Source organism: Phoenix dactylifera, chromosome 4 (genome assembly GCF_051530095.1).
Source record: "Phoenix dactylifera cultivar Ajwa chromosome 4, Ajwa_hap1_PhDact_Kaust_v1.1, whole genome shotgun sequence".
Lineage (NCBI taxonomy): Eukaryota > Viridiplantae > Streptophyta > Magnoliopsida > Arecales > Arecaceae > Phoenix > Phoenix dactylifera.
Window position 1 is genome coordinate 43,790,223 of NC_143193.1, and position 121,896 is coordinate 43,912,118.

The 121,896-nt window shown below is 37.5% G+C and overlaps 8 protein-coding genes, 1 long non-coding RNA gene and 1 pseudogene across 23 annotated transcripts; 7 read left to right on the forward strand and 3 right to left on the reverse strand.

The window, feature by feature from the left end:
* Positions 1-19,127: 19,127 nt before the first annotated feature.
* On the forward strand, positions 19,128-34,425 carry LOC103711596 (uncharacterized). Of its 5 annotated transcripts, none has more exons than XR_005514914.2 (9): positions 19,128-19,844; positions 22,167-22,331; positions 22,415-22,507; positions 22,575-22,690; positions 25,009-25,082; positions 30,741-30,828; positions 30,909-31,217; positions 31,331-31,487; positions 33,714-33,853. XR_005514914.2 is itself a non-coding variant. In XM_039133786.2 (9 exons), the coding sequence occupies exons 1-9, from the start codon at positions 19,143-19,145 to the stop codon at positions 33,988-33,990; spliced, it is 1,989 nt and encodes a 662-aa protein (XP_038989714.2). In that variant the 5' UTR covers positions 19,128-19,142; the 3' UTR covers positions 33,991-34,425. The 5 variants fall into 5 exon arrangements, 3 of the variants coding, with proteins under 3 accessions (XP_038989714.2, XP_088576122.1, XP_038989715.2); XR_015977189.2 differs by lacking the exon at positions 33,714-33,853 and adding an exon at positions 33,357-33,702; XM_039133786.2 differs by having other exon boundaries at positions 31,323-31,487; positions 33,714-34,425.
* A 3,685-nt stretch (positions 34,426-38,110) lies between these two features.
* On the forward strand, positions 38,111-43,367 carry LOC113461796 (ribosomal protein L10A family protein). 7 transcript variants are annotated; one of them, XR_015977196.2, is made up of 9 exons: positions 38,111-38,565; positions 38,903-40,676; positions 40,773-41,084; positions 41,161-41,693; positions 41,818-41,872; positions 41,963-42,024; positions 42,153-42,195; positions 42,282-42,637; positions 42,839-43,367. XR_015977196.2 is itself a non-coding variant. In XM_088719997.2 (9 exons), exons 6-9 carry the CDS (start codon positions 42,188-42,190, stop codon positions 42,856-42,858), a joined length of 267 nt encoding a protein of 88 aa, XP_088576123.1. In that variant the 5' UTR covers positions 38,111-38,565; positions 38,903-40,676; positions 40,773-41,084; positions 41,161-41,872; positions 41,963-42,024; positions 42,153-42,187; the 3' UTR covers positions 42,859-43,367. The 7 variants fall into 7 exon arrangements, 2 of the variants coding, with proteins under 2 accessions (XP_088576123.1, XP_089786260.1); XM_088719997.2 differs by having other exon boundaries at positions 41,161-41,872; positions 42,282-42,382; positions 42,500-42,637; XM_089930134.1 differs by having other exon boundaries at positions 41,161-42,024; positions 42,282-42,382; positions 42,500-42,637.
* A 724-nt stretch (positions 43,368-44,091) lies between these two features.
* On the forward strand, positions 44,092-47,446 carry LOC120113157 (BAG family molecular chaperone regulator 3-like; annotated as a pseudogene). Its single transcript, XR_015977190.2, has 2 exons — positions 44,092-45,260; positions 46,110-47,446. The product of XR_015977190.2 is annotated as a BAG family molecular chaperone regulator 3-like (transcript).
* A 7,831-nt stretch (positions 47,447-55,277) lies between these two features.
* LOC103711597 (putative membrane protein At3g27390) lies at positions 55,278-68,558 on the forward strand. 2 transcript variants are annotated; one of them, XM_008797810.5, is made up of 10 exons: positions 55,278-55,691; positions 57,034-57,142; positions 57,244-57,436; positions 57,535-57,671; positions 65,504-65,792; positions 66,002-66,108; positions 66,190-66,334; positions 67,483-67,681; positions 67,785-68,025; positions 68,106-68,558. In XM_008797810.5, the coding sequence occupies exons 1-10, from the start codon at positions 55,598-55,600 to the stop codon at positions 68,329-68,331; spliced, it is 1,740 nt and encodes a 579-aa protein (XP_008796032.3). In that variant the 5' UTR covers positions 55,278-55,597; the 3' UTR covers positions 68,332-68,558. The 2 variants fall into 2 exon arrangements, with proteins under 2 accessions (XP_008796032.3, XP_088576128.1); XM_088720002.1 differs by having other exon boundaries at positions 55,359-55,691; positions 57,240-57,436.
* A 1,521-nt stretch (positions 68,559-70,079) lies between these two features.
* Positions 70,080-85,389, reverse strand: LOC103711598 (uncharacterized). 2 transcript variants are annotated; one of them, XM_088720001.1, is made up of 6 exons: positions 85,172-85,389; positions 84,558-84,625; positions 81,017-84,419; positions 77,366-77,432; positions 71,515-71,606; positions 70,293-70,471 (listed from the first exon to the last, which is right to left on the reverse strand). In XM_088720001.1, the coding sequence occupies exons 1-6, from the start codon at positions 85,296-85,298 to the stop codon at positions 70,440-70,442; spliced, it is 3,789 nt and encodes a 1,262-aa protein (XP_088576127.1). In that variant the 5' UTR covers positions 85,299-85,389; the 3' UTR covers positions 70,293-70,439. The 2 variants fall into 2 exon arrangements, with proteins under 2 accessions (XP_088576126.1, XP_088576127.1); XM_088720000.1 differs by lacking the exon at positions 71,515-71,606 and having other exon boundaries at positions 70,080-70,471.
* Positions 85,390-88,605: 3,216 nt separating this feature from the next.
* LOC103711599 (very-long-chain 3-oxoacyl-CoA reductase 1-like) lies at positions 88,606-93,762 on the reverse strand. Its single transcript, XM_008797814.5, has 3 exons — positions 93,058-93,762; positions 92,195-92,264; positions 88,606-89,143 (listed from the first exon to the last, which is right to left on the reverse strand). Exons 1-3 carry the CDS (start codon positions 93,699-93,701, stop codon positions 88,886-88,888), a joined length of 972 nt encoding a protein of 323 aa, XP_008796036.3. The 5' UTR covers positions 93,702-93,762; the 3' UTR covers positions 88,606-88,885.
* Positions 93,763-97,017: 3,255 nt separating this feature from the next.
* On the forward strand, positions 97,018-100,587 carry LOC103711600 (peroxisomal membrane protein 13-like). The gene is made up of 5 exons (XM_026806413.3): positions 97,018-97,350; positions 98,768-98,986; positions 99,078-99,337; positions 99,905-99,997; positions 100,102-100,587. The coding sequence occupies exons 1-5, from the start codon at positions 97,332-97,334 to the stop codon at positions 100,315-100,317; spliced, it is 807 nt and encodes a 268-aa protein (XP_026662214.3). The 5' UTR covers positions 97,018-97,331; the 3' UTR covers positions 100,318-100,587.
* A 443-nt stretch (positions 100,588-101,030) lies between these two features.
* Positions 101,031-101,347, forward strand: LOC148714082 (uncharacterized). Its single transcript, XR_015977198.1, has 2 exons — positions 101,031-101,168; positions 101,268-101,347. It is a non-coding gene; the product is annotated as an uncharacterized LOC148714082 (long non-coding RNA).
* Positions 101,348-103,208: 1,861 nt separating this feature from the next.
* LOC103711601 (Haloacid dehalogenase-like hydrolase (HAD) superfamily protein) lies at positions 103,209-117,607 on the reverse strand. 2 transcript variants are annotated; one of them, XM_008797816.6, is made up of 8 exons: positions 117,159-117,607; positions 116,635-116,705; positions 116,043-116,201; positions 113,088-113,154; positions 107,388-107,483; positions 106,437-106,483; positions 104,668-104,748; positions 103,209-103,571 (listed from the first exon to the last, which is right to left on the reverse strand). In XM_008797816.6, the coding sequence occupies exons 1-8, from the start codon at positions 117,501-117,503 to the stop codon at positions 103,445-103,447; spliced, it is 993 nt and encodes a 330-aa protein (XP_008796038.3). In that variant the 5' UTR covers positions 117,504-117,607; the 3' UTR covers positions 103,209-103,444. The 2 variants fall into 2 exon arrangements, with proteins under 2 accessions (XP_008796038.3, XP_088576129.1); XM_088720003.1 differs by lacking the exons at positions 103,209-103,571; positions 104,668-104,748 and adding an exon at positions 105,107-105,764.
* A 2,691-nt stretch (positions 117,608-120,298) lies between these two features.
* On the forward strand, positions 120,299-120,916 carry LOC120109096 (uncharacterized). Its single transcript, XM_039122839.2, has one exon. The coding sequence runs from the start codon at positions 120,299-120,301 to the stop codon at positions 120,914-120,916; it is 618 nt and encodes a 205-aa protein (XP_038978767.2).
* The last annotated feature ends 980 nt before the right edge of the window (positions 120,917-121,896 follow it).

The following is a 121,896-nucleotide window of genomic DNA, read 5'->3' on the forward strand; positions in this document are numbered from 1 at the left end:
CTTTTGGAGGCCAGAAAGTACTTTTTCAAGAGCGATCAATAAAGTCTAGGAGCTATCAATATTTGTATAAGGGTAACCCTTGTTGTGTAGCTGTTACCCATGAGCCTTTTCAACCAAAAAGGAAATTGATATATATGATTTTAACTTTTGAATCAAATAAGGACATTGTTAGATTTTTTTAAGAAAATTTTTAGAAAAGTTACCGTTGTTTTTGAATTATATTAATATTTGCTTATTATGAGCATTCATTTATGGAGATTTCTCTCTAAAGTTGTCTCCAAGAGATTTCACTACCATTTTGCTTCTTTTTATGATGTGGATCACTTTTTGGCCACCATGAGTAGGGTTGAACAAGGTCTATGAGCGAGATCTACCAAATTCAGAAGCTGCATTGTGAGCCAAACTTTCAAAAGCTATAACTTAATCATACAACACCCGATTAAAATGATCTTTTTACTCAAAGCGGATAATTTTTTAAGATTTACGATGTAGTTCGCCCCTAGAGGGTTAAAATGGGCCGAAATTTCATCATCTTTAAAATGGGCAGGTCGAACCATAAGTTTTTTTTTTCAAAAAAGACTTTGACCGATGAATCTTCCATTCCGAAAAGTGTCAGGCGAGCAACAAAAGATAAAGTTGATGTAGAAATTAAGATCTACCTCTTATAAAATTATAGCTTTTTCTGAATTTAGTAATATCTATTTTAGGAAAGTAAGTTTTATTAGAATTACGAAAGAAATATGATCCAAATTATGTACGAGCAGACCTCATCATTATGAATAGAAACTATGTACCCCAATTTTATGATCATCGGTGAAAGAAAAAGTGATTTAAGTCCTACTTTTATTTTTTTTAAAATTTTTTTTGAGAGGTTCGAATTGAGTGAGTTGAGAAAATTCTTTCTTCTCTCCGATTAGATCAAGTCGAGTCAATGTGCACCCATGAAATCAAATAATCAGATTGTGGAGGGCAAGAATGGATGATGTTAGGTTCTATCAATGGTCATGGTGTTAGAAATTTGCCCTCTTTTCTTTCCTAAGAATGAAGAGCGAATGCAAATGTGATCAATCTAAGATAATAATAGCATATCATAGGAGAAAACTTTATCTCCTCATAAAGGAGACAATCTTTAGCCAGTGACTTTCACCGTGCTAAGTTTAGTATATTTTGTGGTTCTATAATCTTCTTAAAAGAAAAAAAATAGATCTTTTGTGGTTCCATAGAAGATCAAAATAAGGATCGGTGGTGCATGGAAGTCAAAAGTTGAAGGTGGCTAGTGATGTTGAAGGCAACTTTCTAGCAAGCAGGGGATATGAATAAAATAAGGCTTGACCATGCACCAATATCTTCGCATGATATGCAAAACTAATGATGATCAAAGTCATCACCATCCTCTTATCGATCAAAAGCTGAGCGGTGAGCTCCAAAATGCGTTGCTTGCACAAGTCTGTCAGGAAACTATGGTCCTAGATCTAAACACCATATCAAAGTGTGCTGGGTTTTGGTCTAAGGAGGACCAAAGGAGAATGGGTGTCAAGCATGTAGACAAAGGTAAAAGCTGAGAGTAAATATGAGAGAGAATTCAAAAGCCCAATCTCCTACAAAAGTCTCACGCAACCGTGGGCTGTTATTCTTGGCATGTCTAGAAAGATTTCCATAAGTTGTAACTTACAGTCCTAATCAATCATATTTAGTATTTCCTAAGGTACTTGGATGGAGCTAGCCCTAATAATGAAAGTAAAATTTTTAGCAGTACTATGAGTTAAAAGACTAGTAGTACTAGTCTCAAGATCTCATCTGAAAGCAGCTTGGTGGAAAAATATATATCTATAGAAAGCCATAGCACATATACATTGGAAATCTTTAGCAGGTTGAACATTTATACCTTGGATTATATGTAAGAGATGCATTTAAAACTGGCATTACAACATCATCCTCCTGATCACTATAATGTTATGCAGAACTAAAAGACACGAATGAATGATAGAAGCTGATCTAGAGAAACAGACAACCATAAAATTTCTTCAAACCAATAGACTCTTCAAAAAAAAGAAAGAGCAAATAAATAAGAAAGATAGATCAACTTACATTGCATCACTCGCTCGAGCTTCCCCGAGTGAGTGCGGACATGCCTGATGCCAACTATGTGATGCTGATTTGAAACCAAAGAAGTCGTCGATCTCAGTGACAACGAAAACACTCCAGCATTCTGTGCCACCGTATCTAGTACCTCCCTCTTCTCATCCTTAGCAAATCTCTCGTTTTGAGATGCCATAGCCACGGCCTGGCAACCAAACAAAATCGATTCCACATAATAAACTTACATACCACACTTCAGAGAGAGAGAAAAAAATAAAATCATCAATCAAAGGAGCAGCAGCTTGTAAATCATTGGAAAAGATTCAAGAATCAGGAAAAGGAAAGAAAATTATGCAAGACTAAACTTGAGAACCCAAAGAGACGCCAAAAAAAAAAGTTCACTAGAATGAGAGGAAGACTCTCTTGCCTTGGCTCGAAGGAATTCTCCAAGCCAAAACAGGGAAACAAGCCCCACTCGAGTAGAAGGCAATTTCTTCTGCTTGTTTTCTCTCTTGCTCTTAATGGCTTCTTTCTCTCTTCGTCAAGGTGGAAAGAGAGAGCCAAAGCAAAAAAAAGAAAAAAGGTAGAAAGAGAGAGAGGGAGGAAGAGATAGTGTCTATGAGGAAGAGGGTTTACGGTTACGAGTGGGTTTTGGCATGCGTCACCGCTGGTGCACACGTGGTGGCCTTGGTCAGTGGCCCCTCGAGTCATGAGATGCATGAAGACATATTCACTGTGGATGATTCATGTGGGTCTTCCTCCGTCTCCCAGCTAGCTATTGGTTTGTGCTACAGCCTACAGTATCGGTCAGTACCTGTGCATACGAGGCATATAGTAACGTACTAATATCAACTTGATACACAATATCAAGAACATACCATTATTGAATTGGTACATAGTACGATAGATGTACAGAATATCATTACATCGAAAAAAATTTATACGGGATGTACCAACAATAAGTTATACTGAGAAGGGAACCTTTATATAGGATTTGTAGTTTTGTGTTCAGTTCATGGCTTTATTGTTCATAAAGCATAAAAGACAACAAAATATTAGAACAGGCTGTTTTAGTGACAGGTGGAGTGAAGGTATTTATGAAGCATGGCTTTTACTAGGGATGATTAATTTGCGTGACCCTTCCTGTGTGCTTGTGATAGAGTATGTGATGAGGTAGGAGTTAGAGAACGCATGTGGTTTTGTATTCAGTCTGAGGTAATAGCTTTACTCTGCATGCCAATTGTTCATTTGGAAAGAAGGCAACAAAAAATAGGCTAGTTGTTTTGATGGGAAGTGGGGACATGACCTTTATGGAGTATGGTTATGATGGTTGGTATATACTATAAGGGTCATAAAGTTCATGTGGTTTTATGTTCCATCTGAGATACAGCTTTCTGTAGAGAGAGAGAGAGCATTCATTGTGGATGCCAATTGTGCATAAAGTGTAGAGGGCAATAGAAAAAAAATAGACTGGATGACTTGATAAAGCATGGTTTTATTGTGGATAGACCATATGATGATTGGTGTATGTGGCAAGAGTCATGCAGAGAATATGGTTTGGTGTGCAAATATAGTTTTAATTGCAGATGCCAATTGTGCATGCAGCATTAAAGGACAGTACAATAGAATTGGATAAAGGAAAACTGCACTCTAGGTGCATTAGTTATTTGAATTGGAGAGTGGTGGAGACTCGAGTCTCAAAAGTGCTTTTCCTTTTTCGACTATAGTGCTTTTTTTTTAAGAACGAGGCAAAATGAAACTCGAGAAGTTGCTCCTTTTTTTCCCTGTTTAAAATTAATTAATCTTTTTAGTTGTCTTGAATAGTTCTAGGGCTAAAAGATATTTTTCCTCATGTAGAGAAGGGTAAATAATAATGCTCCTCCTATCTAAGCAATTTATTAGAAATGCTTTTGCAAACCTTTCATGTATGGCATTCCAAAGTCTTACATGCATGAGAATAATTTTGTCATTTGATTAATACCATCAGTGAACCTTTTTCCAAATAATTTGCTTCAATTATTACTTTATCTTTACTGCATTGATGGCATTATTAAGCCAAATAACTAAAATACCTCCATATAATCTTATTAGAGAAATAATAACATTCTATATGGCAACAACAACAACAACAATAATCTATCTCAAAAAGAATAGAAGAAAAGAGAAAATTATTTCAAAAATAATAATATTCTAGTTGATATGGCTTGCATTCGCCATCTCTAAAATTTTGCATGATAGCTTAGCCCGTCAACTAGACGAGGATACATATCCAGCAAAATCAACGGCCAAACAAATCTCAAAACGATCAGCATGATGAGTTACATCTTGGCGCGATCTCTATGTGTCAAAAAAGGAATCATAACTAACCAGATTAGGAAATAAGAAAAGTGCTCGATCATGGCGCGCCTTAAAAAGAATATCATAACTGCCCTAATCAACGGATATGAAAATAGCTCAACTGCTCGTCTGCGAATCGCGTGATCTTAACCACGCAGATTCACATTATTTTCTATATAAATACCAGGCATGGAGCCCTCTCAGGTATTGATAAAAATCCGAATACCATATTCTCATGCTTTTATCTTTTTTTCATCTTTCCCGTTTCCTCTTGAAACTCTGCCTGACTTAAGCATCGAAAGATCCCCAACTAGATACGTTCTGGCGATCTCCTGATTGTTTTTTGTAGTTGTAGATTAGCTCCAGGATTGTGCAATGCTCCTCCAACTCAATCGAGCTAAGCGACTCATCCATTAGTTTGTCCGTCTATCAAGTTGGATTTTAAGTAGCAACAGATTGGCACTCGAAGAAAGATCCTTTTTTTAAGGTTTCTCTTGAGATTTAAGAGAGATGAAGTCTAGATGAAATAATTACAATTCCACCAATAAACCCTTTTGATTTTCAGACAATAGAAACTGGTTTGGTTTTATGAAAACTAAAAATTGGAAATGGGAAGTAATGACAAATAGAACCTTCATGTGTATTACCCCTTTTGTCCATTTTGATATCTCATCTTCCTATTTCTACCTTAATTGGTGTTATTTTTTAGCTTATAAGTTTTGAGGTTTCCATCTGTATTGTATTGGATTTAATTAAAAGTATACTAGCAACTAGGTACATGCAATATATATATATATAATACATTGAAAAAATTTAAGAGATGTAGATGTCATAGAGCTATGTGGAATAAAGAAAGAGTATTGGTTTTGTTTGCTTCTAAATTTAAAGAGTCGAACCAATTATACAGATAAAAATTGGAGAAAGATTTTTAAAAATGGAATCCAATTGGTTTGTGATGTCTAGGAGAAACTATATATAGATGAAGAATAGAGGCATATAAATAAAAAGGGCAAATATTTGTTAAGAGAGAAAATAAATTTTAGTCATAAAATTTCACATATGCAATCTAAACTAACATATTTCTATCTCATCTAACAATATAGTGTGAGGCCCAGCCTCATTAGGCCGGCCTGTTAGCTTGGCCCAGCATCCAAATTGAGACTCGAAGGTTTGTCTGCACCAAAAATAGGGCAGAGCCCTAGTTGAATACGGTAGATGAGGATGATGAGTCCTTCTCCACCTTGAACTCCGTCGGAGGCTAGGATAAGCCTAGCCTCTACTTTTATTTAAAGCCCTCAAGCTCCCTAGTTCTTCCTCACTCGAAGATCGTCGTAGCTGTTGCTGTTCTTCTTGTCTTTCTTCTTAGATTGCCAATGGCTTAAGCTCTCTATGCTCTTCAAAAAAAGTAGCCCATCCCTTATTGAAATCCTAGGTAAGCACCTTAATCTTCTTCTCCTTTGTTTCCTCATTCACCAGCCTTGTCGCCGGCCAAGATTTTACTGAAAAAATCTGTGAAAGAAGAGGCTCTATTTATCCCTTGTTTTTCGATCCAAAAGCCTCTTAACTGTGTCCTTTTTCGACCTCATTTTTTGTCGGCACTTATCGTTGCCGGCTCTCATTGGCCGCCGTTCATGGTGTCCCGGTAATCAATCTTCTGGTCGGCAATCACCACCATAGCCACCGGCCTCATGGTCCTCCATTATAAGAGGAGTGGAAGGAGGAGTTTTCCCTGTTTCACCAAAGAAGAGAAGAAGAAAAAAAAATAGAGAGGGAGAAAGAGAGAGTTTAGATTCTCTCTCTTCTCTTCTTCTCTCTTTTTTTTCTTTCTTCTATATTCTCTCTTATTTTCTCTCTCATATTTCTCTTTCTTATTTCTCTCGCTACCTGAACTTTCTCTCTCTGCTCTCTCTAAAGATGTTAGATCCAGTAAGGTACTCATCTCAGAGATTTTAGATCAACCCTAGTGAAGGGCCTTGATTCATAGTTGTTAGGTGGCGTGCCAGCCCCCACCTTAGCCCTTTTCGGATATTATTAGAATTTGTCATCCCTGATCTCTATCGAAACCCTTATATCCTGTGTCAGCATAATCAGATGAATTTTACTTTGATCAGAGCAACCAAGGTGTCGGGCACTTTCATTAGATCAACCCTATGAGGGTATTAGAACTAGAATTTTTATTTTGAAATAATCATGATAAATTCTGATAAGATTATAATTTTTAAAAAATAAGATCTTAGAAATTTTTTTGAAATTGATTGGACTGAGACTTTAGATTCATTCGCAAAATAAGTAATATTTTAATTTTTTCTAAATTTATCAGCAATTTATAAAATTATTATATTCATGTCTCTTGAGTGGTATTATTCACGATGCATTGTATATTATTACAGAATATATTATTTTGTAATATTATGATGATATATGATCTTATTATAAATATGATTGATGGACTTTGACACCGAATAATTTTAGAACTGAAATATAAAATCTAGAACTATTTGAATTTCAACATGGCTATGTTGAGGACTTCGCCAATGGGGGCTAATACGTTGGCACATGACTTGTCCTGAAGGTTGTGTCGCAAAATGATGCATAACATACTGCAAGAGGATACGTGGTCCCGAAGAATTTTGCTACAAGATGATGCGTAGCCCACCGTAAGAAGATGCGCAATGTTATGATCCTGCTATAGAAAAGATGTTGCCCAGAGATGGTCACCCAAGAGGGGGGTGAATTGGGTGTTTTAAAACTTTTTGGCTAATTTAAAAATAAAACACACAAATATATGAACTAAAGCAAAGATAAAGTGATAAGAAGAGACAACCACAAACACACAGTTTTATAGTGGTTCGGAGCCTTCACCGCTCCTACATCCACTCCCCAAAGCGCCTTGGGAATTTCTACTATAATCCAAGATTACAGTACGGTAGTTTTGCGAGTTCACTACCCAACTCGTTGTTTTACACCGGGCTCACAACAAACCCAAAACCCCCAATTTCTCTTAGGCTTGGGACGCCCTTTCCCTTGTTCCAAGTCCCTTGACTGGAACAAGCACCACAATAAAAGAGTGTACAAAAGGATATAAAAGCTCTAGAAAGCAAATATAGCACTTATGAACAATGAAACCCGGAAGAATCTTTTTGCCGTTGGAAGCGTGGGAGATGTTGATTCTTCCGATGTGGGACGCGTAGGGTTGGGTGTGAGCTTTGAATCCCGAGCACACGAGAGTGGTTGAGCTTGAAATCGCTTGGGAGACTTGTAAGCACTTGATTTCCTTTCTTGAATGCACTCACTCCCTTGAGCTTTTCTTTCTAACTTCTCTCTTGAATGATTTTGCTTTTGGTTGGTTAAGAGTTGTTGAGAAGCACTTAAGAGCTCCCTTTTATAGCCCAAAAAGCAAATATAGCCGTTAGAGATAAAGTAGAGAAGATTTGAAATTCAAATCAAACCTGAAAAGCTGTCAGTCGCGTCCCAGGCGCTCCGGGGACGTCTCCGCTACAACGAGAGACGTCTCGCCTATAGGATTTTACTTTTTACTTTATCTGGGGTCGACTCGGCACTTTACGGGGACGTCTCAGCGTGTTAGCGCTTTTTGAGTGGGGACGACTCCGCTTCTTTATCTCCGAAAATCATGTCCTCTGGAATTCCCTGAGAGAGTCGACTCCGCTCTTTCAGGGGACGTCTCCGCTTGTCTGCACTTTATGCGTGGGGACGACTCCGCTTTCTCAGGGTCGACTCCGCTTCCTTATCACCGAAAAAACCATTCTCTGGAAAACCCTGAGAGAGCCGTCTCCGCCATCTTAGGGACGACTCGGGAAGTCTCCTTTTTGCTTGCGGGGACGACTCCGCGTACAGCGGGGACGTCTCGCGCATATCCCTTGAAAAGCATCTTTCTGCCGCCACTGAGAGAGTCGACTCCGCTACTGAGAGAGTCGACTCCGCTAACGCGGGGACGACTCGACAGGAGCCGGGGACGTCTCCAAGTGTGCCAGTTCTTCCTGCTTGTGCCAGAGACGTCTCTGAAACTATCAGGAGACGTCTCGGCTGTCCCTGAACTTTTTCTTTAGCTCAAAATATTCTTCAATAAATTCATAAAAATTATGGAAACTTGCCTAGACATTTCTTAACAATATTCTAAATAAAACACATGAATTTCTCAATTGAATTGTTAAGATATAATGGAATTTTACTCTAGTGTTTTGTATTCATCAAAATCCATTAGGGGGTTAACAATCTCCCCCTTTTTGATGATGACAAAACACTGAGTATATGCAAAATTTGAAATTTAAACATATACACAGTATTGATCAGATATACAAGTATAATGTTTTGATTTGAACTAGATACAATGTGCATCACTCAAAATATTCAATTTTCAGTTCTTTCCTTGTGCATAAGATTGATCTTTATAGTTCTTAAATGATTTTATCATATGAACTGAATTTGAATCAAGTTAGAATGAAATATTGATGCTGAAGATAATTGAAAGCTAGATTCTTTTTGACTCCCCCTTTCTTTTCCAGAAGGGCAATTATCTTAAAATCAATATTCTTCAATTTTATCTTTTCTAAATCAACTTTGGAGTATGATTAAAAAATTTGCATTCCATATTCAATATCCATGTCTACTCCCCCTTTCAATATACAATATCTAATTTCTACTCCCCCTTTCAATATACAAATATCTACTCCCCCTTTTTGTCATCAACATGAAGGGGACAAACTATCCTTTTTAGTAAAATTCAGCATATTCAAGGTGTGCTTCCCCTGTTTTATGTGCATTGTTTCTTTGTATCAAATTTGAATACTCAAGGTATGTGGTAGGATTTTTATGGCATATCACACAATCACATACACAATCACAGAAACACATACACAGAATTGGCAATGTACACAAGGTTTTCAAAAGAAATTGTATTCATTCATATGTCATTGTAGATCTTTGAAGTCAGTACATAGTCAAAAGAAGAAATCATTACAAGTATTGATTTCTAATACAAAAGTGTTTCAAAATGGCCTAGGATTTACAAAAAGAAGATCCTACAGGATATCCATCATCGGCGTCGTTGCTCATGGGGCCTACCAGTTGTACTTTGTGCATAAGCCTTACAGGCTGCATCTATGAAACCATTGATAGAATCCATGAGGGTCTTAAAGTGATCTCCCTGTGACTTGTGGAAACCTGCCACAAGTGCTTCAAACTCTAAGGTTGCCATCTCAATTCTGCCTCTAAGTTGGGCAACTAAGGTGCCCACATTGCCATCTGGCTTTGTCAACTCTTTGAGGCTCTTGGAAATGGCCTTCAAGCTGTCCTTGAGCTCTAATGATCTGCAGGTTTGGGTGGCACCCACCCCAACTATTTGTTGCTCTTGGGCTTCAATTTGAGCCTTAATTTCCTGCAGCTCTTGTCTGATGGGGGCCAGCTCTGCAGACATCATGGATCTCATCTCCTCCCTCATCTGCTGACAAATAACAGATGCTAAGGTGTGCATCTGCTCCTCTGATAGGAAGGAGGGCCCACTGACTGGAGGAGGTGGTGGCATGGATGTGGAAGGTCCAGCTGAGCTGGAGGGAATATCAGGGATGTCCATGTTGCTAGGTGGAGGAGAATGATGGTCAGACTCATGATGTGGGATCTCAGCCTCTATGGTTTGTGCTTTTCTTTTTGGAACCTTGACCCAAGACCCATCTATCTTGTGAAATTCCATTCTTCTCATTGAGCCCTCATTGTAATAGTCGGTGTTTCTTAAGGGCTTTGTAGGTTCATTTGATGGAATGGAAACCTTGAAGTGTTTGAAGATTAAGGTAAAGATCATGCCATAGGGTATACTAAATCTAGAATACCTATGACATAGGGCAATGTAATTTAGCATGAGTCTAGGAAGGTTTAGAGGGATCCCTAGTAGGATGTGATGCATTATAACTAAGTCTCGCTCCGAAACAAAATCGAAGCGACCGGTTTTAGGAAATAGGACCCGGTTGACAATGCTTAAAAGGAGTCTCATCTCTGCATTTAGGTCCTGGGAGTTGACAACATCAAGAGGGCCGCAGTCCTCTCTTCCTAAAATTAAGTTTAGAGCTACTTCCCTTTGGGGATGTGAGGTTGGAGCCTCGCCGTCCCTAGGGATTTGCAAAACAGTGGATAAGATGTCCTCATTAATTTCTACTAATGTCCCTCGGACATGTGCGGTGAACCCTAAGTCCCCTAAAGCCATATCACTAAACATTTCTCTAACAAGGCCGGGGTAGGTCGAGGTATTGAGGGTGCAAAGATGCTCCCACCCTTGGGCTCGGAGTCTCTCTCCAATAGAGAACCCCTCATGATCTAAAAATGCAAAATCTATGTACCTACCGGTTGTGACTGTGCGATTTGCACAGGAAATCGTTGTGGTTGGTGGAGCAACCGGAGGAGAAGGTGCGGAGGGTTCTTCCCGCCGTTCCTCACCGTCGCCCGCTACTCTAGGTCGCTTCCCACGGGTCGTCCTAGCTTTCTTTGGTGCCATGGATGCTAGGGTTTGTGATTTAGGGCAAATGGAGGCTAGGGTTTGTGATTTAGGGCAAATGGAGGCTAGGATTTGAGGTGGAGAGCAAATGGAGGCTAGGGCTTTCCGTTTTGGTCGGGAATGAGGGAGAAAGCTCGAGTCGGCTCGAGCGATTTCGACCTATTTAAAAAGGCCTCATTCGGTCCCCGAGACGTCTCCGCAACTAAGGTGAGACGTCTCCGCTTGGGGGGACGTCTCTGCGATTTGCCAGAGACGTCTCCGGCACTGAAAAATTTCAGACTGTATTCTATCTTCTCCCTTTTTTTTGTTTAATCACCCCAATCAATATGATCTCTTTTGATAAACTTAGAGTGAATTTGTTTGTGATCCTCCCCCTCAATGATACATCCTATAATAATTTGATAATGATTTTTGAATTATTAATATTGAAATAAGGAACGTTTGACCAAATTTCGAATACCTATGAAATAGGCTCTGAAAATATCTCCATGAAGAGTCCAAGGGAGGGTAACCATCCTCCGGAAAGTCAACCAGTTCGTCATTTAGTTTAGATGAATTCATGCTTTCACTTATGTTTGCCTTGAGGTGGATTACTAGTTCGAGTAGCAAAGCAATGCAATACAAGTTCAATTCATTTGCTAGGATCATACAAGCTCAAAGCATTCCTTAAGAAATTGAATCTGTCTTTACAAAGGGGCTTTGTAAAGATATCAGCTAATTGATTTTCAGTACATACATATTCAATCATCACATCATTTTTCAGCACATGATCCCTAATAAAATGATGCCTAATCTCTATATGCTTTGACTTAGAGTGTTGGACAGGATTTTTTGTTAAGTTGATTGCACTTGTATTATCACACTTAATTGGTACATTGTCCATTTTAATACCGAAGTCTTCAAGTTGTTGCTTAATCCAAAGAACTTGGGCACAACAGCTTCCAGCTGCAATGTACTCAGCCTCAGTTGTGGACAAGGCAACTGAATTTTGTTTCTTGCTAAACCAAGAAACCAAATTGGCACCCAAGAATTGACAAGTGCCACTTGTGCTTTTTCTGTCGAGTTTGCACCCAGCAAAATCAGCATCAGAATAAGCAGTTAAATTTATATCAGATTGTTTAGAATACCATAAGCCTATATAAGATATCCCTACTAGATATCTAAAAATTCTTTTAACAGCTTGCAAGTGTGATTCCTTAGGACATGCTTGGTATCTAGCACACACACAAACACTGAATAATATATCTGGTCTACTAGCAGTAAGGTAAAGTAGAGAGCCTATCATACCTCTGTACAATTTGCAGTCTATACTTTAACCTTTTTCATCTTTGTCAAGCTTGCAACTTGAGCCCATGGGTGTGCTGATTTCCTTTGCATCCTTCATCTTGAATTTTTCCAGCATTTCCTTGATGTATTTGGACTGACTGATGAAGATGCCTTCCTCTGATTGTTTTATTTGTAGCCCAAGGAAGAAGTTGAGCTCACCCATCATGCTCATTTCAAATTCTCCCTGCATAAGCTTGGCAAACTCTTGACAGAGACTATCATTAGTAGCACCAAAAATTATGTCATCCACATAAATTTGTACAAGCAATAAGTCATTTCCTTTTCTTTTAATAAAGAGGGTTTTGTCTACATTTCCTCTCTTAAATTTGTTCTCAATTAGGAAATTACTTAATCTTTCATACCATGCCCTAGGAGCTTGCTTAAGTCCATACAATGCTTTATGCAATTTATACACATAATCTGGATGTAAGTGATTTTCGAAACCTGGAGGTTGTCCTACATAAACTTCCTCCATTATGTAGCCATTTAAGAATGCACTTTTTACATCCATTTGATAGAGTTTAAAATCCATGAAGCATGCATATGCTAAAAGCAGTCTAATAGCCTCTAACCTAGCAACAGGAGCAAAAGTTTCATCAAAATCTATTCCTTCCTCCTGATTATATCCTTTGGCCACTAGCCTAGCTTTGTTTCTTATTACTATCCCATCTTCATCTAGTTTATTTCTATATACCCATTTGGTGCCTATAATTGAAACATTAGGGGGTCTTTTCATTAGAGTCCAAACTTCATTTCTTTCGAATTGGTTTAATTCCTCTTGCATAGCATTCATCCAATTATCATCTTTTTCAGCTTCTTCTAGTGATTTAGGCTCTATTTGTGAAACGAAAGCAAGATAATTACTAGTGTTTCTTAAAGAGGATCTAGTTCTTATACCTTGTGAAGGATCACCAAGGATTAGATCCTTTGGATGACCATGTGCATACCTCCATTCTTTAGGAAGATCTTGATTTCTTGATGGAGGTTGATCTTCTTCATCTTGCTGATTTGTATCCTCTTTGATCTCATCCTCATGTTGTTTGTCTTGTATGGAGAATTCCGTGATCCCGTCTTCAAGTATACCTGCATCACCATCTTCTTCTTTTCTAGAAGAATCTCCATTAGTTTCATCAAACACAACATGAATGGATTCTTCAACGACGAGAGTTCTCTTGTTGAAGACCCTGTATGCTCTACTAGATGAGGAATAACCTAAGAAGATCCCCTCATCTGATTTAGCACTAAATTTACTGAGATTGTCCTTTCCATTGTTCAAAATAAAGCATCGACAGCCGAAAACATGAAAATAACTTATATTTGGTTTCTTACCTTTCATCAATTCATACGGTGTTTTCTTTAAGATGGATCTAACTAAAGCACGATTTAAAATATAACATGAGGTATTTATTGCTTCAGCCCAAAAATACTTTGGTAGATCCGATTCGCACAACATGGTACGAGCCATATCTGCTAGTGTGCGATTCTTCCTTTCTACCACCCCATTTTGTTAGGGTGTCCTAGGTGCCGAGAAGCTGTGATTGATACCATTTTCGTCACAAAACTTTTCAAAGTGTTGATTTTCAAACTCGGTACCATGATCACTCCTAATTGCTTTTAGTTTAAGATTAAGTTCATTTGAAACCTTATTATGAAACTTGATAAAAGCGGGAAAGGACTCATCTTTGTGTGCAAGAAATGAAACCCATGTAAAACGTGAAAAATCATCAACAATGACAAGACCAAATTTCTTACCCCCTAGACTAGCAGTTCTAGTGGGTCCAAACAAATCCATGTGAATTAGTTCTAAGGGTTTTGATGTTGAGACTATGTTCTTAGACTTGAAAGAACTTCTTGTTTGTTTCCCTAATTGACATGCCGCACAAATTTTATTCTTTTCAAAGTCTATTTTCGGTAGTCCTTTGACTAGATCCTTTGTAATCAATTTAGAAATTAAATCCATTCTAGCATGCCCTAACCTACGATGCCATAACCAACTAGTCTCATTGACTTTGGGATTCATAGCTACAAGACATTGGCCATCCTTCATGGTGAGATCATCAAGATCTACCATGTAAACATTTCCATGCCTATGTCCTGTGAGTATGACCTCATTGTCAAATGGACTACTAATTATGCATAGTGATGATTCAAATGATACTTTAAATTTCTTGTCACAAAATTGACTTATACTTAACAAATTATGTTTTAGTCCATTAACCAACAATACATTATCAATAAATGAGGAGGGTGATATGGAGATTTTACCAACACCAATAATTCGGCCTTTAGCATTGTCTCCAAATGTGACTAACCCTCCTTCTTTCGATTCCAAGGTGACGAAGAGACTCTTATCACCGGTCATATGCCTTGAGCAGCCACTATCAAGATACCACATTCTCCTTTTATTCCCGGCTGCAAGGCATACCTGCAAAATGATCATGTGAAGCTCTTAGGTACCCAAGTTTTCTTGGGTCCTTCGTGGTTAGTGTAGTTGGTTCCTTTAGGCACCCATATTTTAGTTATGTTTTTAGCTTTTACAAATGTACTCTTGTTAGTTTGGATTTTTCTTTGAATACAAGAGTAGGCTTTATGTCCAATCTTTCCACAAAGAAAGCATGTTGGTTTTTCAGTTTTTACATTTTTTGCTTTTACAAAGAAATTCTTTAGATACTTTTGTTGCTTATTAGTTTTATATCCTAATCCGGCTTTATTGAAAACAGCTCTTTGATTTGAAAGAATAAGATTTAATTTTTCAGAGCTTTGTGTGAATTTTTCAACAATTGGCTTGTACTTATGTATCTAATTCTTAAGATTCACGTTTTCTTTAACTAGTTCTTCCATATCCTTTTTAAGAGATTCAACAGTTTGCGCAAGTGAGGTATTATTCTTGAGTAGGGAATTTACTTTTAGATTTAATTCCTTGATTAGTGTTTTTGCCTTTACATTTTCAGTGCTAAGCCTTGAATTTTCGATTTCTAGGTTAGTAGTGTTCATATTTTTGACGCTCTCCTTCTCAATTAATAGGTTTTCAATGTTTTCCTTTAGTTTTTGATTGGAGGCTTTTAATTCTTTATTCTTTGCTCCCAACATACTACAATCACCCATAAGTTCTTGAAAAGCATCATATAATTCTTCTAAAGTAAAATTTATAGTTGGGTTTTGACATACCTCGTCATCTTCGAACGCCATGAAGCATAGATTGGCGGTCTCTTCCTTCTCTTCTTCGGAGGATGATGTGTCACTATCATCCCATGTTGCCTTCAATGCCTTCTTCTTCTTCTTTCCAAAGTGCTTCTTTTGTTGAGGGCATTCGGAACGAATATGTCCCGGTCTCTTGCAGTCATAGCATACGATTGGGTCTCTTTCTTTTTCCTTTTCTTTCTCCCAATCATTTCTCCTTCCAAATTTCTTTCTTGGGAATGGTTTCTTTCTTCTCATGAATTTTTTAAAAATCCTTACTATCAAACCCAAGTCCTCATCTTGACTTTCTTCTTCACTCTCACTGCTCTCTTCTTCACATACATTTGAGGTGGCCTTGAGTGCGATTGTCCTTTTCTTTGGCAGCTCTTCTTCATGCTGCTTCATCGTGAGCTCATGCGTCATCAATGAGCCCAAGAGTTGTTCTAGCCCCAAGGTGTTGAGGTCTTTGGCTTCTACAATCGCCGTGACCTTTGCTTCCCATGCTTTTGGCAGTGACCTGAGAATTTTACTCACAAGTTCGGGGTTAGTGTAAGATTTGCCCAAGCTTTTTAGGCCATTAATAATTTCGGTAAAACGTGTAAACATGCATGTGATGGTTTCACTAAGTTCCATCTTAAACAATTCATACTTGTGAACTAGAATGTTCACTTTGGACTCTTTGACTTGATTTGTACCCTCGTGGGTAACTTCAAGCCTATCCCATATTTCCTTAGCGGAAGTACATGTGGAGACTCTATTAAACTCATTTACATCTAAGGAACAAAATAATGAGTTCATGGCTCTAGAATTGAGTTGAGCCATCCTATCATCATTCTCATCCCAATCCTCCTCAGGTTTGGGAACTCGAATGCCATTGACCACATGTGATGGTTCTTGTGGTCCCTTGACTATAACCCTCCACAAGGCATAGTCTTGTGCTTGAATGAAGATTCTCATTCTAGTCTTCCAATAGGTATAATTTGCCCCATTGAAGAGTGGAGGTCTATTGGTTGCTTGCCCCTCGGCTGGAACATTGTTAAAGGGTGTTGCCATCTAGATCTTTGGCTAAGACAGTTAGGTCTTTCAAGGAATATAAGAGCACCGGCTCTGATACCACTTGTTGCCCAGAGATGGTCACCCAAGAGGGGGGTGAATTGGGTGTTTTAAAATTTTTTGGCTAATTTAAAAATAAAACACACAAATATATGAACTAAAGCAAAGATAAAGCGATAAGAAGAGACAACCACAAACACACGGTTTTATAGTGGTTCGGAGCCTTCACCGCTCCTACATCCACTCCCCAAAGCGCCTTGGGAATTTCCACTATAATCCAAGATTACAGTACGGTAGTTTTGCGAGTTCACTACCCAACTCGTTGTTTTATACCGGGCTCACAACAAACCCAAAACCCCCAATTTCTCTTAGGCTTGGGACGCCCTTTCCCTTGTTCCAAGTTCCTTGACTGGAACAAGCACCACAATAAAAGAGTGTACAAAAGGATATAAAAGCTCTAGAAAGCAAATATAGCACTTATGAACAATGAAATCCGGAAGAATCTTTTTGCCGTTGGAAGCGTGGGAGATGTTGATTCTTCCGATGTGGGACACGTAGGGTTGGGTGTGAGCTTTGAATCCCGAGCACACGAGAGTGGTTGAGCTTGAAATCGCTTGGGAGACTTGTAAGCACTTGATTTCCTTTCTTGAATGCACTCACTCCCTTGAGCTTTTCTTTCTAACTTCTCTCTTGAATGATTTTGCTTTTGGTTGGTTAAGAGTTGTTGAGAAGCACTTAAGAGCTCCCTTTTATAGCCCAAAAAGCAAATATAGCCGTTAGAGATAAAGTAGAGAAGATTTGAAATTCAAATCAAACCTGAAAAGCTGTCAGTCGCGTCCCAGGCGCTCCGGGGACGTCTCCGCTACAACGAGAGACGTCTCGCCTATAGGATTTTACTTTTTACTTTATCTGGGGTCGACTCGGCACTTTACGGGGACGTCTCGGCGTGTTAGCGCTTTTTGAGTGGGGACGACTCCGCTGCTTTGGGGACGACTCCGCTTCTTTATCTCCGAAAATCATGTCCTCTGGAATTCCCTGAGAGAGTCGACTCCGCTCTTTCAGGGGACGTCTCCGCTTGTCTGCACTTTATGCGTGGGGACGACTCCGCTTTCTCAGGGTCGACTCCGCTTCCTTATCACCGAAAAAACCATTCTCTGGAAAACCCTGAGAGAGCCGTCTCCGCCATCTTAGGGACGACTCGGGAAGTCTCCTTTTTGCTTGCGGGGACGACTCCGCGTACAGCGGGGACGTCTCGCGCATATCCCTTGAAAAGCGTCTTTCTGCCGCCACTGAGAGAGTCGACTCCGCTACTGAGAGAGTCGACTCCGCTAACGCGGGGACGACTCGACAGGAGCCGGGGACGTCTCCAAGTGTGCCAGTTCTTCCTGCTTGTGCCAGAGACGTCTCTGAAACTATCAGGAGACGTCTCGGCTGTCCCTGAACTTTTTCTTTAGCTCAAAATATTCTTCAATAAATTCATAAAAATTATGGGAACTTGCCTAGACATTTCTTAACAATATTCTAAATAAAACACATGAATTTCTCAATTGAATTGTTAAGATATAATGGAATTTTACTCTAGTGTTTTGTATTCATCAAAATCCATTAGGGGGTTAACAAAAGATGTGGTCATAGCTCAAGATTGATAAGATAATTGAATAATTGAAAAAAATAGAATCCATGACTAGAAATTTTATTTTTTGAAAGATATGATTCGCATGATAGTACTTCATATATGTTTATTTTTTGTAAATAATTATCTATTTAAATGTATGAATTATTTAGCTAAAGTGGTCATTGCTTACTGGGTTGTCTAGCTCATTATACGATTTTTTACTGTTTTTACAGATCCGAAAAACTAGTATAATCGGAGTTCAATATAGGAGTGCGACTAGCAAAACTTTGACACAAATTATCTTAGATTAGAGTTTATTTAAATTGATGTACTACCATAAAATATTGTTAGAATTGTGAGATATTTAAATTTTAAGTTAGTTATTGAAATAAAGTTACATATTATCATTTAAGGTTGTTTCGTTGTATGTTTATAATATCATGATGAAATACCTTGTATGCTTGTGGGGAGAGTCCCAATGAGTATGCGGCGGTTGCGGCGATCCTCGGCTTGTGTTCTCGGTTCGAGAGTGTGATATATAGATATAGTATTTATGATCTTATTCATTTGACGTAGAGCCTTTTTTTTTTTTTTTTTGGCTAAGACTCGTAGAGCCTTCACTTAGGGCTTATTATTGTCGTAAGAATATATTTAAGATCATCAAACCAACAAAGTAGCCCGAGCTCGATTTGAGAAAAACTTCAAATCAAACCCATTTCGAAAGTAGATGAACTAAGCATGAACTAACAAACAAGCTTAAAATTTATTGTTTAAAAAGTATAAGCTCATGGTTGATAATCATATTTTTTAATTGATAGTATTTTCATATTTTTATTGATCTACTATTTATCAGTTATTTGTATTTTTAAGTTTCTAAACTTAATTTATATTTTTAAATTATTATATTTAGTCTAAGCAACAATTTCTTTTTTTTTTTTAGACGTGAATTAAGTTAAAAATCCGTGAATTGAAATAAAAGAAGGCAGAGTAGAAAAGGAGATACGGAAGGAGTACATATTAAGATAGGGCAACAACCGACAAAAGCCGCCCATGGCTATGCTATTCCCGCAAGCCCCTCCATACCCAGTTCCTCCAACCACGCAACATCCATCTATTGGACACAGTAGACGGGCCCCACAGCCAAGTCTCTTAAAATTACACGCTGGGAAGCGTTTCCACAAGCGCATTGCAAACGAGAGTGGTACGGAGGGCAGCACCCCAGCCCTGGAGATGGAGGGAGGCTGGGATTTCCAGCGAGGCCGCAAGATATATAAGAGAACGAGGGAGGGGGGAGAGAGAGTGGAGAGAGAGATGGGTTGCCACGCCGTCTTCCACGCGGCGACCCCGCAGCCTCTCGTCGCCCTCCACCGCCGCTCTCGCCTCCCCCCCAATGACCTCTCCCTCTCCCAAAATCCTAATCCCCATCGCCGCTGCCACTGCCCCCTCCTCCCGCCGGCGGGCTTCGCCGGCCCGCGGAAGCACCGCCTTGCTGTCAGGGCCGCCGCCGCCCCCGCCCCCGCCCCCGAGGCCATGCCGGGAGCCGTGGAGCCCGGCCAGTGGGACGCCCTCGAGCGCTGCTTCGCCGCCTCCCCGGTCTCCGATCCGCCCTCCTGCTCCTCCTCGCCGTCGTCTTTGTTGGCGTCCGCCGCGATGGCGCCGGTGATGAAGGGACAGTACGGGGCGTTTGGGGGGGTGACGCTGGAGAAATCCAAGCTCGATCTTTCCCAGAAGACTACGAAGTCGAGCGCTGAGGTAAGAGGAGAAGTGTTTTGCGGTTCGAATTTGGATTTATCTTAGCTTCTTTTCATCTTTCTTGCGTTTATTATTGAGATTGTTTATTCGTTTCTAGTTTGTGGGTATGAAATTTGGTAATACTCGTCTCTCCATGGATTTTGATTTATTTTATATGATATTCTTGAAACCCTTGAAAGATAAGGTTTTGTATGTCTATTGATTTGCTAAAGAAGAATTGGTGAATTTTGCTAGCTTTTTGCTCTCTTTTATGCCTACTGTCTCTATCGTTTCAATCAGTTTAATGGAGATTTACGGTTTCCCATTGAATTTTGCTAAGTTTGAAATATGATTATGAACTTCTGAGATTACCTAGCGTTCCGGATACTCTGCTTCATAAATTAATGGTGAAGAAATTATCGTTAGGGGAGTAAGAACAGCACCACGAAAGGTTGTAATTTTGGTTGCGGTTGGTTATGTCAATGGATATTTGAAGGGTTTAACCCTGTGAGTTACTAGAGAAGGAAGTTGTAATGATGAACAAGAATAAGATGATGCAAGTATAACTTTTCTTCGAAGGATCGATCCCAAGATTAGGCATTGGAAGGATATCTGCTATCAAGGTTCTTCTTCCTGTCTGGTGTATTGACTGCCAGATGTTTATTAACATGGTGGTTCAAGTCTTGGTGGAGGAAGAAGGATATCTGCTAGGGAAATTTTATTTTGCTTTTGTCCTTCATTATGGGTTGGGAGGGAGGAGTTATTTGTTGAGAGTGAGCTTACCTACTAAATGGAGGAACTTATATGATGTAGAATTAGAGGAGATGATTTTTGTTCCATCTCTAACTTAAGGTCCTATTTGGGATTGCTATTGGTAGTAGAGCTGTTGGAAGCAGAGTTTTTACAAAAAGTTGTTTGTTGTTTGGTGACCACATTTCTAAAGTGCTCAACTGAAAAGTATTTTAGGTATGACAAAATGTCAATAAAAGATATTGCATAGTATTGTACAATAAAGTATAATATGACGTAAACATTTTATTGCATATTAAAATATTATTACATAGAATAATATTATTATAATGTAATATAATGTTATAAAATATTATTTTAATATCATGTAGTATAACATTGTATACTATAGCATAATTATATAACATAATATGATATAATATAATATAATATAGTAATTTATTATTACATATTATGATATTATTATAATATTATATAGTGTAGTATAATAATATAATATGATATGATGTAATATAATAATTCATTATTGTATTTATTATGTAATATAATATTATTATTGTAATATAATATAATATAATATAGTTATGATAGTGTAATATAATATTATATTTTTAGTATTAAATATGAGATTTGTTCATGGGCATTTTGTTTATCAAAGCCAAAATAAATTTTCTATATCCGCCAGAAACCACTTTTAGGGAGAAGCTCCAAAATGGTGCTTCTCCCTAGTAGATCTTTTCAGCTTTTTGGCGAAACCAAAACAACTTTCAGATTTTTTAGTAAATACCACTATACCATTCAAAAGTGCTTTTGGAAGGCTAGAAAGTATCTTTTGGCTCCCCAAAAGCTTTGCCAAATAGGGCCTTACTTGTGGTTGGGACGGTCTTTTGTAGATGAAATGTGCGTGAACTATTCATTCGTTTTTAAGGTCTAGGCACCTCCATTGACATACATTCAAGTGCGACTTCTTGAGGATATTGATGTGAAGCTCATTTGGAGGTGTCTATATTTTGGATGGTATGTGCATGTTTGAGCATAGTAGTTCTAAGGAGGGGGCTCCCTCCTACTATATTATGAGTTCTCATGCACTATAATACCTCTATTTGCATTGAACTGAGAATGCAGGGAGTAGTTGGTTACTTGCAGTCATTTGTGAGTTAATAAAGAAGGTCTGTAGGTAAAGTGAACTACTTGTATATGTGTGAGGCTAAAAACAGCAGACAGGAGTTGAATATTTGGCTATATCAATACTGCTTTCATATATCTTTTCAGAGTCTTCGCGTTTGCCAAGAAATTATTGGGTTTTCTTTGAGATTTGTTGGTTTAATTGGTCTTTTTCTGTTGGAGTTAAAATATATTACTTAATGAATTCCCTCTTTTTTCTTTAAGTCAGCTTTGCCCTTGTGACCTAAATAGATAAACTTCCTTTTCGTGCTTACTTCTGTATTTGTTCAGAGTTTGTACCACTTCTTTTGAGTAGAATATAGAGTCCCCCTCCCTATGTGCTGAACTTTAACAGTTTTACCCCGATAATGTCATATGTCTTCTAATACTTTTTAACCAGTTTTGTCTATTTTTATTTTATTGGTGCAGACAGCAACTGGTGGAGGAGGTGGAGATATTGGAAAGAAAAATTTCCATGGTGGGGGTGACGGTGGCGATGATGGCGGCGACGATGATGATTACTTTGATGACTTTGACGAAGATGATGAAGGAGATGAAGGTGGATTATTTAGAAGGCGCCTTGTCCTTCAAGAGGTTGGTGGATTTATTCTATGGTTGGAAGCAAAGTGAAGGTGAAAAACTTCTATTTGCAGTAATCATTTCTGTACTTCTTGCAGCTCTTTGATAGGAAGTTTGTGGATGCGGTGCTTCAAGAGTGGTACAAAACCATGATAAATTTGCCTGCTGGACTGCGTCAAGCTTATGAAATGGTATCCTCGTGTTTATCTTGTTAAACTAGAATTCTAGGCCACTAAACAAATATAACCTGAATTATAGGGTTTGGTGAGCTCTGCACAAATGGTACGCTTCTTGTCAATTAATGCAAGGCCAACAACATCTAGGTTCATTTCTCGGGCTCTTCCACAATCCCTATCTAGGGCTTTCATTGGAAGGTAAAGTAATAAGAAGCTTTCAGTTTTTTGAGAAATATATTTAAATGTATCTGAGTGACTCCTTCACATATTCCTGGTCTGTAGGCTTACATTTGACTTTCATTCATTTGTAAAGGGCCCTATCCTTTCTCTCTACATGTAATTATGCCTAGTTTTTCAATCCTAGAGGTTGAGACACTGACTTTATTTATTTGTTTGTTGATCTACTAATAGATCTGTTTTATAGTTGATAGATATTCAAATGTACAATATGGGTATACAGGCATCAATCATGCTTAGTTATTTATGCATTCTTCATTATTTGCAGGCTTTTGATCATCTTTAGGAAGAAAACAGAGAACTTCTAGCTTACTGTTTATGGTTAAGGTGGGGAAGAGTGCAATTAGTTCTAGTGGTTCAAGGATAAAGAATGCAAAAGAAAAGAAGGCAAAAAAGGTTATGAGTATTGAATGGTAATTAAAGTAACAAGACCTTATTATGTACACTTGCGATGCGTGGAAAGACAAAAAATAGGTCATCTCTTTATATTTTTCATGGTTTTAAGGCTTCATATTTATGTATGTTACTACGTTCTTGCCTTGTTGGTGTGAGACAGTCTCGCTAAATTTTTCAACAGTTACTCAATTGATATGTCTTGATCTAATATCATCTAGGATCCCTCCATAGCTGGCATGTCAACTAGTATGTTGCGATTACAAGTATAAAGCTTAGCTGCAATTGGTTAAAATTTTACCTCAAACTCAAAAAAATGGATGTTCCTTAAGATTAGCTTTCATTTGTTAATGTTGTTGGTGTTTCTAGATGTTTTTTCCCAGTAATATGGTAATTCTTTTGGATTTTTTTAGTTATCTTTGTTAGCAACAATCTACCTGAGATGATTATAGCTTGATGCTTTTATATGAAGCAAACTATAATAGAATTATAATGCTTGGCTGCAATTGGTTAATATTATCCCTCAAACTCGAAAAAATAGATGTTTTTCTTTGAGATTAATTTTCATTAATTATTGTTGTCTGTGTTTCTAAGTGTGATGTCTTCGGTAATATAATATAGTTTTTGTATTTTTTAGTTATCTTTGTTAAAAACATTGCCTACCTGAGAGGATCGCAGTTGGATGTTTTTATATGAAGCAGCAATGTAATAGCATTCAAGTTATCATTTTTAAAGCTAAACAAACTAGTCAAAATTTGGAGATCTGGAAAAAGAGTTCTTTATTCTTAAAGCATATGTTCCCATATCCTACAACATGTCTCTAGTTTCTCTTTGTATATTCTCCTTTTGATAGAATTGCTTATAGCATTCTTGAATCCGAAAGTAGGCCTCCATTTGTTGAGGGTGACAATATAATGCACTGAGGCCTGATTCCTGGCCTTTATAACTGTGATGGGTAGATTTGATAGATACACTTTTGGTGAGAATTGTATGAATGAAGTGCTGTGCTTTCTCATGAATCATACAAGTCACTTGATTTGCGTAAATAATAAAGATTTGGTGGGTGGATAGCTATCCTAGTGCTGATTCATATATATATATATATATATATATTACTTCCTACCTTTTGGAATTTGATTGAACGCTAACAGAATATCCTCATGTTGTTTCTCATGTTTCTCCTCTTAACTACTAGTTTCTTTATGCATTAAGCAACATTTCCTTAATCACAATATTGGTCGATTGTTGAAGAAAAGATGCGAGCGTGATTTTTTCTGCTTGGCAGATGTGGGAAATGTATGATCACATCAAGGAAAGGTTACCAATTGTAGGATAGAAAAAAATGGAATACTCTTATTAAAATGTTAAGGTAATGTTTACTGAAGATGGGAGGTGGATTGAATTCATTTGGAAGGTTAAAAGAAGCAACAAGACCACTATTTGAAAAACGGCATATATAGCTAAATATGCAAAGAGCCCCTGGTTACCCTCCATAGGTCCAAACTGGACAAAGTTGGCTGCTATATGTGTACAGGCTGCATAGCGATCACCCGCCACTCAAATCGGCCCACATACCTTGCAAATGTGGCCTGTGACTTTGATGGACATATGCGCATGGTGGAATTAGGCCCTAATGGAGGGTAGCAGATTCTGATTACAGATCTGATACAAAATTGAAGACACAATGAGGAAAAGAGGGGGAAATAGATGTTTTAAGATGGGAGTTTTTGGTAAGAATACTAGGGTTTAACTTAATTGCTGGATGGATGAATCTTCTGTTATTGGATCAATATAGTCTGTCAAAGTTGTAGCTCTATTGATATATCTGAAACTAGCTGCAGAAAGTTCTAACTCTGATACTGGGTTGATGTCATTCCGTCAGCTAGGGATTCGCATATAGGATTGAGGACTCTGAGGCAAGGACACTACCAAGAGATATGGTGGCGACAAATCTATACAGGTAAGCTGTTGCTACAAATCTAGGTTAAATAGGATAATATACATCTAGGATTAGTAATAATATATATATATATATATATATATATATATATATATATATATATATTTACATATATGTAATAAAAAGTAGATACATTTTTTAATATGAAAAATTACTTGGGATGATGCTTTTTCATGTAATATGCCCATACTCTATAATAACATCGACAACCTCCATCTTTGGTCATCTTTCAGATCCATATGGGTTAAATCATGGAATGTTGTACCACCTCGAACCATTCGGCTCGGGGTGTATTGAGCCATACCAGAGATGGACCGGCACAATTTCACCCCTCAATTCGAGAAATTTGGCAAAACATAGGAGAGGGAGAACAAGAGAGGGGGGGAGAGAGGCAAAGGGAGAGGCAGGGGGAGGAAGGGAGGGAGGGGGAGGAATGGAGGGAGAGGGAAGGAGAGGGTTTTCGAGCCACCCTCTCCTTCAGCCATATGGTAACAGGGAAGAGAGGGGGCCCAAAAGTCCCCCTTCTCTCCCTCTCTCGGCCTCTTCATCCCTTCCTCTCTCTCCCTCTCCCTCCCTCTCTCTCTCTTCCGCTCTTTCCTTCTCCCTCTTCCTCCCTCTCGGCTCTATTGTGTTGGTATGAGCCCAAAATAGAATGGCATGGTACCGTACTGTACCACTGGGCAACCGGTATGGATCCTGGTACCGGCACAACATACCTTGGGATAAACAACTTTCTATGGAATAACAGCCACATCACAATTTCTAAAATTCAATAATTTCATTTTAATTATTTAGTTTGATGTTTTCCTTTATTTTCTTGTTTATTTCAGGAGGTTTTAATTTGTAAAGAGATTTTATCAAATAAATGGATGACTAGAAGATTTTTTGACCTACTTTGATGCTAGACCTTAGTACTATAGCAGTACTTCACAGTACCTGTGAAAAGTAACTGATGCTTACTAGGGGTTATTTGGGGATTTAAGATTATGTCAGGTCTTTTCCATTTTTATAAATATGTAATGCAGTTCTTTGAGACCATTAGAAATAAAGATACAACTCCTCTCAGATGGCCACCTAGTGCCTTCTTTTCACTTCTATTCCTTTTCTCCTTCCTCTTATGATATTTATTCTTTTATCTATTATGTTTATTCTACTGCATCTTCACTGCTATTAAATGCAGTCTTTGAACACTTTCAGAACTATCTTATATTGGCAACTGAATCTCTGTTGATACCTTGGATGAGGCTTTGTTTGGATGCCAAGATTTGACAACCAATAAAATTCAGATTAATCCAGATCCGAATCAAGTTGCATTTATTTAGTTTCTGTGAACCCTATATTCATCCGTAACGTTGCGTCATATATTGCATGCATATTTTACTTTTTTGGGTATTTTTATGATTGACATGGTCTTATTGTTGTGCCCCCAAAGTAAAAATCTTGATTCTGTGGCTACTCTAAGGGTTTTATGTTGAGATGCTGACTAGGTTCCCAGCATGCGAAAAGTTATATTTCACCACTTATTGGCACTCTCCTTTGAATCCAGCAATCATGTCTGTAATCGAACTATCAACTTTCAGCTGGTCAATGGTGATTGAGGGACCTGTGAAAATCTTATCCAACCTCTTATTTTCTTTGTTTCTTGCTCCTTGTCCCTAAAATGGTTTGCACATCATGGAGCTTGAAGTAAGCAACAAAAACCTTTGCAGTCTCAAACTATAGGTTCTCATGCAAGAAATAGTTCAATACTTAAAAAAATGCTGCTTTTTTGCCTAGCTGTCGTACCGAAACCGGCCGGTACGAACCGGCCAGCTCTTCTCCGCCGGAGCCAGAGAAGAAGAAGAGAACAAGAGAGAGCGCGGGAAAGAGAGAGGGGAGGAGATTTGTGGCCACCATTGGAGAGCTGCAGAGGGGCAGCGGAGGCCCGGGGGGGGGGGCGAGGGAACCTGCAGGGGCGTGGCCGAGGTCGCGGTCGCGTCCCCTATTTCGAAAGAAACAGGAGACGCGGCCACGGCTTTTCAATTCGGAGATTTTTAAGTGAAGTCGGCACTTGATTTGTCGACTTCACATAAAATCGCCCAATTTTCGAAACAGGAGATGCGTGCCCTCGGCCTTGCGGGTTCCCCCGCCCCCTCACAGGCTCCGCCGCCCCTCCGACCTCCGCCGCCCTTCCGCGGCTCTCCGATGGTGGCCATAAGTCTCCTCCCTCCCTCTCTTCCCCGCGCTCTCTCTCCTCTTCGTCTTCTTCATCTCTGGCACAGAACCGGCCCGTACCGATTTTCACGGCTCCGCCGTACCGGTAGCTGGCCGGACCGATCCGATACGGGCCGGTTCGGCGAACATTGGTTTGCACTATACATCAAGCTTGAATTTGGAGAATGAAAATAATCTATTATTTATTATTCAATATTGCTCGGCTGGTTCGGCGAACCATGGCTTGCACTATACATCAGGCTTGAATTTGGGGAATGAAAATAATCTATTATTTATTATTCAATATTGCCATCTTGGTATGCTATGTTTCATTTTCATAGATTTAATTACTTTTTGAGAATTTGTCTTATGTTTTTTTAATTTTTCCAGATCTGCCACCTTGACCCATGTGTGCTTAGGCATTTGTTGGTGCCTAGGAACCTAACAGCTCCCTAGCCACTCATCTACCACCGACAATTTTTCAGACATTACAAACAGTATTCTTGAACTTCAGGATGTGGCTTAAGTAGTTGATCAGTAGTTTCTTCTTTTGTTTCATAAAATGCAATTGGTGTGGCATACCTCAACATTTTAAATGCATCTTACCGGGCCTCCTAACTGTCTTATAAGGAGCTCTTTGCCTCGGGCTCACTGAAGTTTCTAGTCAGCACTTATGTAACAGAAGCCCTTTGGAGGCACCTAAATTCATGTTAAATTTTGTGTTGTTCTTCCAAATTCCGACAACTTCTGTTGCAATTCAATCACCCATAAAGTGTCTTCATGAAGTCATCCATCTTTTTTCTTTTAAGGGAGGGTATGTATTTCTATTTGGAACTTCATATGGGAAAATTTATTTTACTACCAACACCGCATTCTAGCCGCTATAAGAATATTTTGGATTGATTACAGAATTTTGAGAGGCTTGATAATCTCAACCTTCATAGTCATTAGTGTAAATCTAGTTAAACCTTTGTTCACATGGTGGTAGTTTTGTCTCAGCATATTTTAAGTTTGCCCAGTATTGGAGATCAAATTCCAACTATTTTTATAAAAATTTTTAATAGCCCAATGGTATTCTACAACTTCCATTAACTTATTTTGTAGAATATCATCGTCTATCTCAATAATAGCTTAAAACTTTTATTGTTCTTGCTTGAACTTGACGATAACACAAGTTATAGTTCTAATTTCACGTGACTAGAGAAGGGTGGTTACATAAAAGAAGATGGCCTCTAATTTGCTAGAATATATATTGTAACCTTGGGTACTGCATTAATTAGCCCATCCCTTTTGCAAAGTAGAGATTTAATCATGACTAAATAGTCAGTAATTATAAACCTACACCTAGATGACAATGGACCAATTGGTCCTAAATTTGTTGTTTGTAATTTTAAAATTCTTGATTTTTAAGTTCTCTTACTAGTGATGTTTGTAACCTGATGTTAGTCACATGCAGAATTGGATTTTGGAGGTGGTCCTATTTATTCTTTGTTTATGACTGATTTGAATGTCAACTTATTATATAGCCATAAGAATCCCATTGTTTTTGGAGTTTACTCCCACTAATTAGTAAAAGATATATAGGTTTGTGATTCGTATGTTCCTCTAACTAATATTAACAATCCGGACATGTATTCTTTTAGATTCCTAGCAATAACGTAGTTGGGATGCAAAAATCTATTTGATGTTTTTTTTATAATGATTAGTTGGGATGCAAAGTGAATTACCCTGATATGCTCACTTGACCTTTGCCATTTAGCTCACATACATTGAAATTTATATTATTTTCTCTGTATGCTTTACTTGTATAAAGGAATATATAGTATATGTGTATGTATTTGTATGTGAAACCATATGAGCAGAGAGATGCTTGTATGGATAATGGCTTATGGTTTTTTAGTTAATATTATGTGCTTTTCATTCCAATTTGCGTAGAACTTTTTTTTCTGCTACTTTCTAAGTTAGTATCAAGAGGGGGACCATGGTTGATTGCAGTGATGGACACATCCATTAGAAAGTCTTATCACTAAGAGAAGTATTGCGATTCTGTCATTATAGTTAGGGCTGGTGATGAGTCCCCTCCCCTCCCTATTGGGTCTATAATATCGAACCCTAACTTTCCTCCAAAATCATTGCTTCTCTTCCCCACATTTGACACCACTGCCTATCCCTTGCTATTTGTCACCACAAACATCCAATGCCCGTCACCAGAGTCCTTTGTTGTTGCCTTCAGTTTCCACCACCGTCTGTCATCCATTGCCTCTGCCATTCAATGCCATTTTGATCACCATGTTCTATGTTATCGGAGAGATGGAAGGACGACGTCATGGGTGGCGAGGCGAAGAGGAGAGGGCACGACGGGTAGTGGGAGATGATGAGCGGCAGAAAAGATACAATGAACAGTAGGCAGTTAAGAGCAGTGGAGGAGAGAACTTGGTGGATGGTGGAAACCAGCATAGAGAATGTGATGAGCGGGGGTGAGCGACGGAGGAAGGATAGATGGTAGCATTAAGGGTCGGATTTGACATCATGCTTCAGGTTAGGGTTTGATGTGATAGCTCAGGATTGTTTTTCCTTTTTTTCCCCTGGGACTCTTGTGAAAGGAAATGCATTCTTATTTATAATAGCATTTGAGCCTTGGGCCAAATTTGTTCCAGGCCTGGGCCTAAAGAAAATCTTAAGTTTTGGACCTATGCTTGGCCAGGCCTGCTTTTCTTTCATTATTCTGGTCAGTTATGATGGGTTTGCCTAGGGTCGGTCCATCAACAGCCCTAAATATAACACTCAAGGAAGAAAACCCCATTTGAAGGACTTTTGAGGCCAGCTGTGTGTGGCCGGACTCTAATCCTTTTGCCCTATTTATGGAGTTCGATTTAGGCTGTTTGTATTTTGTGTAGATGAAGTATAGCTGTTTTAATAGTAGGAAATGCATCTATTCATAATTCCTGGGATGCTTAGGGCATTATGGTGCCCAAGGAGTTTTGTGAGAATGATCTGGTCCTATAACATTTGAGACAAGTCAATAATGTAGAATATATTTACATTAGGTGTATTTGTAAGCACCTATTATATACTATTCTCAGATTTGAAATATGTCAACTATTACCACTCCTTGCCCCCCTCCTTTACTGTTCTTCTTTTCATAAAAAATTCTTCTAATAATCCCGAACCTAATCTTTGCAAAAAAGCGCGTACCGTATTTATTGAGGAATTGTCCATATGTAAGATCATAATTATTGATACGGATCTTTTCCACATAAAAAGGTTTTACCATGCTAGCATCTCAACAGAACCTTTATTTCGGTTTGTCTACTACTGCTAAATTGGTTAGAATGATTCTGCAATCCATCTAGTATAACTTTATATTGGTAGATGATGCTCATAATTCCTTCTTTTCCTCTCCTATATGAGCTCAACCTACTTCAAATGTCATTAACTACAACTTTGATTGCAGGATGCTTGCAGATCCCTCTTTCTTATGTAAATTAATCCTCGAACAGGCAGCTACTATTGGTTGTGCTGTTTGGTGGGAGTTGAAGAATCGCAAAGAAAGGTGTTTATTCCATTACATGGAGATAGAAGATTAATGTGCATTATTTTGTTTATTATATTCATTTGATTTGTTGTTTTCAGGATTAAACAAGAATGGGATTTGGCACTCATAAATGTTCTGACAGCATCGGCTTGCAATGCATTTATTGTCTGGTCGCTTGCACCATGTCGTTCCTATGGGAATACATTCCATTTTGACTTGCAAAATACAATCCAGAAACTTCCGAATAATATATTTGAAAAATCTTATCCTCTGAGAGAGTTTGACTTACAGAAAAGAATTCAATCTTTCTTCCTTTACAAGGTTCCAGAGTTATGTCTCGTTGGTGTAATTGCTGGATCTCTTCAAGGTATCTTGTCAAAAGTTTCCTCTTCGAAAAAGGAGGGGAGGTTAGTGTACACCACCTTTTGTCTCCTTATTTAATATTGTTCTTGTGCGAGTTGCTTCAAGTTTCTCCTACAGCATGTCCTTCAACTGATTGCATTGTGTCGTAGGTTATCAGTGACCATACCATCTGTCACTACCAATGCTCTTGGCTATGGTTCTTTCTTGGGGCTTTATGCAAACCTGCGGTATCAGCTGTTATGCGGAATTGATAGATTTATGTTCAATCACTTTGATGTTCTAGGAGTGCCGATCTTTTTCAGCACAGCACTGAGGTAGGTTGCCATCCTGTTGGTGTAACTTTTCTATAGGGTCAGTATTTTTTTTAAAATTTTATTTTCATAGCCTTATCAGATCTTAACTTGTTCTAATGCATTAGGTGTGGTCTTCCATAACTACTACGAAGCCTGTATTACCTTCTTGTCTTCTTTATTGTGAATATTCACGTTGTCTTTGGTCTTACTTCATTAATGTGGCTTTAACTTCAATGGTTGAGAGGCTTATATATTTTCGATGAGTCCTTTTAGTTGAAAGTTTTGCCTCAAAATCTTTAGTACTCAATTCCCTACTTTTGAGGGAGAAACCTAATGATGTCCCTTTGTGATCAGCCCAATAAGTATTCAAATCACCCTTTTTTTTTATTTTGAATCATACTGCGACAAGACAAGTCCATATAACTTTTGGCTATTAAGATGCATAAATACCATCCAAGGTCTGCAATACCAGAAGTGACACCCATGCCGGTAGGCTGGCATTACAATATGGTATGGTACTATGTTGTGCCATTCTAGTGCATATCGACAAAAGAAAACTAGCAAGGGAGGGGGAGAGAGAGAGGAAGGGAGGGAGAGAGCAGGAGAGGGAGGGAGGGAGGGAGATCGCAGGAGAGGGCAGCGGCGAGAGAGAGAGAGAGGTGGAGGGAGGGAGAGAGAAGGAGAGAGAGGGAGGGAGGGAGGGAGGGAGAGAGCAGGAGAGGGCAGCGGTGAGAGAGAGAGAGAGAGGTGGAGGGAGGGAGAGAGAAGGAGAGAGAGGAAGAGAGAGACGGAGAGGGAAGAAGGATGGGAGGGAGGGAGGGTGGCTGAGAGAGAGAGGTGGAGGGAGGTGGGGAAGAGGACTTTCGAAGCCCTCTCCCCTCTGCAGCATTGAAATAGGGGCGAAGCTCCTATTTCAAAATAAAGCAAGGGCTTTGGTCCTTTTTTTTTTTTTTAAGTAAATCAGCAAACTCCCTTTCTGTCTCTCTCACTGTTTCTCTCTTTCCTTCTCCCTCGTCGTTTTCTTAAACCAGGGAGTGGAATTGTGTCGTTACACCCCTGATATGCCTCAGTATTTCCCAAACCAAGCGGTTTAGGACAATACAGCCAACCTTAATCGTTAATACCATATGTGAACTGCAACCAATGCCAAGATACTCTCCTATATTTTCCATCTTTGGAAGACCCTCGGCTTGCCTTTATGCACAATGGGGAAGTAGATTTTCTCCTTGACTTAAAGGCATGTAACATGTTTTAAGGAGGTGAGGTGTCTGTATGTCAGGATTTTCAAATGTGATACTGCAAGGATATGCTAACTTTTTGAGTCGAACATATTTTCCCTCTGCTAAATAGGTTGGCTCTTGCCTCTGAAATATCCAATAAAGTTTCAAATCCACTTCTATTTTGCCATCACCATGTCCTTGTCTTATCTATCTTTTGTCACATGGTTTCTTTTTCTATCATCCCGATAATGCATGCAACAGGTAATTCAAGCACTTAGCTTGATACTCAATATTTTGACTTGATGTATGCTTCATGGAACTTGGACCCTTGAGTGAATGGTATGCCGTACCGGTCTTTACCGGTCATATTGTACCTTACCAGTACCAAACGGGTATACGATATAGGAGGCATATTGAGTATCGGTATGCTAGACCGACCCCCATACTAAGTGTACCGATATTGTACCAAGATGATACTGGTAAGGGGGTCCAATACTGAGATTGCAAACTGTGGTCTTGACCATTTGAAGAATCCATGTTTGATTGTTTAAAGCTGAATATTATATGGTACAAAAATTATTATATTTGGGTACATGAAAAGTATATTGTCATATTCATCAAACAAATTTTCTTTCCATTCTGATTTTCCAAATTTCCTGATATGTTGCAGAAAGTGAAAGCAACACTTCTATTTTCATTTTGGGTTCGTGATTTAAAGGCTTTGAATTTTATACTCAGAAGGATGCCGTTATCAATTAGCCAAAATCAGTTGTACAATATAAACCATAGTTCAAATATAAATCATGTGCAGGAAGTCAGTAATTTAGGAGAGAGTGAGCTGCATTTTTTTTTTTTGTGTGGTAAGCAAGTTACATGCTTCAAATTTTGCTTATTCTGACATGTAGTATGTGCCCCTGCATTTTGCATAAATTTTGTTGTTTGATGTTGTTTCTTCCTGTGAACTTGGTTTCCTGTTTGGTAGCTGAATCGACTAATATGTTGTTCCTTGGTTCACATTTGTGTGCAGAATATTGAATATTCAGATTGGGGAGATATCCAGACCTGCTTGGCTCGGGGTGGAAGCTGATCCACTGCTGCAGTCAGACAATCTGTTGAAAGCATATAACAGACCCTCAGAGGCCACTGATAGTCCGAGTGCAAAGTGGTTCATATCCAAGAACACCATTATTTCTGGCCTTGGATTACTTGGTATTAAGCAAGGCAGCGAGAAACCGGAGGCTAAACCTTCAAAGGCACACCGAAAGAGAATTGTTAGGAAAAAAGCAAGCACAACTTCGGCATAACCGTGGTTCTCATCACTTTGGAAACAATTTTGCATGTGAGGTCAATTCTGGATGCTGATTACTGCCATGCAAGTGAACAGGGAAGATTCTTGTTGCCAACTTTGGCAGTGTTATCAAGATGCGATCTTGGAATTGCAAGGCGTCTGATGAAGAGTTTTAAAGATTTAGATTTCTTTAATTTTGAGCACTAAGATTTATTATTATTATTATTATTTTTTTTTTTTTTGCTTCCAGATTTTGGTCTCTTGTATACATATAATTTGTTAGAGAAATTAATAAGATTGAAATTTGTTCTGTTCACTGACACAGTCTAACTAGCAGAGTGCAGGGAAGTATGACTGCTTTGGAAAGCCATGCATTAGCTTTGAGATTCCATTGATGGAAAATTCAGAACATGAAACATTGATACGGGCTTAAATTCAATCTTTTGGGACATGCTTCCTTGATTTTGAGACCATTTGCAGGTCCTATAAAGCTGGAGGCAATTAGGTTGCCTACAAGGCACACAGATGATGTTATTCTTTGGCTTTCAATGAGTACATTTTTATTTAGTATCAGACAGTATGATGCAGTGTTAATTTCCAAGTAATAGGTTGGCCAAGACGGTGATAGTTTAGAATCAGAGTTTCAAATCATTTTCTTCCGGTAGGCATTCCAGTTCCTGGATTGCAGAGGTCTGGATGCTGGAAATTGTTGATAAACAGGTATAAAGAAGACTTCTGCTGCATGTATGACAACACAGTTGACATACCTGCCTATTTCTGCAAGTCTTCAGTAATGCAAATGACATTAATTTGTGCATAGCCAGTTGTTACAATGGGTGGCAAAAGTTTACAGAGCCAATGCACCTTTGTTTCGATGGAGTTTCGTATGGTCATAAATACTGTTTTAGGTGGATTAAATAAAAAAGAAATGCGGTACTCCAGAAGTTCGATCTTCATGTTCTGAGGATGACCGAGGTTATTATGATCCATAGGATGGCTCGTGTATTGCGCAGGCTCTGTAATTATAGGGCTACCAGCAATTGGTAAATAGTAATTGCAATTCTTTCAATCGGATTAACTCGGACCTTTCAAAAAATAATAATAAATAATAGAATTTCGGAAGCAGGATTCTAAGCCTTTCACTTTTATTAAAAAAAATAACATATCATCTATTTATGCTAGTGAGTTTTGAGTTCCAAATCTGAATGAAATTCTTCTCTAGTTAATAAAAGGGAAGTGCAAGGTAATACCCTTTTTTACTTTCTCCTAATCATGTATACAAAATTATGGTACAAGGCCCTTAAGGTTGGATTCCTCTTCTAGTTGAAATATTTTTTTTCTAAAATAAAAAATAGTGAATATTTTCAAATTAGGATAGAAGTTAGATCTCGACTCCATCTACTTAGCATTTTGTTGCATCATTATTTTCCTCCAGGATTAGAACTTATAGCCTCCCGAAGTCTTGGTTCATGATTGAGTACTCAATATGGTGAATCTTCCTCCAAATCTATCTGATCATCCAAATCTATTTGAACTGGCCAAGATGGCCAACAGTGGGTATAATAAATCCTCGCTGATCACTGATCCTAAATACCATCATGTATCTCACTTGATCTCAAAATGAAAAATTTTTGTTTTCTGGTGCAAACTAGATTGCACTTTAACGAGAGATGAACTTGAAAATGAGTGCAAGATTTAATTAATTTTAGGTTCATTCGAGCCAATAGTCAAACGTATATCAACCTATAAAAGATTAATCACAAATGTAGAGAAATTCCTAGTCCACAAAAATGTACTGCTTATTTTCAAGTCTAATATCTTGTTAATGGATAATCGAGTTATAAGCAATACCTAATTCCAAATATTGTTCCATTATTAATGTTTACTAAATTAAAAAAGTGTTAATTGAAAAATGCTTGGAGGCCTTTATGATTATCCTGTATGAACCTTCAAGAGCATTATAACCACCATTTCTAGGGTATGAAAATCTAATATCTTCTCCATGGCAAATTGTATGGCATTTGAGGATCAAACTACTACTACTTAATGAAATGAATGATTATGTAACTCTTTTATTATCCAAGTCCATGCAATGTCTTGGTGTGCCTCTTTTTCTTCATTTTTAATTTTTTTAAGCTTCTAATAAATATGCATCAGCATTAGAAATTACGAAGTTGATATTAGGAAATTCTTTCTTTCAGATAGTTGGGTACATTGGTACCACAATGTGTGTATCTCTTCTTGCTCCACCCTAAGCTAAACCCTTTTGATGCTACAAATCCTATCAATCAATTCTTTGGATGCATCTAATATCCTTTGATAACCAATGCAGTGTTTAATAGGTAGTATATAACACATGGCATGGCACATAGCTTCATGATTATACTGCTAGACACAATTTTTTGGCCAGCAAGATAATATTATAGCTTGGCAAGACATCAAAGAAAAATATCACCTACATGGCAAGGTGATTAAAATGGCACCAGGGTCATGGAATAAAATCAAATGCTTGGTAGGTAATAGAGCATCTTTTTAAATATTTTTAAAAATATTTGAAAATAGCAGAGCCATTTTATTTTATAATAAAATTCAAATACATAAGAAACTATTTAGATTTTTTTATCCCTTCAAACTTTATTTTGTAATCAAATGCTATCTAAGGCCAGAACAATGCTCTCCCAAATCTGTTTCACCTTAATAGAAATCAAAGTTGATAGCGGCTTTCTAAAAAGTAGGCCTACATGAATTTTTATCCTTGCAATGGGGGATTTCTAACATGACCTGCTAGTCTAAATGATAGTAAAATCTTTTTAGAAAGGAGAAACCATAATGAACCATGGTAATGGGATAAATAAGTGATTTTACATCACCAACCCACTAAAACAAAAGAGTTCTGCATTCATCCAAGCTCGTTAGTGGAGAGAACTTGCTCTTTGATTCATTTTTTCTGAAAACAAGTATTTTTATGAGAAAAGAATTGGCAAAATTAGTTGGAACCAACAAATAGCTACTTTATGGCTAGAGCCAGTCAAAAGAGGTCAACTGTAATCCTAGGTTGTAGTTTGAATATAGGCTGGTCAGAGCTAGTGTGAACATAGGTTAACCTTAGCGCATAAAAGCTCATTTCTATAATATGGAGTGAATGTGATTTGGTCTGGGTTAGCCTTTTAGTTAGGCCTCTTTTAAATTGTAATCCAACTCAAGATTAAGTCTAGACCCCCACTACCACCACAACTATGAGTAAATATTGGATTACTTGAAGAATGTGGACATCTAATGATCAATAAGGGAGTTATGTTAATGATTTCTATTAGGTATTCAATAGTGCATGCATCTTTATGGACCAGGCTAGTGTCTTGGTGTAGAATCTCACCGATGACTTATGCAAGTTAGAAAAAATATTAATTTAAAGTATATGTATTTTTTTTTTAAAAAAAAGTGTATGTAAGAGAAGTTCCATCTTGTAAGAAATATTTGGACTAGCTATCATTTTTCCCATCCTTGCATATTGGAGAATACATTCAATAGTGAATTTGAAATATTCATCAGTAAAAAGAATTTACAATCTCTATCATATATCAAATGCTTAAGTATTATGTGTGGTTTGTACCACCAAATCATGCTTGAAAAATATTCTCACTTCTTTATATTTTTAAATTTATTTAAGAGACAATCTTTCATCGATCTTTTCTCATAGGTATTGTCTTAAACGACAAAATCAAATTTGTTTATCTCAAATAAAAATTATACTTATGAACCATCAAATTGTATCTAGGGGTGGCAAAATGTGACCCAACCCGCCAACCCAACCCATGTTCGACCCGCCATAAATAGGTTTGGATTTGGCCTAAACAGGTTCGGGTCGTAAACAGGTTGACCCGTTTAACCTGTTTATTAATTGGGTCGGATACGGATTTTAGATGTCTGACCCGTGTAACCCGTTAACCCATTTACTTTTTGGGCTGATAGACAAGGGCCACAACCCACAAAACCTAGGGTCGGCCCAACTCCCCGCCTCAGCCCGTTTTATTTGCCTCGGCCCAACTCCCCGCGTCAGCCCAATTTCATCGCGTCCGCACAGTCTCCAAGTCACAGTCCGCGACTTCCCGTCTTCTACTCTTCTCCTTAGGGTTAGGACTTAGGGTTTGTGCTGCACCGCCCGAGCTCAATTCGGCTATCCCTCCCTCAGGCCTCAGTCTCTCTCAGAGTCTCTCCTCTCTCCTCCGGACCTCTGCCTCCGCCCTCTCCTCCTCCGTACTGACAACTTTGGCCTCCCTGTCGACGGCGACCGCGGCGGCTTGAGGACCACACTCCACCGTCCGCGACTTCTCCTTAGTTAGGGACTTAGGGTTCGGGTTTGTGCGCCACCCGAGCTCTATTCCCTCCCTCAGTCTCTCTCGAGTCTCTCCCCTCTCCTCTCCTCCAAATTCTTCGCCTCCCGAGCCCTCTCCTCTGGACCTCCGCCCTCTCCTCCCCCATGCCGACAACTTCGGCCTCCCCGTCGACGGCGACCGCGGCGGCTCGACGGGTCCTGGGAACCAAGGTTGAACGGAAGAGCTCATAAAGAGGTCGGATCCTCTACTCTACCGAGGTAAGAAAGATCCATCTATTCTTTTTTCTTCCTTTGATCTTTCGGTCTTTCCTCTCTTCTTCTCTTTCTTTTTGAATGCTGGTAAAACCCCAAGATGCATGTCGTCATGTTATACAAAATCCTGTAGCTTTCTTAGAATGAGAGCGTCACTTTTTTTGGGGAAATAATAGTAAGATTTATGCTTAAAGCTTTGATCCTCTTAGTAAGAGGGGCTTTCTTTGGCCTTAACTTTGATAAGAGTTTCCGAAGATTCATGTTTTTATTATTTTATTTTTTTGCAGTGCGTTTACAGTGATTTTCTAACTATTTTTAACATTATTATTTTGTTTTTTTGCAGTGCATTTACAGTTGTTGGAAAATATAAGCAGTCGAACATCTAAGTATTGGAGATTATTTTGATAAATCTGACTCAGCAAAAGTAAATGCTTTATAACCTAATGGTTTCAACCTCAATGCTTTATATTTCTATTTTCTTTTCAAATTATTTTTTTTCTAAATTGGTATTCTGATATAATTTTAAATTATATGATATAGATGGATAAACAATTCGTGAATATAGAGTTAGAGAGTGATGGTGATAGGGCAAATGAATCGACGCCCTTAGGTTCTAATGCAGTTGTATGTGACTCCACACATGGAAAATGTAAAAGAAAATTGACTTCTCCTGTTTATCAATATTATCATATAAATGAAGCAACTAAAAAATGCAAGTGTATAAAGTGTGGTGCAGAATATTCATTTGGTGGTAAGGTTGAGACCGGAAATCTAAAACGTTATTTAGAGAATTGCGGAAAGAACCGTGACATAGGACAGATGATCTTATCACAAGCTCAAGGATCCATATCAATGTGTTCTACTAAGTTTAATCCTGACAAATTTCGTGAATTGCTAACACTTGCAATTATTAAGCATGATCTACCATTTCAATTTGTTGAGTATGAAGGCATTAAATCTTTATTTGCTTATGTTCGTGAGGAGGCCAAGTTAGTATCAAGGAATACTGTAAAGGCTGATTTGTTGAAATTATATAAAAAAGATAAGGAAAAATTAGTACTGTGGCTATATTCAATTCCTTCTAGGATAAGTTTAACTTCGGATTTGTGGACCTCCATTACTACCGATGGCGATTTATGTTTAACTGCCTATTTTATTGATGATGAATGGGTGTTACAAAAGAAAGTTCTTAACTTTCGCTTCATGCCTCCTCCACATAGTGGCATAACTTTATGTGAAATAATTTACAATTTGTTGATTGATTGGGGGATTGAAAAAAAATTGTATTGCATGACTTTAGATAATGCATCCGTAAATGATGTTTTTGTTGACATGCTAAAGATCCAACTTAATTTGAACAATGCACTTTACTCGGATGGTGAGTTCTTTCATGTCTGATGTTGTGATCATATTCTTAACTTAATTGTACAAGAAGGATTAAAGGAGATAGATGAACCCATCTCTAAAATTCGTGAAAGTATTAAATATGTGAGAGGTTCACAAGTTCGGAAACAAAAAATTTTGGAATGTGTTAGACAAGTTTCTTTGGAAAGTAAAAAAGACTTAAGGCAAGATGTTCCTACAAGATGGAATTCAACTTTTTCGATGCTAGATAGTGCTCTCTTTTACCGTCGTGCCTTTCTTCATTTGAAATTAAGTGACTCTAATTACAAGCATTGTCCATCTGAAGAGGAGTGGGGTAAACTTGAGAAGATTAGCAAGTTGTTGAGTGCATTCTATGATGCTACTTAGTATTCTCCGGAGCTAAATATTTTCCTCAAGAGATGCAGAGTGCAGATGCTTTCATACAAAGAATGACACGGCAGATGTATCAAAAATTTGAAAAGTATTGGTCGGATCATAGCTTAATCTTGTCCATGGCAGTTATTTTGGATCCTCGGTACAAATTTCAGTTTGTGGAGTATTGTTATAAGAAGTTGAATGGGTATGGTTCTACTGAGAGCATGCACATCCGTGATTGTATGTTTTCTCTCTTTAATCAGTATATGCTTGCTTCTTCTAAAACTCCAACTGCTATCACATCAACTCATAGAGATATGGAGATCGGTACTTCTTCTGAAACTTCTAAGGCATTTAGAAAAGCAGATGCTTTTAAGGTAATATATTTTTTTTAAAATCTAAAATAAATGTATTGTGCTTGTATATGGTATTGTTTCTTATAAATAACTTATTCCATTTTTTCAATAATGTAGGATTTGATACATTTGAAAGCTTTGGTTTTGCTACTACTGTACAGAAGTCTCAATTGGAATTATATTTGGATGGGCCTAGAGTTGATAGGATATCCAATTTGGATATCCTTGATTTTTGGAAAACCAAGCAGTCTCATTATCCTCAACTATCTCTTATGGCACGTGATATTCTAACTATTCCAATATCTACGGTTGCCTCTGAATCTGCTTTTAGTATTAGTGGGCGAGTACTTGATAAGTATCATAGTGCTCTTAAATCGGATATTGCCGAGGCCTTGATTTGTACTCGAGATTGGGTGTTTGAAAAGAAAGGTATATGTTTTATGAATTATATTTCTATTATTTTTTGAATGAATTTATTATTAATTATTGCAATATTTCAATGTAGATGTTGAGGAGGCCGAGTTTAGATGAGACTGTAGAAGATGTCATAAACTCAAGTTCCTACAATGAAACTCAATCAACTCAATGCTCGGCCAATGTTGAATCTAATTCATAGTGAGATGAATCATGATCATGGATACTCCTTTTTGGTTTTGGTTTAAATATGGATGTTGTTATTGTTTCGCTCTTTTTTTTAGTTTTGCTTTGACTATGGATGGTGTCATTGGATTTATGGAGTTATGGACCTTATGATGGTGGTTATTCAATATTAAGTTGATATTTATAGCTATTTGGTAGTTTCTTATTCAATATATGAATGCTTTATAGAAACTATGAATCTTGCTGTTTTCTTGAAATCATTCTTATGTTATAATGAGACATGTTCATTCTTATGTTATTCAATATAGCTATTTGATAGTTTCTTTTGCTAGATTCTTTTTTTGCACAGGTTGCTATTGTAAGTTTGTAACTTTAGGACAAAGCAAGAAAATTCATCTGGAGATCGAGATTGCCAAGCAAAAGGAAATTCATCTTGATGTATGCAATGCTATTTTTATTTTTATTCAATAATAGTCTAATAGCCATCATCGGAGGGGCAAGAGGTGAAGATATTAGGTGTTCAGTTGGTCTGATGATCTGGGTCTATGATTCTTGGTTGTAGTTCTATTGGCCTGGTTTTGTTTGTTAGGGACGCATGGAGTTGGTGCAGGCAACTGGTACTTGATATTCTTGGTTGTATGCAATGATGTTCAGCTCTTTGCTATTGCTCTCTTGTGCCCGATATGAACTTAATTTGTGATCTGAAGTTGGTGCAGGCAACTGGTACTTGATCTGTTCGATCACATAACTTTTGTCCCCTTATATTGAGGTACCAAACTCTTTTCTCTCCTTATCTTTTCATTAATTTTCTGCCATCTGTTGAAGCAACTTTTTTGCAATACGGGCTCTTTGATTTGTATTAATCAAGTTGTATTAATCAACTTTTTTGCGATACAGGCTCTTTTCTGTGATACGCTGCTGCTTTCTGGGTTATGAAAATGTCGTGTTTTAGCAACCACATTTTTGTCAGTGTTTATATTCTTGTGATTGAAAACTGACTATCTGTTCTCTTCACCATTTCTACAGTAAGTTACAGAGTGATGTTTTGAGGGAAGCAATCTCTCATATTGCAAATGATTCTCGGGAGAAGAAGCGCAATTTTTCTGAAACCATTGAGCTACAAATTGGTCTGAAAAACTATGACCCCCAAAAAGATAAGCATTTCAGTAGATCTTATGTTTACCTAATATAATTTTTAATGGCAAACATCATACAAATAACTTGTCCTATGCATTTGAATTCAGGGCCTGGTTGTTCTTCTATTGGCTATGAAGAGGCAGAGGAACTTGGACCTTTCTTAATACAAAAAGGTGTGCCAGAGCTCAAATTCAACAAGCATTCTTGGAACCGGAGGAATTGCGACTCATCACTCGCCTATACTGGTAAGCTCATCACTTGTAAAGCTCATAAATACATATTATTGATTTAAATAACTTAGGGACAAGATCATTAAACTACATCTGCATTATATTTGTTGATCAACAATGTATGAAGAAAAATGAAAACATCTAGTAGCTCATTTTCATTAACTGCAATTTGCAGCAACAAAATATTATACTAATGCTTGATTATGTCTTCTGCAGACAGAGAAAATAGGGCTTGACTATATAGATGTTGAAGCACTAAAAAAATGAACAAAAACAAGAAGCTGGTCAAAAAGCTTGCTAAGAAGTACCATGCTTTCCTAGCATCAGAGGCAATCATGTATATTGACATTTGTTCTATGTGAAGCAGATTTTCTTTTCGGGCTATTCCATATGTAAATTTGGATGATTTGACTTGTATTCCTTGTCTTTGTAAAGATTAAATGTTTTTTGAATATTGCTGGTATTAGATGAATGAATAAATAACTTGTATTCCTTATGTTCAGCTTTTTGTAAAGATTGAATGCTTTTTTAATGTCAATAATGTTGGGACAAGATTTTTGTAATGTTTTCTATATTTACCTTCTTTTTTTTCTAGTGCTGCTTAATGTATAAAACAGGTTAGGTCGGATTGGATTGGGCTAAGGTCTAAGGCTAAGAGCCTAAGTGGTTAGTGGTTACCTATTTATTAAACAGGTTTGGTTGGGCAGGTTAAACAGGTCCAAATAGGTTAAACGGGTCGGATTGGGCAGGTTAAACAGGTTGGGTTGGGCAGGTTAAACAGGTTAGGTTGGGCAGGTTAAACAGGTTTAAACAGGTTAAACGGGTCAGGTTGGGCAAACAGGTTAAACAGGTCGGGTCGGGTTGGGCAAATAAGTTACCTGTTTATTAAATAAGTTAAACGGATCGGGTCGGGTTACCTATTTAATAAACAGGTCGGATTCAGGTTGTAATTTCTGACCTGTTTAATAAACAGGTCAGGTTTAGGTTTATGATTTTCCGACCCGATCTGTATGTAACCCGACCTGTTTATGTCTGACTCGACCCGATTGCCATCCCTAATTGTATCCCTAGCTATCAAGAAATAACATGATATTTGAGCATCCAATGACATCCATTCATAAGCAAAGTACCATGTGAATTTGTATATGCTCATAATTGTTATTCATTATTAATTCCTATTTAACTAAGGAAAAAACTAGAGACATGTTGAACACATGCCAAAATATGGTTAAAATGGATCTATTCAATAATAAGCTTGTATGTATATTATCCCTCACATTATATATCCCTATCATAAATAGAAAATAAAGTGCAATATATTTAAGCATCTAATGCTAACGATTCCTATGCAAAGTAACACATGCATTAAGATTGCCTACGATTTTTGTGATAAAGAAGAATTAGAAATACATTGAACACATGAGTAAATAGTCACAATGGGTTTGTGTCCAATAAAAGTGTCAGTAAACTCATTACCCGACAAATAATTTGGTAAGTAAGCATGCTCCATTTTTGTCTGGTTCTTGTGTTGTAACGGCACCCTTCGTTTCGTTTGTAGTGCAGAAGGGATATATTTTCGATACGAACTCATTGGTTGGATCGGACAGGGAACTTCTATAAAAGATCTTTCCACTCATTCATCATACTCAAAGTCAAAGTCACGGCATGGGGGGAAAGCGCCTCCACTTCAGCGAACAAGTTGCATTCCACACGGACATTGGAAGTCGATGAAGTCGGTCTCTTTCTTCTCATCCAAGATGACTCAAAAGGAGGAGGGGAAGGCTCAGAAATAGGGTCTTTCTAAGCAAGTTGGGTGCTCTCCCTTCACCGCCCCCATGGGGATGGTCTACAGGGTGCATTCAAATATACCCGAGATTTTTATTCATTAACATCTATATAACTAAGGGAAAATCGAGGAACATGTTAAAATATGCAAAGCAATAGAATAATTGCTAAATAGTGGTCCGGTTCATATCGGATTTCACGGTTCAAGGTCCTCATTGTATATTAGTATGTTAAAAGAGTTAATTCATGAATTGGTATGAAAACTTCTTGGTGCTCTGAAATCCCCCTTAAAACTCGCCAGAAGAAACTCCACTCGCACTGCTATTCTAATAGGACATTCAAAGCATACCATCTCTTTAGCCAACAAAACTCACCAAGAAGTAATAAAATTTCCTTTTCTTTTGTGTTTAACAAAGCCCTTTAGAAAAAGAAGCTTATCAAAGCCTATACTTTCCCATTTCTTTAGACATAAAGCAGCACTTGTCTCTTAATAAAGTCTTTATCCTGATGGATGCCTCCAAAGCCTATCCAACCTCTCTATAAAGCAGCACTCCCCAAAGACACCAAACAATCTGCACACATTGAGAAAGAAAGAGAGACAAAGAGAGGAAGAATGATGAAGTTGAGATCAAAGAGGCTCTTCAAGAGAAGCTCTAAATTGAGCAGCAATTCGAGCAGCGTTGTCGCTGGAGGCTGCGGCATGGGTGGCAACATTGAGTGGGAGCTGCAGCCTGGGGGCATGCTAGTTCAGAAGAGAGGGGGAGGAAAGGGTGATGAGGAGGGGTGATCACTGTGAGAGTCTCCACTGGGTTGCATTGGCATGACATCTCCATTGGAGCCACCTCCACATTTGGTAAGAAAATGCTTTAGTTGCTGAGTGTTGCACCATGGAAATTTTCCTGTTGATTTTACTGTATAATGGTATATTGATACAAGGTGCTCCTATCTATGATCTAGCTGAAAATTTTCCACCTCTTTTTTCCCATAAGTATTATATTGCTTTGTCTTAACAACTGTTGCTAACCATCATCATGAGAAATTAAAAATTCTAACTGTCAAAAAATAACAGCAATACAGCACTCTACATATTTTACATACAGCTAACATCAACTTATTCTTATGTTGAAAATTGTAACACTAAATTGTTAAGCAACAACAATGGGGACATCATATAGTTGTACAGCTATGATGCATTAAATTGTCATAATATGTGTTTACAACATGATAGAAGCATCGTGATAATATTCTCCAAATTACTGATAGAATGTAAAATTATTCTCAATTTTTTCCTTATCCAAATGGTTCTCCAAATACTAGTCCAGACTCGGTTTATTCAAGAAATATATTTGTTGTTATTGGTAATGGTGTTTTTACTAGCATTTTTTTTTCTTATTTCTTCGGCACCTACTGTCAAATGTGTACATTAATATATTAATTATCTTATGTGCTTTATTTTTGTCAAAATCTATAGATATCTTTTGTTTTTTGACATTTTTGTACAATCTTCATTTTTTTTTTGGCTCTAAATTTCAAATCTTTATCTTAAGCCTACTTGATCAGACATGCTGACCTTGTGACCATGAAGGTGCCTTAAAATTGTTAGGCAATAGGAGTAAATTTTCTTTGTTGCTAAAAGCCAGATCAACATCCACTTCCTAATTATGAAGCATCTGATAATCCATGGGTGTATGGGGTACTGCAGGGGTGATGAAGATGGTTGTGTCCATGGTGATAGGGCTGGAGCTAAGAGAGCAAAGGCTTTTGTTTAGGAGAAAGGAGAGGGAGGATGGAGATCATATCCACATGGTGGGAGTCAGGGACAGGGACAAGGTGCTGCTGTTAGAGGATCCAGCCATCAAGGAAATGAAGTTGCGATCAATGTCAGAAAACCAAGTCATGAGGAGCCCTTGCCACGCCATTATAAAGGTGTAGGCCATGGGGCTTTGTCTTTGTTGCCTTTCGAGCTAACTTCTTGAGAAGGTGCAGGGCCAAAGATTATGCTGCCTCTGCAAGCTTCTAAATGTAATGTGATTTGGAGTTACATGTAAAGTAGAACTCAAGTGGAGATGTTTCAGAGTTGCATTCCATAAATTATGGTTTAATGGAATGAGAACCTCACTTGTTTATTTTCAAGTATCAACATGATACCCGTTTTATGGAAGGCTGAGTTACAGTGGAGATGCTTTATGGTTTTCCCAGGAATAGAGTGACTTATTTAATGATTTTGCTATTCTATCATTTCTATTTTTAGGGAATTGGGATCAGGGGGATGCTAAAGAGGAACTTCTAATGTCTTTTCTTCTTAAAAGAAACTTTTAGTACCAAGCTTTACAACTACTGATAATTATTTTTAGCTTTTAAGTTAGTCATTTAATCACACTAAAGTTTAAAAGCATTTTAAGTTATGCGACAAAGAAAATTATGACCGATTTTCGCTAGCAACATACATGAGGAACTCAACTCAACTAAGTTAGGGTTGGCTATATGAATCTTTTTTCCGCTCTATTTAGAGCCACAATTTCTGAATAATTTATAGATATCAGGTCATTCCTTTTGCTTCATCTCGTACAATTTATAGTCTACCTCTACTTCTTTTTTCTTGTATTTGTATCAAATTATTTTTTCGTACTAATGCATCTCTTGGCCTACATTGTAGATGTCCAAATCATCTAAGATGTACTCCTCTTAATTTGTTCTCAGTTAGTCTTACCTTTACTTTTTTATGAATAACCTCATTTATTGTTGCATCTTTTCTTTTATCACATGCATTCATCTCAATATCCTTATTTTTGCCATACTCATATGATAATATATTATTTTCAGCTGCCCAATATTTTATCTTATAAAATATAACTAGTCATATGGCTATTTTATAAAAAATTTTCTTTCACTCGGCACGTATCCTCTGATCATAAAATATTCTAGTTGTACTTCTGTATTTTACCCAGCCTACTTTAATTTCATGAATAGCACCTTTTCAATTTTTCTTTTCTTATGAATAATGTTGCCCAAGGTGACAAGCCAAGAGGGGGGGGTGAATTGGTTTCTCTTTGATTTTAACTGTCTTACTTATGTTAATTGATGAGTTAGTGAAATAAACAAATCACAATACAAACAACAAGAAGTATAGTGGTTCGGTGCTCTCCTTAGCACCTACGTCCACTCCCCAAGCGACCCCTTGGGAATTCACTATAATCCCGCGGATTACAGTTGGATTGTTTTCCGGGCTCACAATCTAAAAACCTTTACACTTTGGTTTTCCGGGTTCACCAAAACCTATGTTGGTTTTACGGGCTCACCAACGAACCTATACAATTGGTTTTACGGGTTCACCAACAACCTACGTTGGTTTTACGGGCTTACCAACAACCTATGTTGGTTTTACGGGCTCACCAACGAACCTTTACAATTGGTTTTCCGGGTTCACCAATCAACCTATTCCGTTGGTTTTGCGGGCTAACCAACCAACCTTTACAAGTAGTTTAATAAACAAAGGAAGAAGATTTAAACTCCTAAATGAGCAAATATAACAATATAATCTACAAAGAAGAGTTTAGAGAATATTTATCGCTTGATGTGACTTCTCTCTTCTTTGTCAAGGATGCTTCACTCTTCAAGGATGGATGGAGCTCTTGATGACTCTTTGAATCTGCTCAACCACTTTCTTTTGATTCTTGAATGAAGCACTTGGATGAAGCTTGCCTTGCTAGGGTTCTCTCTTGAATGCACTTGATGTATTTTCCAAAGCTTACTTCCTCTGATGAATACTCCCTCTTAAATACTTCTCCAACCTCTAAATAGTCCTTCCTGACCGTTGGATTGAAGAAACTAGCCGTTTATAGCCGTTGGGAGTCCAAAAAGCATTTCTGCACAACTAGCCGTTATGCTTCTGCCCGTGCTTGGGTCGACTCAACCTGTCCTTGGGTCGACCCAACTTTCACTTGGGTCGACTCAAACATTCCTTGGGTCGACCCTCTCAGAAAACACAGAAACTTGAATTTCAGCCTTCCTTCCCATGGGTCGACCCAACCATTCTTTGGGTCGACTCAAAGTTCACTTGGGTCGACTCAACTTCTTCTTGGGTCGACCCTCTCAGTAATTCCAGAGAACCATTTTCTGTCTGCCTTTCTGTCTTGCCTTTGGGTCGACCCTCTCAGGGTTTGGGTCGACTCAAGCTTGGGTCGACTCAACCACTGTTTGGGTCGACCCTCTTAGTAAATCCAGAGAACATATTTCTTTCATGTTTTGAGGTTCTTGAAGTTTGGGTCGACTCATGCTTACCTTGGGTCGACTCAACCACTGTTTGTCTGTGCCAATTTTGCAGAAGTGTGCCAAATGACTTCTTGATGTGCCGGGGTCGACCCAATCATCCTTTGGGTCGACTCAATCTACACTTTGCTGCATCTCAAGGTTAGATTCATTCAAATGAACAAAGACATGTATCTATATCAATTTATACAAAATATACTGAGAGTAATAAACTTATAAATGAAGTATCGATTTAACTTATAACATACTCTAGATAATTGCTTGTTAATCATCAAAATAACACTATCATCCTCAAATAATCATTTCTAAATATCAAAAATGATCACTCTTAGAAACTTCATGATCTTTAATTTTCACTCTATCTTCATCTCTATTTTTAAATTTACTAAAACTATATTTCTTGTATTCCGTTTTGATGCTACTTAATCTAAAACCCTAAACCTCAATTTTAGTTTCATCCACTAATACTATGTCATCCATAAACCGCATGCACCAAGAAATGTCATCTTGGATATACCTAGTAAGCTCGTCCATAACTAGTACAAAAATATAGAGACTTAAAGCAGAACTTTGGTGTATACGTTTTATGATTGGAAACTCAATTGTATTATCACCAAGTGTTCTAACGCTAGTAATTGCTCCATTTTACATACCCTTAATCACATTCATATATCAATGAAAGATCATTTTTTTTCTAACATCCGATATAATTCTATGGGGCCTCCTCTTATATGTTTTCTCCAAGTCAATAAAAACAATGTAAAAATATTATTTTTTCTCTATAATTCTCCATTAATCTCCAAAGGTGAAGAATAACTTCCACAATCAACCTTCCTAACATAAAACTGAATTAGTTCTCTGATATATTAGTGTTGCACCCCAATTTGTGCTCAATCATCCTCACCTAGAGTTTCATAGTATGGCTCATAAGTTTAATATTCAGATAGTTAAAATGATTTTGAATACCATCATTATTCTTATAAATCAGTACTATGATACTTCTTCATTTATCAGATATTTTGTTGGTCATTAAAATCTTATTCAATAAATTACTCAACTAAGTTATTTCCACATCATCTAAGCCTTTCCATATCTCAATAGGGATTCGATCAAATCTAATTGTTTTTCCTGTTTTCATCTTTTTAATGACCTTCTATATCTCAGATATTCTAATTCTATGTGTATACTTGGTATTTCTATCTCCAATGGAACTAGACATCGTAAATTATTTATGTAACTTTGATTAAATAGTTTATCAAAAGACTTCTCCATTTTTCTTTGATGTCATCTTTCTTCAGCAAAACTTTTTGATTTCCATCTTTCATGTATTTAAATTGAGTCAAGTCTCTATTTTCCCTTCTCTGTTTTTCCTTTCTAGCTTGAGAAAGAAGGCCTAAGCCAAATAATCTATTCTCATTTCAATATCTTACTCACTGCTGCAAGGTGAATGTTGGGCTGCTCAACAAGTTGCAAGATAATAGCTTAAGACCTGGGGGCAGAGAATGGAATGTGGTCCTTGTAGCTTGCTCTAAAGCATCGGAAATTTCTGCTTCTGTGCAGATATTCAGGAGGATGGTAAAGCAGGGGAGAAACCTACTATACTCTCTTATGGAGCATTGCTTAGTGCACTTGAGGAAGGGAAGTTTTCTTATGAGACACTGCAGGTGTGGGAACATATGAATAAATTTGAGTGTTAAGCCAAATCTACATTCATACACAATTTTGGCTTCAGTTTTCATGTGCAAAGGAAATCATGAGATGGTGACTTTTGTTATTTGTGAAATAGCATCATCAAGTATTAAACCAAGTGTAACCAATAATGCAGTAATCACAGGATGTGCCAAGAACAACATCAAGTATTAAACCAAGTATAATCACCTATAATGCAATGATCATAGGATGTTCTAAGAAGAAGATGGGCAGGGTTGCTTTCGAGTGGTTTCACCGCATGAAAGTCTGAAGTATCAAGCCAAATCAGATTACTCATGAAATGCTAATTGAAGCCCTTGCACAAGATGGTAAACCAAGACATGCATATGAGATGTACTTGAGGGCCTGTGATGAGGGAGGAGCTACATCTTTCTTCAAAACCATATGATGCTATTATAGAGTCATGTGGGGCTATTGGTACAAGCACAGGTCTTAATGCTTTAGGTCCTAGACCTGCAGTGACAAGGAAAAACATAAAGATGCAGAAGAATTTGTCGGTTTTCTGTGACTATATTTTTGTTAATGTTTCATGTAATTTGCACTATAATTTGTACTATATTACTTCCAACAATATGCATTTTTCAATTATACTTTCAGGACTTTTATCATTAATGATTGTTATTAGATCAATGTCACCCACCCATTATTTGACTATGAAATAATAGAATTATTTTGTCTATTGTTCTGATGCCTCATAATTTTCACTTTTTCATAACAGAAACAAAATTTCAGCTTCCTTTCTGTGATTTAGCTGGAAAGGTAAATGAACTTTATGTTCCACATGATAAGAAATATGACCATGCTTCATGAGCTTATGCATCTGATTCAGATTTCAAATTGAATAAAAAATTTTCCACGCATATGAATAGAAATTTCTTTCTAACAAAATTCCTGGTTTACAGTAATCGTCTTTGCTAAATTCTGGCAACCTATCTCTTCAAAATGATTTTTAACTTGTTTCAAAACACGTTTCTTCTCATTTAAAACTGCCGATGCTTTACAAATTGGTTTCATACTTTCATAGGCTACAAAATTGAACCTTGCTTTTAACTTCTGCACTAGACTGGATTTTTCAATAAACTCCTTAGAGGGCATGAGATTATTTATGCATTGGAGACTGATATTAAACCAACTGCTTAAGTACTTCTCAGAAAACTACATGTACCATTTATTAGGAATAGCTCAGACAGCAGACTTTATTATGAGAACTTGCATCCATGACTAGTGATCAAATCCAGTTTACAGAATGTTGTGAAACTGACCACACAATCTGAATTCTCCATATTGCTACCTTAAACAATCCTGACACCCTAAAAGCTTATTGTTATAAGCCACAATGCTATAAATCAGCAGCCACAGGATATAGTGGTCTGATGATGATTTATGCTAACAAATGTAAAGGAGATGGTTTCCATAGCAGTCATTTTAAGGTAATAGAAAGCTAATTAATTTCCTTATGTATGTGTAGGTTGAAGCTGCTTAGGATTGTCAGGGTTCATGAGATGCTTTGCTGACAACTAGATCTTTATCTTCCTGATAGAGCATATGTCATTGACAAGAAATCATATAACCAGATTCTTTTTTCAATGGCTTCAAAAGAGCATCAGGAAGGTAGCTCCTAAATTTAGAGACGAGTTATCCAGGGAGGCAAATGTCTAGATTCTCCGCCGTGTGATCCTATTGCTAAGTTGATGGGATCCATATTTGAGATTGTGCAGCATCTAAGATGTGACTTGCTTCTATCATAGAACAATGGTTACAGTGACTTAAACTGCAAGAGAAGGCAGTAGTTGGATTTTAATTGGTCTGGAGCAAAGTACGTTGTCCCGATACCAGACCTTGTACTAGTATAATATGGTACATTTTATAGCATCTGGTTAGGTACGGTATGGTGTACCATAGTCTGGAGGATACATTTCTGAATTCCTTGCCAAGCAGTGAGTCATGCCTTAATCATCTATTATCCTTATTTAACCTTAACTAAGATGCCTTTTTCAAGGTAGTCTCTATACAATGTGATATTTCAGGCTCTAGACTTGGTGACCGTTATAGCGGAGATGATCCAAATGACTAAGCTTTCAATTAGAATCAAGTCTGCTCTCATCAAATCACGATTCTTAATATTTCATAACAAATTATTCAAAAAACATGATAACAAATAATTAGTGAAATTCAACAAGAAAACATAGTACTATAAAATTCGAACAAAATGGGTCGCCCGATGCTTTTACTTGTTCAAGCCTTCCAATTTTTCCGAGTCAAGTTGACTTGACTCTTTTGTTAACTTGACAAAATCAATAATCTTATACATTCAAATTCATAGGTCAAGTCAACTTGATGTATGATCTTCACCTCGTAAACTCCGGTTATAAACTCAATGAGATTTTAGCCACTCGTGGCTTTCGAGATGTTGCACTGAAGTTGTATCACAGTCAAGACTAGATATGCAGGGCCAAAAGCTACAACAACTGCATGCTGTCTATGTTACTTGTTGAGACTGGATCCTGGTCCATAAATAGAACACATTTTTAGCTCATAGGATTATTTATGCAAAGCCATTGGTTGGATTATAACTATTGCTTCCACCTGAGCAGAGAGGGGCATTAATTATACAATCTAGCTAATATCTCGTGTGTTAGTACTTTGGCTGATGGAAACTAATATATACAACATCTCAGTTGAAGTTATATCAATATATTGATAAAGAATTTATATTTAATATTTATTTTTAATTATTATATATTTATAATGATTGTTATTATCATTTTTTACGATATTAGCTGTGAGATATCCCAGTGAGATTTTGAAATATCTTGGCTTTCTCTAATATTTCTGAACTTTACGTTTCGGCTAAGATGATTCTTACATCGATCTATTCGAGTCTCGGCTGCCCTATTGGAAGGCCAAGATGTTTAAATTTAAAAATCTTAGTTTTAAGGTCTTAACAATAAAATTTATATTTATCTGAGATCTAGGCATAATTAGCAAACTTGAACTTTGTAGATTTTGTACATCATAAATAGAGTTGTGAATGGGCTGGCTCTGCTAATTATTACATCTCATTGATTTTATAATTATAGTTAACATTTAGTTACAATTTTGATCAGTTCCTTTTAGTCCAAACAAAAGCTAGAGAGTTGTTTATAGCTCAATATTTCTACCCGCAAAAATTTCTCTCAGTAAAAGTCTGGATTTCGTGATGCTAGAGAAGCCACAGAGTTGCATCTCTATGGAATTTTGATGTATTAGTCCTCATTTTCAGAACAATAACTATTTCTTTTAAAGTTATATATACCATATTTCGTTTTCGAATGATAATTTTAAGTTTAATTTTTTCTTCAAGATGGAATACTTCTATCAATGATAGACTTTCCACTCTCATTTCCAAGATGGTTGGTATCTAGCAATAGAAAAATTAAAGTCACTTATTCTTAAACATGAGTATATCAATAAAATTAGTCATCAGTAAATTTACAAAAGTTCATTTGATATAATTTTTTAAAGAAAAGATGATTCTTTTAAAATTGGATTCAGAAAAAGAGGACTCGCGTGCCAAAATCCTTCCACTTTAAAAGAACCACCACCACCAAAAAGGAGTAGTGCGTCATCACCTATCATAAATTTAAAGGTACATAAACCTTACCTTGTGCAGCAAAACAACACAGTCCATGAGTCCCTGTCAACTATCAGTCTCAATTTATTTCTGGCATTTGATTCATTAACATTTGGGCCCACTTACAGTCGCATTGAAGGTTGTAATTGGACTATGGGAATTAGCTACATTATTCAGCTAAAAGATAAATAAGGTTGAGCTGGCCCACCCTCAGCCCTAATTAGAACATTTTCTTATCCAGCACTCCAATGTTTTTTTTGAGGTTATAATGTATTAAGCCAATAATAGCACTGGCTTGCGTTCTTGTAGATTTGATAGTTGATAGCTTCTCTCTGAGTTGCACCTTCATTTGATTCTTGCCATGCCTTATTCCATTCATAAGGAAAGAAAGATTAACCTAATAATATTTCTTCGCATATCCCATAAAATATATAGATAAATAGATAGATAGATGGATGGATAGATAGATATCATGAACACGTAAATCTTAAAGATTTTGTAGCCATCTTTTATAATAGTAGTTGAGATATTCTGACTAGTAAAGAGCACTTTAACTTTATATATATCAACTACCAATATATAATTCGCTATTGCATTTGTAAATTAAATAAGATTTGACTAAATCTACTAAGTGGAGCCTATTATAAAGCCAAACCAAAGCAATAAATATCAATCATCAACTGGTATCCACATCAAAAAAAATAAATGTGGGTTCAGAACTCAAGAAATTATTTCCTATACGGCATGCACCGCATGGTTGTGTATGCCACCAATAACAGCCACTCATTGTTGTTGGCTTTCTTCATCAAACACTTATCTCAGTGCACTACTATGGAAACAAGAGGCTGTGATTGGCAGTATGCATGGCCGCATGTTGCACGCCCTTCCAAAACTCAGCCTTGGACCCATCAAAAATGGAACAAAATGTTAAATATATATGGATCCGCTTATATCACTCGTCAAAGCATATTCTTTTCTAACCAAACTCGCCGCCCACCCTCCACTAATGGCAAAAAAGGAAGCCATATTGTCACTCAGATTCTATATCACAGATATGGTCCATCCAATTGGCATTATTTATATAATATTCATAAATCATCGTCTAATCTTATATGATTGGATTAAATCCATCCATCAAGTGGATCAAACCAATGGCTGTGGCCAACCTTTTGCTTTGCCTTTCTTACAATACTAAACTACTAATTATTCTACTCTCTACACGCAAGCATATGTTCTCACTACTTGCTTCTGAAAGCCTTCAAATACTTCTAGTTTGTCGTCTCTCGGCGTCGGCAAAGCGGTTGGATTAACCGCCGACTTCTCCTATAAAAGCTCCGGGGTCCCAACCACTTTCCAAATGATTCCGAGCGTCTATTCGCGGAGTAGCGGGGCCTGCTTCGGTTTCTATATCGGCCATGGTGGATTCGGTGGGGGATGAGTAGGGAAAGAGCGATTTTGACGCAATTTTTGGTGGGTTTTAGAGTGATTGCTCCGCCTTGCGCTTGATTGGGAATTGTTGGATTGGATTGGAATTGGATTTTGAGTGCATTTTGATGTGGGTTTGAAGGGTTTGTCCAGGGGGTTCTTTTCTTGGAGTGATGGAGCCTCCGAAGGGGTTCTGGGCAACTCTTTGGAGGTTTCTTCGCTTCTTGCCCTTCTTCCTTGGGCTGCTGCTTCTGGGCATCATTAAAGGTCGGTTCTTTAACCCTCGCTTCTTTCTTCTTCTTCTTCTTCTTCTTCCTCTTGTTGGTAGGTGTTGTTAGGTTTGATTTTTCTTGGAGCATATGGATTAGGTGAAGTTATTTTTCTGCTAGAGATTACACGATTGTGCGGCCATTTTTCTTCAGAAAATTATCAGCTTTCAAATTGGTTATGCTAAGTTGAAACACAAAGACACCCAAAAGAAGAAGAAGAAGATTACACTGGTTTAAAATGATTTACTTTAATGAGTTAGGCTCTGAAATGGTTTTGTTGGGTTAATTATACTGACATGGGAATTTTGACTTCACTACTGAGTTTCAAGTCTTAGCTTGATCTTGGGTTTTGAAATCATCTTTGGAGTATAAGTTTATCTTCTGTTGGTTGCAGAGGTGGCAGATTCATTTTCGGTACTGCCAGCTCCAAGTTTGAAGTTTCTCATGCTACTAGTCTATTAAGATTTTGTTGGGTACTAACTAATCCAAAAGCTATCTAGGGCCTTTGAATGAATCCATATTTGGAGTAGGATTTCATGGAGGAGTATGAAACATTAATTATGTTTTAATTATGGATAGTATCTTTAGAGCTTATACTACAGTTGCTTCGGAGTACTTAGGTTGACGAGTCCTACTATTTGAGGGTCCTATTAGTTGTTGAACTAAGATGACCAACCTGCTTACTGGACTCTAAACAATCTAATCTTGGTGAGGTCACCTGGATATCTGTTTAGGTCAGGTTGCTTGACCCAGAGCTAAATAGTTCAGGTTTGCGTCAAGGCCAAAACCCATTTCAGTAGTTAGCTAAACCAGCTGGTTTTGGTTTAGTAGAAATAAATCTGCTCATGGTGTCTCACATTCAGAATCCTGAGTTCATTTTTATACTTGAGGCTGATCACCCAAACATCAGTAAATACATTTTACAATTGGACACAAAGTAGCGACCCCATGGCCAAGATAAACATGCAAAACTTTGAATGATTTCAAAACCATGGACAGACTAATCAAACTCATGTTTCTTCTCGCTTTGTCACATATGGCTCTCTCTCTCTCTCTCCCTCTCTCTCTCTCTCTCTCTTTGTTTTTCTCTATTTTAATTGCCCTTAATGACTTGTCACTTCTTTTCCACAATAAGGGTTTTAATGTGTGATGATCTCAACTTCAATAATTCCATGCCCTCATTTCCTCTCCTTGTTAGCCACTTGATTAGTATTGGGTATTTCCAGGTCACAGGAAATATTGATACTCACTTACATGCAGAACGTAATTTATAAGTAATGGTAACTATTGATACTCCTTTACATGCAGGATGTAATCATTTCTCCTCTTTTCTTCTTCAGGTGCTCTGCTTTGCCCATTAGTATGTCTTATCATGACAATTGGAAATTCTGCAATCATTCTGGGTCTCTGGCCAGCACATGCCGTCTGGACTTATTACTGTATAGCAAGGTAATATATATCGCTATCTGTTCACAGTTCCTTGTGCTCTTGGTTTGTCGTCTATATTGTTTGTGACATGTTAATTTTTTTCACTGGTTTTTTCAAGGCAGAACCAAACAGTTAGGACCTGTCCTAAAGCTTGTCCTTGGCACTGGTATATCAGTCATCTTAGTGTTGTGGCCACTGGCTGGCATCTCGGGAAGTATCTTATTGGGTGCTGGGTATGGCTTCCTCGCACCAGTAATGGCTACTTTTGATGCTGTTGGAGAAGGAAAGACAAATGAGTTTATCCATTGTTTTGTGGTGTGTTTTATTTGTTACTTTTTAGAATTAATTTGGATAGTCTTCAGGTATATTCTGTTTTAGAATTTCTCCAAATTTTGAGGTACTAAAAAATGTAGGATGGAACATGGAGTACAATTAAAGGATGCTTTACAGTGGTCAGGGACTTGAAAGATGTATGCTTTCACTCTTATTTCTCAATTATGGATGACCTCCGTCTACATGATCCTCCAGATGGGAAACCATATGAGATCAGGTCTGACATTTGATCTTTGTTACCCTTAATTGTCCTCTGTGTATTCTAATTTCTCTTGTTGTGCAATCTCTTGAACAGCTCTAAGTAAAACAAGAAATGTGGGAATAGCAAAAGAAAGAAAATAGATAATGTAACTTCAAATCGACATGCTTCCGATTATGTGCTTGTGAATTGTTCTTAATTTTGAAAATTGATCTTTGTTTGTTTTAACTCAATGAAAAAGCTTCAGCAAAATGCATTTAGCTTTGAGACACACATATAAATGCACAGACAAACACAAAATGACATAGGTGCCATCATGTATATGACATGATTGATTTGTGGTAGTGTCATGCAATGACTTTTGAAATAACTGAAGGCACACTGGCTGTTGCATGCAAGACTATGAGGACTGTTTGGGGGAATTTATTTTCTATTAAATTTGACACTTCTTGTAATTTTAGGCAAAGACGACAGACGATGATTTGGTTGAATATTTGGTTGATTTAGTTGCATTTGGCTGTGCAGCTTAGTATACTCCTTTAACTCTTTCTATTGTCTTTTTATGGATTTAAATTTTCATTAGCTGGATGTTGCATTTTTAAGTGTAAATTTAGCTTGAGAATGAATGCTTTATTTTCCAGTAGAAAAGAAAAGTTAAATTAGCATGGTAGGGAGGATATGGGAATATGCTTGGTCCAGAATTACCCTATGTCTGTGCAAGGTGTCTGTATATTTGGAAAAGAATGAATGTGGTAAACTATATGGTTACCAACAATAGTAATTTATCATGTATGTACCAATATATTTCTCATGCAACTTGTAGTTTAGCTATAGCCCTTAACCCTTGTTACAAAAGATTCCTACATAGATTGACACTATGATCTTGTTTATTACTGAATAAAAAATAGCTTATATTTTGAACAATCGTTCTTATTCTATTCTAATATCAAATGTTGATTCTTTCATCATTTTTTCCTAGTGGATTTGCTTTCATCTACTTTATTCACTATCAGGACATTTTGGGGTTTCAAAAACCACCAAAATGGGGTGCAATCGGTACCATACCATTCTGGATGAAATCGGCACCAATACTTGTTGCCGAAATAGCTATACTAGTACATACCATCCATACTGACCTATGTCAGTGCATACTGGCGGTACCTTACTGACCATGCTGGTCAATATTGATGTTTTTTCAATTTTTTGAAAGATGTTAGTTTTGGTACATAGGCTTAAAAGTTAAAACTGTGGGGGATGAACTCTCTCCCCATGCACTTAGAGTGATCAGGCTTAAAAAGGGTATACATCCTCTATGAACTAGTTTGTGTTGTGGATGTTATGTTGTTTGGAAACAACTTTCATTTTTCCATGAGTGATTAGTTTTGGATAATAACCTTTTGATATTAAAATGATCATGTTTTCTGGTAGCATTGTAATTTTACTTTTGTTCTCATCAGGGGCGGCCCAATGCATTTGGAGGCCTAAGGCGAACTCACTAAGAGAGGCCTTTTTTTTAAAAATGATAAAATATTTTAATAAGTGCAAAATGCTTTAAAAATTCATTTAAAATAATGAAGTACTTTTCAGAATTTAAACAAATGAGGAGTAAGGAGAAAAACACAAATAGCCCATATATACAACTAAATATGATCTTACAAGCCAAAACTCCAAAGCCAACCTAGGTTTTGGATTGGCTCCAAGCAAACCCAAGAAGTTCAACTTTTCAGATTCAGATCCCTGGATGGAACTTAAAACTGTGTTTATAAATATATTGCAAACCAGACTGAGATGTTCAATGTATGCTACAATTACTAAGTAGTTCTTTATAATGGATGTTTATTAGGAAGCTTCACCAGGAAAAGAAACAAACATACACTGGGTGATAACTAAAAGCAATAACAAAAGTAACATCGACATAGCAGGAAATAAGCAAAGAAACCTGTATCTTAATCTGAATATGTGAATGGTACAAAGGAAATGATACATGCTGCATTTAACCTTTTTAATGATACTGATACTTCCAAAAGAGTAGGAGGAAACAATGAATTATGTACACAACCAATATGTTCAACAACAATGTCACAATTACGTGATTTCCTTGTTCAACCAAAACATAGGTTAGAATTAAGCCCAATGACTTTACCTGAATATTATTGCATTGGACTCCGAAGCCTTTTTCCAATCAACATAGTTTGGCAATGTCAAGAGATAGTCATTGTTCAATGCATATGTCAACAGCAAATCTTGTGCTGATAGTTCTTCAAATTGAGCATCACATAGAAGTTTCATAAAAGACCGTTGGAATTGAGTTGCAACAGCTACAACTCTGCATGTGAAAACCAATTATGAGTTAGGCAAAAACAACAAGCAAACACTAAATGGAGAATGATATGTATTTTACTTTGTAGAAAACTTCAAATCAGGAACAAAAAAATAACACAAGCATCCTATCTAAATGCATTGGGCCCTGAAATGCATTGGACCGATGCTATATTGTCTATGAACAAATCACTGTAGCAAATTAACAAACATATGTTGCGCCAACAGTAGATTGCTATATAACAATTCCAAGAGCATGGACCAGCAACAAAAAAACAAGAGATGCAGCCGATCTAACCCATACAGAGAGACCAGAGAGGGAAAGGGAAGTAAAGAAGAAAACAGATAAAAAAAATCAGATAGAACGGCAGGAGAAAAAAGAGAATCAGGGTTTTCTTTTTTATATCTTGCACTTGATCACAGAAAATCAAAAAAAAGAGAAATCAAGACTTACAGGTTACAGCTCTACAAGTTGGGCAGTGACGATAAAATTGGATGCTTCCCGTAATCCCGTTGGCACTTGGATGCTCCCGGGCCCGGCTTAGAGTTAGTGGCTGGCTAGCTGTGGAGATGACATACACCAATTCCAAGATTAAACCACACAATAAAATACAGAAAAAAAGAGGAAAAGCGGAAAAAATCCTTGGGCCGCGGATTGGTGTGCAGCGTGCAGTGTTAAGCAGAAAAAAAATACAGAAAAATCCTGCTAGCCTTCGGATGTGAAGCTGTGCAGTGTAAAGCAGAAAAAAAAAAGAAAAAAACTGTGCAGTGGGTGGCAGAGCGGGGCCTTCCTTGGGCCGGGATAGTCCCGTTAGTACCGTATCTGTCCAATAGGAAATCAGGATAATAGGACTCTCTACGAGACCCCAGTTCTCTCTTGAACTGGGATGTCTCGACTGTTCCAATCTGTCTTAGGCATGCTGTTGCATTCTGATGCTTGGAATGCACCAGGATGGTCGCAATGTACTGGCATACATTTTTTTTTTTATGTTTTCCGTTTTTATTCTTGTTGTTCTTTGCTGTCTTAGTCTATCCTAACTGTATCATCCTCGTCTGATATTCATTTTCTCAAAAGCAAACTAAGACGGGGCCCCATACTGAATTTAAATTCGTGTTTGAGGGTTTAATTGCCAACATCAACACCTATCCTGGTTTAGTCTTGGGTTGATATGGTACTAGGATGAGTTGGGGTTGGACCAAGATGGACTACCATGGTCATCAGCAATAAGAATGAAAATGAAAAAGGTAAAAAAAAAAAAAAAAGGCATCTCGGATATCAGGCTGTCCCAAGTGCCAAACTGTAAGGATGCAACCATCCTGGTCCATTCTAACTGAGATGGTTGGAACATCCCAATTCAAGAGAGAATCAGCATTCCATATCCATCCCAGGTACCAGTCTGCAATCAGAATGGTAAGGTATTGACAGGGCAGTGGCTTATAAAAACTGGTGGGTGATATGCTTGAAGTTGTTTACGCAATCAGCAGAATTTATTGAGGAAGACACTAGAATGTCATGTGATAATCAAACCACCTATTCATTTTGGGTCCAGAAATTCACGAAATAAAAACTATATGGAGCCTGTGGCTTCAGCCAATTGTTATTAACAGGCTAGCAGTTGATATCCTTACCGAATCACTTGATGTTATTTAATTGTTTCTAGAAACTAAAGTCTGTAAGTCATGTATTTGATTATAAGATGTTTTCTAGACCCATTATCAGGGCCAATCACTTTCAAGGTTGTAGCCTTTTTGTTACCCAACTACACTATCATATGTTTCTTGGTCAGTCCAACCCGCCATCCTGGTGACTGGCCTATGTGCTGATAAAAAAAAAAAAAAGGAGCACTCTATTTTGTTACTCCAACAGAAACCTGCCGGTGCTTTTTCTCCTCCATTCTGTCCCTTATTCTCCCGACTACTCCACTTAACTTCTTGTTTGTTCTTTCGGTTGTTCCATCAATTGTCATCCTTTTTCTCTTTTCCATTTTCCGAACATCTATTAGTTAAGGGGAGAAGGAGATTTTTTCCAGTTAAGGGATATAAGTTGCTGAGTCTTGTTTAATCAGATAGAAGACCGTGCCTGATAAGTTTGTGGATTTTTAGATCTTGAAATGAATTGTCTTCATCTGACAGGAAGTATATGCATGCACAACATGCGGTATTGAAGAACTAAAGTACTAAGTGTCATGCCCGCTCCCATCAGGGGCTGGCACAGTAAGTACCATACTGTATTATGCAATGCCAGGCAAGTTTCTGAGGCTCATGGAAAAAGCAAAGTAGGTCCATGACCAATATGGACTGGCACAGAGCGATATGTGTCATAGAAGGGTATGTACCCTTGTATAGTGTATAGTGCCTTATCTTGGCAGTGCAAGACATGTAGTATGGATAAGCTGGCATGACATGATACTTTGATTATTGTGGTATTAGTAAATGCAAGCTCTGTTTTGTTAAAACAAGTGGTGCAGTGACTATGTCATGTGCATAGGATTGACACCTGATGAATTCTTTTGCTTTTATAAGTTTATTCACTGGATTCATGGGGCTGATGCTCAAATGAAAGACTTGCACTATTTGCTCCAAACTTGGCTCCTCAATCTTCTTAAGTTTCAGCATGCTGGCTTGCTGTACTAATGTCTTGATGAGATGATACAGACGCCTGTTATTGATAGGGTATAAAAGAATGACAGAACTAGTTAATTTAATTGTAACAGTGTCAAAATGTTCAAATAAGGAATCACCACTGGCATCAACACCAAGTCTTTTCCAAGAAATGGGCTGATTGACTATAAAGCACAGCCTCGTGGATAACATGTGCAATTCTTTTTGATTGAACATCAAATTTAAGTCAATTTTCAGTTCTTTAAGAATTTGTTTTGAATCCTTGGCCCAGGTGACTTCAGGCAGATTGGGGGCTTGTGGCAGCCTCCTTCTTCATATATTCGATGATAGACAATAATCAATTTCATAGAGGACCAACTGCATAAATGCAAGTAATCAAACCATGACTGGGTCTGGAAAAATGATACTTCAAAGTTCAAAGTACAAGAGATTGTCTACAATTGTTTCCTTTCTGTACTTATGATCCCAGAAATTTCATTATGATCAGATATTGCCAACATTAAGCTTGGCCAGCCAAATATTCAAACTTTTCAAAATTTTCAGAGTAATAATTATAAGAAATATCTAGCAATTATTCTTTCCATTTTTTAGTATGATTTATAGGCCAGACTAGTCTAGGGGGCTTTTTGGGTATCACTTGAACTTGTTGGAAATATCTTCCTATATGAATGGAAAAATGGAATGATGTTTGGTAGATTGAATGATTAGTAATTTTCTGTTTTTGCAATTCATAGCGGCATGGAGGATAGGAGCAAGGGAGGAATAGGTAAATGGGTCAAGAATTTAACACCATCACTTACCAATATTTTCTTCTAATCAGTAAGTTCTAAGCTCAAAATAGCCCATCTTGATAGATAGAAGCGTTGGTCTGACACAATGCCATTAAAGTGTGAATCTTGGTTTATCTAGCCAAAAGCCAAAATATGTGTTTGGTTTTCCTATCAGCTGTGCACACTAATATATCGGGCTTTCAATTGATGCATCAATCTCATCATGACCTGGAGTAAATGTCAGTATCATAGACATGCATCCTTAGGCATAAGACAACATAGTGAAGGCTACACTTTCCTTGAAGTGCTAAAAAACAAAGTTATGGGTAGAATCACAAATATCAATTGTAAATTTAGGAGCCCAGGTCTGTGGTCTCTAGGGTTGCAACTCAGGCAGCTTGGGTCTAACCCAAACCAACTAGGATATCTCCCAACCCTAGCCTGACAATCCTACCTTGGGTTAGAATTTCTCCAGTCCAACCTAAACCAACCTTATACTAAGCTAAATTCAGGTTGGGTTAGGTTAGTGTTGGGTTGGTTTAGGCCATGTTAATTATGTTAGTTTGAGCTGAATAGGAATTTAAAATAGGGAAAATTTGGGTACAATTTTGTTGGAGTAATATTTGATTGATTGAGGCATCAATCATTCATCATATTTGATGATACACGATGTTATAATTTAATAGAACTAAGGTGTAGTTAATATAAAACATACAAATAATTTATTCAAAACACTAATATGAAATATGGACATATTAATGTATATGAAACATTAATATGACTTGTCTATTTGTTTACTTGTTTTGTTAAGTTGGGTGGCTTGGCTTGACTTGGGTTTGGCTTGGGGTTTGGGTCAGGATTGGGTCTAAGCTGAACCATAACCCAACCCAACTTGAGGTTTGGCAGGGATTTTTGAGCCTAACCCAAATTTATAAAACCTTCACCCAAGGTCCGTCGTACCGATTGTACCGACATACCGGTGGACGTCGATACCGATACGGTACCGAATCGAACCGGTACTGTACTGGCGAAGACCAAAAAAAAAAATGCCACAGAATGGCATTGAGTATCCCGCGCGGGCGCGCTGCTCAGTGTGCGGGCGCGGTTCCTTGTGCTGGGAACTGCGCTCGCGCGCAGTTCCCAATGCAGGAAACCACCTCGGCGCGGGGTGCGCTGCCCTGCGTGCGAGGGCGCTCGCACTTGCGCCGGTGCTAACCGGCCTGGTTCGCATCGGTACCGGCTTGTACCGTGTGGACCGGTGCTCGTCGACACCAGTCGGAACCGGTCGGTTCAGCATACCATGCCTTAACCCGACCCTTGTCGGAACCGGTCGGTTCAGCATACCATGCCTTAACCCGACCCTACTTAATGAGTGGGTTAGGCAAGTTGAGTTCCGGCTGACCCACAATCTGGGTTGTGCCCCTAGTGTTGTCTAGGCAGATTTTTGAGTATCACATTGTTTTACTTGGATGGAGGACACAATTTTGTTGATTTGAGTCAAATACAGGGCTATTTTGTTATGTATTGCATTACTTCAGGACTAGCTAGTTTTTAGGCCAAGGCAAGTCTTAAACAGACCTAGGTTTTGTCTCTGCAGCAAAGCCAGATTTTGAAGGGATTATCTTGGCTTTTGACAACCCTATAAAATTAATATTAAGCCAAATCCCTACCAAATTTCCAATTACAGCCCATCTAAAATAGTGAACTTCATTGCCACATTTTGAGTCAACCATAGCCAAAGCATTTGCGCGCACGTGCTCTCCCAGTTGCTAGATTAGACAAGTAACTTTACCTAAACTGAGGTGGCATGCTCAACCTGTTTGTTTTCTTGTTCCCCCTTCTTTCCTTATCTTTAACCAAACATATGTCCTTGAGAAATGCTTTTTCTTTAATATAGAAATCATGTTGGCAGAGGCCTTACCGTGCAACATGGTATCATTTTTTTAAGCATGCCTTTTCCTTACTGCATTTTTATATCTAGGAAGTGAATCTTGTTATTTTGTCAAAGAACCAAAATTAGCTTGGGATCTTATATCATTCATCAGTACACTTAGCTTTTTGGCACTCTCTCCCTCTGGTTTTGTAATTTGGCTGAATAAAGTAGTTTGGCTAATAGGACTTCACCTTGATATCTTCCAGACTGCACTCTATTCCTGGTTCTTTTTTAGTTGGTCTACTTGGAATCATGATTGATGTGCCAGTGATCACAATAATTGCCATATGCAAGAGCCCATACATGCTCATCAAAGGATGGAATCGGTTGTTTCATGATCTCGTAGGCCGAGAGGGACCATTTCTAGAGACTGCTTGTGTGCCATTTGCTGGTCTTGCTATACTCCTCTGGCCATTAGCAGTTGCAGGAGCAGTTGCAGCCTCCATCATGTCAAGTTTTCCACTAGGTGCATATGCAGCTGTTGTTGCTTATCAGGTTTGATTTGTTTACTAGACCATTATATTTAGCTAATATATATCTTGTGCCATTGATACATTTTTTTCTGGATGAGGTTTATCTAACCATGTTTGACCTACATCATTGCATTATCCATATTCAATTTGTGAAAGACATGAATAAGTACTTTTTTTTTTAATTTCACATTTTGGAAATGCCTACCGAAACTCAAATTTTTGATGCTCCAGGAGTCCTCAATTCACATGGGGCTTTGCTACATCATTGCTTCCTTGTCTATGTTTGATGAATACAGTAATGACATACTTGACTTGCCAGAAGGGTCTTGGTTTCCAAGGTGCTGCTCGAATTCTCATTTGCTCATTCTCCAGAAGCTTTCAGTAAAACACTGACTAGCCATTGTTCATGGATATTCTAGGCCTCAGTATCGAAAGAAGGAATTGTTACATGCAAGCTCTTTCTCCAGGCCTACCTCTTCTCGTCGGGAAAAACAGGAAGGAAAGAGCCCTCCTTCACGTGCTACATCGTTCAAAAATAGCATCCGCGAATTGAAGCCATTCAAGGTAACATATTTAGACATGCAGTAACCATGCCTATTATTATTATGTCAGCTCAGGTTTCAACTTCACCTGAGCATTTGACTCCACTTTTTTGGATCCCTGGACTGTCCTGCCTATGAGAGAAAGGAACTTTGTATTTAACTTTTTTTCTGAAAAATGAGTCACCGTGGGTCCCTTGCCTTGGATCATAACCGTCAATGTGGATCAACTTAATATTACCAGAGTTCATCCAACCTTTTAGAATTTAAAAAATTTAAAAAGAAGATGACACCAATGAATAGAGTTGTATCTCAACCATAGGGAGCTCCCCTCGCTCCCTTGTATTTACTTGCATAGATTCCATAACTTTTTATCTTCTCTCCTTACCCATAACCATGATACGCACCTCTCTCTTTTTAACAAAGGGTTTGCTTCTATTAGTTTAGCTGTTCCTTTCTTGGAGTACTAATAAAGGTACATAGAAGGGCAACCAATGCAGGAGGCTCTCACCATTGCTGGTCTAAGCACTGTGATATGTACAAAGCCTTAACCTCACATGTGGAGAGACTGTTTCCATATTTGAAACCCGCGACTCCTAGGTAACAATAGAGCAACCATACCATTGCACCAAGGCTCACCCTCTAAAGGGATATATATTAAAATTTGGAGTACCATAATCGGTTGAAAGAAAAGGAGGAAAAAAGAAAAGAACACTATTATCAAACATTGTATAAATGAATTTGGGATCATAGCCATCCCTGCTGCATGAATCTTAGCCAGCGTGCATCAGACATGTCAAAATCTGGTGCATATGGATTGAAACTCAATGTTCTGCCAAACTGTAAAATTGAATCAGTTTAGTCTGTAATAAAACAGAACAACCACTTTTTAATTGGTGGGCTTGGTCCATTTGCAAACAACCAATGGAAGTGCCCAGCAAGAGATGCTAACGTTCAGTTATATTCCTTAAGGTCCTGGTTTTGAATCTTGGTGGTAGCATACCCACCATATTTCTATTAAGAAACTAAAGAAAGGAAGAAATATCCTCGGCCTGTATCAATGCCTTTAGAGTTCAGGTTACCATGAGTGGTCATTCTCTGCATCATTGTCTTCGTATGGCCCGGTACTTTAAATGTGGAATTTATGAGAGCTGACTAAAGGTACTGTTATAGTTACTTGAACACCTATTCTCGGAGTGTAAGCGCTATGGTGACAATTTGGTGTCTGAAGGAGTCATAACCTTGGAAGATATTGAAGAAGCCAGATCCGGCAAGGGTGGAAGCAGAACAGTAAGCATAGGTTTGCCAGCATACTCCATCCTTCAGGCACTTTTGGAGTCTGCAAAGGCCAATACAGATGGTCTAGTGTTGAGTAAGAGAGGCATCACCTTCTGTTTACTTCACTAATAAATCAGATCTTTACTAGATTAATTTGCTTTATTTTATGTATTTGATTTGTTCATGTTTGATTTCAGGTGACAACACACTGATAACCATTGATAATAGACCGAAAGATAGATTTTTTGATTGGTTCTTTGATCCTTTAATGATCATCAAGGAGCAGATCAAGGCTGAGAAATTTTCAGAAGAGGAAGAGAACTATTTGTCCAAATTGGTCTTGTTACTTGGTGATTCCAAGCGATTGAAGAATCTTAATGCTCAATCTCCCCAACTAAATGAGCGGAGGCGTGCTGAAATCGATGCATTTGCTAGAAGGTATCAAGGAATTCTGGTGAACAGTCGCTATTTTTTTTCTATCTTGTTATCCTAGACATTTATTTTCTTTCAATTACAAGGCTGCAAGGAATCACCAAATCTATATCAAGATATCCGACGGCCAAACGCCGATTTGATGACCTTGTGAAGTCTCTCTCTGAAGAGCTGGAAAAGAAGATGAGAGGGAGTCAGTCTGTTAATGGATCTCCCCAGACTCAAAGGTCACGAAGTGGCGCTACCCGGTTGTTTAGCCAAAAGTCGACCGGGAAGAAAGCAAGCATCCAAGGTGACAATCAAGGGGCATAGTTGGCAATTATTGGACCACCAGTTGTATGACGAGGTTGTGTCGTTTGTTTATCATCACCAATACTATTTGTGTATGTTCGCCAATCAAAACCATTTGGTGTATCTTTTCAGGAAGCTAATTTGTATATCCAATGTGATTATTTTTGTTTTATATTCATTTAAATAATTTTGGTTCTCAAAATCCTGTAAACTGAACATGCCGTGGATGTTTTGGTTCCAGCCTTGAATCTTGTCTAAATCTTATTGCGATGTGGGTATGCAAGAGTTAGTGCATTTACACGGTTTCTTGGAGTAATCAGCTCTCGTTTGCAAGTTCACATTAAAAATTTGATGTCCACTTTGATTCAATTGGCAGTTTTCTGAGTTCCAGCAGTTTTATATCGGTTTTGATGTTTAAGGTGAAGCAGCCTATTTGGGGGCTGCATTGACCTTCACTCTGGTATAATGTTTCCAATAAATGGCATCTTTCCTGGTAACGTCAGTAATTTGTTTGGCAGCTTGGTTAAAAGATAAATGCATCCAGAGAAGGTCAGTAAGAGCCCGTTAACTTTATGCATCAAGCTTACCTGATGATTCCGTTCTGGTTGGTCGTTAAGAAATCTCGTACCATGATCTGCCAGCCATTGGATTCTTTATCGAATTCTTTGACCCTTGTGATAGATTTTCCACCGTGATGGTTACCAAAACGAAAATATCCATGTTAAGATAGAATTTTGAGAGCAAAATAATTTGAGTAATGGAAGAGATCAGTCTACAGTTTTCCATAAGCCCCTAATGATTTAAAAGGATAATTTGACCCGCTACTGACCAATTTAATTACTTTGTTTGGATAAGCTTCGGAGACAAAATCCATCATATATGTAAAATTCAATCGTCCTGAATTTATAAGATATAATTTCTAATTTGGAAAAAATTTAGTGTGATGTAGAACTCGACATCTAACTTTTTTTTTAATATAAAAATTTAAAAAATATTTTATTACTTCTGATAATTTTCTTTTTTAAAATTAAAAGAAAAATTTAGTCCAACTTAAGATGGACTCTAGTAGAATAAAAAGAATGTTTTTATTCTCTTTAGACTCTAAAAGGAGACCAGAAGAGGAGACCGACTCAAATAAAAAAGAAAGGACCTTTATAAAATAGTAGACCTCGCACCGTCGCACGTCTCTTTTAGCTAAGAATTCAATTCAAATAAAGATCTCACTAGTATAAATATAGAATATATAATTTTGAAGAGAGATAGATAAATTGAAAGTAAACAACATAGACTCTACTTTTCATCCAATCGAATGAAAGGAGTGAAAGTAAATAGCATAGATTCTAATTTCCTCCTGTAATATACAGCTTATGGGTCATAAAAAACCAATAAAAGTAAAGACTTATGACCCCTCTTTTAAAAATTCTTATTATTTATTATTTTATTTAAAAGATTCAAGTGAAAAACTTGAAAGAAATCCTTCATCAGATCAACTAAATACTCTTCACAGTACACTGAACTCCTTACTGCCTCTATCTCATCACGTTTATGTGAACATTTTCCAACAAGAGCGCTCTTAGGTTCTCCAAAGAACCTCCCTCAAAACTGAAAAAAATTCAGTAGTCATATGAGGTAAAATATCTAGGGATTAATAGCATATTCGGGCCAAAATGCCAACTTTTTCCTGGTGGTTCCTAAAAAGGATAGCCTATGGTTTCTTCAGGGATGTGTAGGGTGAGATGAATTTTGAAAAAGCCATCCTATACTTATGATTCGCCAACAAAAGATGAATCACTATCAATTTAAAACCTCAACCAGCATCACAGAATACATGAATACAAGCTCTAATCCTCATAATTTACTGGCTGTCAAAAGTTGGTGCAAGAGCAAGGTGAAACAAAATTAGAGCAGAACAACTCTCTGATTCTCTGCAGGGCCACAGAAACCAGGTGTCCTAGGTAGTGGAGGACCGCAGTAGTTTCACTCACAAAACTGCAAAGCATTTTATGGTGCGGTATAGTCGGGTTGAGTTTCGAGGACTATATCAACAGGCTGGCTTTCAGAGTCAGCTTGTGATTGAGATGCCGAAAGTTTCGCCTTCTTGTAGCTGCTTGAACTTCTCAGGATCGTGCCTAAAGGCATATTCTTTTTGGATGCATTCGATCTGGTCAAATAAAAGGCAGCAAGGTAAATAACAAATTAATTATTAACTGGAGAAAAATATTAGAATATGAGAAAATCCTTTTACATATTTATTATAACTAGAAAATTAGGAAGCATATCCATGGTTACCTTCAGAAATGTGAAATCAATTACAGGGTAAGAACGTTTTGCCCTTCTGCAAGCATGTACTCAAGCTGGCTAACAACAGCCACCTACTCTTAGCCTCTACGGAACCGTAGGTAAAACTCATAATGTGTATAACTAGCCAAATGCAAGGACTACATTTTATTCAGTTTTACACCCTTGGTCCGAAAAAATGACATTATTCCAGGTGGTCTGCTTGAAGTTCCCACTGTAATTTCGAATGGTAGCAGGCAACAGTAAAAATCTAAAAGACTATACCATTATAAAATTCCTAGTGCCAAATAAAAAATTTTAGCTGTAATACATTGAGCAAAGGCAAGAAAGCATGTGATAGTATCTCCATATGTGTGTACAAATGCAGCCAGACTCACTCTCTCCATCCCTCATGCACACACGCGCGAGCACAGAGCAAAATGCTAATAGGTTTACTATAACCAGGGACAACCAGATATGCACGAAATTTGTGTCAGAAGCTTTTATACTTCGAATGGCTCGGCCAACCATTGCTTTCCTTTCATAAGGTTTCCAATTGTCTAAAAAGTAAGACTTTTCTTGAATACGTATGTTTCTGACAATAAGCAGTAACTTGCCAAATTCCAGATATGCTAATGACAAAATTTGGAAGAGCCGGTTAAAAACATGATACTGAAAGAAGATAAATATTGAATAGTAATAAATTATGCTATAGTACTTCTATGCTATGAGACATAATCAAGAAAAAAAAGGGAACAACAAAGTTTCAAATAATAACATACAGGTTGAGGGATAAAATTTATGCCTCTGGCTAAAATAAAAATCACATGTTGCAAGGCCATCATCTTTGCAAGTGTTGCAATGCAAATGGATGTAATTGTGCAAAAGGATGTAATAGTGCTGAGTTTAATGATGTTGTGATTCTACCTGTCCAAAATAATATCATCAGGTCCACAGAATGAACATTGGTGCCAAGGAAGCATCGAGACTTTGAATCACATACCATGTCCTTATAGTTTCTGTATTGGATACTGATACTTGTGAGATACTTACTGGATATGTCTCTGATACTCATGTTAAGTATCTTATTTTTTAAAATTTTAAAAGGAAAAAAGAAAAAAAACTTTAGCTACTTCCCGGATATACTTTAGATACTTCCTTGATACCTCCAAAAATAAGGGGGGATCAATTTTGTATTCTATTGATATTACTATTGAAATATAAATTTGGATCATGATCTATGAAATAATAACTAATAACGAGCATGTAAAAGTTAACAATACAATGCAAAATATGGAATATGTTATTTTGATAGACCACTGTGCTTTGTGTATGCCTTTTTTATATACTTACATATGTGTCTATGTACTTATGCACGTATATATGTACAAAATACATACACACACACACACACACACACACACACACAGAGAGAGAGAGAGAGAGATAGGCATATATACATATATGTGTGCATGTATTCCTTGATGTATCCTAGCCATAGAGTATCCTACTTTCTCAAGATTTGTTGTATCACATATTAGTATCGTGTCATTTGCTTCATAGAGCAAATGAAACGGCACTAGGATTGCCACATGAACTACTATCTCGATCTCTTACATCCTTTTTTCACCAATAAAATAATATAGTTATCCTCATTCTTTTATATTTGATCAATTTATTGCATCTCTTTCTTCTCCACTCAGTTTTGGTACTAGCAAGTTACAACTTGGTACTTCCTTTTTTTCCTTTCGATACTCAACATCCTATTATTTCCAATCCTGTCAACTGATTCTTTGAATCCTGATGTAGCACCTCTTCCGACTATTGCTCGTCTCTATTACTAAACCAGTTATTTTCTCTTCAGTCCACCTAGCCAGAGCATCTCTCTCATCAAAAACATAATCCTAAAAAAAATATTTGGATATTCATGTGCCTAATGTTGTTTTTTTTTTTTTTTACCTCAAAGTCATGGTACAGTCAATAAAGGAAAATCATTGTTAGATTTCTGGCAAACAATCTATTTGGAGGATGAAACGGTTTTGAGCATTCTCCCACAATGCTATTTAATGAAATGAAAGGTTTTGTCCTCTCTATCAACTCAAAACATGTGTTATGGGTATCAATAACCTGGGGCATGCAGACATGGATTTCACAGGGATTGACTTGTGGCTGAGACTAGCTAGAGGAAGCAAAATTGGAGGTGATTTTTGATCTAGGAAGCAGGGTGAATAATTTTGTTCAGCAACATAAAAAACTTGCTTTTGGGCAGCCTTGTGTCATCAATAAATTTCTTGGCGAGTAGACTAAGATTCCTATGTAGCAATGAGGCCTGAAATTCTCCAGTGTAGAAAGCTTGGGTAGAAAGAGAGGAGACCAAATGACAAAATGAGTGTAGCAAAAATGAAATGTTGAGATAAATGTGTGGTAAAATATCGGCTTCAGAAATGAATACAAAGAAAGATGCACTAGAGTTGTACACACTAGAGCAAAAAATAGTGGAGAGCTGATTAATGATATGGCAAGGGCAACAAATATCTTACGAAAACCAATTGTTAGGAAATGTCGTGGACTCAAAAAAAATGAAAGATTATAAGAGAATCATGCACATTTTTGTGAAAGGGAAGCTCCTTAAAAACTGGTTCCTTCAAGCAAGAAATCACAAAGCTAGTTGCCATGAAATGGCAAAACCAATGGACACCAAGCCTCAACAGTCAAGAGAAAAACAGGGAACAGTTTTAGCAACAAAGTGGAAAGACTTGATCTCCATGGCAAGTTTGCATCCACAGTGAAATATATCTTTTATATGATTTTTTAAGAATTCAAAAAGTGCTTGACTAACTTAGTATCATCCTTTTCTACTATTCCACCTCTACAAAGAAATTTTTGCATAGTCTCCCCCCCCCCCCTCCTCTCTCCATAAGGATATTTTTATGTACTTTGCGCAAGGACAGAGTACACCTAAAAAAAACATCAGGAGTTCATAATAATTTGACTATTAGTTGGGTAACACCAAGGAAAACAATGGGGATCAGGTGGTAGATCTAAGTTTATTCACAGAATAAAGCATCATGTTGTGTAATCCCACAGTCATCTGACAGCAAATGATTATGATTCATATCAATCAAAGAGCCTTTTTTTCAATATGAGATGCTTGTTTAGTAATTAGCAGGCCTTTTTTTAGTTGGGTTTATTTCCTCACTGACCTGCTAGCGTACCAATCAATTCCAATGCCCTATTATTCAATCCAAACAAAATCCCCTAGACCTAGTTTTTAAATTCATTTAACCTTACCCCCCCCCCCCCCCCCCCCTCTCTTTTCTACCAGAAAATCAAATTTATTCTTGACGATGACCTTGATGTACTAGACTCTGATTTCAGGATACATTGCAACACAGCAAATATACATGAGAAAAAGGTGCAGGTTATGCAATGAATTAGCTAGACTTGTAATTTGAATTTTTGGTTTGTTTGAGGATTCAATGTACTATTGTTGCCATAGACATTGTTTTGTATTGAATTTGGCACACCATATCGCTTAATCAAGCCCAAAGTAATTACTCTCTCAGCTCTAACTGTTTCTGAAAATCCTAGGCACTTTAGAAAGCATCCCTTGCTGTCCTGCATCAATAAATGTAGTACATGCTTGTTGTTGGACGAGAGGAATAATAGCCATTTGGACGATATGATAATTGTCATCAAAATATTGATGTATTTATTTTTTGGTGCACTTGTCTTCGAATGTGTTATCTACTCTCTCGCACATCCAGCTTGAAAATTTCAAGTCAAAATGTAGTGAGAAGTCAATGCATTAAGCACACATCTTAGATGAATCTTAGGCATGGGAGGGACCATAGGCAATACATGCACGAAAAGAAATAAAAAAACGGCAAGTGCACACGAGTGTGGGTTGGAGGGTGGTGGAGGTGGGGAGGGAAAAAGAGAAAAGGTAAGTGAAGGAGGGAGAGGAAAAGGGGGCAGGTGGTTTTCCACTTCAAATCAATCATGACCCATAAATCACTAAACCACTCCAGTACTAACTGCAAAAAAAAATGTAATATTGCTACAATATTATAGAACTTGAAAGACTTTTTTCAACTTTCCTAATGAAACTATGCTGGTGTGGGCACCATCATCCAAGTTAATAGTCTTTATTCTTATCGTGGGTTACTTAGAGACCAATATCGTTTAGTGCAGAGGGACTTCCTAGTTGAAGGCGTGTGATATCACAATCCATAATTACTCTAAACAGGGTGGTAAAGACCAGATTAGCAACCAAAATCATTTAGCGAAAGAATGATTCAGTTAAAGCATAAAAGCATCCATTCCAAAGTGGGCAAGATAGCTTGCAGTGAAATGCAGAGGGAAACCCTAAAAATTACAGTGAAAATGAAACACCGTCATAACTATTATCTTTCAATATTTTCTGTTCTGTAATACTACAAATTTAAGCTAAATCTATCTTAAATTGTTTTTATATATGTTTCTCTTTTTACCCTTTTGCTAAATCACTCATATATGTGCCCAGATCTAACACTTGTGTTGCTGCAGCATTACATTAAGTACCCAATATTTTTCATACATAAAAAAGTGAACTGGCTTTAAAGTCACTTTTGGGTCTAGAAAAAGACACCATCTTTCTACAAGAATGAAATGAGAAACTTTTTTGATGGCAAGCGAAAGACTTTTAAGGAAGCTTGTATATTCGGTAAATGGACCGTCTTCTATAAATTCAGTATGAATGTTTCATGGAACAAAATAGCTGGGAAGGATATACAAAATATCGATATGCTTGATGCCACATAACCGTCGGTACACTTAAGCTGATTATTGATGGTTTCTCAAGTAATGTTTGATCTACTTGGTTAAGTATAAGCACTTCCACTCGGAAATAGGAAAGAGACCTTAGTGACATATATAAGAGTAACACATAGCAATATCAATGGACTGAAACAATGGTTTGTTTTCTGAAAGATCAGGAATCAAGATTAAATACTTAGGACAATAAACAACACTTTTAGTAAAAAAACAAGGAGATAGGGTTTGCATTGATATATCTCTTCTTGATTCAGCTATAACTCTTCAAAACTTAGCTATATTTTCCCCCTTTTTCTCATTTGAACTTTAGTGTAAGGAGATGATACAAAGAGTAAACTCTACAATCAAGATTTAATTCAAATATTGGATAAGAAATTTTCTAAAGTGACTACCTCCCGTTCAATAACCTTCAAATCATTATTTGAAGAAGAAATTAAGAAGATATTACAGCTAGCATGACAGATGAAGGTAAGATTTTCTTTCGACTCACCACAGAAAACAAAAAGAAAAAAGGTGAGGTAAAAGGGCACCCTCATATAACAGTCAGTCAAGAAGAGGGTGCATGAACCTTTTTTTTTCTTTTTTGAATGAAGAGGGTATAGCAAAGATAGAATGATAAGGTGGAGTCATATGTAAGAGATTCACAAAATTAAAATTTAAGATATGTAAGAGCCAAAACTTGATATGAGCAATTGAAGCATAAGAGGCTTGGAATTGTGAGAGAGTCCAAAGAGGCAAATGGAACATCTAGGTAAATTTGAATGAATGCTGTATGTTATAATGTTTTTGATAAAGTTACCATTTATGCACTGGAGACATCCTCTAAGCCAGAACCTTATTTATTATGCAAAGCATGTTTACAATTAATTACTAACTATGAGGTGACGTATCTAAGTTAAAGGGATGCCTTTCTTGTGATGACTTGTCATTGATTCAATTTCCACATTTCTATCTAAATATTAATATGTTTGAATTTTGAAATATCCTCTTCTAAAGGTCATTACTATTACAACCAAGGTATGTTAAACCCAAGCTTGGTGAACCTATCATCAGTAAGAGCAAGGTATGTCATAATGTACCAAACTAGACGGTACGGGACATACTATACCATACTGATTCGGTATCCGTACATAGTACAGGGGGCGTACCCATACTTGATAAGCCGAATCTGCCCCCATACCAGGCGTTCCGACACAATAACAAAGTGGCACCGGTATGAGGCCCGGTACCAAGATGGCGTACCTTGAATAATAGTAATAAAATTAAGTACAGAAAAGTCTGGAGCTATCAAACTGATTACGAGTGATGAAGGCCAAGACATTCAACACGTACTAAACTTCTATAATCTACAATTCCCAATGCATGAGATAGCTTAGAAGTGACCAAAGAGGAAAACCAATTGCAAACTAAAAATCTTGAACTGTCATAAAATCATCTGAATTATGTCGTCCCTTTAAAGTCTGTTAATTCTCACCTTTCATAATTCATAGTGACCACCACATGGAAGATGGAAAGCTTTCCAATTCAAAACAAAAAGATAAGAAGATCCATTTAATCTAAACAAAGGGCAATTTGGGCATATACTATAGTTTCATATTTATATTGCGTCAAAATTAACAAACTCACTGAGATTGACACCGACATTTGTTATGAGAAACAATTAACTTTTAACAATCCATATTTTCAAATAGAGGTCTTTATTAAGAGACACTCCCCTGTTCATCCCATTATCTTTTCCAGCAGGGAGCTAGATTTACCAGCTTGTTTTACAACTTGCATAGTTTTTTTAATTTCTAACACTCCACAATAAAAAGAGTAGCTTGTCCATTCAAGTGATTGCAGTAGCATGTCCATTTTCTAGCATAAAACAAGTCAGTAAAGCTTTGCGTTGAATTATAAATATTATTCAAAGATCTAGAATAGAAGAAACATTTTTATCATTAAAAATTAGAAATATACTTACTGTGACAATATGATGCCCCCATCATCAATTCCCCCATCTTTTTTACCATATGCAGCAGGTTTAATTCCTATAACAAGTAACAAGGAACTTATATATGTTAGCTCCTAAAGTGATTATTTTGAGCATATGCTTAGTTGCAACTTCCAGATAATAAAATTTTCCAATTTATGACAGCAGAGTATATGTTTCGGAACACTGAAGCAACATGAAATCAGCATTTGTAAGTATTGCAGACAACAATCACTAGTTGCAAATACTCTGAAAGAAACTACACTAGACTGAATCCAATCAGTATAGTCTAGGCTCACAGAACATGTCTAGTAACACATTCAGAAATTTGAGGTGCTTAAGAAAATATATCTGCACTATTACAACTCAGATTTTAAACAAGAATTTAGCTTTTCTATGATCCTAAAAATCTTTCTCCATTAGCTAGCAGATAGAAAATAGAGATAGCAGTGAATGTCCTAATTGGTTGCAACTGATGTAATGATCTGGAAGTGGCAAATTCCAAAGTACAACTATAATAGGTTATAGCCCTCAATTGTGACGCAAACATGTGCATTACAATAAAGAAACAAATCAGTTAATCAAGCCATAAATCCCATTAGAGGGTTGCCTGATGACTAAATCTCCCTTAATTATTAGCTTATGAATCAATCTCAAAGTTAATATTACACCAGTCATAAAATCATGAACTCCGTTTTATTAGAAGAAGATTACAAGCAAATCATCACAATTATATCGCAAAGCATGGTATATAAGGTCCTAAGGTAATGTAGAATGCAGGTCAACTTAAGCTGCCATAGAAAGCTTAGTCTTCCATTCCGTTCTAAAAACATTCAAGTTGTGGATGTTCAAAGACCTAGTCGTTTGTTTGCTAAAATAGGTCAAGCATCTAAAATCACTATCATGGTTTTCCTCTAACCATTAAATTAAGATTTAAATTTTGTGTTAGCCCGTAAATCTTGCTTACAAATTAACTACCAAATTGAGGGTAAGCCTTGGCATAACGGTAAGGCTGCTCTGTTGTAACCTGGGTGTCACAGATTCGAAACACATAAATAGCCTCTCCACATGTGGGCATAAGGCTATGTACACCTAACCCTCCCCAAATACTATAGTAGCGGCAGCCTCGTTCATTGGGCTGCCCTTTTTTACACTAGCTGCCAAATAAAGAATTTGAGTGACACGCTATTAGCATAAATGCAAGTCAAACTTTGGTAAGTAATGTCTAGCCCAACAGGAGCAACTTAATTATGAGGCAAACCAAGGCATGCATTTCCAACCTATCAAGTCAGCCCAAGCCTAAATTTTTATACTTGCATTGAGTTTTGAACCAAGACTGGGCTTGCTCCAAGAAAATTCATTCATACCATGTCCAAAAGTTAATTTTAAAACTAATATTAATATATATTGCCTAAACCACATTCTCAATACTAAAAGGCCTCTCTCCTTTATCTCGATCTCCCTCTAAGGTACACCTCTTCCTCATTCTTGCTCATTCTTTCTCTTCCTCCTCTCCATGGTCCGACGTACTGGCCCGAACCGGACGGTATAGCGCATACCGTACAATACCGATTCGGGACCGATACACGAAAACAGAGGCATACCAACACTCGGTACACCGAAAAAATCCCATATTGTATCGTACCAACATAGTGCTAGAGTGCCACTGGTACAAGCTCCAGTACCGAAACGGCGAACCTTACTCGACTCTCTCCCTCACTTTATTGCCATCAAAACCACACCATCTCTAAATCCCCCAGCCACCCACACTCCACAACTACCATCCCTTACCTTTAACCTGCCCTGCCACTATTCCTATTCCTACCCTGCCCCACCCCTCCTCACCAATGCTGCCATTAGCACTCTCACAAGTTACCACCATCATTGCCTTTGTCTTGGAACCTTTCCTCATAAGCATCAACCCCAACTCTCATAAACCTCTCCCCTCCCCCCTCCCCCAACACACACACACACACACACACACACACACATGCTTGCCATGGTTGCGCAATAGCATCATTGTAGACAATTGTCTACCCTAGGAGACGAGTAAACTAGGCATATACCAAGTCAGTTGGAGCTTACCTACAAATAAAGGTCCAAGTATGAAGCCATGCCTAGGCTGCAAATAGTTACCAAAAGACAAGGCCAAGCTATAGTCGAGTCAGCATGCTGGGACTTGATGTTTAGGTCGAAGCCTAGTCCAAATCCGAATGCCTATTTCTTCGATGCCTAGAGCTAAGGTAACTTAAATTTAAAAATCTGGATATTCAATTGTCCGTACACTTATGCGCTTAGTCAATATCCAAATGCCTCTTTCGTCAATGCCTAGACCTAAAGTAACTTAAATTTAAAAATTTGGATATGCAATGTGTCCATACACTTAAGCAGTAAGACACTTCATGATACTCCCGGACACTTCAAATCAACAAACTGTAGTGTCATTATTGTCAAGTATCAGCTTTAGCCACTTAATACCTAGAAGTTTTCAAGTCAAAAATAATACTTAGCAAAAAATTATTAATTTTATGGAATTTGAAAACAATTTTTCAAAATAATATGCGTTATATACTGAGCACTTATCTACATACACATCCATATATTATGTATGTGTCCCCATATCCTATTATTTGAAGGTTGCTATGTCAAACTTTATTGGACACTTTAAGACCTAAACCTATGTCACCTGTTCAGGTAACATTCTCGAACCTAAAGGCAGAACTAAGAGATCAAAGTTGCAGCCCACTAGATAGCCAAGGTGATCTTTATGTGAAGATAGAATGTATAATAATGATTCACCAAATGGTTTCCATCTAGATCATAATTTTCATTAGAAAAAAAAAAAAAGGATCTACGTATCTGATAGAGCTTCATAGAATTCTCAAAATAATTATTTAACAACTAATATCAATGATAACATGTTTAATTGATATTTCTCCAAACCAAGAAATCCTTGAAATTTTGGGCTAATCAATTCTACATTTTGAGTAATGAAGTGGGAATACACAATTTCAGAGCTGCATAATTGCATATATAACTTTGTCAGTAATGCTTATAGTATAAAATCTCATATAAATAGGAGTCATTTTTATAGAAGATTAAATGCACAGTACAGTTTACAGATGAGTTTGCCATCGATTGAGTGGACAAATATGTTTGGAAGGAGAGAATTAGAAACTATAATGCCAGAAGTACAGAACTGTCCCAGACAGGGAATAACTTGGGAAACTTCAGTTCAAATGATTATGCATACAAAAGTTAGATACAAATCATATAAGGATTAACCTTCAATCTATGCACAGAGCCAAGAAAAGGGAAGATCTATATGGGAAAGAATACAATTCCATGAATCTTTTGTGCAAAAGCTCATGACCTCAGATGGGAATAAAAGTTTTAAAGAGGACAATATTTTACTCCAAATAGCACGGATATGATTTATCTTGGTGACATTAACAATTCCCTTAGGTTATGGCAAACAAATTGCAACATAGCACATTGAAAAGGTTGCAGCCCACAGCACATCATTTATGACGAACAAACCCAGATGCATCTAACTAATCCGTTCAGTTCATACTGAAGTAGTACAGTATTTTTCTAAATGAAATAAATTCAAAAAGCTTAGAAACTAAGAATTACCCGTACCTATAGTTTGTGTTTCTTCAAGGTCCCCATCTGAGTCAGCAGATGTAGATGAATTATCTGAGATTGCTTTCATATGATCTTCTCTGTTGGTAATCACAAACTCATCATCAGTACTTTCGCTTGTATCATCATCAAAGATTGCACCAGGAGTAGCTAACGAGGGCTTTTCTTGTTTAGAATGATTAAGAACCTTCCCAAATCTTTTACTTGGAACCTTCCTAACTGCAACTCTATATCGCTTTGTTCGATGTGGCGTATCTTCAGTGCTGTCACTAGATGCGGACAGATCAGCCACTGCATCTTTACAAGCAACATCAGCACTATCACCCTGAGTGGCAGGTGCACCTACAGCATCACCTTTGATGACAGCATTCATCTTCCCAGGATGTGCGACTTCATCTGTTGAGTGCACAATAGCAGTGCCATCCTGATGGTCATGAGATTTAAGCTTACTGTCAGAAGCAGAGGTCTTTTCTTTGGGGTGACGCACATGCTTTCTTTTCTCATCCCTTGACAAGGATGCCTGATGGGAAGTATCAGATTTGTACTCTTGAAGCTTCTTTTCAGGCCTGCTATCATCATGTGAGTTTTGTGGTGGCCTCAAAATAGAAGAAGTATCACCAAAATTCATATTTGATTTACTTGACCTCTCTCTAGTTTTTTCATCATGTGTTGTTTTAGTTTCAACTTCCTTATTTGGGAGCTCTGCCATAGAATCAATCAGAATATGATTACCAGGATCAGCATCCTGGTATTTACTTTTACGCACATGCTGCTCATTTGAACTTAAAGGCTTTACTGTATCAGCAATGGAATCTTGTGAATGCATGTTTAACTTTCTTTTCCTTTTACTTTTATCCTTTTGTAATTTCCCAGTTTCAGCCTCCTTTAATGGAAGTTCTTTTGCAGAAAGAACAGATTCATGCTTGGTAACTTCAGGGAGAAAAGAATCGAAGTTAGTCTTGCCACTACCAGACTTGGAAAGATCCATTTTTTCATTTACTTGAACAGAATTCTCATCAGTATTTCCCAACAATTCCTTTCTGTTCTCTTGGATTATGTTTTTTGTTGAATGGTGGGCAGTTTCATGCTTGTTAGATGAATCATTTAACCATCCAGTTGAATCTAGTTTAGAAATAGTTCCATGAGATATATTCTGGGAAGCATCTTCAGGAAGCATCACTGCATTAGATGTATTACCTGATTCTCCGTTAGTAGTTCTGAATGCTTTCTCAAAATTCTCTCGAGTACTCTGATCCCCTGAAAAGAGATCATGATTGCTGGATGTGCTATAAAAATGTTCTGCTTTGGCTAACTTTTTCTTGCGGTGACGCGAGATTTTATCATTGTTACTTGAAGGAATGACTAAATCTACTTTTGAAGGACTTCCAAGAACTGCAGGTTCTCCATGACTCGTCGTTGCCTTAGATTCTTTACCCAAATCTTTATGGCTGGTTTCCAATGTTTCTTTGGGCTTCTCTTCAACAGGTTCTTTCCCCAGAGAGTAGGCAGATTCTTGTTGGATGAACTTATGATTTTGAAGTTTGGATTTTGTTGATTTTTTGCTTCTCCGATTTGATTTTCGGTCATCAATATTAGAAAGCGTACCAGAATCCACTACAGGAGAATTTTCAAGAGCGACAGCCTCTCTAAGAATAGTTGCTCCCTCAGATTCTTTACCAAGTTCTCTATGGTGGTCACATAATGTATCTTTATAGTCCTCTGCACTGACTTGATCACTTGAAGGATGAGCAATCCCATTTTTATTAGGTTGCAGATTGGTCAGTTCAGCTTTCTTTGTATTCTTTTTCCTCCGATGATGTGAGCTTCTAATATTAGTGCCAGAAGGAACTTCAATATCTAAATTTGCAACCTTATTAGGATCCCCATTTTTTTTTGAAATGGTTGCTGCATCTGATTCTTCATGCAGATCTCTACAGTTGTCTCCAGATGCTTCATAAGGATTCACATGTTCCGAAGGATCAGCAGGATCAAACCTGCTCGCTGTGTTATTTGGTAATTCATTCTTGGACCTTTTCCTGCTGCAAAATGAGTTAGTTGGAACTTCAGGACCAACTACTGCAGGATTTGTAAGTGATGCAGAACCATCTAGAACATTAGTTTCTACACTCTGTTCCGTATGGCTATGATCAGGAGGATCTTCATGGTTCTCTTCAGTGACATTCTCTGTAGCTTCTTCAAAACGGGCTGCAGCATCAGGCTCTTTGGTCAGAGTTTTATAGTTGTTTACGCCTACCTCCTCAGCATTACCTTCAATAGCTTGTTCACCTACTGGAACAACAGCACCAGTTATGTCCACTGAATTAACGGATGGTCCAATTTTGATATGTGGTTCTTCCGTGCAGTGTGATAAACTAGTATTACCATTTTTGGATGGAACAGCTGACTCAACTTCATTGTGATACTTGGATGACTTTTTTCTCTTTTTCTTTTTCCTTTTATCATCAGTTAGATTTTCTGGCAATGAGGAGTCACCTTGGATTAGTTTACCAGATAATCCCACCAAAAAAGCCAGATCTTTCTCCTGAGAATTAGTACCTGGAGGAACATTTTCCAATTTTGATGTCTCCTCGTCATGGAGAGGCCTTTCAAAGTTATTTCCTGTTGCAGGAGCCTCAAGAAGTGACTCCTTAAAAGAGCCATCTTTTTCCTTCTTCTGCTTTTTCTTCTCTCGAGAAAGATGTTCTGAATCTACATCCAAAATGAGATTGTTCCCTGAGACTTTACTCCTTTTACTGATTTTTTCTTTCTTGGTATCAATAATAGAAGCACCTCTATCACTTGCTCCAACATCGGGATTCTCACATCCTTCCTCTCCACCATCCTTCTCCTCTTGACCCCCAACCAGGCTAGTGTTGTACTGTTCTTGTGGTTCAGCCTCTTCAATGACCTTACAAGTTCGTTCTTCATGCATATCTGTTACATCAGGAATATGATCAGGTTCAGACACCACTTTTTCTCTTAAGTTCATGCCCTTTGATGCACCAACATTTGTATCACCCATATCAATCTGATCATGTGAAGAACCTTGCATGCTATCAATTTGACAGCTTCTAGCATTTGGCAATGATGAGTTACCATGACCGGCTAATCTGTCCAGAGAAGTTTCAAGCAATGATTGCTTCCCGTCAACAACACATTGAATCTTATCACTGTTGCAACCCGGCAAGTCACTAACATTAGGCTCCACATGAAGCTGATCGTGCTTTTCTGCTTGCTCAACATTCTCACTCACAACATTTTCTACAGTTCCTGCTTGACCTTTCACCATAGAGGCAGGAGAAGCATCAATGTGAAGAAACCAAGTCCCTTTGACACCATCAAAAGCACTTCTAGCAAGCATTGAATCTGACAAATGATAGAAGGACGATCTGCGCTTGACCTGCCAACATTAGAATGTATTCATAAGTTAGTGACAAAAGGCATTTCCATACGAGAACAAAAAAGGAATATGACAAGATAAGCGCATCCAAGGACCCCAAACTTAAAACTTCACAACAGCTTCAACTTGCAAGCATACCTTTATCGCCTGGATGGTGATTTCTCCGGCATTTGGAAAGCAAAGGGCATGCTCTATCCTTATCTTCCCTAAGCCACAAAAGTATGAAATTTATACTGAATAACAAATCTCCAGACAAACAAACAGACCAAATATTTAATACAAGTGGAAACAACACAGCACAAATTACAAACTCTTGCATGAAGTATGAGAAGCAGAAACGAAGATAGAACCGAAATGGAATCATAAACCATAAAAAAGAGGATAAAAATATAAACATATAGCATGAAAATGTTATAATTTACTGCGAAGCAATTAATCGGTACAGTTACTACACATCTCCAATTGTCAATACCACAAGGAGTGTAAGACCATAAATTGATAATTTATACGCAAATGACCCAGAAAGACACAAATTCTATAAATTTCCGAAGAAAAGAAAAACATAATAGGATCGAGGGAAAAGAAAAAATAAACATCGTACAGAGATTACAGAATGCATGGAAACAAAAAAAACCATTTGAAGCAAAAGGAAAAGGAATCCGAACTGAGGAACACAAAAAAGCGACGAAACAACCATATCCAGATCGAGAGAAAAGATTCGAAGAAGGGGGCGAAGGGGATCGGGGTCTCACTCTTGAGATCGGCGACGGTGTCGTCAGGAGACACGACCATGGCGACATGAGTATCGAGGTTCGAGTCGACGAAGACCGGGAAGGACGAAGCAGCCGGCGGCGGCGGAGAAGGGCTTCCTTTCGCCATTGGAGGTGGTTCGTGAGCTCGTCTTCTCGCCGGAGGGGAGGCGAAGGACGGAGGGTTTCTAGAAGGAGAGGGCTTTAGTGTCTTGGCTTGCAATAATATTTTGCACTGGAGTGTGCATATATAGATATAAACGAGTTTATGGAATCTGGACCGTTGATTTGGTTCATGGCGGAATCATGGTTCCATCTCAATGGTCAATGATGAATAATTGCTCTTCGGATGCATCGAATAGTGGCAATAATATCCTGCACACTATTGCAAAAGTAATATGAGCGGATGCCAGACACGTGTCTTTGATTGTTAATCTCAAAAAAAAGAACCGCTCCACGGCGGGAACAAAAGTGATCCTGGGCGGGCACTACAGAATATAGTATGGACGGAATTTTTATTTTACCATATTTTCTACATATTTTAAAATAAAATCTAAAAATCAAATAATAACAAAACTCCTTTGTCAATTTCTTAATTTTAAAATAACAATAAATTGTACGGACAAAAAAATCATTCATGCAGGGTATGGATCGGATACTAGCATATTTATATACATATTTGTTTTGTCAGACGAATATAGATACAGATACGGATATTAGTCGAAAGCAAAAATTCATATCTATATTTATTTTAAACGGCTATGGATAAAAATTGAATGCTGAAAATGTGGATATAAATATGAATATATATTGAATAATTAAATTTTATTACCGAAAATTAAAGATATTATTAAATGAATGATAAATTAAGCTAATAGCATATTCATGTGGTCATTTTTTTTCTTAAAAAATTATAAGTATTGTAGAAAATTAAATAGGGTTACAAATAGAATCGGATATTTGGATAAGAATCTAATAGTTTTTTATCCATATCCATTTTTTTTTGGGATATAGATATGGATACCGATATTAATCAGATACTCAAATTTTTATTTATATCCGGATAAATTTGGATACAAAATTGGATCCGGATGTATATTATCTAATCTACTTTCATCCCTGATGAAGACTGATCGTCTGCATCTTTTTTCATCCTCATCAGATCTCTCCATCGATTCTCTTTCTTATCAAACTATCTATCCCATCCCATCCATGAGATCTTCCTTCTCCTCTCAAGTTTTTTTCTCCTCTAAATCTCCCTCTTTTTTCTAAGATCTTTGCACCTATGAGTTCATAAAATTTAAGAAATAATACATATAGAATTTCTTATAAAATTTAAGAAATAGTATGTATGTAATTTCTTTTCTAGGAAACCATGCATTGGTACTGATGAATATCGTGTTCTGAAAATTATGTATCGATTTATTTAGAGATGTGTATTAGTTTGCTAGACAACTAATTTGCTTGGTGTGTATCATTTGTCTATGTCGTGCATATAGGTAAAAAACATATTTTGCAACTTGCGTGTTGATTTATCTAGGGGTGCATATTGGATCATCATTGAGTGTGTATCGAGAAGTCGATGAGTATATATCACCAGCCATGTAGTGTACACTGGTAAATATGATATTCTGAAAGTTGTGTATTAATTTGCTTGGAGATATGTATTGGGTTGATAAATGATTAATTTACTAAACGTATATCATCTTACCATGTGCTGTGTACTGGTGAATATTATGTTCTACAAACTATATATCAATTTACCTAGATGTGTGTATTGATTTGCAAAATAACTAATTTGTTTAGTGTGTATTACTTGGTTATGTAGTATGTACCAATAAAAAATATATTTTAGAAACAAGGAAGAAAGAGGATGCCACGAACAATTTCTTTTCTTCTTTTTTTATCACAAAATTGACGACTCCATTAGTAAAAGTCTATAACTTTTGGTCTTCTTCTTTAAAATTAACACTAAAGGAATCATAGTAAAATAGGAAGCCTATCATATATTTTTTTCTTTGGTGCCTGCCCCATATGCTTTTTATTCCCACAAAGGAAGAATAAGACGGAATAGCAAAAAAAATAAAACATGTTGTGTCTTCCTTCTCCTAGTGTCATAAGAGTCTTGCACCATAGAGTCTTATCATCGTGAATAGCCACCACATCATCCATCTTGGAGATGGACAACTCTCATTTATCCTGAAAATATGTCTGTGGACTTTTTAGCAAGATATACGGCATGTTGTAGAGATGAAGGAGAGCCACCTATCTTCGAGATGGATAATGTAGCGACCATCCACAATGGTACTGTACTCTTCAGTGCAAAAGTTGCACCATAGAGGATCTTGTTTGTCCTCCTTCCGTTGTCCCTCTTCTTCCACACAATGATGTGTTCAAATACTTTTCAGCATGCCACACGATGCATTGCGAAGATGGAGAGCCGTCCATCTTCAAGATGGATGATGTGGTAGCTATCGACAATAAAAGTTGTATTGTAGAGGATCTCTTTCATCCTCCTCCTCTCCCTCCCCTCCTCCCTCCTCTTCCATGCTTTAATCTAACCGTTTAGGAGCAATAACATTGTCCCTCTCTCTCTCTCTCTCCCTACCTCCCTCCCTCCCCTCCTTCCTCTTTGCAAAACATTTCTTCCCCCCTAATTCTATCTATTGCTTCATACAAGGCCAAAATGTAGCTCCATTTTGCCTGAATTATTAATTTTTGCTCTCTCCACAACAACCAAGGAGCAAGAAATGCAGCAACTTATCTTCAAATCAATTATCCTCCTTTACTTTTTTTTTTTTTTTTATAGAGTACCACGGCCAGTCAGTTCAACTCAATTTCAGCCGACCTCAAATTCGTCCGAACTACGCTCCAACCTCAGTCAACAGTAGTTTTATCACTGATAACTACCAGCAACATCAAAGTAGAATGAAAGGAAAAAAAAATAGAGAAGACTTGGAGAGACCGGCCCCTACATAGAGGCTTCTAAGTTAAACATCTGCTGAGATGGAAACCTGGTCAGTGCTGCTACAGTCTGCTGCTGCTCATGAAGCTGTTATTTCTCCCGTTACCCAATGAACCTATTATTCGACCAGGTCTAACCCCAGGCACCAAGTGATTCCGTAAGTGCAATATTCACCACAAATCTTGACCCATGTGAGAACCATGCATGTGAACCTGTGACCACTCAGCCATATCTATCTGTAGTCCAGATTAAACAAGCTTGACAAATTCAGCTGTTGCGCCATCATTTAAAGGAGGCTTTATTGCCCACACTATTCTAACTGTTGTGAAAAATTAAGTGATGCAATCAGCTGATGCCAACATCCCTTTTCAGATAATTATGTACAACCAGTAGCATCATTTCTTCCTTGAAGGGCAACAACCAACTCACCTACCTTGGCCTCCCAAGTCAGCCACATCTAATTGTATTGATAGAACCTCAGGAAAGCTACCTCTTCTGCATTAAGTTTTACAGTCTCTACAGGTTGGTGAATAACATATACACAAAACATATATGCATTTTTAACCCTAAGCATTAGGCTCTGATACAGTCAACCACTGAAATACCAAGAAGAAAAATGAGAACTAATTAAGCTTTGCATCCAAGTATACAAATTAAACTACTGAGAACAAGGGAGATCATCAAAACAGATACACTGAAAAGTACAGAACAGATGTTCTAGGTTGATGTCATCGAGATGCTTGGGCCGGATGCTATTGTTCTTTCTTTTTGGCATCTTTGAGCTGCCCCCTCTTGCGGATGCCAAGGCAGAAGCCCAGGCGCCATTTGTCAATAGCAGCCTCCGGCAGCACGGAGAGCAGACACCATAGGAGGGAATGCGGCCAGTAGGGTGTGCATCTTGGTTCGTAGCCAATCCAATGTAAGGCAGCACGGGCATAAGTGTCTGATGATGGCACAAAGAAGGAAGATCTCCTGATGGATGCCATTTTTGTCGCCACGTACAAGGGTACCTGTTGACAAGGAGTAATATGTGATCAAACAGAAGAATTACAATTCCAGAGAGATGATTTGCTGAAGTGGATTAGTCTGACAGAAGAGGACGTGCATGCAGCCTATGTCATTTGCAGATATTTACCATTCACATTTTTTTTCCTTGACACTGATATCAGACCTAACAACAGCATTAAAGCCCAAGAAATTTATATTTTTAAGGACATCATCAGAATACTTCCGAAAAAACAAAATACCAGTTAATGTTGCAAAATAACAGTTATAATTTCTGGAAATATTATATGCATGCCCTTCGATATATAGGTAGTAGAGGCAAGTTGACCCATAAAAGCGATTTCTAGAACATTTAGCTCCTCTAATTTTCCCATAGCTAATGCTTGGAACTAATTCCAGTTCATCGTTATAAAGATTTTTTCTTTAAATTTTCAGAAATATATAGGCATGCTATTCTTCTCAGTGATTTACCATGTCATTACTTAAACCATAAGAAACATTTGAAAATATCTACAACTGAAAGCACCACAATTTAAATCATTCAAGTCTGCAGCTGTGTTTTTGCCAGAACTTCCAGACAGAAAGCCTGCATCAGACAGAGAGGCAAGTATAGTGGTAAATCCTGTTATCCTGAGTAGCATCTATGTTGCACTCGTACAGTCATATGATCTCAACATCTTCCACTTCAAAATTGGATAAATAACCCTATTAAAGGATATCATTAACACATCAATAGCAATTGTTTCTGAAGTAGAAGCTAACATTTTTAAATACACATAGAACCGTTTTGGCCTTAGGATCTTTAAGGGGAATCAAGTTTAATAAGATGAAAACCTACTTCAATATTCAGGATGTCATGAAAACCGGTCCATGGAATAAATTTTATTTACTTATTTATTTATTTATTGCTGACACTTGAGGAAGAAGTATATGCTATGCCCAAAATTTTCTATAGCTAAAATTTGGATTGAAAAAAATAGCCTTTGCTTTAAAGAAGAAAACTTGCATTGCAGTTTGCAGACTACAACAGCAGCGTTCTTTGGAAAGCTCTCCCAAAAAAAGATCAAACAGCATATAGATATCAAGAAGGTTTTCTAGGAACTGCAAGGAAGCTGCACCGATGATGACAACAGTGTTTAATCCACTGATGCATATATCCTTGGTCTTTCACTGCAAAGCATTCTAATAATTTGCACCAGGCTTATTTTTTACCTTGAGACTGTAAATCATCTATTAAAACAATGTGCAGCGGTTACTGCCTGCCTTGACATCACAGCTATGATATCATTGTCTGCAATTTCCACTATTTTAAATAAGGACTAGGACGTTAAGCTGTAAAGGTGACTGCTGTCCATTATAACAAAGTAAAAGAAACAGGGTACTCAGGTTTCTAAATGATTTCCTAATCTAGGTGAAGAGGAGCAAAGGGAGGTTGAGGGGAAGCTGATAACATTTTCTCCAATCTATAGTAGATGTCTGGCATTGTAGACATCATATAAGCTACTAAACTAATCAACCAGATTCTAGAAGAACTTTCTAAAAGTTTTCATCCTTTATGTGTTGTTATTAAATTTACTCTGACTATGGCATCTGCTTAGAAGGATGAATGTGGTTCTCACAGAAAAACTTGCCTTTTCCTCCCTCGTCTAGACTCCTTTCAAGTGTAGAAAAGCCTTGAAGAGGCTTCCTCCCTGGTTATATAAGCTTAAACTACTAATCTATTAGGTTTGAATTCCTGCCGGCCAAGTAACAGTATATTATTCCACAAGGCCCTATCTTGTCCGGATATGCCCATGAAAGGAAGTGGAAAACAATTTAGAAGGATAAACTGAGGTAAGAGCTGGTTGTAATGTTGTCTTGAACTTAGATGGACTTTACTTTGGTCCTTAATGGAAAACACGTCGATGATGCAACGCATGTTGGTTTCAGCTATCTTAATAAGTATTTCATCTAATGAACACATTATCCAATCCCTGGGTTTCTTTTTAATTATCTTCAATTATCTAAATTGAACAATGAAGCATATCCATTATTTCTACTCTGTTTATTAGTCTACTACTCTAGAAAAGTTCCCAGTAAAGAAGTTTATGTAATAACTTTATTATTACTCTCTCAGCCAAGATTGAATGACCTCCACTCTTTTTGCCCCCGATTTTATTGGTATCTCCATTTTTTCCTACATAATATTACCAGCTTGTAGGATTCATTTTGATTTTCTATGAAGTGCAACCTATATCAAAAGTCAGAAATACGGCATTACTAGTTTTCCGCCCTCTTTGGTTTACTTCCCAAGTCTTTATGTCATTATTAGAAGAGAATAAAATGAAGAAATCAGAGAAAACAGAATTGTTAAAAATGCTTGCATAGTCGTGCCCTATACACCACAGTGTTGACAGATTAAAAGAAGATGAAAATAAGACAAAACAAATTGTCTTTTAACTTTATGAATCTAAGGGAAACTAAATCTATGTAGGAAATTAGTGAGTAACAACAAACTTAAAAGAATATATTAAATATATGTCAAGGACAACTAACAGTATTGGAGAGAGTAAAATAGCAGCACAAAGCACAGACAAAGGTCATATAAGAGAACCTTAGGCTATCTGAGTAACTCAGGTATAATAAGGCTCCAAGGAGCACCAAAAGGGGCAAGTAGCCTATAGCAACCATTTAGATTGTGCTTTACTTCTAGGCAATCTTGCACCATTTATACCTATTTCAAGGATAACCAACAGAGCCACAAAAGAAAGTAAAATAGTAGAGTAAAGCTTGATCAAAAGCTGTATAAAAAAGCCTCATGCCATCAGAGTAGAAAGGTTTATGAGGCTAAAATGGAGAACATTAAAAGAAGCAAAAACTTATGCCAGCTGTTTAGATAGTGTGCTTTGTTATAGATAATTTTGCACAGTTCTCATGGATAACTGACAGAGTGAGAAAGTAAAGTGACAGACTAAACTTCAGTCAAGAACCGTAAAAGAAAACCTCATGCCATCTAAAGAATAGATGTACTCATTGTACTCATCAATGATACATAAGCAAAACAAAGAACAAGTTACCTGGCATTGCACATCTATCCCCTTGTTCTTGTACTCAACATAGAGGCATCTCGAGAATTGATCGATGTACCTGATAACAAACAAGAAACCCTTGTTAGCTGCAACAAAGAAAGGGACAAATGCACATCTTTCAGCACTCAATTCCATATAACACATCTGTACCAACCAAACCCAAGAGAGAAGAAAAGCCAAAATGATTATGATAGATCTAATCCAAGCAATAGCTCATATGAACTAAATGATTTGTTTCAGAAAGCTGGCTCCTCTTAGGATTTTATCCCTGATAAAATGCAACCATTGAAAAAACAGTTATATGAACCAATCTTCCAAAACCAGAAGTGCAAAACACCAAAAATAAATTGGGGTTTTCTAACAAATGGTATGCTTTTTATAAGGATCACCAAACATCACTTATGCAGGGACTCCCGATGATTTCAAAAAACAAAAAAAAAAAAACCTTTTTTTTTCACCTCCTCTTGCCAATAACCCGGATCTCTCCCAAATTTTTTCTTCCGGTCATCCATTTCTCACGCTAAACTAAGCCACGAAAGCCATCCAACAAAATCTTTCATAACAAATTCAAATCTAACAACTAAAACATAAAAATAAAACAACAAAAAAATAAGTTGCATGTTCAATAAGGATCACTATATACCACCAATCTACAGTCTCCTAATGATTTCTTTTTTCTAAAAAAAATATTTTTTTTTATGATCCCTCATTTCCCTTCCCTCGAATCATCCATTTCTCACACTAAACTAAGTTTCCAAAACTTTCGAACAAAATCCTTGTTCCCAACTTCAAATCTAACAATCAAAACATAAAATCTAGCATCAAAACTACCAAACAAACACAAAACTTACGCTTTGGTGGCAGCATAGACAGCATAGAGCGGATCAGATGGAATAACAACGGCGGCCCCCGAACCGATGTTCACTATGGCGCCGCGTTTCCTCTCCAGCATCCCCGGCAACACGGCGTGGGTGACCCTGGTCACCCCCTCGACATTAACCTGAATCAAATTCCTCATCAACTCCTCATCCACCTCATGGAAAAACCTCGCGTAGGGGTACGACACGCCGGCGTTGTTCACCAACACGCCGACGTCGAGCCCTACGATGGCCTCCCGGAGGCGGCGGACGCCCTCGGCCTGGTCTCCGGCGAAGTCGATCACAACGGTCTCGATTCGGCAGCCCGCGTGCTTGGCTCGGATGGCGTCGGAGACGTCACGGAGCTTGTCGGGGTTACGGCCGACGAGGACGAGGTGGAGGCCGCGGCGGGCGAGCTGGAAGGCGAAGGCCCTACCGATGCCGTCGGTGGATCCGGTGACGACAGCCCAGGAGCCGTAGCGGGCGCGGAGGTTCTTGGCAGGGCGGAGGAAGGAGACGTAGAGCCAGCGGAGGACGGCGAAGGAGAGCTTGAGGGCGGAGAGGAGACCGAGGGAGAAGAGGAGAAGGAGCCATGGCGGCAGGGCTCGGAGGCTCTCAAGGCAAGTGCAAAGCTCCATCTTTTATTCCTTTCTTCTCTTCTATGAAGAAAGAGAGTGAGGAAGATAGACAGGGCCGCGGGCGGTTTATAAGAATCCGAAGGAGACGAGGTGGGATCGGGCGGTTGAAGTAGCTGAGCTGAAATTAATTATTGTCATTTAAGATTACCGTTGGCAGCCAGAATTTATTTATTTTATTAGTTATTTATTTATTTATTTACTTATTTACTTATTTATTTATAGGATTTTTTTGGCTCCTGCAAAAAAAAAAAAGGCCAATGAAAAGAAATGAAGAATGCTCCTCGTTTAATTAGAATTTTCAAAAAAAAAAAAGCTATTAGAATAAAATTTTCATATTTTATATAAAAAAATTTATGAGAGACTTAGAAATCAATTTTTTTAAAAAAATTATTTTTAAGTTGATATTTTTTTATTAAAAATATAATGGATATTTTACACTATTTTTTAAAAAAATAGGTGCTTAATCAAGCATGAGCCAAATGTGCCATTTTTAATAATCAATCAAACATGTCAAAATTATTTTTTAAAATATTATATTTTTAAAAATTAAATTTTTTAAAAAATATTTTTGTGAGAAAAAAAATTTAAGAGGAATTAAATGGGCCATGGTGCCATGGATGATGGGGGTTGGAGCTATTAAATGCTGCATTGGAGAGGTTATTAGGTGGGCCGGATATATTATGTATTTATGGTGAAATTGTATATGTAAAAATGTTATTTTATTCTAAATTTATAGTTGATTTGATCCATATAATAATTTCTCGTTGAAGAAAATTTATCGTGCGTACAGCATGAGGTGGTGCATGGTGCATGGTGCATGGATGGAATGGAAAAAAAAAATTGCTGTTGGATTTTATGTGACATTTTATAGAGAGAGTATTATATTTTGTTGTGCAGCATGCAATGTGGAATATATTTAGTTATCTTTAACATATATTTCGAGACTTTTATAGGTAGAGAATCCATGGGTTGAGTCCTTAACTTTGACGGGATGCACCAATATAATTAATCATATATTACTAATTTACTATATCGAAAAGTGGAGAAAACAATGAAAATATAAAAATAAATTAAATTCGGATCTGAACAAAGAGCATATCTTTTTGTCATTACGATTTCTAGTGATCATAGTTACACCGTGCTAAAGCACCAAATGCATCAAGCATCAAAAGCTGTCGGGATTCGGTCGTAGATCTTTTGCATATTGGTGGCTCAATCTGCTGCATCATTTGCCTTTCTGCCATGAATTTGGGCTTGGCAATGATCAAATATTGGATCCATTGAGAAAGCTTTTCTAGCATCTCTTCCTTCGACTAGCAACATCTCCCAAATGGATCGCACACCATGATTCCCAGCTCCAGCTAGCTTATAGAGGAGGAAGAAGAACCATCAGTATTGAACTCATAACAATCCAATGGTGTTGGAGTCCATTTCACCTAAATCATGTCTTAAACTCTGGGTTTACCTTTTATTTTTTCACTTTTATTGTGAAGGTAATCAAACTAACAAACTAGCTTGTGAACATAAGAGCCCTAGGCAGAGACAAATTGCTATGAAGATACAATTTCTCTTGTGAGCTAATTCTTGGACTTTCGGGGTATGTGCAAAAGAGTACGTTGATTGAGAGTAAGGTTTTTTTTTTTCTTTATGTTTCTACTTCTCTTTGGAATTATGGGCTTCGATATTATTAATAATAACCATAATAATAATAATGGTTTTTCTCCACATTACAAATGCATGTAAAAATACCCACATTCATAATTCCCTTTGCGACCATGGAAGAAATTTTTTCCGAATGAAAAAATTTTATAATTAACAATTTTCTAAAATAATCAATGACTCTCTAAAATAACTCTACATTTATTTTTTTTTTTTATGTGCATGGACTCTAAATGGTCCATACTTTTTTTTCTCAAATAATTAAAAAGATTCTCACTCAAATTCAAATTTATTTCAATTTTTTTCTCTGTATAAATTGAATTAGTTAATAGCTTTCTGAAATAAATTTTCTAAAGAATTTTTTTTTGTAATTAAGTTTAATATAGCTTCATAAAATAATTAATGGCTTTCTAAAATAATTATAAATTCAATTTTTCCTCTATGTGCATGGATTTTGTGCGATCAATAATTCTTTTTAGAATAATTAACATCAACAACTTTCGAAAAGACCTATAAATTTGAATTTTTCTAAAATAAGTAAGAAGATTCTCACTCAAATTTAAAATTTATTTTTATTTTCTTCTATCTGCTTGGAGAGAAATATGCTGAAAAATAAAAAAAATTCCATCAGCATGCATGGAGGTTTCTTGCAAGAAAATTTTTCATAATTAATGACTTTCTAAAATAATTAACAACTTTCTAAAATAACTCTAATTACAATTTTTTCCTCTATGTGTGGACTCTAAATAGCTAATAATTATCCTAAAATAATTAAGAAAATTCCTATTCAAATTCAAATTTATTTTAATTTTTTATAAAAATAAAAATAAAAATATAAATTAATGTAATAGAATAATAATTAATTTCTCAAAAAATAGAATGAAAAGTAAATTATTAAGTGGAATGTATTTAATAATTTAAAAAAATCGAGGCGAGCATTTTCTTCGGCCTCCTGCTTGGTCGTCGTGATATATTTTTTCCCTATATGTTGTAATTTCTAACATACTTACATAATTTCACCATATTTAACTTTATATCTAGTTACTTTTAATTTTTATTTAGAATTTCAGATAATTTTTCTATGACAGGATTAATATATAATTTTTTTAAATTTTTATAATAATATACAATATAGAATATGTATCATACATCCAAGAAGAGCCCATAGGTACTCCAAAAAATTTGTTCGAGTGGTCAAAATGTTTTTCTTAGAAAAGATTTAATAAATCTAGATACTCGAAATTTACTTATCACTATATAAAACAGTATATGTTATAATAAATAAAAATTAAATTTCTTCTGTAGATAAAGAAATTTTAGAAAAATATTCAGCAATATGGATTATTATCCTTCCTTTTTTCCCTTTCAGAATAAAGAAAACTTTACATATTTATTTCCTAACTTTCATAATTTTTTATTAGGATTTTTTTTTTAATAAAGACGGGCGCTTTACAGTATAAGAGTACCGACACATCCAATAAAATCTGAAAACAAAATATCCCGAAGAGCCCTAAGTAACTTCTCATTCTGCGTCTATAAAGTGCCGCCTGAATGGCTAGCCACGTAAGGAGCCATGGCCATCCAAAGTTTCGGTCTTTTTAAAAATATATTTGGTAGGGGGCCCGATTATTTTATTGGATTTTTTTAGGTTTTTACTGGGGGGAGGGGGGGAGAGAGAGGGAGAGAGAGAGAGAGGGAATCCGGAATCTTCTCGTCACCAACTCCTAGTCCCGTACGTCCCTCCCAAGGCCAAATCCCTTCCTCCCGAACGCGCTTTCTCTCTCTTCTTCGCGTCGGACCTGCGCTGACCTTGACCTGGCCCTTTTCTTTTTCGCCGTCCCACCAAACTTTCGCGGAGGCCGCGCGGGTCATCAGGCCCCTTCCAGCCTCTACCAACTCCAGGAGATCATATCAATTTGGCCCAGAAATCCTTCGAGTCGTCAAGAGAAGAAGGTGCAAGCCAATCCCGCCATGGCTTCCACCAACTCAGGTATAGCTTTGTGTTAATCACGATATTTTGATGATGTTTGGTGGAAAGTTTTTGCTGGATTATTGATGTTGTGGTTTGTTTTCCTTCGACTTTTGATTATATCTGTTTGTTGCATGATTTTTGATGCATCCTAGATCAAATTCTAAGGTATTGGTTTTCTCTGATTTTCTTCTGAATTTGAGGATTTTTGTTAGGGAAAGCTTTAATTTCTAACTATGGGCCCTTGTTTCTGCAACTGATCTGGAAAGAAGGATAAGAGACGGTGGATTGTGAAAAGAAAAAGGAGGTGTAGAAATTTTGTGGTCTTGAAGGTTTGTGTGGTTGCTTAGCTGCTGAGTTTATATGGTATTCCAAAGATGGGTAAGGATTTATACCGTAGAGCAAGCAATTTGGTCGAGTAGAGGAGGCGGAGAAAGGGAGAAGTTGGGGAGGCAGTTACAATTGCATGAGTTTTTTAGGATTCTGGTATTTTTGTAAATGTATTATGTCGAAGAGTATAGACTTCAATGCATATATTGTATTCTAATCCCTTCTTTTTGTGCCTTATTCGGTGATGAGGTTTAGGAATCTTGTATTGCGAGAGCACTTCCTCCCACCAATATTCTTTAAAATAATGAAAAAAAAGCTTATCTCCTTCATCAGCATTTTAAGGTCTTAATGATCCATGCATGGCTATCCGCTGTAGCAAACAAATTCAGAAAAGGCTTACATGGTAAGAGTAAGAGTTTGGCCTTTTCAAGCAGCTGATAATGGAACCGGATGCTCTCAAGCCATGCTGCCAGAATCAGAATTAAATAGTAAATCATAGAGTGTTCTATATTAGGTTAAATCACAGGCCATATTATTTTTTTTCCTGATATCTTGCGAAACATTTAGAGAAATAAAAGAAATATTGAGTTGAAAAGTAGATGAATTAAGAATAAGAGGCTATGCAATTCCAGTTTCCACCATAATAAACATATATATTGTGTCTAATGAAACAAACATAATGCCTAGTTATTCAAGATAACTGGTTATTCAAGATAACTGTGTATTATCGTTTTAGGTAGGATAATTTAAAGAATATTTTGACAAATGGATATAAATTAAAAATTTTGCCTGTTGATTGAAGTTCCATAGACTTCAAATCTTCTGTTTCTTCACTTTTCATTTTTCTTCATCAAAAAAAACAAAGAAGATAAAATCTCCCTACTACTATTATAATGTAATATTTTTTCTTATATTTTTGTTTCTCTACTTTGCATGCTACACATTTGTTGGACTACAAGAGGCATGCAAATAAGGCTTCAGTTTTTGCATATTGTTTAACTTCCAAGACTAATATAACATTAGGAGATTTACTACTGATGGTAGTTGCAAAAAATGAGGTTGATGAAAAATGCATGTTCATCTTGATGGTCAAATTGAACATTCCCAGGTGCAACTCCACCTCCAAAACCTTGGGAACAAGCAGGGAACTCATCTGGTCCTGCACCTTTCAAGCCACCATCGTCTGGAAGCACAAGTGAAGTAGTTGAAGCATCCGGGACAGCAAATGCAGGAGAAATTGTTCCTAATGCTCAGAGGAATACTTCAACAACAAATACTCTTGGGAGGCCTCTGCCACCAAGGCCATGGGAGCAAAGTTATGGGAACAGTTAGGGGCATGTTAACTTGAAGTCAGTTTTCTTATTAACAAATTTATGTTATATATAATTCAGGTTGTGATTTTAGCTTCCTGAACACAGGCTATTACAACTCAGGCTATGGTTCCAGCTTATTCAGTCCATATAGTACACTTGGTGGTCCATCATATAATAATGGTCTTTATGGAAATAGCATGTACAGAGGTCTTGGAGGTTTTGGAGGCAACATGTATAACAGTGGATTTGGTGGCCAATTGGGTCCTTATGGGATGGGCATTGGCGGTCCGTATGGCAATGAGGATCCTAATAACCCATATGGCCCATCATCGCCTCCAGGCTTCTGGATATCCTTCATTCGGGTGGTAAGAAAATCTCTTTGTTATGAGTTTTCTTTGTATGTATGTATGTATTTATATATGTATATATGTAAGTATGTATGTATGTATGTGTGTGTGCGTGTGTGTACACACACACACACTTATATATGTATGTGTGTGTGTACAGAATATGTACATGTAAATGCTCCATCAATATTCAACCAACTTACAGTAAGCTTGTAAGTTCTTGATTCATAGATGAAGCTCAAGTTGAAATTCTGTAAATCTGACATCTTTTGCAAAGACAGTAATACACACACACACACACACACACACTTATATATGTATGTGTGTGTGTACAGAATATGTATATGTAAATGCTCCATCAATATTCAACCAACTTACAGTAAGCTTGTAAGTTCTTGATTCATAGATGAAGCTTAAGTTGAAATTCTGTAAATCTGACATCTTTTGCAAAGACAGTAAGTGTCTTTATTATGGTCGTTTCATAAAGATGCTATATATTCCCTTGAGGACATCCTTCCTTTTTTTTTTGGGGGGCACCAACTTTCCTGATTCATTATTTGAGTTGTTTTGTGACACTGGTGACAGATGAATGGAGTTGTGAACTTTTTTGGTCGGATATCAATCCTTATCGATCAGAATACTCAGGCCTTCCATCTGTTTATGTCAGCACTTCTTCAAGTACTGTCTAAACTCAATTTAATCTTGCTCTTGCATCTCCTTCCGTAGCCATGTTTAGTGTTCCTGGATTAATTTTTCTTTTTCTTTTTCTTTTTCTGTTTCAGATCATTGACCGGACTGGCTTGTTATATGGTGAGCTTGCAAGGTTTGTGTTCCGGTTGCTAGGGATCAGAAAAAAGCCTAGAAAACACCAACAGCTGGGATCTTCTGAGCTTTCTGGTAACTCTGAAGTGCGAGGGCAAAAGTACATTGAGGGCCCTAGAGATGCTAGCGGTTCGTGGGATAATGTCTGGGGAAATGGTGTCAGAGGATCCAGCTGAGAGAAACGTAGACAATGCCAAGAATGAAACAGGCATGGGGTATGTAATTGAGCATGGAATTCAAGAAGTGATTTTTAATACAGCAATGAGTAAAGGTTGTGATGTATGTTGAGAGGTATTTGTTCTTGTTTCTAGTCTTGGGCATGTTCAGATTATAATGGATGTTCAAGTAAGCGATTTCTACATATTTCTGTATGGGAGTAAGTTTTTCAACTTGCTTGAACAAAGATCTATAATTCTTCTGTTCTTAATCAAGGTCTTATTTCTCCAGTGTGAATTGTTTCCTTTCAAGACAGTGCTGCCACCATTGTGCATGTTGTGATCAAGTGAAGAAGTCTGATAGCTGTGAGAACAGTTGCATTTTACATGTGCTATCAGTCAGCTGTCAGATGTGCTTCTGTGATTTTAAACAGCCAATATCTGTTCATTCTCAATTGATACATTCAGCATTGCACATGCCTCAATTGCTTTTTGCTGGCACTTATTATGACCTCAGAATCGAAGCTGAAAAGAATGGAGTGCCGACCCATTTTAGAAAATAGCTAAAGCCATTGCAAATCAAATAATCATTTAGGTGCTCCCAGAGGCTTTCTTCCTATTGATCCCTGGCTACATGTATACTGAACAAAGTTGAAACTGAGAGATTGGTTTTTCTGTTGGACTGTTGGTCTTGCTTTCCCTTGTCATGTGATTCATGAGCTGAATTTTTTGTCCTGTGGTGCAGGAGGCAAGTTTTTCTTTGTGAGTGATTGAAGTGGCGTTCTCTGGTTCAGGGCTGGAGCTAATTTGATGCAGTAGCCTAAGCACTTCCATTTTGTGCAACCTCAGATGTTGATTTGTCTCTAAGCTCTGTAAGAGTTTGAAAATGACTGCTTAAACTCATTCCTCCATAAAGTTGTCATTTCTCAGGGTAACTAAAAGCTGATGCAAAACTGTTGCATTACTGTCAGGTGCCAGCAAGGCCCCACCCTTCTGTCCAATTTGTGGGAACACTTGAAATAATTCAAGTATGATCATACTTGAAACCTCAGATGTTGATTTACATCGGCTTGATATCAACTCTCTAAGCTTGATACGAAAAATGTCTGACCAAAGGCAAATTTAAGCAAAGAAAAATCCTGCCATGAAACCTATGATGTGAGCCCTCCAAAATTAATGTGAAATTCCTAAACAAGGCAGATGTAAGCAAAGAAGAAGCCTTCTATAGAGCCTATTTGATAAAGTCTGTGATATGTCATCCCTCTAAAATTAGTGTGAAATTCCTAGATAAGGAAAATGTAAGCAAAGAAGAAGCCTTCTATAAAACCTATATGGTCAGTTGGTGCTTTGGGAGATTTACCTCATCGGTCACAGTTTAAGCTCGTACAAGTGGGCAACTTTTGGAACTCTCCTAATATGTAAACAATGTGAATGGTTAACAAAAATAAGTTTTGATATAGGGACCTCGATTTCTTTGAAAAGCACAGATAAACCAAAGGATCGAATGAAATGCAGCTCCAATTCTATAGATTGGAAAGATAATGTTGCAATAATTTGTAACTCAGCATTCGGAAACACTATATTTTCTAAATCCACTTATGACACCTGCAACAAATTAATGATGATATTAATCTCAGGCGACTCCATCTTAAAAGAAATCCATAGGCCTCGGACATGGGGTTTAAATCGGATCAAATATAGATTGGATACTAGTATATTCATATTTATATTTATTTTATTTGAAAAATATATACATAGATATGGATGTTAATCGGATGTAAAAATTCATGTCCATATTTGTTTTAAACAGATATGGATGCAAATTAGATACTAGAAGTACGAATATGTATGGATATAAGTCGGATAATTAAACTTTATGACCACGTCAAAGATATTACTAAGCGGATGATAAATCAAATTAATAGCATGTTAATATAATCATTTATTTTTTTAAAAAAAATTATGAGTGCTATATAAAATTACATAGGGTTGAAAATAAAATTAAATATTCGGATATGGATAGGGTAGTTGTCTGTCCATATCCATATCAATTTTTTTCTGACAGATATGAATATGAGTATGGATATTAGTCGGATGCTTAAATTTTTATCCATATTTAAATAGATTCGGATACGAAAATGGATCCGAACGGATAATAACTTCCAACCATACTTAGACAGGCAAGTGCCATAACCGAACATGTGATGACTCCAAGTTCTAAAAAGCATCCTCTGATCATGAACCTGATACTTTAGCATCTATATTTGCCTACTTATGTTGTGAAGAGGCTTGGTGCATTAATATGAGTCGCATAAAAACCAAAATTATCCTTCTTTTTATGTGAACCACTCTATCCTTATTGAACACTCCATTGCATAGAAATGTAGGAATTACTTGCAAATTAAGTTAAACAAAATAGCAAATATATTTGTGGATTCTAGTGATGATATGAGAATTCTGTTGGAAAGATTTTAGATGTGATACCACCTCGGGATGTAATCCAAACACCATTGCAACTAAGTTTATCCCTAGCAGTCCAAGCAAAGGAATAAACTAGAATTGAGCATAAAAAGAGCAGTCTTCTCATTTCGGATCTCCTATGCAAAAACTTTTACTGTCTGCAAAAGAGAGGTTTATCATTAGTCAATAAGTTGGATCTTCCAGCAAATCGGAATGGCACTCGTCAAGGCTTGAGCTGTTGCCCAGGTGTCAGTCATACAGACCATTCTATCCTATCTAAAGTTGGATATTCAAGCTCTTAATAAGGGTGCAAAGTTTTGAGCTGAAGAATATATGCTGTCTCCAATTACTTACAAATGGTTAGAAAAAGGATTTGACAAGAAGAGCGCAGCATAGCAAGATGAATTTCTTGCTTCCATTCATTAAACAGATTGAGCATGTAAGACCGGTTCACAAAAATGGACCATTTATAGTTAAAAAAAGAAAATGTCATTGAGAACATATTGGCATGCCTGCAATCTCACAGTGAAGCATTTATGTTACCAACAGGAAATCATCTTTCCAATATTTCTTTGGATTTGATACAACACTAATTACACCAAGCATGTTGCCAATTTCATTTCTATCTTCACTATGTCATGCAAAAACCGGTAACATGGTTGGCAGAACAAGCCTGGGAGATTTACAACTATGAGCTGACATATTGTTTTTGGAGGAGGTTAGCACAAAACGTCAAGTCGAACCGAACCTCAGGAGGGTCTCCAATACAATCAAATACTGCATCTGCTGTCACAAAGTCCTCCTCGGCAGTGTAACTGCAAAAGAAACACAGCGACGCATCTGACTGACAAACAAAGATTATATAATGCATGCATTCTATTTTAGATTCACATATCTATTAAGTTATAAAATGGAGGATTAGGATTTATTTTTATCAAATACGTAAGCTATGTACGGTGTTTGAGTGTGTTATTTAACATTATTTTCACTATTTAGAACGTCTAACCTCTTAGTATCTATCTGATTATATTCGATTCTTTGCATTTCTAGATTAAAAATTCTTTTATATTGATATATGCAAATTGAAATGCTTTGGTCAAACAGCTTAATTATCTGCAACAGTTAATCCCAGAAAGATTGTCCAGTTGACTGCTAAATTTGCAAATCTGTTGAAGATAAGACGGTTATTCTGCATCAAGTAGGCTTCAGCTTCATAATTTTATATCACCTGACCTAAGATTAGATTTTATACTTCAGCTGTTTATGAATGACCTCGTAAAGTTTCTACTGCCTGTAAGAAATATTATCAAAAATTAACCACAACTTTTATGAGTGCATCATATAGTTCAAAACTTCAAAATTCAAATAGTCACCGGTAGTCCAAGGACAAAAAAGGAAAAAAAGAGCAAAAAACTGTGGATGTTTCAGAAACACTTCTAAAGCCACCATCACTCAGATATCACTCATGTAACAATGTAATGTAACAACGTAGCACTGCATCAACATTCTAGTGTTGTAATGCAGACATCGATAAGAATATTCAACTTGTTGCATGAATGAACATTATAGATTGAATAAAATGTTTCAAGCATGGGTACAGAACTATAATTGCCCTGTGGCTAATATTTGGTACTACATGATAAGCCCCATGCACTGATAGCTCTGCTGAAGAAAATAAATTCCATCCAAGTATATTAAAGAATATATATTAATGGGCTCGAATTCCCTTTAAAACTTGAAATCAGCTATCTTTAGACCATATAGCATGCTTTAGTTATATCATTTATAAGTGATTAGCTCCAGTTGAAAAACATACCTTCAAGAAACCAATTTCAACATTTAATGCTCAAAAATGACATATGGCCCATCGTCTATTTATGAATGAAAATGTAGGAGAGAAACTATGCTTACCCGCTTTTTGTTACTATGCACTTCATGCCAGCAGCTTTTGCTGCTGCAAGACCTATGGCACTGTCCTCTACCACAACACAACTGGAAAGCATGGAAAACAAAGATTAAAACAACAAACCCATTTCACATTTGTTCCTTTGAAAAATTATAAAAGATATAATGAAATAAGTCTCTGGATAATGTAAGATTAGCAATAGACTTGACTAGAACTAAAATGGAAATTTTGAAGTTCCATTGGAATACAAAGGCCAAAAAGAAAAGTTGAAAGTATGACAATCTGTATCATACATTTTGCAATACCTTCTTGAAAATTCATGAAGGGGAAAGAATATTAACGTATATATATATACAGATGTGCATATACACGTACATGTATAATATGTATGTAGATCTATATATATGTATACATGACGGAGGATCAGAAAATGAAAGTGGGCACCTTGTAATATTATAGATGAAAATAGGTGCTGCCCGTTCAGAAAGCCTCCTGATGACAGACCACTTACAAGCTCCTAGACAAAGCTTCATTCCTCCAACCATAGCCCACACCCTTTCCACTCTCTAATAATGTAAATGTAGAGGCATTTGGAAAGGCCACTTCTTTCACAAGGTAATTCCTCCCACCATGGTCAATTTCAAAGAGGTCTTTGAAAAGGTCTTGGAACTACATTCCCCTAGCGAAAGTTATGGTTTCTCTATTTGTGCTTTTAGGTTTTTTTAGCTAGTAGTTATTGGACAAACAAAAATAGTCACAGCTTCATCTTAGAATTGTGTTCGTCAACCTTAGTCAATGTCACTTCTGTGATAAACATTACTGCAGGCACTCCAAACGTGATGAGTGTTTGGCTCAGTATTTTCTAGTATCGGATATCTTTCTCTCAGCTTCTTCACCACTCAGGTGCTTTGCTAAAGTATTTCTGGACCTGTATGATCCATTTCATACCCATCTGCACCAGATATTTGGCCACTGGATTCTGCTCTATGAATCAGTCCACCAACGATTGTCCATTCCATTTTAGTTAATTGAAAGGAATCATCTAACCTCCGATGGCGACAAGGGACCCAGAAAACAAGATGGTAGTTGAGAAAGTTGCCACCTGGAAACTTCGGTAAGAGGTTTAGTTAAATATGGTGCAAAAAGGAGGATTTTACAGTGCATGTTTCCAATAAAAAAACAACCAGCTAACAGAAATGAGGACTGGAATAACAAATTAAAACACAAATTATGGGATAAGTTGGATCTTTTAGCCAAATGACATTTAAAAATCAGAAAAAAGGAACATAATTGTATGAATGAAGCATAAGCATCATAAAGAACCATGATTAAGATTTTGTACAGGTTCAGGAAACAAAAAAGAACCAATTTAAACTAACCAAGTTCTCATAGTCAAGCAACTGTGTATTATTGAGAGAAGCAAAAAGATTCTACACATGGGCTTCAGCATGCTTAGAGAAAGCATGCCAGAACCAATTTATGTAACTCTATGGATGTAAAACAAAAAAAACAGGATAGATGAATTAATTAAATCTTTACACCACAATAATGGCAAGCACGAGGAAGCAATAAGTAGTTTGAGTATTCACAAAGAGATAGAATAATACTTTTCGATATAGCATAATTGCAATCATATTAAAACGGAATATATATATACACACACTTTACAGTTGAATAGTAATTTCTAAAAGATTATCTAAAACTTTCATGTCTTTTATGAACTTGTGAAGCTTATATAAAGTGCTTCAAGTCTCCATGTAATGTTAAGCAATACCTAGATGGCTCAACACCAAGAGTATCGGCTGCTAGTAGATAGATGGCCTGCACAAAGAGAGAGAATAATCAGCATCATAAACTTTTATTCAGAAAGATACAAAGTTATGCTAATAGAAATTTGGGTGAATAACTGACAATAAAAAATTATTAACAAGCACCCAACAATACATGGAAAATACATCTGAGAAGCAGCTAGTTTTCCCCTCTTCCCTGTTACTTCAGTACTTGAAGCATGATTTTATTCAAATTCTGTAAACCAAATACCCAGAGATCCTTCCTAAATTGCACATGAGAAAGGAGATTGCATAAGATGGAATCAAATTGTATTTTTTTTGTTTTTGGCATCTCTATGATACATCAACTATTCCATGTGCGGTTGATCAATATGGCATTTGTTATGTTAGACTATTAATGTGTAGAATCTTGGATGAATAACAGCTGTTCTGCGTAGAACTGAGAATAAAGTAAAATTATTGACCTTCATTTGCATTCATTTGCACCCTAATTTATAAGCCAAAACACCTAAGAAGGAAAACCCATTAAAGTATTATGCAGGTTTCAATACAAGTGAATTGAAAGTGATAAATAAGTATAGAATCTATTTAGGTTGTCATATGATCCTTAAGTCCAGGAAACTATCTGCTGTAAGTCATTAAATATAACTGCTATCATGGAGAAAAAGTCATATTATGCTGGATATCAGAATTAAAAAAAGAGCTAACTGAAAGAAAAGACTTTAATAATAGCTAAATAAACATTCAATGAGAATCCAAATCCAAGTCCCTTGAATTCCCATTTTCATATTGTGATTTTTGATTAGAAAAGATTAATTGATAGAATCCAAAAAATAAAGTTTTAGTGAACCTTGAAACCAGAGGAAAGAGAGGATAAAGATTTGGATATTGGAATAAACAAAACAACACAAACCCAAATAGAGAAAAATAGTTACCGGATCAGGCTTTTTACGAGGAACCACGTCTCCTGCAAATATTGTTATCTTCTCTGTTCGTTCAGGGCCTAACAGGAAGGAAACTATAGCTGCAACCTGCATCCAACATATGTATTCAATGGTCAAAATGTTTAAAATTTCCAGTAATTAAAATTTTTAAAATTAAAAAGGAAATTGTAAATAACTTTTTGTCCTGAGAATTTTTTCCAAAAATATATGGATTCAGGTAGAAAATGGACTGCCAACATCTCACTATGCAGGCAACAGGATTTAGTATAGACAAGTAAACTTTATACATGAATTTACAATAACAGATTCTAAAGAGAAAAGCTACTAATACAAAAGTGGCTATCAGAAAACATCAACAGCGTCCCCTGAACTTAATGATTCCATGCAACATCCTTGGTGAAAGGTTCAAGCCTGATGATTTATTCTAGTTCAATTTTTAAAAATTAGAGAACCTTCTGAATCAATTCTTTTCCCATTCTCTCCTGTGAACTTTTATAACATGATATGAGCAATTTAGGAAGCTTAGACACAAGAAACAGAAGCCAAATTGTTACTCAAAGACCAAAGCCTATTAAAAAACAATGAATAAAAAAGAGATGCTTCAGCTATTACAAAAGACGAAAAGGAGGACGAGCAAAGTACCAGTTTAATATGTGGACCACTGATTTTCCCTCAAGCTGAAGCGGCAAGCAAGGTAAAAATAGCACCATTATTGCTTACTTAAGTATTTCTACCTAATTTGGCAAGTGAGTCAGCTGAGTAATTTATTTTGCAAAACTAGAACTAGAAGGGATTGATTTAACAAGGGTTATCACTAGGATCTGCAGAATTGAACTTAATTGAGATCCTATCCAGATTCATACACCTATAGATATGGCGCAGATCCATATATAGATTCAAAAACCATATAAAATATTGAAGGTATCGAACTGATTTTTGTGAGACCACCCTGGACTCAAACACAGTCTGGACCTGATAGTTCATACAGTGTTTAATGTACAATTTTACTCTTATTCCTTCATGTTTCTTCTTGTAAAATTTATCTATGATACTTTTTAGCTGTCACCAGCGAATTGTTTTGAGAATATATAAAAAAATAAGCTTACCAAATAACAATACACACTTGAACAGTTGAACCAATACCTAACCCAATCAGTACCCCAGTGTCAACTTAATTATCTTTCTCTCTCAGTGTCCAATGTCAACTTAGCATGCTTTCTTAGGCATAAACTAGATCTCTCCAGATCATTTCCACAAAACTTCATGAGAATGTTTTGCCTTAACTTAATATGCCTTTCTTCCATTGTGTTATACATCTCCTTATGAGTTTACGCTATGATGCTGGACTGGGTTATCGAACATGTTCTTATATCATGTCCAATGGGCTAAGTGAGATACAAACTGAAAGTTTTTTGCTTAAGATAAATTCATGTTTAGGAAGCCAGCATATCATCTACTAATAGACAGGTCAATCAGAAATTGGAAACTTGTAGGATGCTTTAAACATGGCTTTGAGATTTGTGCATGACAAGATGATGGCGGAAAGCTGTTACTAGGCTCAGGCAATGGCGATGCATCTGCTGTGCAAAAATCTCAGAGCCATTGTGGAGTGATTGATTGAAACCCTATTTGATTTTGATGAGCTCAAAGCATTTGAGTATATCTTATATTTTACTAATGAATTCAATTGAGTATTTCAGTGAAAATCTTGTCTAAATGTCTCTAGACTTGGCTCAAGATATTTTGGATAAGGTATGAAGTCAGATTGAACCAAAGTCTGAGACTCGAGTCGACTCCAGGATATTACGAGTCGACTCCAAGCGTATCAGAATCACTGGCACGGGCTCGAGTCGACTCCAGACCAGTACGAGTCGACTCCGACTGAGAACAGACAGACGAACAGAAAGCATCAACTCAAAACCTGTCAGCGAGTCGACTCCTGAAGTGCGCGAGTCGACTCCGATGCTTACCGAGTCGACTCCGGAGTAATATGAGTCGACTCCAAGAAGCTACAGTCAGAAAAGTCAGAGAGCGTTATTTCGACCCTGAGATTCGAGTCGACTCCGGGGGAACGCGAGTCGACTCCGATGGTTGGCAGGTCGACTCCAAAGAAAGTGAGAGTCGACTCTCAGTGGAACACTAGGCAAAAGTCAGAGAACCGTTTTCGGACTCTGAGATTCGAGTCGACTCCCGCAATACACGAGTCGACTCCGAGACAGCGCGACACCAAAAAGGCAGAAGGCCATATTTCGGAAACTGAGAGGCGAGTCGACTCCCAGACAGCTCGAGTCGACTCCAAGGCAGCGCTCCACCAAAAAGACAGAAGGCCAAGTTTCGGAAACTGAGAGCCGAGTCGACTCCAGAGAAGTTCGAGTCGACTCCAAGACTGGACGAGCCAAAAGACAGAAGATCGGGAGTTCGGGCTCTGAGCGCCGAGTCGACTCCCAGGATTATCGAGTCGACTCCAGTGGGCCAAGTTGAAAATTGGCTCCGTGGATTTCATGAGATGAGCCGACTCCGAAAATGCCAAGTCAGCTCCAGAAGTTGGCGAGTCGACTCCGGGTCAAGACGAGTCGACTCCCAGTCGAAGAGGCCACTTTAATTCAAATCCGGAACAGTTGCCGAGTCGACTCCAGAAAAGCATGAGTCGACTCCCGCTACAGCCGAGTCGACTCCGACCCCCCAACGGACATATTGTCAGGTTGTGCAGAGTGTGCAGAACGGGCAGAAAAAGGTCTCTAACGGCTAGTTTCTGTGGGGGATGGTTTAAATAGCCACAGAGGACTGTAGCAAGGAAGAGAACGACCATTCCATTCAAAGAGATCAAGCTTTCATTCTTTGCAAGTTGGTTTTCAACGAAAAGAGGGAAGAGCGGCATTAACTTCATCCAACTTCCTCTTTCCAGCATTTAAAGAAGCCTCCTCCTGCATTCAAGTCGACCAGACATTCAAGAGGAGACCCGAAGCTCAAGAAGCCCTACTCAACTCCAACTCAAACGTGTTTGAGGGCTTCTAACCTCTCTTCAGTTTATATTGTTATTTATCTGCTTTTGAGAAGCTTTGTTTTCCGTTTGTCCCTTTTATTTACATCTTGTCTTTGCTTGGTTCAATCGGGGGATTGAATCAAGGGTGTAGAGGTTGGTTGGTGAGCCGAGTGTAAAACCAACGTGTGTAAGGGTTCGATTGTGATCCCGAAAAAACAATCGGGGTGGTTCTAGTCGGTGAGCCAGGGAAAACCGACCGAGTTCGTTGTGAGCTCGTAAAACAACAAGTTTGGTTGTGAGCTTGTAAAACAACCGGCTGTAATCCAAAGGGTTATAGTGAATTCCCAAGTGAGACTTGGGGAGTGGACGTAGGAGCAAGGGTTAGCTCCGAACCACTATAAAACATTGTGTTTGTGATTGATTGTCTCTCTCTATTTCTCTCATTTCATTCACAGCACATATAAACGAATCAATCATCACGCTAAAGCATTAATTAGTCATCCACAAACGTTTTAAATAGCTAAGTTATTTTAAAACCCAATTCACCCCCCCCCCTCTTGGGTTGTCTATCTGGGCAACAGCCATTAATGGAAAACTCCTGTTCAAATGGAAACTTGTTCTCATTGCATAGCAAACTTAAAACCGCACCCGTCCCACAGTTCTAGGATTTCTTTTTATAAAAAAAATGATTGAAATGCCAGCATCTAGGATTGAATCCAGAAAATCTCCCTAGTGCACACAAAAGTACTGTACCCAAGCTCCATTTATCACATCATTCAGTGAATAGGAGTTGTGAATAAGGTGACTGTTTGGGCATCCAAAGCTCTGTTGGGGAAAATATATTACATCAATCTAACTTGTGCATGTTTTCTCTGCAGACCATATTTCTTTTGCAGGGTTCCTTGAATTGACATCAGGCTCTAAAGACATGTACAACATGAATAGAATCAAGAATCTTAGTATAGGAAGAATGCAGACCACAGGTGGGCCACAAGTGACCAATTTATTGAGTCATTGCCTTCTTCAAATCCCCTCACTTGAAATCCCTTATCTTGTTTAGCTGTTCTTTCTCCTTAGTTTATATCATTAGTTATTGGGTCATGATCTAAGGGATGTTTAGCCCACAATCTAGCTGTAATACCTCCTTCGCCACTCTTGCCTTAAAAGTAAAAGGAGAACAAGTGTGGAATTGGTCAATGGTCGACACTACTTCAGGATTCAAGTCTTATCACCATGGTTGCTTCAAGCTTCAAGTAAAGACAGAAGAGAAAGCGACAAGGGAAGAAGAAAAGAGAAGGACAAGAGAAAAGAAACAGGTTATCCTAAGGCTAAGATATTTACAATTCCTCTAAACATCTGTTACACTGACAATGACAAGCCTAAGAGATGACTTTCTCTCAGCATCTGCATTGCTATGGTCACAAAGATGAGAACCTCAAGATAGAACAGAGGGTTAGTGATGGGGTGAATTTTAGGGTTTAGGTGTTTGCAAGCATCAAGAGAATATAATACACATTTTAGTAAGACGCCTCTCTCAGTTGCTTGCAAGTGATGGGCTGGGTGGGTTAACCCATCCTGGTCTTAAAATGTTAGCTAGTACTAAAACAGGTATACTTCATGTATCTTCATTATTTTCATTAGCATGAGACTGATGAATTTAATTATGTTTAAAAGGGATTGTCATATCATAAATATTTAAATCTGATTTTATGAAATGAAATTTAGGTTTTCGGAAAAGTTCATCCAACCCTACCTCAAAGTCAATTCAGGCCTCAAAATTTAGGCCTAGTTAGGGCTGATGCCTATCTTTAGAAGCTCATATATTTAGTGTCAGTCCAAGGCTAATACAATAAACTAATAAGATGGTGATAAATACCTCAATTTTGAATCTGTCGACATGGTTATGGCGTGGTACAACATAGTAAATACTAGGTCTATAATTTTATTAGTTCCAAAAGAAAGAACAGTCTAAAGATGGAAGATCCCAAAAACTAAAAAGAAGATGTACATATGGTGCATGTATATCTCCAAACCATCAAACTCCAGAGAATAAGTTGAACAAAAACAATATAGAATGCAGAGCCAACATGTGCATGCCATTATAATTGTGGGCGTCTTTGTAGTTGTCAGTCTAAACCCACAAACAGCTGTAGGCTACTTGCTAACTTTGTATAGAAAAGTAAAGCTTTGTAACTAGAAATAAATGAATGCTTTAATGTTGTTTGTACTCATGAATGCATGTGCTCGTATGGAAGAAACATACATAATGTAGCATTCTAGCATCATTTTACAACAACAAATTGCAGTTCCATGCCAAATCTATCCTGTAATGCAATACCCTTTGGTCCTCTGCAATTCTAGCTCATTACCTGCTTACACGATATTTAATGCAGCAATATGTAACTTATTGGTGGCTTGCATCTTTCCAGCATCAAGTATGTTGACCTACTACACTATATTTCACTTATAAGTGTGTATGGATTCAATTATACACATTGAAGTCAAATATCATTTGGAGGACCTATTACAATTAAGAGAAGCAAGCATAGTGATGAACTATAAATTAAGATATAACTTACCAGGCTACAAACTATGAGTTTTTAAAAGTAAACAGAGTTCCTAGTTAGTAGACTACAACTATTCTACAAATTTATTTTCCTGAGCAAAATAATATGGCACATGTAATTGTGGAACCTGATAATTCATACCGCCTTCTCATTAGAAGTGCTGCACACGGCAACTTTCACCCCTTTTGCCAGAGCCTCATCAATCAGCCTAAACAATTAAATAAGTTTAAATTATTAAACTATCTAGTGGTTAAATGAATAACATACTGTAGGAAACCCACAGACCTTAGCATGCATTATCACAAGAAATCGAATATCCTTTTTTTCACTTTTTTCTCGTTCTTCCCGAGAATAATGGTGGGAGCACGATGTGTTAGAATTATCTGGGTCAAATACTTGGAAAATAACACCACCAAGATTTGAACTTATAACCCTCATCCACATAGAGGGATGCAACACTAGGCTAAAGCCCAACTTGTAGACCAATTAATTGGTGATTTCCATGACATGGTTTCAATATAAGATTTGATTTCAGAAAGCCTTGTGTTAGCTTATATTTTGTTAAACTTGCATAGGTAATCTTTTTGATCATGCAAAGCAAAATTAGTCACCACAAATTTAGCTTCACTAACAAATACCAGCATTAAAGCATGATTTTTTGTATAAACTTTACAAAAGCATATTTTAGCCTAAAAATCTGAGCAAACATCAACAAAATGGCCTTGCAACAATGAAATAACGAACCAAAATGAAGTTTGTGTTGTCCATGTGGAAGGTTTCAAGTGATGCTGCTACTGGACTGGGTAGTGCCCAGCATAGACATGACATGCCATGCTAAAATTTGAAAAACAGAAAAAATGTAGTACCCTTTTTACTAGCAATTTTTTAACAAACAAATTAATAGATGTCTTGCCTACCATTTCAGTGCCAATACTAAACCAGCATGGCAAGTACCGGCCAACACAGACTGGCATAGACTGGCACTTGAAACCTTGCCGACACACATCATTTTTTCCTTCCTTTTAAAAATTGGTCATAACTTGTTCGTGCATGCTCATAGAAACAGCAAATGGAATTGGGCTAGATGTTTTATTTCTATTATTATCACTAGCTCAGGTAGTAATTTGTGGCTGCTGTAGGAGAAGTTTGCCACAATCATTCAGAAAGAAAGGAGGAGGGAAGGAAATGGAGATGAGGAATCATTCAAACACTTTTGGTAGACCACAAGGCCAGCAATCACATCATGGCAAGTACTCATTGCTCACTAGAGTGCATCTATAACCCAAGGGAAGGTCCATAACTCATGAGACATCCAAAAGATGTAGATCACCTAATTTAAATAACCAAGCCACCCAGGCACCAACTTAGTGGATCCAACAACCAAGATGCCCTCATAAGTGTGATCACTAATAAAACTATTTCCACATTCTTGGGTATTACGAGATCTATCGCAAAGAAGGATATAAATAATATTGGCATGTGCACCTATATTTGTAACTTGTAAGTATATATATACATATTAACATACACACACACATAAATAGATACATAGCATTTGGTATCCAGTGCTGTCAATACCAAATCAAATAGTAGCCCTTTCAAAATGAACATCCAAACCATTGATCATGATCTACAATCTCTAAGTTACCTAGAAACCATAAATCATTTGTTTGTATGTCTCTTATCTACAAATCAAATGACGAAATGAGCATTTTAACAATATGATACCATGCTTGGATTTGATTTATTGTTTAAAAGCAGCCATATTAGTTTGATTTTTGTTTTTATGTGCTTTAAGATGTTTCCATCAAGATCAGTGGTTTGAACTTCAAATTATATTAGCCTATCAGGTAATTTATCTCAATAACTATATTGCAATCATCCAGAACCTCTTGATGTATGGGTAAGAGACCTCCAAGACACTTATTTTCTAGTTTCTAGGCAATTTAACCATTGTAGATCATGATCAACTCTGTGAATTTTCATTTTGAAAGATCACCATTAAATTTGTGTTGATAGTATTTGGAGACACAAATTATCGATGGCCTGGTATAACCAGCAGAAGACCAATAAATATCTATAACTACTCAAGGGCAGGCATCCAAGATATGATGGTTTGACTTCATGTATGACCGACCATAGTACTTTCACCATTTAATAAATGAATTCTACTTCATAATGCTTTCACCGTTCATCATATGTTGGCCCGTATGCACTTGCCTAGTTGTACAAACAAACTCCATGGGACCTTTAATGGGAAAAATTATACCACTATGCACTTAGAGTTCAAATCCTTCATCTGCTGCACTTAAACTTGCAATTAAATTCTGTTATAGTGTTTTTTGCTTCATAAAATTAGGATATTTTTTACAAGAAAGGTAGAGTAGCCTGCAGTCTACCACATTTCAATTGGTAAACTCGCCCAATTAGCATTGAAGAAACATTTCACTAGCAATTGACCATTTTTCTAAACTGGAACATCTCTTAAATGTTGGAGCATACAAACTACAATATCAAAATGAGGCTACCTAGCAGCTTTTGTAATTGGATAATAACACTGCCATGCCATCAAATGAAGAACTAGGCACATTATTGTGGTTTAATTTAAACTTCGAGTAAGCCTTCCCAATGTCCTCAGATCATTTAATTCTACTCCATAACCTGTTTGTAGTTTTCCATCAGGATCCACCAGGGCATAGCTTGGTTTTCTTTTGAGCATCCTCTTTCTTGACAACACATTCTTCAACATTTTCCTTACTAAAGGCTGATGTCTTCTTTGGAACTAGATATCTCAACATCAAGGAATGAGTTAGGATTACTAAGGAAGCTTATGCTTTACAAGTAGAAATATAAATATATGATATTATTACGGTATTGTCTTAGTAAGTTGTACTTAACATCATAAGTTCAGGGTTGTAAATGGCATTATCTTCCTGAGAGGGTGTGGGCTTCAAAAGCCGATCTGTGAGAATGACGTTCTTAAGAATTCCAAACTTCATAAAAACTAAGGCAGTACACCATGTAAGATAATGGATCAAAAACTGCAACAGATCTCAATTACAGTTTTATTTGATTGGAAACTTGAAAATGTCTGACCTTGCAACACCAGGTCGGAGAGGAAGCAGCTTCTTCTCAATAAGGGCCATGAACAATTCTGTTTTCCTTTTGTGAAGAGAAGCTATAAAATCTTTTCTTTCTTCTTCAGACTTTGGTGCTTTATCCGGCCAACCCACCTTGTTGAAATATGCTGTCATTCTAACATACCATGGATACATCATTAAATAGTCAGAAATCAAAGTAGTTAGAATAAAAATTAGGCAAGAACCTAGAAAAACATCTCCAGATTAACCAATTTTTATATAATATTTTATTTATGAACAAATATCTTATTACAAAGAAAATGAACAAAAAATCCACTAATTCAATTCATACTTCAAAATAGAAGAATCAGATGCCGCATATTTTTTAGTTAGATTTCATTTTGGCATAATAATCACATGGAAGTCCCAATATGTCCTTCGACCAAAGTTGTTGTAGCCCTAACGCATAAAAGGTAAGTATTTAAATTTGATCATCCCTTCATTAAAACCATTAATGATGATTGACTTCATAAATCAAGTTAACAAATTAGCATGATGGGGCTGGTATAACCTTCAAATCAAGATTTTTAAGATATAAGAGCTTTTACCTCTCCTTTCCACCACCGATCTTGAGCAATTCACCATATAGCTCCACATCCCAGCTAACACCCAATTCCTTCTGTAATTGTACCAACGAACATCAAAGAAAAAAAAATCTTCATTTTCTTGACAAGAAAAGTTTTCTATTTGTAGTCAAACAGACCACAGGAACTTCACAGTCAATCTCCAATTTGAAAGATTGATATCAAGGACTCCATACTTCTTTACTAATCGGTACAGAAGAATAGCATCTTTCATGATTGAACTACAACTCGAATCAAAGAAAACCATTCAATTTTACAACTGACTTCGAAATAAGATTCATCTGATTGCGCAAAATGTGAACTTTTGCCACTACACAAAGAGGCTCTGCGGCTATAAATGATTCAAAATGCTTAAAAAGCCTATTCACTGGACTAATCATAATACGGCAAAGCCCAAAACATGTATCAGCAAACTAATTCAAATCAAAATCTTTATTAGCATATAAGCATCGAATTCCCAAGCTAAACCAGAAATTCTAGCATCAAACCTCGGCAAAGGTCTCGTTAAAGGAAATCCGGTGGCCGTCTTTCTCCGTGTCAACGAGCACGCCATCGCAGTCGAAGAGCAGAGCTGCCGGAAGCAGCGGAGTCGAAGAAGAAGAAGAGGAAGAAGAACAGACCACGCTTCGCCGGCGACTGCGAGGAATCGCTCCACCTACCCACCTCCTCCTTTCCAAAGAGGAGGAAGAACGGAAAGGTGGCGTCCTTCTGCCATGGAACTGGGGAGTGGGAACAGAAGTAATAGTTCTCGAAAGCAAAAAAGGAGAAGAGAGGCTTTTCTTCGATAGAATAATTACGCAGGAATAAGCTGGAGAAGCAGCAGTCGCGGCCATTGGCGACCGAGCTTTTCACCTTCTTTTTTTGGTTCTTTTCGGCCTGGAAAAGAAGGCTTATCTGGAAACCCGCCACAAATTTGGGCTGTGAGTGTTGTACGGGTTCGGCTTGTATCGGTCTTTTTATTTTAATTTTATTTTTATTTTTATTTTTTTCTAAAACGGGCAGCCTCACATTATACGAATATAGATCCATTCAATAAAATGTAAAAATAAAATATCGCGGAGAACCGTAGGCAACTTTTTCTTCTGCATTTATAAAGTACCGTCTGAGTAACTAGTCACGTAAAAAGCCACCAATCTGCGGTTCTATTGACCTTCCTATAAATATGCTTCCCATTTTTGTCCATGAAGGTTGTATCGGTTGCGCAAAAGAATGATGTTCTTCCTTCGTACCATTGGAGCGCTCTATACAATTCAAAAGTAATCTCTTTTTTTTTTTTCGTTCATCCATCTGCATAAATTACAAAGCAAATACTATTCGATCGAATGGTGGATTGACAAGAAGGAAGGTGAATCCTTCTTTCCCGTGATGGATACGACCTCCGTTCGTCTTGCACAGCATTTCTTTCCCATAACTATCTGCCTCGCCTTGTGAACGGATTGGGGGAGAGCATCTGGGGCTTGTATAGGATTTGAGTTAACGGCCAGGTCAATGGGAGAACGGCTTCGTTCTCTCCATTCTTACTCTTTCTTTTTATTTTTGCTTCTATTTGTAAAAGTAAAACTTGTATCCAAAAACTTATGTTACGTATCAATCTATATTTTCAACTACATTTATATGGCAATGTAATGATAATGATTCAAAATTATTATGTTATAAACACATATATATGATAATGAAATTATTTTAAAATATAGTTTTAAGTATTATATATATATAAGATTACGAGTCGACCTCATTGATGCAGATGATGAGCTAACCATGAACCTTAAAATAAAGGCCAAAAAACAAATTGGCTCATCGATTGGTTCAATATGTGGCATCATTTGCTACTCACACTCACTCATCATTTGTATCAATATAGCTTATGACATGATGAGCTGAAATTTTGTGGTGCATTGCCTAGAGGGATTTGGCTTCCATCCACAGTGGATCAAATGGATACAGGGTTGCATTCTGACACCGTCCTTTACACTACTAATTAATAGCTCGCCGTCTCGCTACTTCAAGTCATCGGTGGGACTCCAACAAGAATGTCCCCTATCACCCCTTCTGTTCATCATATGTGCAGACACCCTGTCCCGATTTTTGCAGCAGGCGACGTCGACGCAAGAGATGGAGGCCTACAACCCGACGTAGGGGATGACCCCGATCTCACACTTATTATTTGCAGATGATTGTATGCTATTAGCTCGTGCGACGAGGAGGTCAACACTAGCCATCAGAAGGATCCTGGGGACATACTGTTGGATATCTGGTCAGCAGATCAACCTGTCCAAGTCAGCCATCTGCTTTAGCCCGAAGACTGAGCATGGGGTGAAGGCGTCTATCATGAGCATCCTGGGGATCGGTGAGCAGGAGAGGACCCTCAGGTACCTCAGGATTTCGATCACGGGACGCCGACTGCGCAGGAGGGAGTGTACGAGCATGGAGCAAAGTATCAGACATAGACTGGAGAGCTGGCAAGTGGGTGCACTATCGATGATGGGCAGAGTTATCCTGGTATGGTCAGTCCTGAGCTCCATTTCCATCTACTTGCTTTCTAATACCATGGTCCCACTTGCAACTCTACGAGGTTTGGAGAGGTTGTTCAGAAATTTCATCTAGGGGTGGCAGGGTGACAGAGGGGGTGTCCACCTTATGGCTTGGGAAACCATCTGTCAGCCGATGAGCCAGGGTGGATTGGGTGTTCACTCACCGATCGAGCATAGGAAGATACTTTCGACCAGGCTGGCAGCCAAGTTTCTTCTGAAGCTGGCTAGTTTATGAGGCGCTCTGATGAGGGCGAAATATGATGACCTGGCAGCCCAGGACACCATGCACGCTGGACGAAGAGCATCTTTCATATGGAGGAAGATTTGTGCGCATATCCCGAGGGTGTTACCGAAGATCAGATGGGAGATCAGGGATGGCTAGACAGTCAGAATTTTGGAGGATAGGTGGTTAGCTAAGGGGATATTGTAGGGTTGGCCCACCATGGTTGACCATGGATGGCTGGAGGGCCGAAGGGTATGCGAGCTCTTCGTCAGAAGAAAGCGGAGGTGGGAAATGGATCTCATTGGGCACATGTTCCGGGAGCATCTGGCTAAGAGGGTTCTAGTTGTGCCCATCCCGGAGAGGGCGACAGCTGACAAGAGAGTGTGGAGCATGTCTAGGTCGCCGATGGTGAGGGCCCGAGACCTCTCGGGGCTGGTCCCCGGGACCCTTGACTCGACAGATGGAGAGCAGATGGATTTGGAGGCTGCACATTCATCCTTGGGTTGCCTTATTTATCTGAAAGGTGGTCTGGGGATACCTGCCTACTAGAGCTGTGTTGGGGAGGCGGGGTGTGAGGGTCCCTACAGTTTGTGTGACTTGCTCGGAGGTGGAGGAGACCATTTTCCACGCCCTCATAGACTGTTCGCGGGCCAAACAGATATGGTGCTATGCTTCGGGCTAGCCGGATCAGTGGCAGAGATGGTCGTCTGCCGAGGAGTTTTTATGATTTCTGGAGGCCTCGGCATGAAGATCTGTGTTTGAGAAGAGGGGGACATCTGCTGCCTGTCTAGCCTACCAGTGTTGGCTGGATAGGAATGCCCGAGTCTTCAAGGGAGTCAGCCCTCATCCGAGGGTGATAGCGGCTAGAGCCCTTATGCAGGAGGCTGAGATCACCGGCGTTACAAAGGCATCACCTAAGTTGGCTGGGGACATCTGGGCCCTCCATTCTGCTCACACAACGTCTAGGACAGTACTCATCTCCTGGATGCCCCCATCCCCTGGTTTTCTCGAAGTGAACTTCGACGGCAGTGTGGATGATGAGGAAAGATGTAGTGGCGTGGGGTTCGCCATCCGAGATCACGACTCCAAATTAGTTGCGGCACATGGTCGGCGGACTTTTGACTCAACAGTGGTGTGTACCGAGCTTAGAGCAGCCTGGGAGGGCATCTACTATGCGAGGCGGACACTGGGTGCGGACCATATTATTCTCGAGTGCGATTCAGCCACAGTGGTTGAATGGATCCAGAGACAAGGATGCACTGCTGAAGACCGGCTGTTGATCCATGAGATTTGCAGGTTGATGGAGGAGTGTAACTCCCACCAGGCTTCACACGTGTTTAGGGAGGCCAACGAAGCGGTTGATTGGGTGGCTTCCTATACGGCCCACCACTCCGGTGGTTTTGTTTGGGTTGGAAGTGGGTCTATTCCAGGGCCATTATGTAGTGTTTTATTTTCTGATTTTGTTGACTGCATTCACATCCGTAGTGTTTGAGCCGCTGTTGCACCAAAAAAAAATAAATAGTGTGGCTTCATCCCGAGCATTCAAATGCATGGTGCCCTCTGACCCCATACGCATAACATGCAGTATTTATCAGGAAAGATTTTTTAGGAATACTTGTAACGTTTCTCTTCGTTCATGCATGCTCCTTGTCCCTCCTTTTGCGGTTGGTAGTATGATGTTTAGTATTATTTCTAGGTATGCATCCCATAGGGAGAAAGCAAGATTCTTGTTGCCACCTATTCTAAGTTTGTTGAAAGCTAGTGAAGGGCTTATGCCCTCTCCAGCTTCTTTTAGCATGTAGTGCCTTTTGATAGGTATCACTCAGTAGCACATCATGTAATTTGCAATCTCATCATAGATTATAACCCATAAGCCAATGAGGTAATGAATTACATGACTTCATTCTCATATGGCCATGCTAAAATGGACATCTTGAAAAACTCCTCCATATAGTCGGTGTTCTTCATCTTTTCAATATTCGCTTATTAATGTTGATTATTCTCTCACCAAATAAATGGATAGCCTCATAATTTAAAAGTCATGATCTTCATTTTCATATGGTTGAGGATGCTTATAGCTTCAAAGAACCTTTTGGTTGTGGTGATCCAGTTAAGGAAGTCCTTTGGATTTAACCTCCCATGAAACTTAAAAAACTCAAGTTTAATGCTAAAGTGCCTATCACTATTTTGCATAGCTCGATTATCAAATCGGGGAAGTCGAGCTATGCCATGATTTAGAGAATGCAGTGAAAGGGTTGATGGGGATGCTTAGAAGATGCATTCAACAGCACATCATCCTTTCAATCTAATTCTCTAATGCAGTGTTCTTGACCGAACTATGATCATGCTTCATTTTTAGTTGTTTATCTCCACATTTTTTGGATTAATCTCTAACATATAGAGCATTGTGGGTACTTCGGAGAACTATGATTTCAATGTCAATCAGAGCATCAGGTCTAACCAAAACCGCTC

Coding starts and splice junctions, on each gene's coding strand:
- LOC103711597 (XM_008797810.5), top strand. CDS start 55,598: ATGGAGCCTCCGAAGGGGTTCTGGGCAACTCTTTGGAGGTTTCTTCGC. Junction 66,109..66,189: donor GAAGGGTCTTGGTTTCCAAG/GTGCTGCTCGAA, acceptor TGGATATTCTAG/GCCTCAGTATCGAAAGAAGG. Junction 66,335..67,482: donor GCGAATTGAAGCCATTCAAG/GTAACATATTTA, acceptor GTACTGTTATAG/TTACTTGAACACCTATTCTC.
- LOC113461796 (XM_089930134.1), top strand. Junction 42,383..42,499: donor AACCATTGAGCTACAAATTG/GTCTGAAAAACT, acceptor ATTTGAATTCAG/GGCCTGGTTGTTCTTCTATT. Junction 42,638..42,838: donor CTCATCACTCGCCTATACTG/GTAAGCTCATCA, acceptor TGTCTTCTGCAG/ACAGAGAAAATAGGGCTTGA.
- LOC120109096 (XM_039122839.2), top strand. CDS start 120,299: ATGCAGGAGGCTGAGATCACCGGCGTTACAAAGGCATCACCTAAGTTG.
- LOC103711598 (XM_088720000.1), bottom strand. CDS start 85,298: ATGGCGAAAGGAAGCCCTTCTCCGCCGCCGCCGGCTGCTTCGTCCTTC. Junction 77,433..81,016: donor TGAAGAAACACAAACTATAG/GTACGGGTAATT, acceptor TACTTGTTATAG/GAATTAAACCTGCTGCATAT. Junction 70,472..77,365: donor GGGGGCATCATATTGTCACA/GTAAGTATATTT, acceptor TTATTTGACCAG/ATCGAATGCATCCAAAAAGA.
- LOC103711599 (XM_008797814.5), bottom strand. CDS start 93,701: ATGGAGCTTTGCACTTGCCTTGAGAGCCTCCGAGCCCTGCCGCCATGG. Junction 92,265..93,057: donor GTCTATGCTGCCACCAAAGC/GTAAGTTTTGTG, acceptor GTTTGTTATCAG/GTACATCGATCAATTCTCGA. Junction 89,144..92,194: donor GGATAGATGTGCAATGCCAG/GTAACTTGTTCT, acceptor CCTTGTCAACAG/GTACCCTTGTACGTGGCGAC.
- LOC103711601 (XM_008797816.6), bottom strand. CDS start 117,503: ATGGCCGCGACTGCTGCTTCTCCAGCTTATTCCTGCGTAATTATTCTA. Junction 113,155..116,042: donor CTCCGACCTGGTGTTGCAAG/GTCAGACATTTT, acceptor TTAATTGTTTAG/GCTGATTGATGAGGCTCTGG. Junction 103,572..104,667: donor TGCATAGTAACAAAAAGCGG/GTAAGCATAGTT, acceptor TTTCTTTTGCAG/TTACACTGCCGAGGAGGACT.
- LOC103711600 (XM_026806413.3), top strand. Junction 99,338..99,904: donor GGATATCCTTCATTCGGGTG/GTAAGAAAATCT, acceptor CACTGGTGACAG/ATGAATGGAGTTGTGAACTT. Junction 99,998..100,101: donor TTATGTCAGCACTTCTTCAA/GTACTGTCTAAA, acceptor TTTCTGTTTCAG/ATCATTGACCGGACTGGCTT.
- LOC103711596 (XM_039133786.2), top strand. CDS start 19,143: ATGGCTATGCTATTCCCGCAAGCCCCTCCATACCCAGTTCCTCCAACC. Junction 22,332..22,414: donor GGCGCCTTGTCCTTCAAGAG/GTTGGTGGATTT, acceptor TACTTCTTGCAG/CTCTTTGATAGGAAGTTTGT. Junction 22,691..25,008: donor TCTAGGGCTTTCATTGGAAG/GTAAAGTAATAA, acceptor TCCGTCAGCTAG/GGATTCGCATATAGGATTGA.